This window comes from Ochotona princeps, chromosome 8, assembly GCF_030435755.1.
Source record: "Ochotona princeps isolate mOchPri1 chromosome 8, mOchPri1.hap1, whole genome shotgun sequence".
Lineage (NCBI taxonomy): Eukaryota > Metazoa > Chordata > Mammalia > Lagomorpha > Ochotonidae > Ochotona > Ochotona princeps.
Genome location: NC_080839.1, coordinates 77,123,428 through 77,264,875, shown reverse-complemented (window position 1 = coordinate 77,264,875; position 141,448 = coordinate 77,123,428). Strand labels below are relative to the sequence as shown.

Genomic DNA, 141,448 nt, shown 5'->3' with positions numbered 1-141,448 from the left:
CAGGCCCAGGAAATGGGCGTGTGTCACACCACCACGGGCTTCTCCACAGCTTCTCCGGCCCTGGCTGGCTGCCCAGGGCTGGGTCACATCCACAGGGGCTCGCCCACTGCTGACCCACTTTTCCTGGCCTCTCTGTCGACATCTCTGGGTGGGGAGGAGCAGGGCGAGGCTCCTGGGAGCCCAAGCTGAGAGATGGCCTGCTGTGGACATGGCTCAGGGGGTTGGGGTGGGGGACTGCCTGGCTGGCCCCTCCCTCAGGGCAGTGACCACTGGGCCCCTGTAGCAGAACTCGGGATGGAGGCTTCCTGAAGGAGCTGGCCCTGCGCAGTCGGCCTCAGGCTCGCCCTGTCGGCTGAGCCAGGAGCAGGATGAGTCACAGAAGCCAGCCCCCTTAGAAGTTTCCAGAACGCAGGGTAGCGCCGGCCCCACCCCCTGTGCCCTCCATGGTCCATGACCATGGCCCTGCTGGCCCTCTGAGGGTGACGGCTGTCTGCTCCCAGTCCTGTCCCATCCGCCTCACGTCGAGAGCTTCTGCCCAGGGGGTGGTCAGGGTGCCCAGAATGTGCAACTCTCAGATTGGTCTCAGGTGCAAACTTGCCAGTCCTTGTGAGAGTGCCCTGGACGCCCACGTACTCCCTCACAGACCCAGTTTGTGAAAGGGTGGGGGTGCAGGGGAGGGGCTGGGAGCTGGGCAGCTGTAGGGACGAGGCAGGGCTGCCAGCTCCTCTCGGGGCTCCGGACAGCTCGTCCTCACCCTGTGGCCACACAGATGTCAGTTCAGCCAAGGCCCCAGCAGTCCAGTGGCTCAGACAGGCTCCGTGCTGCCCCTAGTAGGGGTGGTACCTGGGTGTCACAGGATGTTGCTGTCTCCCGGAGCTTGGCTAGCAGGTGGAGGGGCCACTGTCCCTGTGGGCTCAGGCCAAGAAGTCCCTAGCCCACCAGAACCTGCCCAGGTGCTGGGGCACAGGGGGACTCCAGCTCTCTATGCAGGCCTGCAAGTGTAGCCATTGGAAGGCTGGAGCACACCTGGCCCAGTGCTCCGCCTAGAGGGGCGGGTCCTGCCTTCAGGCTCCCCCAGCACCTGCTGGGGATACCTGTGTACCCTGGCACTCAGCCAGACCTGGGCAGCCACTCTAGCGGCTGGATGCTCAGTGCCCACACCTGTGCAGCCCCTCCACGCACAAGCTGTAAAAGCCACATGTTTTCTGACGGCTCCCTCACCTGCAGGCCCTCCTTCCTTCCCCTCCCCCAGTGTCCCTGCCTCCCTGGTGCAGGCTCAGGGACACACTGGTGGCTCCACCAGGCTGGGCCCCTCCCTGCTGCCTCCTGGAGTTTGGACACTGGGGGATACCTGTTCTCTGTGAGCCTGATGCCGGAGGTCTCCTCTTCTGAGTCCAGTCTCAGCGGGGGTCTGAGTCCTCGTGTGTGGGTGTTAGCAGGGCGACTTCGGGTGCTGATGGAAAGGGGCCATGTAGATGAAGCTGGAAGTATGTGACTGTGGCCTGGGCAGGCGCACACACAGAGAGCAAACGTGTAACCAACAGTGATGGTGACCCTGCAGAGAGAAGGCCGTGGGGTCTCAAGGTTGGCCCCGGTGGGGGCCGGGGGAGTCTGGGCTGGTCACAGACTTGCAGCCCCAGCCCTGCAGCCCGAGGGAGGGGTCCTCCTGCAGCCCAGCCCTGGAGCGCTGCCTGTCTTGCAGGGGTGGGTGAGTGGTGGCCAGTTTTCACTGCATGCCCAGCCGCCCGCTGCCTCATTCCATGCCCAGCGGTGAGATGTGGCAGAACCTCAGCCTTGCTCTCTCTCTCTCCCCGCCCCCCCAGGTCTAGGTCTCTGTTTTGTGGAGCCGCCAAGACCCTTCCCATTCCCAACAGCCCGAGGGGCACAGCCCGGACGCTGAGCACGTCTGTCTGTTTGGCGAAGGCACAAAGCCACTTCCATCCGGGAGCTGGGCAATGCAGCAGGCAGTCACTGTCACTGGGTGTCCACACCGTTGCCCCACCGCCATGTTCCAGTTCTGGCTGCCAAGCAAGTGTCGTGCACCTGTGCTGAGGGTGGGCCGCCGGCTCCCCACGGCCGGCCATGGCAGGATGCCTGGCCGTGTGTGTCTCATTCATGTGAGCATGGCCAGCCAAGGCCTCCACCGCAGACAGCCGGCCGTGCCCGGGTCTGTTGGTGTCACCGTAACAGAATCTATGAGTTTGCAAGTGGGTTAGATTCCCAAAGTCAGCACCTGCAAACACTGCATTGACGGGCTCCTCCCTTGGGGATCTTCCCCAAGCCCCTTATCCTTGGGCTCCCCAGAGATACGCCCACACTGTGTGGCTACCCCCCAACCTCATGGAGGGCGCCTCCCTGGGTGGAAGAATGGGAAGAACTGGCTACACCCTGGGCCTAGCTCAGCCTACCAGGCACCATTGTGGAAATTTTCCACGGAAGCAGAGAGCAGGCTGGGTGTTGCCTCTCCGTGTCTGGCTCTCCTCACGCAGCCACCCCCTAGGGCTGTCCCTTGTCCCCTCCAACTCCTTTCAGTCCATCCCCCAGCCTTGTCCTTGCAGCTGAGGCCAGCCCGGACCACCACCCTGCCCCTGCTCAGAGCCCCTGCTCAGTGCACTATCCTTGCTCCAGCCAGCACCACGCCCACTTCCTGGCAGACCCTGCAGTCACTCGGACCCTTGTAGTTGTGCCCTTGAGGCCGGAGTTGCCATCAGCTGTGGGCAGCCACCAGGACACAGAGGAGGCTGTTCCTGCCTGAAAGGGGTAGACTGCCCTCACGGCCCGTGCTTCCCCTGGCCTGGCAGGGTGACAGGGATAAGGAGCAGCAGCAGGTGACGGAGACATAGCCCACAGAGCAGGGAAGCCGCGGTCAGGGTCAGCTCTGCTCCCAGGTAACCCATGGTCAGGGTCAGCTCTAAGACTCAGATCTGTGGGAAGGCAGAGAAGTAGTGGAATGCATTTAACCAGCAGCCAGGCCCCCCCACCCACTCCCACCCACCTCTGGAGTATCCCAGAGACTGTTTCCAGGGACACCGAGTCCAGAGGCCCAGGCCTGGCCAAGCACTGGGGACACAACCGGGGGGTGTAGTCAGAGGGTGAATCAGCCACGTCCACAATTGGACAGCGAGGCCCCGGCCCCTCCCTCTGCCTCGGCCTGTGGTGAGCGTCAGCCTGCTCCTGAGATGCCCGGCGCAGATCCCAGCCTTAGCACCTGCTGCTCACCCTGGTGTGCGAGACTGGCCCTGCAGCCACTTGGCCTGCACACCTGCGGGCCCAGCCAACACCTTGTCACCTGGCGCGTCTCCTTTGAGGGTCCTGGCATCAGAGCCTGGCCCTCAAGCGCTCGGACAGTGATGACAGCAGAGCAAGGCGCTTCATGAACTTCTACCCTTCCCACAAGGTCACCCCATGGAGTTCAAAGCGTGCTGGCAAAGCCCTGCTGCATCCCTGCCAGCTCCTCCCCACCTCTGCTCCCTGTGTGTGCCCAGGTGGGCGTGGGCCCTCTGGCTGCCTCTTCCCGGAAAAATTTCCCCCAGATGCCCTTGTTCTGTCCCCCTCTGCGCAGCCCCAGCTCTGGCACAAGAGGGGCACGTGGACAAGATGCGGGGGCACAGGTGGACTTGGCTGAGGGATGGGGGTGGGGTGTTGGGAGACGCACCGCAGGCCTGAGGATCCATGCCTTGTTCCCTGCTCCCCTGGGAGCCGGGGCCCTCCTGCCCTGGGCAGGGCTGAAAGGAACCCCAAGATCACCCCTTCCTCCAAGCTGGCTTGTGTCCTGGCAGGGCACAGGTAGTCCAGCACACACTGCTTCCAGGCTGTGACATCAGCCAAGTTACTTAGCCTCTCTGGGAAAGAAAACAAGTAGAACCTGTCTTGCCACCTCTGCCGGATCAGCATCGCCTGGTGCAGCAGGCGGGCCTGGCACCCAGTGCCACGGTGCCCAGGGCCTTGCTGAGCCACCACTAAGAGCCGCCACTGGCCTGGGACTCACCCCGGCCACCCAAGCTGGGTGCTGCCTTCCCTGTCTGCTTTCTCCAGAAGGTCCGCCTGGACAATCAACAGCCTCTGTGGGTGGCTCGCAGGGTGCGCCCCCGTGAGCAGCAGGGAAAGGCTGTGGGCCCAGGCAGAGACTAGCTGGGACAGCTACCTGGAACCCAGGGCAGGGCAAGAGGCTTCTCCTCTCCCTGCACGCCCTGGCTGGGACTCCCCCTGGCGGCTGACCTGGGGCCGGCCCAGTGCCCCGGGCAGAGCCAAGCAGGTGCTCAAGGTATAAACAGGTGTCCTGGCCTCACCAGTAGGAGGAGGTGGGTTCCAGGGAGTGGCTAGGATGACAGGCGGACAGGCGAAACTGGGCGGCAGGCGGGCAGGGGCCCGAGGGCATGCACGCCCACACGCATTCTCCTACACTCAGGCTGGCGGGGCACAGGACAGCTGGCACAGGGAGCCTGCTCCTGCCAGCGGGCGTTGAGCTTCTGACTGCAAAGATGATGCCCTTCCAGTGATGCCCCCCCCTCGATGCTTCATCTGAGGATGGGCAGGCTGTTGGGTGGGCAGGGGCAGTGGGGACATCTCTGTATTTGATGCTGTTCATTTCACTCTTGGTCCTGTTGAGCAAGCTTTTTTAAAAGTCCTCTTAGGGGCTGGTGTTGGTAAAGCTGCCACATACAAAATCAGCAACCCATTTCCCATCCAGCTGCCTGCTAACTGCCTGGGGAGGCAGCAGAGGATGGCCCAAGTCCCCGGGTCCCTGTACCCATGTGGGAGATCAGGAAGAATCTCCTGGCTTTGGGCCAGCCCAGCCCTGGCTGTTGCAGCCATCTGGGGAGTGAACCAGCAAATGGAAGATCTCTGTATCTTGCCCCCACCTCTAAATCCGCCTTTTAAATGAATAAGTCTTTTTAAAATGTATATAATGGGGGGGGGGAAACTATGTAAAAAAATTTTTTTGCAACAAATAGCCTGTCTTTTAATTGAATTTTCCCAGAACTCATTGGGTTTTCCTAAGAACTCAGTGAACATACAAGCCCCCTGAGAAAACTCAAACATCTGCTAGGCGCCTGCAACTGTCAGCTTGACAGGCACCTTCTTAACAAAATGTCAATCATTTGCAGAAACAGTAGGTCGCCTGGGACAAACACCCCGCTTGCCAGCTCTGCCCTGGCTCCCCCCAGCACCGTGACCCTCTCCTGGGGGGAATTGGGAAAGCCCTTGTTTTCACCCCGGGGAGGCGCGTGGAGGGGTGAGGCACGGTCTCCCAGGGCCAGCCTTCTCCTCCCCTGTCCTGGAGCCCTAACACCGGGGTCTCGGGGTCAGCGGCTTCCTAGGGTCCCAGCCTCCGCCCTCTGACTGGACGGGGCAGCCACCTGTGCAATGGAGACGCAGTGCCACTAGGTGGCGCCCTCAGCCCTCGCTGGCTGAGCCTAACGCCGGAGTGGGCAGCCGGCGGCTTCAGACAGCACGAGGGGGCTGGGGGTCCAGGAGCAGAGAGACGGCAGGCTGGCTCTGCTGTGCCTGAACCCATGACAGCCAGACCCGGACGCAGCCCTAGGGGACACAGGATCCGGGAGAGAGGGCACCGCGAGCACCAATGTTGGAGTTTGCTTAGGACCGGGCAGGTGTCCGGGAGGCTCTGGAAGGCTCTCGGTGGTTCCCCAGGGGACACCTGGGCCAGAAGATGTAGACAGTGAACCTGGGGAAGCAGCTACTGGGACTATCTTGGCCACTGAGAGTCCTGAGCTGATCTCGGGCCAGAAGTAAGGAGGGGACAGTTCCCTGAGGCTGTGGTATGTGTGAGCCAACCTGGCTGTCTGTGCCACCTGCCCAACGTCCTACTCTAGGGAGCACAGGAGGACATGTTCCGAACTTGCCGTGCCCTGCCCGTGCCCTGGATCCCAGGCTGCAAGCACTGCCAGCTTAGGGCCCTGCATCCGAAGTGGTCCCACTGACAATGGGAACAGCCACAGCCTTAGGTGTAACACGGGTCCAATGGCATCTTGGGTACAATCCCCATGGCTCCTCCAACCTGGCTGCCTTTCATTGGGGGGTAGGATGGAGTCTTCCTGTGGCGATAAGCAGTGCCCCAGCCCAGCCTGGCAAAGGGACAGCTTCGTGTGAAGTGGGAAGGTGCAGCTGGGCTCTCAGCAGCGGGGCCAGCTCGTCTGGGTGTTGAGGCGTGGCCCTACTCCCACTTTGGGGATGACCCAGACCCGTGTCCACGGGCCTGACAGGGTGGCTGAGGTCTTCCTGTGTCCCTACTTGAGCCGGGTGTAGCGGGAGGTTTAGTCTTCCTGTGTGTCGCCTTGGGCAGGAGCTTGTTTCTCTAATGAGCATCTTCCCTGAGGGTGTTTCCCGGTGGAGGTGAGGGGACTGAGCAGCTGAGGGAGGTGAGAGGCTGGTGCGTACACCCCACCTTGCCCCCTACCAGCTGATGCCCAGGGTGGGCAGTGCCCCAATCGCACTGCTCACTAGGCTGCATTCTGCCCAGCGCCCACCACAGGGTGGGGAGCAGGCCCACCTGCCCCTGCAGCCCTCACACAGGTATCCATAAGACTTCCCACAGTGACAGCAAAACATGGCTGCCTTGGGTCTTAGGGCTGGAACAGATGCAGTGCTTAGAGTTACTTGCTGTTCCCAGGTGCGCATCCACCAGCGAACCGACACACAGGTGAAACTTTGTAACAATAAAGCAAACACAAACACTCTGCAGGCAGCCTGTGACTACATTTCTATAAAAGCAAACAGAGTTGGTGGTGTGATGGAAGCCAGGCCAGGTGGGAGCTCTGTGTGGGGCAGGTCCTGGAAGGCAGCCCACAGCCACCTCCAGTGGGTGAGGGGATGACCTCACAGCGGTCTGTTTTGCAGGATTTGGTTTCAGGGTGTTGGCAGAGGCATACCATATGAGCCTCGGTTCAAGTCCCAGCTGCTCTACTTCCCATCTAGCTTCCTGCTAATGTACTTGGGAAGGCAGCAGCTGCCAGCCACATAAAGACCAGGATGGAGCGCCTGGCTTTTGGCTGGCCCAATGGGATTTATATATAGATGGAGGCATGTATTTTTGTTTGAAAAGCAGAAAGAGAGGGAAAGACACAGAGATAGAAATGTTCTGTTTGCTGATTTGCTCCCCCCAACGGCTGTAGTGGATCCAAAGCCAGGGGCCAGGAACTTCTTCCAGGAGCCCAATCACTTGGGCCATCTTCTGCTGCTTTCCCAGGCCATGAGCAGAGAGCTGGATGGGAAGTGGAGCGGCCAGGATTTGAACCAGTGCCCATATTGGAATGCCACCACTGCAGGTAAAGAAACCACCTACTATGCCACTAAACAAATATTTCTGAAAAGGATGCAAATTAGATTAGGGTTGATGCTCCTGACCTCATCGCGACTCATCACACCCGCAGGGATGCTAGTCCTACACCCAGGTGTGGAGGCTGGGGTTTTCACAAACTGGCCTGCAGCAGCAAGCACACTTGGTGGGGCTGGGAAGGGCTGGGAGGCATCTCAGCTCCTGCTCTTGGGGAATCTCAGCCTGTCAGCAAGGCAGCGGCAGCTGCCATGGCAATCCCTTCCTCCACTTGCGGGGGCTGGCTTCCTTCGGGTCCTCTTCACAGACTCCAGAGACACAGGGGAATGGGTTGAGATCTGGGCAGGCCATCTGATCAGCGGTGTCTTCCCCGCTGGATGAGCCACTTCCCCAGCTTCCTCATCAGTCCGTTACTCTCCGAGTACCATGTGACAATGAGTGGGAAATCCCAGAGGCTGAGGGGAAGGCGAAGGCAGGCTCAGCTCCAGCTGCCGGTCCTGTGGGGTCGCAGGGGGCTCCCCAGATGCGGGGCTTGCCCAGGGATGCACAGACCGAAAGGCACTAAATTATATGATGGGAGAGTTCCACCTCACAATTGGCCCCCAATCCCAAGTGCCTCTCTCCCCTGCCAGGACAGGACACAGGAGCTGCAGGTTTTGTCTGCGATCCACCCCCGCCCCTCCACCATTCCCACATGCACCTGCTGGTCAGGCAGTCCCTACCTCAGTGGTGAGTAAGCCCAGACATGCTCGCTGTTCCTGGCAGCATTTGCCTGGAGAGAGTTCAAAGATGCAGAGATTGACAGCCCAGGATTATTAAGAAGGGCTTCTGACTGCCAGGGGGTCCTGGGCGGAGCTTGTGCACTCCCCTTGTGTCCCACGGCCCCCACGGCCCCCACAGCCCCCCACGGTCCCCCACAGCTGCCCACGGCCCCTGCCTTTGCAGCATTTGCTTCTCGGTTTCACAAGAACCTCTCGGGGTGCAATGTCATTTCTTTGGGACACAGAGCACGAGGCCTGTGCCTGCGAAAGACCCAAGGACCCTACATGCCTCTGGTTCCAGGGTCTGACATGTGCTGTTAGATATCTGGGATTTTTAAATTTTTTTTTAGCACCCCATGCTCTAATCAACTGAGCTAACCAGCCATCTCTTATCTGGGAATATTAGAAGTTTCTAGAATGTAGGACCTTGGGTGCTAAAAAGGCTTGCTTGACCCAGAGCTAATGTGCCACATGTTTTTTTTTTTTTAAAGATTCATTTGTTTTTATTGGAAAGGCAAATATACAGAGAGAAGGAGAGACAGAGGTCCGTCTGCTGATTCCCTCCCCAAGCGGCCGCAACAGGTGGAGCTCAACCAATCTGAAGCCAGGAGCCAGGAGCTTCTGCTGGGTCTCCCACGCAGTGCAAGGTCCCAAGGCTTTGGGCCGTCCTCCACTGCTTTGCCAGGCCACAAGCAGGGAGCTGGATGGGAAACGGGATCACAGATACACAAACAAGCACCCATATGAGATCCCAGTGAGTGCAATGCAAGGACTTTAGCCACTAGGCTACTGTGCCAGGCCTGCCACCTGCTTTTTTGCAGAGGCCTTGGTCCCAAGGTGGGGGTGGGTTGGACAGCAGCCACACACAGGAGCACAGGGCGCTACCTGCAGCAGGTCAGAGGTCATCGTGGCCTCTCTAGGGAGCCCAGACAGTGAGGTTATACAGAGCAAGTCCGTCACGCCAGGAGATGTGGGGGTCGGAGCACCGTGGGAGGGTTGTTGCAGACAGAACTGAGCAAGGACCTCTCCTGAGCCCCGAGGCTGTGCTTGCTGCTACAGGCAGTGGGGCAAGCAGGGCCACACGTGGTCGGGGAGCTGAGAGGGGTGTGGAATGCACCCTGGGGATCTGCAAGTACCCAGATTCTAAACCCTTGGGGCAGCTAGACGCAGGGGAGTTTTCTCTGTACAGCACGGAGATCACCCCCTTACTGCAGGCAGGGGACGCAGGTGCCAGGCCCGAGGGCAGCACGCAGCAGGCCAGGCACCTGGCCTCAGCAGCCGCTGCCTTTCCAAGCAGGAGACAAGATCTCAAGTCCCAAGTCTCCAGGGTCCGCAGAGACTCCTGCTGGCTAGTGTCCCCTACCTCGCCCATTGGTTTGATTGATTGAAGCAAGCTTGGCACGCCACCTACCCATGTTAATCTGCCATCCTGGGGCTTTCCTCAGCATGGCCCAGGCCTGAGTGAGCCCTGGACAAGGAGTAGGCCTTGCCAGATCACAGGGGTATGGCTGGCTGCCCTCCAGCTCTCAGTGCAGAGGACACAGCAAAGTGGGTGAGGGGGAGTTGATGTGAGTCAGAGCTGGGCCATCAGAGCCCTCTCTCTTGACCTCTGGAGGCACCAGGAGCTTGTGCCTCTGGGGAGCTTGTAGGTGCCCATGGCTTCAGCCCTGGCATAGGACTGGCACAGACACACCCATTGGGAATTTTGGAGCCTGGCTCGGGGGGGGGATAGAGGCCTGGGGTAATCATTATGGTGTCTCCTCTGCCAGGGGCCACTCAGGTGAGACAGAGTCCAGGCACACCCACCACAGGTCACATGACAGTTCACTGGCAAAGTGGCCAGGTGACCACAAGGTGATATGCGGTGTTGGCTTCATACCATCTTAATGCATTTTGAGCCAATGTGGAAGAATCCAAATGCAGGGTGGGCTTAGCTGGGCAGTGAAAATGCCTGGTTAGACAGGTGGGCCCTTTGCCAGGTTCGAGTCCCAACTCTGTCCTACTGGTGCATCTGGAGGCACAGGAGGGCTCGAGTGAGTGGGTCCCTGCCTCCCTCACCGCAACATCTGGACTGAATTCCCAACACTGTGGCCAGGCTCAGACGCTGTCCTGGCTATTGTGGACCTCTGGGGAGCAAACCACAGGCTGGACATTGTCTGTCTCTCTCCCTCTTTCTCTCTCCTCTCAAACAAAGTTTGAAAAATGAATCCAAAGAAAAAGTAAAGACTTGTACAACAGCTACAGGCAACCCACATCAGCCTCCTCAGGGCTCACCCAGCTGTGCTCTGGGTAGCTAGTGGTGTCTTTCTCAGCTGATGAGCTGCTCCCTGGCATCTGCAGCGGGCACAGCTGTGCTTGGGCCCTGCTGTGGCCAGGCTTTCCTGGGGGCTGAGGCCCATGGCACCAAGTGTGAACTCGAGTTCCCCTAGGCCATCTCAGCTGACTGCGCCACTCTGCTGGGGCTCTGGTGCACACTGACTCCTGCCTGTTGGCTGGATGACTTATGAAGGCTCCAAGTTCTACGGAGGGAGGGCAGCAAACACAACTGAACCCCTAAGGAAAACCCTAGGGCTACAAGAATGTTCCAGAACACAGTGGCTCCAGGTTCCAGGTTTGGAACTGCTGTGACGTCAATCACCAGTTGTGTGGCAGACAGCTAACAGAGCACACACACACCTTGGCTCAGTCCCTCACATGACAGAACCGGAAGTCAGAGAGCAGAAATCAGTTATTCCCAGGGAGCAGGGGAGCCCCTGAGGGTCCTCATGGACAGGTGTCATGAAGTAACAGGTGTCATGAGTGCCCAGGACGCAGGCCAGAGGGTCTGGCATGATGGCTCAACAGTTAAATCCTCACCTTATAAGCGCCAGGATACCAAATAGGTGCCAGTTTGTGCCCCAGCTGCTTCGCTTGCTATCCAGCTCCCTGCTTATGGCCTGGGAAAACAGCAGAGAATGGTCCAAAGCCTTGGGACCCTGTACCTACGGGGAGACCCAGAAGAGGCTCCTGGCTTCGGATCAATTCAGTTCCAACTATTGAGGCCATTTGGGGAGTGAATCAGCAGATGAAAGATCTTTCTGTCTCTCCTTTCTACAAATTTGATCTACCTTTCCAAAAAAATAAACAAATCTTTTTTTTTTTTTAAAAAAAAAGACTCAGGCCAGAAAAGCTTTACATGTTATGATCTGTGAACTGTCAGCCTTCTTTGCAAATCTTAGCATTGGCCATAGAGGTGGATTGGAAATCGGTGTGAACTTTTTTCTTTATTGCTTTGAGATGTCTATTGAACATTTTACACATTATAGACACTTGGGAAAGTATGTGAAAGCATCAAAAGCAAAAACCTCCACATCCCAGCATACTGTTGGTGCCACCGCGATAGATGGAATTCCAATAGGAAGTGGTGGTCCATGCCCGGGGAATGCTGGGCTGAGGACGGGGCCGGGCAGGGCATGGCTGGGACGCGTTCGCCATTCTCTGAGGCTGGGATCGGAGGTCCAGTGAGGAGTCGGGAAAAGTGTTTGGTACTCAGAGATGCGGAAGCACACACAGGAAGGTACAGACAGGAGCACGCGTGGCTCCAGCTGTCCAGAGGCAGCCGCTGTCCTGGGCCACTCTCGCTTTGTCGTGCTTTTCTACACTCACTGTTCTGGTGACAGGAAGCACTGATTCATTTCTAATGTGCTTATAATCCCATGAGCATGGGCCAGTTCTGTGGCATAGCAGGTAACGACACCATCTGCAGGGCCAGCATACCACGTGAGGACCTGTTCGATTCCTGGCTGCTCCACTTCTGATCAAGCTCCCTGTTGATGTGCCCGGGGAAAGCAACAACATATGCCCTAAACTATTGGACCTTTGCATTTAACTAGGAGACCAAAAGGAAGCTCCTGGCTCCTGGATCCTGGCTCCTGGCCTCTGATCAGCCCAGCTTTGGCCATTGTGGCCATTTGGGAAGTGAACTAGTGGATGTAAGAGCTTTTTCTTTCTGTAACTGTCTTTTAAATAAAAATAAGTACATCTTAAAAAAAAATAAAGCGATAAAATTATCTCACTCAGTTCCAGCCATTGCAGCCATTTGGGGATGAATCAGTGGATGAAAGATCTTCCTCTCTGTCTCTCCTCCTCTCTGTATATCTGACTTTGCAATAAAAATCTGTAAGTATCTTTATCTATGTCTGTATCTACAGAGACCAACCAAAACAGTTGTTTTGAAAAAATGAAAAATGAAAAAAATTAGAGGGCTTAAAATATCTATTTTTAAAAAAGATTTATTTATCCTCCAGATCTCCCATGCCGGTGCAGGGTCCCAAGGATTTGGGCGGTCCTCGACTGCTTTCCCAGGCCACAAGCAGGGAGCTGTATGGGAAGTGGAGCTGCCGGGATTAGAACCAGCGCCCATATGGAATCCCAACATGTTCAAGGTGAGGCCTTTAGCCTCTAGGCCACGGTGCCAGGCCAAAAATCTCTGGTCTTTAAACCTACTATAAGACTACCAATTATCAAAATGTCTTGGTATTCAACCATGGTTAACATATGGGTCAACAGAATGTAATATAAACTTCAGAAACAGGGCCAAACACATGTAATGGTCGATTGGTTGTTGGCAAAGGGGCCAGACAATGAATGGAGGAAAGGATATAGCTCCCCAATAAAAGGTGTTAAAATAATTGGTCAACTTACATGTACACAAATAGATCTGTCTTCACCTCACACCGTAATCAAAAATTAACTAACATTTCACCAAAAATAGATGCAGATGTCAAATAAGCATGTGAAAAGATGCGAAACATAATTAGCCACCAGGGGTGATGCCAGTTTAAACCAAAATGAGGCAACACTACAGACCCACGGAAGTCCACAAAATGAGCAGATGGACAGTGGCAGCTGTGGGTTGGAAGGCCAAACAAGTGGAAGTGTCCCACACTGCTGGATGCAGAACTACACAATCGCTGTGGACAACGGTCTGGCATTTACACACCGAGTTAGCACGGCCATGAAGCTCAGAGATCTCACTCCCGGGTATTTATGAAGTGGTAGTGAAGATGCGTGTCTGCACAAATTCATCTACCGATGCTTGGAGCAGCTTTGCTTGAAGAAGCCAAGCACTGGAAACCACTCAACTGGCCATCCGTTGGGTAAGGAAAATCTATGCCCACAGAATGAATAGGCATGAGCTGCTGACACAAGCATGGTTGAACCATAAATACACTGCCAAGGAAAACAGCCACGTATAAGACAACACGCTTGCGTGCACTAGTAGGAATTCCAGCACAGACTGACCGACTGACGACAGCCGTCGCATCAGGGCTCCACAGACGAGGGAGTCCAGGCTGGGACTGAGTGCAGTGTCCCAAAGCACCCCTCAGGAGCAGCAGCACAGCTGGATCCACATGTAAAATGCATCATTCGTCCCTGGAGTTTGGTCCCTTTGATAGTTAACATTATCCTTCCGCTGCCTGCTGGCTTCTCCTTCATTCGCACGTCTGACATTCTGTTCACGTAGTACTCCATCTAGCACCCACCAAAACCAAAGGCAAAAGCGAAGAACATCCCAGTAAATGACAACAGACGACAAAATCAATGAACAACCTATTGCTAAAATGACAGAACCAAAGTACCACCTATTTGTATTAACCCTGAATGTAAACAGCTTATATTCATCAATCAAACATCGTAGATTAGTAGACTGGATTAGAAACCAAACCCATCTATTTGTTGCCTACAGAAGGCACATTTCACCAACAAAGATCAGCAGAAACTGTATCTCATGGATTTTGATTTTTTTAAATTTCATTTCTTCAAAAACACTTTCCTCTGATTAAATTCTTAAATGTCTCATACATCATACAAAAGCATCATTTTCTTCAAGAAGGTTCTTGATTTTCTTTTCCATTTCTTCAGTGACACATTAGTCATTTAGCAGCATGTTATTTAGCTTCATGGTGTTGTTAATTTGTTCTTTTTTCTTCCTACTGTTGATTTTGTTTTGTGGCTTTTCATTTTTTTAAAAAGATGTATTTATTTTATTACAAAGCCAGATATACACAGAGGAGGAGAGACAGGAAGATCTTCCATCCGATGATTCACTCCCCAAGTGAGCCACAACGGCCGGTGCGCGCCAATCCGAAGCCGGGAACCTGGAACCTCTTCCGGGTCTCCCACGCGGGTGCAGGGTCCCAATGCATTGGGCCGTCCTCAACTGCTTTCCCAGGTTGTGGCTTTTCATTTCAGGAATGTGCGGTAACTGTGTAATGGAGACTATCATACCCAGTTGTGGAGGATACAATGCAGTATGCATCTCTACTTCCAGAAAAAGATGGACTCCCAATGAAACTGTTTACTATATCTTGACAATATAGTATGTTGGACTCTGGGGCCTGGCGCAATGGCCTAGTGGCTAAGTCCTCACCTTGAACTTGCTGCGATCCCATATGGGGTCCGGTTCTAATCCCGGCAACTCCACTTCCCATCCAGCTCCCTGCTTGTGGCCTGGGCAAGCAGTCAAGGATGGCCCAAAGCCTTGGGACCCTGCACCCACATCGGAGACCTGGAGGAAGTTCCAGGCTCCAGGCTTCGGATCAGTGCAGCACCAGCTGTTGTAGTCACCTGGGGAGTGAATGATCGAATGGAAGATCTTCCTCTCTGTCTCTCCTCCTCTATGTTTATCTGACTTTGTAATAAAAAATAAATAAATCTTTAAAAATAAATAAATACGGCCCGGCAGTGTGGCCTAGCGGCTAAAGTCCTCGCCTTGAATGCCCCGGGATCCCATATGGGCGCCGGTTCTAATCCTGGCAGCTGCACTTCCCATCCAGCTCCCTGCTTGTGGCCTGGGAAAGGCAGTTGAGGATGGCCCAATGCATTGGGACACTGCACCCGCGTGGGAGACCCGGAAGAGGTTCCAGGTTCCCGGCTTCGGATCGGCGCGCACCGGCCGTTGCGGCTCACTTGGGGAGTGAATCATTGGACGGAAGATCTTCCTGTCTCTCCTCCTCTGTGTATATCTGTCTGTAATAAAAAAAAAAAAATGAGTAAATCTTTAAAATAAATAAATAAATAAATAAATCTTAAAAAAAAATGATGTTGGACTCTGCCATTGACCATGCCCGCAATGATGGACATATGACTGTGTATGAAGAACTATACTATAGTAATAATATAGGGGAACTCGGTAAGGGAGGAGGGCATTGGGGAGGGGGTAAGGGAAATCCCAGGGCCTACTTTTTAATTTTACTTTTATTATTATTAGTATCAGTGTATAATACAGTTCCATAGGCTCTTGGCTTTCCCTTATCTCTTCCCCAATACCCTCCTCCCTCATCGAGTTCCCCTATATCATTACCATAGTACGGTTCCCCATACACAGTCATATGTCCATCATTGTGGGCATGGACAGTGGCAGAGAGTCCAGCATCCTATTGTCAAGATATAGCGAACAGTTTCATTGGGAGTCCATCTTTGTCTGGAAGTAGAGATGCATACTGCATTGTATCCTCCACAACTGGGTATGATAGTCTCCACTACACAGTTACCGTACATCCCTTAAATGAAAAGCCACAAAACAAAATCAACAGTAGGAAGAAAAAAGAATTAACAACACCATGAAGCTAAATAACATGCTGCTGAATGACTAATGTGTCACTGAAGAAATGGAAAAGAAAATCAAGAACCTTCTTGAAGAAAACGATGTTATGAGTCAGTGAAGAATTTAATTAGAGTTTTGAAGAGATGAAACTAAAAAAAAAAATCAAAATCCATGAGATACAGTTTCTGCTGATCTTTGTTGGTGAGATATGTCTCCTGTAGGCAGCAAATATATGAGTTTTGTTTTTTTAATTCAGTCTATTAATCTACGATGTTTGATTGATGAGTTTAAGTCATTTATATTCAGGGTTAATATGGATGGGTGGTAATGAAATAAAACTCTTCCACAGTAAAGAAAAATTAAAACAATGTGCCTCTTCCAGACCTGCCCTACAAATGATACTTAAAGGTGTTCTCTTGACAGAAAAAAGGGATAGCACCCACCAAAATCAAGGACAAATGTGAAGAACATCCCAGTAAAATGACAACAGAAGACACAATCAATGAACAACCCATTGCTAAAATGACAGGACCAAAAAAAGAAAAAAAAAATTCTTTTGCTTGCATGTCCTTGGAGCCATGCCCTCTAGCCAGGCTACGCCCTTGGGGAGAAGTGTGCGTCTTCTGCGTTTCATTCCTCTAGCAGAGGAGCCTTTTGGGCTCACCCAACCTTTCAGGAGCGGGAGCAGAATGAATCCAGAGTCCCTCTGTCTCGAGGCGGCTGTGTGGCCTGCTTCGACTGCCTGAGCCTGTTTCCTTAGTTAATGACAGGACAGTGATACTTGCCACCTCAGTTACGGGCCTGCTCCAGGGCCTGACACCGAGCACCTGCCTGGCTGGCAACCCCTCAGGCCTTTGCTTTCTCCCAGCATGGTGCAAACCCAGAGGGGCTCGGCTTCAGCTGCACACAGAACAGGCCACCAGCAGCAGGCCCGGGCCGTCACGGGAGCCGCTCCTGGCCGTGCAGGGGAGCGCCAGGCAGGGGCGCACTCCTGGGCACAGGAAGTGCCAGGGATGCGATTTTGCCTGTACTTTGTGATTAGCATTTAATAGGTTTCCAGAAGGCTTTGAAGATAATGACACGTCTTCCCCTCCCTTTCAACCTACAATCTTGAAGCAATGCATCTATGTCGCTCATGAAATTGGCAGGAGCTGCTCCTTATCTGGAGACACCTTGAAGCCTTGATGAGAAGATCAAGTCTGCAGAAGGGGCTGGCGTGGGTGCAGCCTGGGGAGCGCCGCCTCCACCAGCCGCCTTGTGGCACAACTAGGGGCAGGACACAGACTTGTAGCTTCATGACATCAATGGCATGCACCTCACCTGGCACCTTACAGCGTCCTGTCCCGACAAAGCGCTTGCCTCGCTGGGATCCCTCACACCTCTCAACCTAGCCTTGGACTGGACTTCCAGATGAGCCGTCCCAAGCCAGGAGTATGGCTAGCATCTCTGCAGAGCGAGGAGGAGGGTGTGCGCCCAGCTGTCTGGTGGCTACACCATGGCTGGTCCACATCATCACTCCCAGAGTCCATGTCCCTTGGGCCTCTCTGAATGCAGCAGCCTGACTTATACTTGAGCACGCGGACTGGATCACAGCACCCCCAGTTCAAGCCTCCAGTGATTTCTCAAAACACTTGCGGTTAGATTGTGGCCTCAGAAGGAATGGTCACAATTCCTGTATTTAACAACCAGTAGAAGAATATATATTTATATACAAGTTTCTATATAAATCAGAATTTGAAAAACATGTGCATTCTCCGTGGGCCATCTTGGTGCTGGTTGGTGGCAAAGGCCTCTGATGCTGCTGCTTTTCATATTCACACGAGCTAATACATTTAGAACGGTGCCTGGCTCATTCGCTGCCTTAGTGCTTACTTTTTAAAGTGATACTGTTGTTACCTACACCTTGACTCAAAGCTGTGATGGGGTTGTTGTTTGTAAGATTTATTTATTCTGGGGCCAGTGCCATGGCCCAACATGCTAATCCTCTACCTTCAAACACCAGGATTTTATATGGGTGCCAGTTTTTGCTGCAGCTGCTTCACTTCCCGTTCAGCTCCCTGCTTGTGGCCTAGGAAAGCAGAGGCTGACCCAATGCCTTGGGACCCTGCACCTGCATGGAAGATCTGGCTCAGCTCTGGTTGTTACAGCCACTTAGGAAGTGAATCAGTGGATGGAATATCTTTTTCTCTCTGTAAATTTGCCTTTCCAATAAAAATAAATAAATCTGAAAAAGAAGGGCCTCCAGGCAAGGCTGGCAGCTAACAAAGCCTTCCAGGCTGTGGGGGGCCTTGGTTGGGCCTCAGCCCTGGGGCCCAGGAGACCTCCTGCTGCAGGACCTTGTCTATCCCACTGTTCTGGATGCTGCCTGGATGCTGCCCATTGGCCACTCTGGCTTTGGTCCCTCCTACATTCCCACTAAGCCCTGTCCCCAGGCCTTCCCATCCTCACAGGATCTAGTCTCCCCTACTCTTGCCTAGCTCTGGCTGCACGCCCATCACGGTTCCATGGTCCTAAGGCCATGCACCTCACCACTGCCACCTGTCACCCTGTGCCTGTGTCCTGCTGAAAAGGATCCTTCTCTAAAGGTACATTTTACTTGTGTCTGTGTTCTGGGACTGATGCAGCTGAAACGCAAGATGACAAATAGTGGTTGTATTGTCAAAAATACACAGAAAGCTTTTCTCACAGGCTTAGAAGAATCAAGCCCAACATGAAATGGCCCAGGTTGGCTGTGGTGCTGCTGAACAGCTGGATAGCAAAAGCCATGTTCCTGACAGGCCCTGCTCCTGGGGGCTGTCAGATTGTGTAAACCATGGGACGACCAAAGAATGACACGTGTGGAGCCATTGAGGGCAGGAGGGCTTCTTCCTGGACAGCAAATAATTTCTTTTACAAAGACAGTATTTTGTGGTGACCATGGGAGGAGAAGCTGATGTGTCTGCGAAGACGGCCCAATTGTTTGGATCCCTGCCAACCATGTGGGAGACCCCAAAGGAGTTCCAGGCTCCTGGCTTCAGTTTGGCACAGGCCCGGCTATTATGGCCGCTTAAGGAGCCAAGAAGCTGATGGGAGAACCCTCTCTGTATCTCATTCTCTCCCTTTGTCCCTGTTGCTCTGTCCTTCAAATAAATATCAGGAGAACTCTAGAACTCTAGATAAGAGACTGGCAGGCCAGGTGACTGTTCACTGCCACCTCCATCTGCAGGAAGTGGCAGAGCGCCAGCACAGCTGTGTGGCACTGTGGGTGTGGTTGTTCCCTAAATACAAGGCAGGGCAGCACAGTGGGGTCAGCACCAGCCTCTGGAGCCTGCGTTCCCCGGGGGAGGCTGTTGGATACCTCGTGGCAAAACATTTAAAGATCTGCCAGACCTTAGTACACTGGAGCCTGCAGAGGACACCTGGTACCATAACAGAGGACAGAACAAATCGATCAACTACCGCAGCCAAGTGTTGGCAGTGAATACCTGGCAAACAGAGTCTCTAAGGTGGACTATGTCAGCCAGTGGATTCTGGAGAGATTTCATTGTGATTGGAGTGGAAAGATAGGCAGCAATTCAAAGCCTCTTGAGCAGGATCCTCAGAGCATGCCTCACATTGGGGACCCTGGGATGGTTGGGAGAGTGGGTGTGGCTGCTCCCCTTATACACTCCCTTCCCCCAGGTACAGGAAGGAAAGAAGAGAATGTGGAAACAATGGTCTCATCCACTTTCCTGTAGCCCTTGACCCTTCGTACCCTGTCAAATATGTAAAAATTATCAAAAATAAAAAATATACAATTAAAAACCAAATAGAAAAAAACCTGCCAGACCTCCAGATGCATTGCTTCCCTCCCTTCTTCTTTTCCTCCTTTCCCTCCCTTCCCTCTCCTTCCCTGCCTTTTCCTCCCTCCCTCCCTCCTCCCTCCCTCCTCCCTCCCTCCCTCCTCCCTGCCTCCCTCCCCCCTCTTCCCTCCCGCCCTCACTTTCTTCTTTCTCTTCTTCACATTTACTTGTTTTCATTTGACAGGCAGAGTCATAGAGAGGAGAGACAGAGGATCTTCCATCTGCTGGTTCACTCCCCAAGTGGCCGCAACAGCCATAGCTGAGTTGATCTGAAGCCAGGTGCCAGGAGTTTCTTTTTGTTTTCCTCTGTGGGTGCAGGGTCCCAAGGCTTTGGGCCACTCTCAACTGCTTTCCCAGGCTGCCAGCAGGGAGCTGAGTGGAAAGTGGAGCAGCCAAGACTCAAACCTGTGCCCATATGGGATGCCAGTGTAGGCTCAATCTGTTAGACCATGGAGAATATGGAGATATTCTTGTGATGATGAAAAGATGCCAGTTGTAGTTTTGAGGTTGAGACTACATTTCATTTGTTAATGGCATGCTTCCCCAACATGAATGCGGAATCCCAGGAGGGCTGACTGCTTCCTCTTTATATTAATGACTGCAGCTGTCAAGTGGGCCCCTAATGCTGCCAGCCATTCCTGGGGCTAAGAGATGCCAAACCTCTAATCAGTCCTCAAGCCTCCTAGAGCCATCCCACAGCCCACGCGCAGTGGGGAACTTGCTTTCCCATTTCGTGGAAGCAATCAGAAGGGATTGCTTCCACAGGCCCCACCCACACCCGTGCACCTGCTCCTCTTTCTCTGATTCTGCCACAGGTGAACTGTCTGTGCCAAGGCCAACAACCCGCTGCCTACACCGCTGCCTCCCACAGCTCCACGGCAGCTGCATATCATGTGTCTCCCTTTGGGAACTGGTTCATTCCCAGCAGCTTAGAGACATCTCAAACTGGAAGCTATGGAATAAACCAGAACCCCCCTCCACCCCCCTAAAAAAGTCATCTCTTGACTCCATCACCTCCCACAAAGGCTCCTCTGCTCCGCGGGTCACAGGACACCCTCTGGGTCAATCCACAGTCTTCCAGCCTCCATTCTCATGAGGACACACCCCTGGGCTTTCATCCCAAGTCAACACCAAGACCCCTCTTGTCGAGGGCATTTGTGACCCCCACATCCAGATTGCATGATCAATGCCCATCTTCTGCTTGCTGCTGTTCTCAGGAGCATCTGACCTAGGGGTGGCATCTCCCTTCTGGGCCACTCGCATTGCGTGGCTTCCAGAATGCTAGGTGCACTGGTTCTCCTTCTGCTTCACATTCAGTCTGGCCTCACTTACTGGATCCCGCTCCTTGGTTCCTACCTTTATGTGTTGAGGCACCTCGGTCTCAATTCCCCTCTGTCACACCCTCAGGCAGCTCTCCAGGCTCTGAACTCCCAAATTTGTATCTCCAGATGTGACACTTACCTGTCCAACCCTATTCAACATGCCACTCAGCATCTCCACTGGGATGGGCTTCACTACCTGAAATATATCTTCCTCTTGCTTTCCCCCCTAAACTCTGTCAAGTACAACCAGGTCTTCACTGTCTCGGTAAATGTCAGCTGCACCCTAAGAGCAAGTCAGACCCAGAGCTTCCCATCATCCTTTACTCTCCTCCTTCTGCTGCACCCCAAATTCAACCCACTAGGAAAGACTTCTGTGTCAATAGATCCACAAGTTGTTCCCTTCTTCCCAGTACTGCCACCACTGCCACCATCTGTGGGATGGCTCTGTTGCCCCTCACACTCCCCTCACAGTCAGAGGGACCCTTCCAAACACAAGCCAAACCCCACCATCCTACTTTGTGTCTCACTGAGTGTGTGGTCTGCTTTTCTTAGCAGAGCCTCCTGGACATCTTTTGTAAAAGAATTACTTATTTCTATTTGAAAGTCAGATTTCAGAAATGAAGGAGAGACAGAGAGGAAGATCTTGCATTTCCTGATTCACTCTCCAAATGGTGGCAATGGCTGAAGCTGAGCCAATCCAGAGCTAGGAGCCAGGAGTTTCATTCAGGTCGCTCACGTGGGTGCAGGGTCCCAAGGCTTTCGGCCGTCCTCAACTGCTTTCCCAGACCACAAGCAGGGAGCTGGATGGGAAGTGGGGCAGCCAGGACATGAACTGGGGTCCATATGGGATCCTGGTGCATGCAAGGCGAGGAATTTAGCTGCTAGATTACTGCGCTAGACCCCCTCCTGGACCTTCTTTACAATCTGATGCCAGATCCTCTGTGACCTCAATCATGCTCCTTGCTACATAGGTGGAACAGGATTTGGTGTCCTAACTCATGCAGACATTCACACCCAGTCATGGAAACATGGTTCGAACAAGGTGGAGGCTTGGACTTGAGCCTGGTGAGAGGTCCTTAAGTTGTTTGGGGGCGTGCCCTTACAATGTAGTTCCTGCCAGCTGAGTTTAGCCAGTTGCTTTCTGGGTCTCTGGGGGATCCTTCCCGTGTACGCATCACACTATCTACTGTTTTCACCAGACACCAGGCCGATGGGGCCGCCCTACCTTGGACTGCGAACCCAAAATATATGAGCTGAGATAAACTTGATGCCAGGACCCCGGCATTCCACCTATCCCATGTGGGTGACAAGAACCATTACCTGCTCGCAATGGTGCAGGTTTAATTTGCTGATATTCTGCGTGGAAGTTTTGCCTGTTTCCGAGACATTGGTCTTTAACACTGACTTTTGTTGACATGTCCATGTCAGGTCCTGGGGTCACGGTTGTCCTTGTCTCGAGGGATGTTGACCAACACGCTCCTCTTCACCATTTGGAGTCTGCAGGAACGGGGCCTCTTCCCTCTTACCGAGGTGCAGGATGTGACAGCGCTGCCACCTGAGCTGAGGGAATTCTGAGCAGGATTTTTACTTCATGGAGTCAATTTTCCAGTCCCTCTTGCTGCCTTTTGCTAATTTTTTTTTTAAAGGAATTTGCCCACCTTGTCTGGAGGTGTTTATGGCTTTCTCTTTTATCTGTTAAAGATTTACGATGTTTACAGAGATGCTACTTAAAAAAAAAGTATTTATTTTTTTTATTGGAAAATCAGATATACAGAGAGGAGGAGAGACAGACAGGAAGATTTGATTCCAAGCCAGGAGTCAAGAGGCAGGAACTTCTGGATCCTCCACGTGGGTGCAAGGACCCAAAGCTTTGGGCCGTCCTCTACTGCTTTCCCAGGCCACAAGCATGGAGCTGGATGGGAAGTGGAGCTGCTGGGACATAAACTGGTGCCCATATGGGACCCTGGCGGGTACGTTCAAGGTGAGGACTTTAGCCAGTAGGCTACCGCATGGGGCCCGAGATAACAATTTTATCCTTTGCTTTTCACCTTGTTCAATCTCTAAAGTTTATTGAATTAGCCCTTCATATATCAAGATTTATTTTTATTTGAAATACAGAGTTATAGAAAGCGAAGGAGAGACACAGAGAGTGAGAGAGATCTTCCAGCTGCAGGTTCAGAGCTGAGCTGATCCAAAGCCAGGAGCCAGGAGCCTTTTCCACGTCTCCCAGCTGGCTCAGCATCCAAGGCTTTGGGCCGTCCTCTACTGCTTTCTGAGGCCACGAGTAGGGAGCTGGGTGGGAAGTGGAGCAGCTGGAACAAGAGTCAGGACTATATGGTATATTAGTATTCGATTGTGGAGTCTCTCCGTTGAATGCCAGCTTCCTCTTTTAACTTCCTCCCTTTCACTTTGGCACGCATCGCCATTTTCTTTCTTCTTATTCTCTCTCTTCTCTCTAAAACACAAGTTTCCACGAAGGCTGGGATGTTGGTTTACTACGTCCAGAGCCGAATCAGGACCGGCATTGCAGGGGACCCAAGGGCACCACCTCATGTTTCTAGAAGGAATCTCTGCCAAAGAAAGCAGAACCTCGAGGTGAACCCCAAGTCCAACTCCACAAGTCCCGTTGCCCCTTGGTGAGGGGCAGACACGGGTGGCAGGGCCAGCGGCTTCCATCTCCAGGATCCGCAGCCTGCAGGAGCATGTGAGGCTTCCAGGGAAGTGTCATGACTGGAACCCTCAGCCCGGGTTCGCGCAAGGGAGCCAGGCCAGGAAAGCCGCGCAGCCGCAGAGTGCCCGGAATCCAAGGTCGGAGCTGTGTGCGTTTCCGGGCGGACGTTTCCTCCCGGCGCTCCCGGAAGTTGCGCTCGCTGCCTGGGTAACGGGGCGTGACGGCGCTGGCGGCGCTGGCGGTGGCAGGATGGAGCTGGAGGAGGCGGTGAGGAGGCGGCGGGTCTGGTGGACTCTGGGGACGGAGACTGAGGAGGGGCTGCCCGTGCGGGATGGAGGTGGTCCGCTTTGAGGGGTGGCTCCTCCTCCCCGCCGGGTCCCCAGGGATGCTGGGGTGCAGGGTGGAGGGATGCTGCGGGTGCTGGGGGGGTGTAGGGTGCAGAGATGCTGGGGTGCAAGGATGCTGGGGTGCTGGGGAGCTGGGGAGCTGGGGGCAGAGGGCGGGACTGCAGCCCGAATCCCGGTGCCCCCGGATAGCCCCTGCGGATCTCCCTGGGAATTGTCACCCTGGGCTGGCGTGAGGATGCCCCACCGGCTTGCAGCCATCACTGCCCTTGCCCACACAGGGGTCGCTGGGATGTGACATGCTTCATTTTGTTTTTATTTTTTTCTTTTCAGCGCCGGGCTGTAGGATGGTTTTAGAGTGTGTCCAGTAATCCGACCAAAGACAGTGAGGCAGGTAGGGCCACAGAATGGCCCAGTGAGTGTCCATGGAGTGACCGCCCCCGCCCCGGGTAAATGCCCAGTGCTGATGCTGGCAACCACTGACCACGTCAGCGTCTCAGCATTGCTCCCCCACGCCTGGGGAAACGCAGTTAATGCTCTTTATGTCAAAAATGCTCATTCCTGGGTCCCACCTTTGAAAGGCACAGCTTTTACAGCAGTGTCGGGGTGCCTGCTGGTGGGTACTCTGCGGAGGGCCACAAAGTGGGAGACCCAGATAAGAGTGTAGGGAGCTAGGCCCAGGTTAACCTCTTGTGGCCATTTGGGCCCTGTTTCAATTTTGTTTCTTTTTAGGGATTGTTTTTATTGGAAAGGCAGATTTACACAGGGAAGGAAAAGCAGAAAGATCTTCCATCTGCTGGTTCACTCCCCAAATAGCTCCAACAGCCGGAGAGCTAAGCTGATCTAAAGCCAGGAACCCAGAGCTTCTTTCCACATCTCCCATGTGGGTTACAGGGTCCCAAGGCTTTGCACCATCCTCCACAGCTTTCCCAGGCCACAAGCAGAGAGCTGGATGGGAAGTGGAGCATCTGGGACACAAACCAGCGCCCGTGTGGGATCCTGACTCCTGACAGGGAGGATTAACCAATCGGTTAATCAACGTGCCGGATGTTAAATGCGTTTTCTCACTGACACCCTTTCTTTCTTGTTGTCCTGCAGAAAGAATTTAAGGAACGCTGCACACAGTGCGATGCTGTCTCCTGGGGCCTCACGGATGAAGGCAGGTACTACTGTACGTCTTGCCACAATGTCACAGAGGTAAGTAAGTAGCAGAGGTCATTGGGGAATTTGCATGTGGATTAAGTCTTACCTTCTCAGCCTGGGTTGTAGCCTAGCTCCCTTAGAACTGATGGGGTTTTACCCCTCAAGCGGTACCCAGATTTCAAAAAGGCAAGTGCGCTGGGGCTTTGGCAGTTACATCAAAGCTGAGCTTTTGAAATGATCGGTGATTTCCAGTTTCAGACTGGGGAAGTAATTTAAATGTCCCCAAGAAGGTGGTGCGTTTCTTTCCGTACCTTAACACCTGAGGATTCCTATGGCGTTGTGATAGCTTAGGGGCTTGAAGATGGAATGTTAGAAAGACTGAAGACCGTTAGTAGTATTGGAAATGAGCTCTGCTGGCATTTTAGCTGTGTCTGGTGCTTTCTTCTCATCTGTCTTGCTTCCTCCTAACATCGGAGGGATACCTGTATGCCTGCTTGTAGGTGGACCAAGTAGGGCCCGCCTGTTGAGGGGCCTCGCCGGAGGCATTCAGGTCTGTGTGTGGAGACAGGGCTTGAGCCTGCCGCTTCCCACGCCAGTGTTTGAGCCCATGGCTGCTGCTGCTTCTCCCTCCCCCTCTTCCTCCTCTCTGCTGTGTTATTTCCAGCGTATCAAGAGGAAGCTGCAGCGCAGAGGTTCCGACGGTTGATCCTCAGGGCCTGGGGTGTTGGAGGGGGTAGAGGTTCTTCTTGTGTTGTGAGGTGCCAGGACACCCTTCAGCTAAGTGTCCAGGGGCATCTCTTGAGCTGGACGTGACCTCCTGCTGCCATGCTGATGTGGGCTGAGGGAGGAGCTCCCTCCTCCATCCCGGATAGTGTGTCACTCATGTCAGTCGACTCTCACTGCACTATGCCTGTCCCATTTGATTTCTACCTGTGCCTTCCTCTGAGTTTATGCCCAACCCAGTGGGGGCATTTCCCAGTCTGCATGAGCCCCAACCTGCCCAGCCTTCCCAGGGCCACCTTCTTTGAGGCATGGTGATTTTCCTTTATATCTGATCCTGGATCACTTTTTTTTTCTTTAATTAAAAACATTTTTATTGGGCCCAGTGGAGTAGCCTAGTGGCTGAAGTCCTTGCCTTGCATGTGCCAGGATCCCATATGGGTGCCAATTCATGTCCTGGCTGCTCCACTTCTCATCCAGCTCATGCCCTGAGAAAGCAGTGGAGGATGGCCCAGAGCCTTGGGACCCTGCACCCACATGAGAGACCTGGAAGAAGCTTCTGGCTCCTTGCTTCAGATCAGCTCAGCTCTGGCCATTGTGTCTACGTGGGGAGCGTACCAGTGGACAAAAGATCTTCGTCTCTCCTCTTCTCTGTATATTTGCCTTTCCAGTATAAATAAATAAATCTTTTAAAATATTGTTAAAGAGAACAGATTTCATGTGTTTCCAGTGACAGTGGTCCTACTGAATAAGGCAACGTAGGGTCCTTTTGAGGAGCACGACTTCACACCAGTACAGCCAAAAAAATTCAGAGCAGCCTGTCTGTTCCTGGACAGGCAGACTGGTCCCTGCAGAGCCGGGGAGAAAGGGGACCTCCCCGTGCAGGCTCAGGAAGACAGCTGGACAATGTGCAGACTTCGCTGGACAAGGTGGAGTAACGGAGCAGCCTTGCCTTCTTAGTTTGGAAGAGCTCCACATTTTTTTTTTCTCTCTTTTTTTTTAAATGTTGATGATCTTTATAGTTGATTAGAGCTCAAAAGATCAAGGGCTACAGGAAAGTGGGTAAGGCCATTGTTTCCACATTCTCTTTTTTTTTTCTTCCTGTGTCTGGGGGAAAGGGAGAGACAAAGGGAGAAGCCGCACCCACTCTCCCAACCATCCCAGGGTCCCTGACGTGGGGCATGCTCCGAGGGCACTGCTCAAGTGGTTTCAATAGTTCAACTGTTCTGAATTGCTGCTGATCTTGCCCTTCCAAACACGATGCAATCTCTGTAGAAGCCACTGGCTGACATAGTCCACCTTAGAGACTCTGCCCAGGTATTCACTGCCAACACTTGGTTGCGGTAGTTGATCAATTTGTTCTGTATCTGTCCTCTGTTATGGTACCAGGTGTCCTCTGCAGGCTCCAGTGTACTACCCTATCCTCCATGTGCACCTGGATATGCTGTCCACTGCTCCGTCTGAGCCATTGAGGAGGCTCAGCTTTGACACATGCACTCCATGTCAGACCATGGAACCTGCACTTCTCTTCACGGTTGGGGATCTCAATCCAGCAGTTCAATTGGGGAATCCCCAAAGAAACTTCATCTGAAGTGATCCCAGACCTGATTCTTACATGTGTTTGCCAGTACAGGGTCTGGCACAGACTGTCACCCCAGTTAGCCTATGCATATGCTGGTGGTTGCAGTTGGTGGGTCAGTTCTGTTTCCAGCCCTGTCTTCTACACAAACCAGTGGGTGTTGGAGCCCATGCCATACCTGCCCACCACACACTCACCCGTCACACAAACCAATGGGAACTGTAGCTCAGTCAGAGTGACCCGCAATAACCCCATCAGGCCTGCCCCCTGCCGTGGTTCCCTTGCCCGCCAGTATGTACAGCTGGCTGGTCCGGTCTGTCCCATATCCCACTCAGCTCTCATACATGCCAATGGGCATTGAAGCCTGGTTCAACCCAACAAGCCCCATTTTCCAGCCCACACACATGCTGGTGGGTGCCATTCTATCTAGCCAGGCCTGTCCTAGTCCTGGTTCTCATACTGTCCAGTTGGAATGGTTACCCAAGAGGGAGGTGCCCACTATTTCCCTACTGGGCCCACTCCCACTCCTGAATCATGTACTCATGATCATGTTCTGCAGTTTAACCTGACAGAATTGGCCCCCTGTGCCAGCCTTTGCCAGCTGATGCTGCAACAAAGCCCAACCAGCCCTCACCCACTCTGATTTTTGCTTACAGCAGGAGCAACAGTCAGCCTAGCCTGGCTTTTCCCTGATCTAGCTTACATGAGGCCAACAGGTATTGTAGTCCTGCCTATCTGGTCTGGTCTGCCCCAATCCCAACTCATGCTCTCCAGTGGGAATGGTGGTCCAGCAGGGGAGCCCTCCACATTCCCCCTACCAGCTTTGTCCTCTCCCCCTCCCCGATTCTCATGTATGCTGGTTGGGTGATGCGGCCCAGTCTGGCATGACCCGCCTCATCTCGCCTCGGCATTTGCCAGTGGGTGCTGTAGCCTGGCTCAGCCCAGTCCACCCCCAATTCCAGCTCACGCTGGTGGGGGTTACAGCCTAGCCCAGCCCAGCTGGTCCCCAGTCCTGGCCCTCATGTATATTGGTATGTGTTGTGACTGAACCCGGTTCGACCCACACTCCATTCTGGTGTTTGGATTCGCCAGCGGGTGATGTGAACTGGTTCAGCCTGGTCCGCCCCCCGACCTGTGGCAATGTATGCCGGTGGGTACCATTCCCTGGCCTCTTCTGGGCTGCTCCCTATTGTGGTTTTTGCACTCACCTGCATGGACTGTGTCCCGACAGAGGAGTTCCCCAGGCTCCTCCATCAGAACTTCTTTCAATGCCAGATCTTGCACACACTGGTGAGTTAATGAGCCAGCCCTACTTAGTCCACCTCCTGTCCTAGCAGGGACAGTGGCCTTTCCTGACTGGCCTTCAACCCATTCCAGTTCTTACTGTTGGTTGTTTCAGCCCAGCCAAGCCTCGTCCTCACCCAGACACAGCTCACACATGGCTCAGAAGGGGCAGAGACCTAGCCTAGCCCATCCTACACCTACCTTGGTCCTCCAGAGTACTAATTGGTGCTGCAGTCTAGCTCAGTCCGGAGCGCCCAGCCCCAGTCCACACTTGTGCCGAGGAGCACTGCAGCCATATGCAGGCCAGAATGCATTTCCCACTCTGGCCCCTGAACTCGCCAGTGGGAACTCCAACCCAGCCAGGGTGTCTCCTTAGCTTCCCAGCCAGGCCTGTTCCTAGCCATAGGTCATGCGCGTGCCAGCGGTTGCTCTGTCTCAGCTTGGCATAGCCCCTCATCTGTCTGGCCTTTGTTAGATGCTGTAGCCTGGCCTGACCCGCCCCATCCCAATTCTCGCTGGTGCCTCGCTCCACGTTTGCAAGTCTGTCCATTCACATGGAGTGACTGTCACAAAGGTGAACAGCATCTTTGTGAAGGCTAAGAGGCCAGCTCAGTGCCCACTTCCGTACGACAGGCCAGGCTATGTGTGGAGCCGTTCAGCACTTCCCAGGTGTGCTGGTCACATCAAATGTGACAGAGCTGATGCACGCTGGGGTTGTGCAGGGAGTGGAGTGGCCAGGCGGGCAGCGTTACGCTTCTGAGGAGCAGAACCAGGGTTTGACTTGCTTGACTTTTCTGTACTTTTGCTTGCGCTCCACCTTACACTGTGTGGTTCTTCAAGCCCTTGACCTTGCCTGTAGTCTGGGAAAAGCCCTCTGAAATAGTAAATGAAACTTACACTGCTTTCCTGGTATGTTTTAACTCCCTCCCGAAAAAAAGAATTTAAAATTTTAAAACTGCGAATATTTTTGTTAGTGTTTTTTGGGCATTTAATAAAAGTATAGACTAGAATTGTATGACTTTAATAGCTTTGTATTACTTTAAAACAATGTATATTGTAGAGTATTTGAAAATTGTGAAATGAGAGCTGTCACTGGTAGTACTCAGCACGGACTTCCTCTTACCTCTCTGTCTCTCCCAGCTTTCCTGGCCCTCCCTCTCCCTTCACCTCACCGCCCTACCCCTCTGTTTTGGTTGTGACAGAGTTATATGTTCTGGTGTTTTCCTGTGCTGTTTTAAGCATTTGCGGTCATTTTTTATGACTCAGTAAATATTCTATATTGTAACCACTCAGACGTTTGGTTAATTGTAGCTCTAGTTTTGGGTGTTTGGTATCTTCCAGTGTTTTGTTGTTTTAGATTTTGTCAAGTTCAGATTTTTATGTTTTTTCTTGGCCACTTTGCTGTGTTCTGCCTATCTATGCTGGATGAATGCGTTAGTATTTATTTTGACATGTCTGTTTCTCAACGCGGCAAACCTAGTACACCAGAATTGCTTTGAATATGATTTTTATCACTAGAGAGATTGCATTCCAAGACTCTTCTTGTTAAAGGCATGTATTCTATTTTAATGAGAGTTGGTAAATTCCACTCAAAATCTCCAACTTAGAGGCCCAGCAATGTAGCCTAATGGCTAAAGTCCTTAGCTTGCAACCACTGGGATCCCATATGGGCGCTGGTTTATATCCCAGCTGCTCCACTTCCCTTCCAGCTCCCTGCTTGTGGGCTAGGAAAGCAGTAGAAGATGGCCTAGAGCCTTGGGACCCTGCACCTGTGTGGGAGACCTGAAGAAGCTCCTGGCTGCAGATTGACTCAGCTCTGGCCCTTGTGACCACTTGAGGAATGAGCCAGCAGATGGAACATCTTTCTCTCTGTCTCCTTCTCTATGTAAATATGATTTTCCAATTTAAAAAAAAAAACTTAAAAATCTCCAAATGTATAAAAATGTATTATGTCCTTTGTTGGTTAAAATGGTCACTTGTCCTCCAGAATTACGATTCAATGTTTTATTTTGATTGTGAGGATCTCTCTTAAAGGGCACCTGAATGTGAAGACTGGAATGAATTATTGTAGCCATTTAGTCTTTCTAAAGTTCTGTAGGTTTGATTAAAAATAAAAAGTAGTGGTTTTACAGTTTCAGCAACAAAAGTAGTTTTAGCATGTCCTTCAAGCACACAGCAAAGTTGGATGAAAGTGACCTTTACGTAGACTGAGTTACTAGATACAGCCGAGAAATTGTTGTAATACCAAAGTATGTTTTACCTAGAAGAAAAAGTGAGTAAATTTGACCTCGTTTGGCTTAGTTTGCTTTGAAAGAGTTAGTACTTGACTTTAAAATGCACGCATTAATAGACAGTGGTTCCCGTGTTGCAGACACTGTTTTACGTACTGATACGTGTGAGCTGAAGAAACAAGATTAGCCGGGCTATTGGAGTTTATTTAGTGTTGTTTAGACGCTGCCGTGGTTAGTCTTGGCACTCACAGTTTGCCTGTTAGTACTTCCCAGAGCATGCTTAGAGGTCTGGGTGGGGAGACAGGGCAATCTTCCCAACGCTGTCTCTTTCTTACAGAGGTCAAAGGAGGTACTGAACACTGAGGCCATTCCCAATACCAAGATCAAAGCTATCAACCGGGGGCTTAAAAGAAAAAGCAAGCTGGGTAAGCTCTTTCTTTATTAACCTTCTCTGTTTACGTCTTTCACCTTTGTAACTTGGGGTCGCAAAATGGAAATTTTAATAGATTCTAGAGAAAATGTCAAGGGTATTAGTTGTGTGATCCACAGTGGAATTAAAGTTGGTAACTACTGGTGATAAAATTGGAAGCGAATGTCACGAAGTCTGCCCCCTTTTATCCTGCTAACTGTCCTTGAGTTGTCTGACCACGGAGCAGCTGCTAGGCACAAGGCAGCAGGAGCGAAGGGCGCCTGTGGCCTTTGAGTTCTGCCTCATGGCTTGTCTCAATGATAATGACATTGGAAGAGTCTCCTGAGATGACTCACCTGTAGAAATGTCAGGGTAAGCTACCTGAACACTGTGTTCTACTTTGAACTATCCATTTCTCATGTTGGATTTTGAACACACCTTTTAGAATGGGAAGAGTATTTTCCTTTAAGATAGCCTCAGCATGGGTGTGCTCTGTGAGCTCATCTAGTTCCCTTATCCAGGGAGCACATGGAATGAGCTGTGATTGACAGGAATCTGAGGTCAAGTCTACCTGGTGCTTTCTGTTTTTCCAACTAATTATGAGGGACCAGATTTTCAGGCTTGAAACCAGGCTAATGAGAATAGTAGACTTTTGCATGAGATAGCTTTAAGGATACATACACATGAATTATATATACTTATGTATGTATATGTACACATGTATCCTCATGTGAAGTGTATTGATATTTGTGGATGAATTATAGCAAGAAAGCCTGAGTTGCTAGCTCATGCTCCTTTTTAGGCTTTAACTGACTTTTTTTTGAACTGAAAACTGATGATTTCTTAAGTCTATCAGGCAGTGCTTTATGGCACAGTGGGTTTGGCTTGTTTGTGCTGCCAGCATCCTGCGTGCGAGTGCTGGTTTGAATCTTGACTGCTCTGCTTCTGACCCAGTCTCTTGTTAATGTGCCTGAGGAGGCAGCAGGGGAGGAGTCAAGTACTTGGGTCTCTTTCACACATACAGGTTCAAGTGCCTGGCCCCTGGTTTCAGCCTGGCCTGGCCATAGATCTTCAGCCTCAAGCTCAGCGCAGCCTGGGCCATCACAGCATTGAGGGACTGAACGGCAGATGAGAGCACTCTCTCTCTCTGAGAAATAAATATAAATTAGAACTACTTCCCATAATAAATATAAATTAGCTCCACTTCCCATCTAGCTCCCTGCTTGTGGCCTAGGGAGGCAGCAGAAGATGGCCCAAAGCCTTGGGCTCCTGCATCCACGTGGAAGACCCAGAAGAAGCTCCTGGCTCTTGGATTTGGATTGTCTCAGCTATGGCTGTTACAGCTGCTTAGGGAGTGAACCAGCTGGGACAGAGCTCTTTCTCTCTTCTCTCCCTCTGTAAATCTGCCTTTTCAATAACAATAAGTAAGTCTTTTTAAAAATCTCTAAAAAAAAAGATTTATTTTTTATTTTTATTGGAAAGGCATATATACAGAGAGGAAGATCTGTTCGATGGTTCACTCCCTAAGCGGCTGCAACAGCTGGAGCTGAGCCAATCTGAAGCCAGGAGCCTGTTCCAGGTCTCCCACGCAGGTGCAGGGTCCCAAGGCTTTGGGCTGTCCTCAACTGCTTTCCCAGGACACAGGCACGGAGCTGGATGGGAAACGGGGCTGCTGGGATAAAACTGGCGCCCATATGGGATCCTGGCACGTTCAAGATGAGGACTTTAGCCGCTGTGCTATCGTGCCAGACCCAAAAAATAAATCTTTAAAAGAAGTACAAACATCTGAAACGTGTTGTTTGTCGTTATAGAAAAAGGCTGGGATTGGTATGTGTGTGAAGGATTCCAGCACATCCTGTGTCAGCAGGCAGAAGCTCTGAAGACCTTAGGCGTCAGCCTGGAGCTCAAGGTGAGTCTGGCTGTGATGCGGTGTCTGCTCGCTCGCCTGTTGGGAGAAGTGGCGGACCTGTGGGGGTAGAGCGGGGCCAGCTGAATTAGTGACCGCAAATTTGACTGCCAGAGCAGTTGTTTTTCTCATGTCTCTGCCTGGAACCTTTTCCTAGACCCCCAATTCTCAGAACATTTTGCATAAATAAGCACTACATGCAAAAGAAAGCTTAAGAAAAGGCTTTAGCTTTCAGGGAACACTGGGTAAGAGCAGCAACCATGCAGACTCGTGGAGAGAGATGCACTAACCCGCGGCTCTCCACCTTGAGTGAGCAAGCTTGTTAGAGTGCAGGTGGCGAGGCCCCAGGCCCAGTGTCGGAGTTGTAGGGCCAGGGTAAGGCCCAGGAAAGTTCACTTCCAACCATTTTCTGTGTGCTGCTCGGTGCTGGCCCATTTTAATATTGCTGACTCCCTGGAGTATTCCAGCAGTTGTTTGAATTGCATATTGTCTCATTCAGCTGAAGCCGCTTTGGGAATTCTTTTTTTCTTTTTATTTTTTATTATTAATTTCAAATTTGCAAAGTAAAAATTGCGAAGGAGCACTTCATACACTTCTCACCCACTTTTCCCTATAAAAAAGGTGGGAGGGTTTGGGGAGGGGTGGGGAGAATCCAAGTACCTATGAAACTGTGTCACATAATACAATGTAATTAATGAATTAAAAATAATAAATAAATAAATAAAAGAAAATGTTTGATTCATGAGATGAGATATTATCATCTCTATAACCATAAATTGATTGCAGGGGTTTCCTAGGTGAGAGTAGATGTTTAGAAGCAGAGTAAGGGGATGGGCAGAAATCGATGTTAAAGGGATCCTTACATTAATTTTATTGCACAGTGAGTTCCAGATGTGTCCTATTTATGTTTCCTATCCTTAATGACACTTTGCTTTTTTTGAATACCCATTTTCAATCATTTGGACAGCAACATTTAGTTGTAGTCGGTATGTCAAACCTCTATATTGCAAACTTGAACACATTTAAATGGCTGATAATTTGTAAATAAAAATTTCAAATAAGAAAAAAAATTTTCTTGTTGATACATTTGTCATGCTTAATGAACCATGTGCAGCTTCTTTTTGTTAAGATTTTATGTATGTCTTTGAAAAGTAGAGTTAGAGAAAGAGCCTACATCCACTGGTTCACTCCCCACATGGCCTCAACAGGGTTGGGTCAAGCCAGTCAGGAGCCACCTCCAGGTCTGTCATGTGGGTGCCGGGGTACAAGCACTTGGGCCACCCTTGTCGCTTTCCCAGGCACATTTGCAGGGAACTGGATGGGAAGTGGAGCAGCCAGGATACAAACCAATGTCCATTTGGGATGCTGGTGCTACAGATGCTTACATAGTTGATCCGGGTAGGAACAACTGAAGGTTGGGGGAAAAGTGGGTGTGTTCATTGTTTCCAAGTTTCTATTTCTTATTTTTGCATCTGGGCTTAGGGGAATATCAAGGAGCTTTCCACTCACCCCAGCACCCAGGGGTGGGGTGCTTTGAGGGTTCTGCCCAAGTAGTTTTGATAGTTCTGAAATGTTGTCAATCTCGCCGATCCAAGGATGAGGGAACATTTTCTTTCTTTTTTTTCTGTATTTCTTTTTTTTTTTTAATTTTTTAATTTTTACAATTTATTATTATTATTATTATTATTATTATTATCATTTAATGATACAGTTCCATAGGCTCCTGGCATTTCCCTTATCCCCTCCCCAATTCCCTCCCCACCTCCTAGTTCCTCTATATCATTGCTAAAGTATAGTTCTTCGTACACAGTCATATGTCCATCATTGCGGGCATGGACAATGGCAGAGAGTCCAGCATCCTATTGTCAAGATATAGTAAACAGTTTGATCGTAAGTTCATCTTTGTCTGGAAGTAGAAATGCACACTACATTGTATCCTCACGTCTGGATGTCAGTCTCCATTTTACAGCTACTGTACATCCCCTTAAATGATAAGTCATAATACAAAATCAACAATAGAAAGAAAAATAGAAATTTACAATGCCATGAAGTTAAATGACATGTTACTAGATATGACAGTCTCTATTACACAGCTACTCTACATCCCCTTAAATGAAAAGCCACAAAACAAAATCAACATCAGGAAGAAAAAAGAAATTAACAACACCATGAAGTTAAATAACATGTTACTAAATGACTAATGTGTAGCTGAAGAAATGAAAATCAAGAACCTTCTTAAAGAAAATGATGCTACTATATGATCTACAAGTCCTTGAATGATTTAATCAGAAGAAAGTGTTTTGAAGAGATGAAACTAACAGAAAACAGCAAAACCCATGCGATATAGTTTCCGCTGATTTTTGTTGGTGAAGTTTATCTCTTCTAGACAATAAATGGATGTTATTTTGTTTTTTAATCCAGTCTACTAATCTATGATGTTTGATAGAGCTTAAGCCATTTACATTCAGGGTTAATATGTATGAATGGTAATTTGGTCCTGTCATTTTAGCAATGGGTTGTTCATTGGTTTAGTCTTCTGTTGTCATTTTACTGGGATGTTCTTCACATTTGCCTTTGGTTTTGGTAGGTGCTATTCCTCTTCTCTGTCAAGAGAACATCTTGGAAGTACCCTTTGTAGGGCAGGTTTGGAAGCGGCACAGTGTTTTAACTTCTTGACTGTGGAAGAATTTTATTTCATTTTCAAAGACAAAAGAAAGCTTTGCTGGATATGTTATCCTAGCCCGACAGTTTTTTGCTTTTAGAATCTGGAATATGTCACTCCATTCTCTTCTTGCCTGTAGAGTTTCCTGTGACAGATCTCCTGTGAGTTTAATTGGCATTCCTTTATATGTCAATTGATTTTTTTTTTCATGTGCACATTTAAGGATCTTTTTCTTATGTTCATTGAAGAGAGCTTGGTGATCATGTGTCTTGGTGAAGATCGCTTTTGATCAAGCCTGTTGGAAGTTCTGTGCCCTTCTTGGATCTTGTTTCCCAATTCTTTCTCTAGATTAGTGAAATTTTCTTTTATTATTTCATTAAATATATTTGCAAACTCAGCTTCTCTTTCTGCACCTTCTGGAACTCCCATAACTCTTATATTTGGCCTCTTAATAGTGTCTTTCAATTCTTGAATACTTTTTTTTTGGCCTGATCCAGCGCTGCTTCCAACTTTTTGTTTGCTTCCCCCTGATGGCAGGAAATATCTTCCAATTCTGAGATTCTTTCTTCTGCTTGCTTCATTCTATTTTGGAGACTCTCCATTGTACTTTTAATTTGCTCTACTGTGTTCTAATTTCTGATATATCAGCCTTGATTTGCTTTATTGCTTCCTTAAATTCTTTGAACTCTTGTATGTGTTTCTCATTTTTTATCAGAAGCTTTAAAATGAGTTTTATGAATTCTGTATGCCCCATTTTCTCAGTGTCTTCCTCAGTTAACTCTGAGGTTGGCATAGGGTTTTGCTCCTTTGCAGGGGAGTTTTCAGTAATATTCATTGTGTCTTTGTGTCTTCTTTTGTTCTTGGTCATTGCACTTCTGGTTAGCAGAGTCTTCTCCTTGGAGCAGGTTTCTAAGCTGTGCCACCCACAGGTCTACAATGCGATTTTACTTATTGCAGTTGGTACACAGCTTTTTGCTTGCAGCCACTTGTGCCACAACCTCCAGCGAGCTCCAGGTCTGGGTTCTTACCTTACATTTCCACCGTGGTCTCCACAGCCCCGGCTCCTGGCTCACCAATCTCCACCTCCTGTGATACTGTGCTGAGGCTGCACCGTTGTCTCTGCAACCTTTCTCCCACTTCCGGTTGGAGCAGGTCCCAGGATTAGAGAGACACCAGGTGTCCTACATAGTTAGGTTGTTGGTGGTGCTGATCTTGCCGGAAACTGTTGGACGTTAGGTCTGGGTGCCACACGGACCTATTTTGACCATACGATGCCACAGTCGGTATTATTTTCCTGCTGGACCAGTGCAATCCATGGAACTCAGTGAGTTCTCGAGCTCAGCACATGTGCAGTTCACTGTTGTCCCCTTCAGTCCTAAAGCTATTGCCACAGTATACAAAATGGCACCTGACGTACCACTACTAGAGTTCTTGATCTGCTGGCCATCAGGTCTTAGGGCTACCCAGACCTGTCTTGGGTAGAACCCGTAGAATGCCATGTTTCTGCAGTTCACTGAGTCAGAAATGAGTTCACTCCCAGCTCAGCATATGCTCAGTCTTTTCCCTTGCCTTTGCCTCTTTACGCAAAATGACGCCAAATTCAGCTCTAGGTGTCTGACTGGGCTGTGAAATCCAGCCTGTTCTCGCACTGCCCGTCTGAGATCTGCTGCTCTGTCTCTGCTCCTGGTAAAATCAAATGGACCAGCAGGACGGACAGATCTTTGTCTGGGTTCACCTCCCAAGCTCCCAGTGAAAGTCCCTTCCCACCTGGTTGCTGGTGGAGTTCTGGCTGCTGGTGGAGTTCCGGCTGCTGGTGGAGTTCAGATCGCTGTTAGCTGAATGCTGCTGGAGTATCAGTCACTGCAACACCACACCATTGTGTCTGCTGCTTTCCTGTGTCTGTCAGTTTCCAGGTATCCCTCTGCTGTTGTTGTGTCCTCTCATATTTCCTGGAATATGTCCTCTCTGCTTCATCCTGATTAAATGTTTTTCCGTCCGTTTAAATGTGTCCTTACCCTATTCCGCCATCTTGATTCTCCCCGAGGGAACATTTTGAATGTCTGTTTACAGTCTCCATTTGTCCAGACATTTGCTGTCATCATTGGGCTGGCGTAGTTGTCCACTTTGTTCTGTTCTTCCTCTGCAGGTCCCAATGAGCTGCATATTCTCTGTGTGGATCTGGGCCAGCCTTCCACTCCTCTGTCTTTTCCACTGAGGAGGGCCAGTTCTTGCAGGTGGACCTAAAAGTGCGGGCCAGATAACCCAGGCCCCAAAGGAACCCCCACCCCTGGGGCTCACGGACCCAGAACCCACTGTACCTGGGCCAGGCGACCCACTCCTGGGGCTCACGGACCTGGCACCCACCACCCCAGACTGGCATGGCTCACCTTACCTCGGCATCAACCAGAGGGTGTTTTAGCCTGCCTTCAGTTCCAGCTCCTGCTGGTTGGTGCTGCAGTCTGTCCTGGCCCTGCCAGCCCCCTCTCCTGGCCCCAGTGTGGATTGGTTGGTGTTGCAGCCCAACCCAGCCCCCCTGCATCCCTTACTGGTCCTCAGATGTGCTAGTGGGATGTTATAAACTAGCTAAACCCAGTCTACCCCAACCTCCCCCCTCAGGCCTGACCCACATATATGCTGATGGGTATTGTAACTTGGCCTGGATTGGGCTGTTCCTTGTCTTGGTTCTTGTGCTCAGCTGCAGGAAGTGTGTCCTGCCAAAGGAATTCCACAGGCTCCTCTATCAGGCATCTCGCTGTGGCAGATCTTGTGCATAATGGTGGGTCCTTGGTCCAGGTTGACTTTTTCCACCTCTTGTTTTGGCAGGAACAGTGTCTTTGCCCAGTTGGCCCAAACCCAATCTGGTCTTACTGTTGTGTACTGCAGCCCAGCCACACCTGGTCCACACCCAGTCCACACAGAGGCACAGCCATCATGTGGCTCAGTGGGTGATGAGAGCTAACCCAGCATGTTCTACACCCACCATGGTCCTCATGAGTACCAGTGGGTGCTAGAGCCTAGCCCAGTCTGGCACTCCCCAGACCCAGTCCATATCCATGCCAAGGGACATTGCAGCCATGTCCAGTCAGGCCTGCTATCCCCATTATCACTCTCATGCTCATCAGTGGAAGCCCCAACCCAGCCGGATCATCCCCTTAGCTCCCCCAACCAAGTCTGTTCCCATCCATAGATCCTGCGCATGCCAGCGGAGAATGCTGTTCCACATGCTCCCCCACAGATGCTGCCCCCAGACCCAGTTCACTCACATGCTGGTTAGCATCATGGAACAGACTCCATTACCCATTCCCTATTCTGACTCTAATGGGTAGGTTTCATAACTTCGTACTGCAAGTACAGTGGCATCATCTATGGAAGAACATCAGAAGTTGTTCTTAAATGGACATGAACTCTCAGTTCCCTGTATGCCCCTACCTGTGTTAGTTCCACACCCCCAAGTCTCCAGAACGAGCTGCTGGGCACACCCAGGGCTTTTTTTTTTTTTTTGAAAGATTTATTTATTTTATTACAAACTCAGATATACAGAGAGGAGGAGAGACAGAGAGGAAGATCTTCCATCCGATGATTCACTCCCCAAGTGAGCCGCAACGGCCGGTGCTGCGCCAATCCGAAGCCAGGAACCTGGAACCTCTTCCGGGTCTCCCACACGGGTGCAGTGTCCCAATGCATTGGACTGCTTTCCCAGGCCACAGGCAGGGAGCTGGATGGGAAGTGGAGGTGCCGGGATTAGAACCGGCGCCCATATGGGATCCCAGGGCGTTCAAGGCGAGGACTTTAGCCGCTAGGCCACGCCGCCGTGCCCCACCCAGGGCTTTCATTGCGCCCTTGGCGCACTGACCAGCAGGTCAGGTTTTAGGCAGCCCAGTGGGCTGCAGTCGTGTCCACACCTGGGGACCAAGATGGCACCTTTCCTGGTCCCGCCGAGCTTACCCGCTGCCCGCTTTTTGGTCTGTCAACATGTCCGTACCTGTGGATGCAGATGGCGCCGTTCCGGGTCTCGCTGAGCTTTTTCGTACCCGGGTTTTAAGCTGCCCAGCCAGTTACAGGCAGGTCCGCCCTGGGGACACAGATGGTGCCTTTCCGGGTCTGTGACTGGCCCAGCTTACCTCTGGCCTGGCTTTAAGCAGCCCAGCATGCTGCGAACCAAGATGCTGCCTTTCCGGGTCCCGCCGAGCTTTTCCACGGCCCGGTTTTAAGCGACGCAGCTGCCTGCAGACATGTCCATACTTGGGGACACAGATGGCACCTTTTCGGGTCTCGTGGAGTTTACCCGCCGACCTGACCTGCGGCCTGGTTTTATGCAGCCCAGGGGGCTACAAACATGTCCACCTTGGGGACACAGATGGTGCTTTTCCGGGTCCCGCCGAGCTTACCCGCACCATAGCCGTTTTTAAACTGCCGGCTACAAACATGTGCGCCCTCCAGGTCCTGCCAAGCTTGCCTGTGGTAGGCTTTTTTTTTTTCCCTAAGATTTATTTATTTTTATTGAAAAGGCAGATTAGGGCCCAGCGGCGTGGCCTAGCGGCTAAAGTCCTCACCTTGAAAGCCCCGGGATCCCATATGAGCGCCGGTTCTAATCCCGGCAGCTCCACTTCCCATCCAGCTCCCTGCCTGTGGCCTGGGAAAGCAGTTGAGGACGGCCCAATGCATTGGGACACTGCACCCGCTTGAGAGACCCGGAAGAGGTTCCAGGTTCCTGGCTTTGGATCGGCGCACATAGGCCGTTGCGGCTCACTTGGGGAGTGAATCATCGGACGGAAGATCTTCCTCTCTGTCTCTCCTCTTCTGTGTATATCTGGCTGTAATAAAAATGAATAAATCTTAAAAAAAAAAAAAAAAGAAAGAAAGAAAAGGCAGATTATACAGAAAGGAGGAGACACAGGAAAATTTTCCATCTGATGGTTCACTCCCCAAGGGACCACAACAGCTGGAGCTGAGCCAATCAGAAGCCCGGAACCCGGAGCCTCTTCTGGGTCTCCACGTGGGTGCAGGGTCCCAAGGCTTTGGAACATCCATGACTGCTTGCCTAGGCCACAAGCAGGGAGCTGAACAGGAAACGGGGCCGCCAGGATTAGAACCTGATCCCATGTGGGATCCCGGCATTCAAGGTGAGGACTTTAGGCAGTAGGCTATGGTGCTGGCCCCTGCGGCAGGCTTTTAAGCAGTTCCGCATGCTGCAGAGCTGTCCACACCTGGGTACCTAGATGATGCCCTCTGGGTCCCGCCGAGCTCACTTGCATGGCTTACCCGGGTCCTGGTTTGAAGCAGGCCAGCGGGCTGCAAGCATGTGTACAGCTGGGGACTCAGATTGCACCCTCCTGGTCCAGTGCGCTGCAAGCATGTCTACACCTGGGAACCCAATGGCACCTTCCGGGTCCTGCCGAAATTACCAGCACAGCTTACCCGTGTCCTGGTTTGAAGCAGCCCAGCAGGCTTGTCCAAAGGTATGCACCCAGATCGCGCCTGTCTGAGTCCCCGCCCCTTATTTTTTTGATCTGAACTTTTTTTTAATCCTTGTCCCTGCCTCCTTTTTTTTTTTTTTTTTTGATCTAAATTTTTTATCCTCACACCTCCAACCTCTAGTAATAAACATTCTATGTTCAGATTGAGGGTTTTTTTGTTTTTTTTTTTCACTCTTAGTTCCCAAATACTAGAGAGAACATGCAGTATTTGTCTAGTCTTATTTCTGTTAATGTGGTACCTTTTCCTGCTGTTTTACTGCAAGTGATGAGATTTCATTCATTTCTATAGCTTCGTTGTCTGTACATCACGTTGCCTTTGCCCTGTCCTCTAACGATGGGCCCCTTGGTTGAGACAGTGTCGCAGCACACATCTCTGACAGAGTGGTGCTGGCAGCTGTAGCTCCCAGGTGGTCAAAGACCTAAAACTGCAAATTTGTTAGAAGAAAATGCAGGCAAGATATTTCTAAACATTGTTGTAAGTGAGGATTTCTTGTTTAATATCCCAAAAGCATAGGCAAGAAAAACAAAATTAGATAAATGGGATTATGCCAAAGGACACAATGGAGTGAAGAGGTGCTTTAGGAATTCTTGGTAAAGCCAGTTATTTAGCCACAAGCAGTTATTGTAACCTTACTTCATGTCTTCGTTGGAAACCACATGTTAAGAGACCTGGTTGTACCGGGGAGCGAGCTTGCTGTGTGTGTGAAATATGTGTTCTGAAGTTGCATAGTGGTCCACCCACTGTAACGTTCAGGCAGGAAAGGGCAGCTCACACCGACCTCTTTCCAAGAGGTTTTGTAGTGTAGATGTGCCCATGTATTTTTCATCATAAACTAAATTATACTCACTCCTCTCCCAACCTAGAATGAAGTTTTACACAATTTCTGGAAGCGCTACCTTCAGAAGAGCAAGCAGGCGTATTGTAAAAACCCAGTTTACACCAGTGGAAGGAAAGTTACAGTAAGTCTCAATTCTTTTTTTTTTCCTACATTAAAAAAAACATTTCCTTCCTTCCTTCCTTCCTTCTTTCCTTCCTTCCTTCCTTCTTTCCTTCCTTTATTTGAAAGCCTGACTTACAGAGAGAGATGGAGAGACATAGAACCTCCACCTGCTGGTTCACTCCCCAAAAACTGCAACAGTCCGAGCTGGGCCAGAGAAGAGCCAGGTGCGTCATGCAGCTGCCTGCCGGGTGCTGGAGCCCAAAGGCTCAGGATTTCTGCTGCTTTCCCAGGTGCTTTAGCAGGAAGCAGGATTGAACATGGAGAAGCTGAGACTCAAGCTTGTACCCACATGTGCTGCCAGCACCACAGGTGACAGCCTTGTGCACTGCACCACAGCACCAGGCCCCGTAAATCTCAACCTTCAAAGGAGGGAATAGAAGCCATGTCTTGAGATGTGTAGTGATGAAGACAGGGTTCGTGTGCATTTAGGACAGTCACTCCACTTGCACCAAGACAGGCTCAACCTGAGGACACCTTGAGTGAAATAAACCAGACCCAGAGAGACAAACACTGTATGTGGGAACTGAAAATGTAAAAAGCGAAGAAGAAAGGAAGATGTGTCTATATCAGTGTTGCTGCAAATGTAGGTTTGTAACAGTTTGTTTTATAACTTTGTCAAACGTTACACTGTGGGGTTAGCGTGGTGGCCGAGCAGGATGATCCTTTGCCCTGTGGTGTCAGCATCCCGTCTGGGCAGTAGTTCGAGTCCTGGCTGCTCCACTTCGGATCCAGCTCTGTGGCCTGGGAAAGCAGCAGAGGGTGCCTCAAGTCCCTGGGAGCTGGCACTTGTGTTGGGGACCTGGAGGAAACTTCTGGCTCCCGGCTTTGGATCAGCTCAGCTCCACCCATTTTGGTATTGAACCAGCAGATGTAAGACCTTCTCTATCTCCTCTCTGTAAAATCTGCATTTCAAATAAAAAATCTTTAAGAAATTTATTTTTTTAAAATTATACCATTGTAGTTTTAATGATCTGTGGTTACTTTAAAATTTGCTGTAAATGATTGAGTTGTTTTTTTCAATTCAGTTATTATTTACAGCCATTATCTGTGTTCCTACTAAGCTAAGATCTTTTTGCTTAAAAAAAATATATAGCAATTTCATTAGGACAGAAAGTAAAATAGAAATTACCAAGGGTTATGATGGAATATGGGGAGTTACTGTTTAAAGATTACAGTTTCCACTTGGGGAATGAAGATGTTTAATAAACATGAACAGACAGTGGTAATGGTTCTATAGTAAATTGAATGCCGCTGAATTATGGTTAAAAATGACTCAGATTGAGTCACTTTGTAAAAATCATTGTTGTAACATTGGAATGAATTTTGACTTCTTATCAGACTATTAGAAACCTGAAGGATTTTGTAGTGGACAATTTTCTAGAGAGAAGGTTAAGGAGTTTCTGTCATTGCACTGTTAGTATTCTTCTGCGTGTTCATTTCCACCTACATGGCACCTCAAGATTCAACTCAGCTGTTTTCTCTCCTCCTAAACCTGGAGGTGCAAAAAAAAAAAAAAAAAAAAACAAAAAAAAAAAAAACACAACCCTTAGGGCCCTGCCCCTGAGCAGCTGTGGGTCCTCCGGCAGACTGTTCAACAGCCGTGGAGGACTGCGTTTGAGCTCGGGGACAGTTCCACTGCTGGCGAAGGCAGATTGGACCCCCACTGAGGACCACGTGTGGTCCTCTCCAGGGCTGAGGAGGACTCATGAATCTGCTCAATGCAGTTTAGTTAAAGCTTGGGAACATAGCCAAGCATTTCCGTTTTGGCTGGGCCCTCCTGGCTTCCGTGTGCAGAGTTCAGTGCCCAGGACCGAGAAGCCGAAATCCAGGTGAAAGGACGAGGTGACAGGTGGGCAGAGGCGACAGTGCAGTTTGTCCTGTGGCTGCGCCTAGCGCTGGGCCCTGCCAAAGTGCAAGGTGTGTTGCTCAGGGGGCCATCGCCTGTGGGATTTGTGTAGAAAATGACAGTATGTTGTCATTACTGAAGTGTGAATCAGGATCCTTTCTTGGCAAAGGCAACAGGTGCCTCACGAGAAAAGATGCTTTGTAATTCTTCCCCCATTAAAAACAGTTTAGTTCCAATTCTCTGTGTAAATGGGCAACAAAAATACACGCATTGTAAGGTGACATTTTGAAAAAGAAACTAATTACCCAGGTTACTGAGAACTTGATCTTGAATTTACAGCTCGGTTATTTGCTGAGTGTATTCACACACTGGAACTTTGCCCAGCTCATAGAACATACGAATCACAGCCTGGGATTTTCTGGGACATTTTTGTATTTTTATTTTTTTTAAAGATTTTTTTTTTTTTATTACAAAGTCAGATATACAGAGAGGAAGATCTTCCGTCCGATGTTTCACTCCCCAAGTGAGCGCAATGGCTAGTGCTGCGCCGATCCAAAGCCGGGATCCAGAACCTCTTCCGGGTCTCCCACGCGGGTGCAGTGTCCCAGTGCTCTGGGCCGTCCTCGACTGCTTTCCCAGGCCACAAGCAGGGAGCTGGATGGGAAGTGGAGCTGCCGGGATTAGAACCGGTGCCCATATGGGATCCCAGGGCGTTCAAGGCGAGGACTTTAGCCACTAAGCCACACCGCTGGGCCCCATTTTTGTATTTTTAAAGAAAAGTTCTGCTGACTTCAGTAGATACTTGTGTAAAGCTGTATTAGTATCACCATACATTATGGTGAATTAGGATTAAGTAAATTTAAGCTGATACCATTGTTGTAAATCTGTTGATTGGAGATGTGTGAAGTTATTCTGGACTGTTAGTTCTCTGTCTGGTTCTGTCTGCTTACTGATAAGGTCTTGGTGCCAGTAGCTTTGTATTTTAAACTGGAAAAGGGTGAGCCCTCCAGCCTAGTTCTTATTTTTTTTTAAGATTTATTTTTATTGGAAAGTCATATCTACAGAGAGAAGGATAAACAGAGAGAGAGACAGACAGAAAGCTTTTCTATCCACTGGTTCACTCCCCAGATGGCTTCAATAGCCAGAGCTAAGCTGATCCAAAGCCAGGAGCCAGAAACTTCTTCTGAGTCTCCCATGCGGGTGCAGGGTCCCAAGATTTTGGGTCATCCTCGACTGCTTTCCCAGGCCACAAACAGAGAACTGGATGGGAAGTAGAAAAGCTGGGACATGAAGTGGGGTCCATATGGGATCCCGGCATGTGTAAGGCAAGGATTTAGCCACTGAGCTGTTGCACCAGGCCCTCATTCTACTTCAAGATATTTTGACTAATTGGGGTTCTTGCATGGCTATATGAATTTAGGGTCAAATAATCAACTTCTACAAAAACAGATGGTTGGAATTTTGAATGACATTGCATTGAATCTGGAGGTTTGGAGAGTATTTCCATCCTGATAATATTAAGTCAACACAGGATGTATTTCTGCTTGGGCCCTCTTTAATTTAACAGTGCTTTGCAGCTACACTTCTTTTCTTTTCTTTTCCTTCCTTCCTTCCCTTCTTGGTTTTTTAGGATTTATTTATTCGAAAGTTCAAATTACAGAATCATCTGCTGGTTTACTCCCCAAATGGCCACAGCTGTGTCAAACTGAAGCCAGGTGCTTCCTTTCTGTTTTTAATATGGGTGCAGAGGCTCAAGCACTTGGGCCATCTTCTGTGACTTCCCAGACATATTAGCTAGGAGCTGGAGTGGAAGTGAAGCAGCCAGGATTCCAAATTGGCATCTATATGGGATGCTGGTGTTCCTGCTGCACCACAATGCCAATCTCTGTATACTTCATTTTCTTTTTTTTTAAACAGTTTTTTTAAAGTTTAAGAATTTTTTAAGATTTATTTTTATTGGGGCGTGAGATATACAGAGAGGAGAGACAGAGAGGAAGATCTTCTGTCCGATGATTCACTCCCCACGTGACCACAACAGCTGGAGCTGTGCTGATCCGAAGCCACGAGCCAGGAACTTCCTCCAGGTCTCCCACACGGGTGCAGGAACCCAAGGCTTTGGGCCATCCTGGACTGCTTTCCCAGGCCACAAGCAGGGAGCTGGATGGGAAGTGGGGCCACTGGGGTTAGAATCAGCACTCATATGGGATCTTGGTGCATGCAAGGCAAAGAATTTAGCTGCTAGGCTATTGTGTTGGGCCCTATATACTTCATTTTCAAAGGAAAAAGGAATGATCTTAATTTAAAAGCTTCATTTTTTTTAAATGCCCAGTAACTGTTTTCCTAGTGCTTTGGATATAACTGGTTTGGAACAGGAGTCTGAATCTTGGTCCTTTTGCTTTTGAGCTTTTCTGGTCTTGGGTGAGATAAATTACTGATGCTTATCTAAAAAGAGAGGCACATAAAAAAGCAAATAAGTCAGGGTAAAGGGAAAAGAGAGTGGATGGCTGGGAGGGGCATGTCAGAGAGGGCCTTCCTGATGAGGGATCTGTGGAGGTGAGGGGCAAGTGGGGCACCAAGGGGCCAGCGCAGGATTCTGAGGCTGAACTTCCATCCTCCCAGAGCTACGGAATGCAAACCTGTGTTTTGGTGGATCCCTGGGTGCTTTTTACAGGCCCTGTGGCTTAAGAAGCGCTGTTCCGAGGGAGAAATAAGGGGTGGATGTGGTCATGGCAGTGAAGATGATACTGGGATTCCAGTAAATTTAAGACAAACAAGCGAAACCCTTTTAAAGTCAATTTGATTTCATTTTATTGGTAAAAGAGAGAGCGAGAGAGTCTCTTCCATCTGCAGATTCATTCTCCAGATACCTGCAGCAGCCAGGACTGGGGCCAGGCCTAGGCCAGAAACTTCCGTCTGCATCTCAGTGCTGACTCCCTGGATGTGCATTAGCAAGAACTGAACTGGAAGAGGAGGAGCTGAGGCTTGAACAGAGATGTGTGCATTCCAGGCAGCAGCTTGGATGCCACGCCACATGCCTGCCACCACTCGTAAACCTTGAGCCTGGAGTGTAAGAAGAGTCAGGATGACGCCAAGGTTTCTGGGCTAACACCCGGATCAAATGACTTGCCATCAGGTGGAACAGGCAGACTGGTAGCTGCGAATGAATTCAGGTTGAGCTGGTTGTCAGACATCTAATAGGAGAAGTCGAATGTGCAGTCAGTTGTGCACATCCAGCGTTCAGGAGAGAGGCCAGGCTGGACGCATTAGCAGGAAATTGTTACTTCACACTGTGTACATCTAATCGAAAATCTGTTGTTTAGGGCCCGGTGCAGTAGCCTAGTGACTGAAGTCCTCACCTTGAATGCGCTGGGATCCCATATAGGCGCTGGTTCTAATCCCAGCAGCCCCATTTCCCATCCAGCTCCTCGCTTGTGACCTAGGAAAGCAGTCAAGGACAGCCAAAAGCCTTGGGACCCTCCACCTGCAAAGGAGACCCAGAAAGAAGTTCCAGGCTCCTGGCTTCGGATCGGCTCAGCTCTGGCCATTGCAGCTGCTTGGAGATTGAATCAACGGATGGAAGATCTTCCTCTCTGTCTCTCCTCCTCTCTCTATTCTGACTTTCTAATAAAAATAAATAAATCTTAAGAAAAAGAAAAAATCTGTTATTTGGAAGACACAGCATTATTTTAAGTACCATCAAGGCAGAAAAGAATACTTCAAATTAAATTGTGACTAGCCACTGATTGCAAGATATATCCTGATTTCAGAAATGTTAAAATATAGGAGGCTAGGTGAAGGACCGTAGAATTAAAATATAGTAGCTAGTATTTAAAATCACAAAACCATGGGATGGGTATTGTGCAGACGTGTAAGTCACTGGGAAACCTGCATCAAAGTGCTGGTTCAAGGTCCGGTGCTGGCACTCAGTCCTGCTTCCTGCTAGGGTGCTGTGGCAGGCAGTCTGTGATGGCTCTGGTGCTTGGCCGGTACACGTTCTGGGCTCCCGGCTTTGCCCTGGCCCAGCCCCGGCTGTCGAGACCATTTGGGGAGTGAACCCGTGTATAGAGTACACTGTACTGTGTCTGTCTCTGTGGCTGTGTCTTTGAAGTAGATGAAAATAAATATTTAAAGTTAAAAGGTGTGGTGACATCACCGAAGTGCGAAGTCAGAGAAGAGAAGCATGGATGAGCTCGGGGCCTCCCTCGGGCTGAGGAGTGAATGAAGAGCTCTGAGGAGCTGGGGCAAAGTGGGGGGACAGTAGAGTGGGCTGGGGCTGTGCCCTGGAGATCACGGGCTCCAGATCTGGAGGAGTCATCGACTGGCACTTGGTGTCATCCTGACTCCTGCACTTGAGATCCAGTTCATCAGGTCATCTTCCTTCCCCAGGGTCAAGTTAGCTGGCCTTTTTAGGGACACAACCACTGTTTGGACAGTACACGTGGAAACAAACAGGATTGTAAGCCAATCTATCCCTGTTGTAACCAGCACCACAGGAGTTTGAGGAAATGATTGAGTGGATTGGAAGGACAGCATGACAGTAAGTAATGAGTTGAAGAGAGGGAGGAGAACGGACCATTCAGACAGGTGGTATAGAATTAGAAAAATGCAAAGCAGAAGCTCTCCAGGAGGTCAGTGGTGATGCTGTTATTTGCATTGTGAAGATGCTAGTGTTGTGGGAGAGGTGCTGGGAGTGCTTGCGGCTGTTCCCTGCCGCCGGCTGTGGCCCCTCTGTGAGGAGCGTGTTTCGGAAGGGGAGCCTGGGTGGGCGGTAGTGCAGCAGGTGCAGCCGCTGCGTGGGATGGACATCCATGTTCCAGGTGCAGTGCCTGTTTGAGTTCCAGCTCCTCCATTTCCGGTCTAGCACCCTGCTGCGCAGCTGGGAAAGCAGCCAGTGCCCGAGTACTCTGGCTGCTGACACCCAGGTGGCCACTGGCTGGAGGTGGAGGCTCCCAGCTCTGGTCTGGTGCAGCTCAGCTGGTGGAGATGTTTGGGGAGTATGCAGTGGGAGGGGATCTCTGCCTCTATTTCTCTGTCTTTGCCAAAGTGAAGTGAAGAGCTTTCAGGCTTAGAGACTTGGCAGGGGCTGCGGTTCTCAGAGTGGTGCTGGGGTTTTGTTTGTTTTGTTTTGTTTTTGCTGGTATTCAGGATGGTCAGGATTTTTGTTCTCAGAAACTGTGTTTACACTCGCTGAAATCATTTTACTTGTATCTTTTCTCAAACAGGTGCCAGAAGACTGTCTAGGTCATTCAGACTGGGCCAGTGACCCTGAGCTGCTAAGTGACACGAACTGTCCTTCTTTTGTTGAAAGTGGGGCCGAGTCGCAGTCTGAGGTCCCAGGGCGGAAGCCTTGCCGCAATGCCAAAGCATCACGCTCAGGTAAAGCAAGAGCCAAGCTGCGTGCTCTGGAAGCTCTCTGGAGGCTCTTGTTGCAGCTAAAAAACTGTTGGTTCAGTCTCCTGATAACCTAGAAAAGGAACTTGGCCCAGCAAGGATGAGGATCTGCTGAATGATGTAGTTAAAAGAGAGGAAAACTAAATGGAACCGTAGCCTAATTGTTAAAAAAGCTCATTTCCGCAAGGTGTGCGTTTTTCTGAGATTTGAAAATGGTAACAAAGAGTGAGTAGATTTAGAAAGATGGCGATTAGGGGTAAGTGCCGTGGCACAGTGGACTAAGCCTGTGCCTGTGGTGTTGGCAGCCTGTGTAGGTGCCGGATTGAGTCCTGGTAACTCCACTTTTGATCCAGCTCCCTGCTAAAGGGTGGGGAAGGCAGCAGCAGAGGGGCCACGTTGTTATGTCTCTGTACCCACAGACACAAAAGAAGCTGCTGGTTCCTGGCTCCTGGCTTCAGATTGGCCCAGCTATGGCCAAGTAAGCCTCTTTCTTTCTCTTCTCTCTGTAAATCTGCCTTTCATGTAAGAATTTTAAAATCTTAAAAAAAAGAAAGATTGAGGTTAGCTCAAAAAAGATTATATGTAAGACATCTTCAAAACACTTCATGGAGGGTCCAGCGCAGCAGCCTAGTGCCTAAAAGAGGGCAGATCTTCCTCTCTGTCTCTCCTCCTCTCTGTATATTCTGACTTTGTAATAAAAAATAAATAAATCTTAAAAAAATAAATTTTATTGATGCCTCCATTTCCTATTACTTATTCTTATGGGTTTTTTTTTTTAGGATTTATTTATTTTTAGTGCAAAGTCAGATATACAGAGACAGGAAGATATTCTGTCCGTTGATTCACTCCCCAAGCAGCCACGACAGCTGGAGCTTCACCAATCCGAAGCCAGGAACTCGGAGCCTCTTCTGGGTCTCCCACGCGGGTGCAGGGTCCCAAGGCTTTAGACCGTCCTGGACTGCTTTCCCAGGCCACAAGCAGGGAGCTGGATGGGAAATGAGGCCACTGGGATTAGAACCAGCACCCACAGGGGATCCTGGCGTGTGTAAGGGGAAGACTTCAGCCGCTAAGTTACCATGCCAGGCCCAATGGGTGTTTCTAACATCTTGATCTCTAATCAAACCTGTTTGTTCTCTTCTTGTTTCAGTAAATGGCATCTCTCCTTTAAAAACAAACAACTCCTAGGCCTCTGTTGCTGCTTATTGTCACATTCTTTTAAAGGTTACAGTGATTATCATTTAATTTTCATTTACGTATGTTTTAAGTGTCAGTCTGTTTTCTTTTGCTGTCCAGGGTATTGGCATGTTGTAACATCTTGACGTATATCCCCTCAGAAGGAGCTTCTGTCTGTTCGGGCTCTCTGGACGGGGTCGAATACTCACAGCGCAAGGAGAAGGGGATTGTGAAGATGACCGTCCCCCGAACACTCGCCTTCTGCTACCTGTCCCTGCTCTGGCAGAGAGAGGCCATTACTCTTTCAGACCTGTTGAGGTGGGTGGAGCCTTTTGAATGACAGCGTTTTGGTTGAGTATCTGCATGAGCTAATGCAACCTCCTTTATGTAATTTGAATTGTAGAAGAAGGCTTAAATCAAAGAAGGGACTGGGAATGTTGAGTAGCTTGGGTTCTGATTCTAAAAGTGTAATCATCTCTGCGCAAGTAATTTTTCTCCATGGTTTTCTTTTTTCCTTCTCCTCCTCCTTCCTCTTCCTCTTTTTCCTCCTCCTCCTGAAATTTATGCCTTTACCTTTCTTTTTTCAATGCTTACTGCTATCTGCAGTGAACTGAAAATGTTTGCTTATTCCTGACATTAGGGCAAAAATCATGTGACACTTCACCTCCAGTTCCAAGTAAATATCCTTGGAGGATTGTTTTAGATATCCTGTATCCATCTGCTTGAAGAAGTTTTCTTTCATTCCTAACTTGAAAATTTTTAACATTAGCACATGAACAGTGTTAGATTCTGTGAAGTGCTTTTTCCATATCCATTTAAATTGTCCTATGAATTTTTTCTTTTATCCTATGAATGTGGTAAATTGACTGTTTTTCACATCTCATACCAACTTTGCGTTACTAAGATAAAGTTCATAATATCGTTTTTTAGGGACAGGTATTTGGCACAGGATTGAGGTACTACTTGAACTACCCCATCTGAGAATGGCTGGGTTCAAGTCCCAGCTGTGTTTCCAGTTCCGGCTTCCTGCCAACACGTGCCCTGGGAGGCGGCAGGCGACGGCACAGGGAGCTGGGGCCCTGTCACCCATGGAGGGCACAGGGATTCACCTGGCGCAGCCCAAGCAGTGTGACATTTAGGAGGCAGGCTAATGCTTCCTAGAGGAAGGGTGCTGTCTATCAAATAAAAATAAAGAGAAATATCTCCTCTTTAAGGCTAGATTTGATCTGAGGGTATTTATCCTAGGGATTTTTTTTTGCAGTGTCTTTTTTGTTTTAATTTTTTACATTCTTAATTAATTTTTAACTGATTTGATGTATTTTGTAAATAGAGTTTTAAGAGCATAATGATATTCCCATGCTCCCTCCCTTCCTTGGTTTTCTTATTTGTAGGGAGAAATGATGTTTACCTCGCATGGGACATTTGAAAAATAGTTGTTGATTGTGAATAACATGTTGTAATGAGAAAAGTCACATTTAAATATTTCAGTAGTATCATTAAGTATTTTTCATTTCTAAAAAGAGGTGAACTGGTTACCTTAACAGTTGCAAAGTGCTATTTATAGTTATATAAAATCATGCATTGGAGTTCTCAAAAATATATATATAGTTTATGTCTGTTTATAAGGAAAAGGTATGCATTTAGTAAGCGTTTATATTTTTAAAGTATACTAGGGATTATATAATTAATGAGGAATTTGTGTGTATGAAATTCTCATTGGCTGTGCCAAAATCGTTAATGTGTAAGTGGTTCCCCTTGCTTTCTGATTGCTCTAGATGAGGGTGTTTGGGGTTCATTAGTGTCAGCTTTGGAGCCCCAAGTCCTGGTTGGAATGCTAGCTCTGCATTTATTGTTGTATGACCTTGAGTAAGTCATGTAATTTCTTGGCCTCTGTTTCCTCACTGTAAATGGGGCTCCTGATAATGCCCGCCTACAGGGTTGTGACTACTTTCCATAATGAATACGGCAGGGGCATGGCGGACAGTGCCTGGCCCCCAGTAAGAACTTGGACTGGTTGTGCTTCTTTTTTTCTTCATCATCGTCGCCATCAGGTCCTTTGATTAAATGAAGTGCCTTTGAATCTGGCCACATCAACCAAATAATAAGTCTTTTCTCAGGTGTGACTAACTCTGCATGCAGATAGCCTGTGATTCAATGAATTTTACTCCTGAATAAAAACCTCGTCTTCCTTTGTGTGCCCTGCCGGGTGAGCTCATCCTCTCCCAGGGCTCTAATTACCCTCTATATGCTCAGGACTCCAGCCCAGACTTGTCCGCTGAGGGCCAGACGTGTATGTTCATATACGCAACTTACTTCTAGATGAGACTGCTTAGATGTCTTTATGGTATCTCAGAATCAGCGGGACTAACAGGAGGTTCGTGGCTGTTCCCAATATCCAACTGCTTCTCCAGGCCTCCTCTCCAGAGGCCGAGCCACCCGGTGCCCCCTGGCCGGGTCCTGGCACTCACTCTTGGCTCTTTCTCTCCATGTGATGTGCCCTAGTTTCTCTCAGAAGCATTCGTCTCACTGTCCCGTGTATCACTGTGTGCTCGGGCATCCCTGCATTACCTAATCGCTCAGCTGAGCTCTGGGTCTACAATCTTTTGCATTCCTATCTATTTTCCTCCGGATAACCAGAGGGCTGTTAGAGAAACAAATCTAATTATGTTTTGAGAGCTGGGTAAAGAGGCTAGCCATCTTAGCTGGGACGGTCTCTAAAGGGTAACAATGTTCTCCTAGAAATTTAGCAATATGGAGGAAATAATTACTTGAAATTTTTCCCAGATAGAATATTATATGAAGTTAAAAGAATGGAAGCAGGAATCCAGCCCTGACCTCCCCTCTCCCTTTGTGTTCTTTCTATCCTTCTCTCTTTCCTGCTCTTTGTCCATCCAGAGAAATTCTTAGATTCCTCTAAGAAGATTGGATCTAGTTGGCTGGAAGGCTTCACTTTTACTCTGTGGGGTAGATTAGTTTGGGACAGGGCTTGATTGCTCGAGGCGATAGGAGAAGAGGCCAGGCTGCCTGGGTCTGCTCGCTCTCATTTCTCCCAGGAAGAATCCGAGTCACAGGCTCCCCACGATGGCCTCTTGGCCAGCAGCTTCAGCATCTCTGAGAACTCACTAAAAATACTCATTCATGGACACATTCTAGGTCTTTGGAATCAGAAGCTCTGAGAGTAGGGCATAAAGTTCCCTGTTACAGTAAGCCCTCCAGGAGATTCATAGGATGCTGAAATGTGAGACCTACTGGCAAACATGGAAAAAAGATGTAACCGATATTGATTTGGAGGGAGTATATAATTAGCCTGGCCAGTTCACCATCTGCCTTACACTGGTTGTGCAAGTCTCTCCCCTGTCTACACCCTCTAGCACTATCCCCAGTCCTTGGGGTGAGTTAACAGCCTTCCGAATAGCCTGGGGAGGATGTGGCTTATTTAACAACAACTGTACTAAATAAAAATGGCCAAGATTTTGTCATTCCACAAATATTTATTGACTATCTATTCAGGTGTTGTCCCAGAGTCTAGATCCCTGAAGCACAGTTGTGAACCATGTAGAAGTCCCTGCTCTTACCACATTCAAAACTAGAGGAAGACACACACTAGCAGATGTGTAACTGAAGGAGAGGGCAGTGACACAGAAGACTGAAATAGGATGGTGGGATAGAGCATGAATGACCAGGCCGATCAGGAGGGCCTCACTGCAAAGGAGAAATTTAAGCCATACTATGCAAATAGAGACAGCTTATGAGTGTCAAAAGTGCTCGCATTGCAGGGGGTGAGGCTGCTGGAGCTGGGCCTTAAGCAAGAGCAGACCCAGTGTGTTTAAGAAGGTGGCAGCCAACACAGCATGGCCGGAGGGAGAGAAGTTGCCGGAGAAGGGGGAGGATAGGGACAGGGAGCTAGGTGATCAGCAGGCGTAGATGTGCGTCTCTGGAGACCAAGTCAGAAAGGTGGAGTTTGTGAAGTGAGGTATGATTTCTGTGTACACAATTTACCCTTGAAAACTACAGTTCAAGGATCTGCAGTGTATTCATGAAGTTCTCTGGCCATCACTTCTGTCCTTTTCTAGGACATAGTCATCAATGCCAAGAGGAAATCCCATACCCATTGGAACTTTGGGTTTATGTGTGAGCGTAAATCCCTGGAGGGCCGCAGCCAAGCGGCATGATGGGATTGAAGCCTTTAGAAGGTCATCCAGGTGGCTCAGCAGGCTAATCTTCCCTAAAGCACCAACATTCCATACGAGTACCAGTTTGCATCCTGGCTGCTCCACTCCCCATCCAGCTCCCTGATTTGGCGTGGGTTGACCCATGTCTTTGGGACCCTGCACTCACATGGGAGACCCAGAGGAAGCTCCTGGCTCCTGGCTTAGGATAGGCTCAGCTCTACCACTGTAGCCATTTGGGAAGTGAACCAGTGGATAGAAGATCTCTCCTTGTGTCTCCTTCTCTCTGTAAATCTGCTTTTTAAATAAAAATAAATAAATCTTAAAAAAAAAAACCCATTATCCAAGTAACTGTGTGCCAGTGTGTTCTAGGGAAGGGAGGGGGAGCAGAGGGGCCCGGGTGGCTTCAGTTACTCTTCAGGTGGGGGTGGGGGGAGGAGGGTTCAGGGTGGCAGCGGAGTGTGGTTGGCATGACCATCCCTGAGGGATGGGGGAGGCAGACGAGGCCTGCACAAGTCTCCTCTGGCCTGCATAGAGAGGTTTCCGGAGTTTGCGCTAAGGTGGTACGTAGCAGGGATTGCAACTTCTTCTTTTTTAAAACTGTAGATTTGTTGAAGAGGACCATATTCCTTATATAAATGCTTTTCAGCATTTTCCAGAAGAGATGAAATTATATGGGCGAGACAAAGGCATCTTTGCTGTAGAGGTAAGTAATTTTCCTTTGTACTTTACAGACTCTAGTTAGATGCAAGAGCAGCATGCTGATTTATGTTCCTTGCCTTACTTTTTGATGTTTAAGGTTGTTTTTTTTTTTAAGATTTATTCATTTTATTATAGCCAGATATACAGAGAGGAGGAGAGACAGAGAGGAAGATCTTCCGTCCGATGATTCACTCCCCAAGTGAGCCGCAACGGGCCGATGCGCGCCGATCCGAAGCCGGGAACCTGGAACCTCTTCCCGGTCTCCCACACGGGTGCAGTGTCCCAATGCATTGGGTCGTCCTCAACTGCTTTCCCAGGCCACAAGCAGGGAGCTGGATGGGAAGTGGAGCTGCCGGGATTAGAACTGGCGCCCATATGGGATCCCGGGGCTTTCAAGGTGAGGACTTTAGCCGCTAGGCCGCGCCGCCGGGCCTGATGTTTAAGTTTTAAAATGACATCTATCCAAACATAGGATGAAAGTCAGAATTTAATGAAAAGTAGAATTATCTTTATTTTCCTTATATGACTACTTCTAATTCTTTAGATTATCCTCACAATGCACTTATAGTGTTATGTGTGTGTATTGCAGGTAAGTGTAGTGTTGAGACTAAACTTTAGAAGTTTCTTTAGAACCCTTTAGGTGAATTCAGTTGAAGGGTCCGGCATTTGACACCACGGTGACGGAGCCATGGGCTTGGAGTCCCACTTCTGCTCCTGACTCCAGCCTCCTGTGAAATTCTTCCTTGATGATAATTCCAGCATTGAGTCCCTGCCGCAACCTGATAGGAGGCCTGGATTGAGTGCCTGGCTCCTGGCTTTGGCCCATGAAACCCAGATTTGGCTCGGCTGTGGCAGGCATCTGGGAAGTTAATCAGTGGATAGGAAATCTGTCTCTCCTCTCTGCCTCTCCAGCTCTAGCTCTCTCTGTCTGCAGCTCAATATTTTTTTTTTTATAATTTTGTCTTTAAAGATTTCTTTATTTTTATTTGAAAGGCAGTACAAAGCAGACACAAACAGATCTTCCATTTGCTGGTTCACTCCCCAAATGGCCACAACAGCTGGAGTTGAGCTGATCCAGAGGAGCCTCAAAGGAGCCAGGAGCGTCTTCCAGGTCTCGCACGTGGGTGTGGGGGCTCAAGGCATTGGCTCATCCTCCACTGCTTTTCCAGTCCATAAGCAGGGAGCCAGGTCAGAAATGGAGCCGCGGGGCCTGGGACTGGTGCCCATCTGGAATTCCAGCACCTCCAATGAGGCCTAGTCTGACACCTCAGCATCAGCCCCTCATTTAATATTATTATTATTTTTATTGGAAAGGCAGATATACAGAAAGAAGGAGAGACAGAAAGATCTTGCACCCTCTGGTTGTCTTCCCAAGTGGCCGCCTCGGCCGAAGCTCAGCTGATGCAGAGCCGGGAGCTTCTGGGTCTCCCACATGGGTGGCAGGGACTGAAGCCCTTGGGCATCACCTGTTGCTCTGTAGGCTCCTCAGCAGGAAGCTAGATGAGAAGCAGAGTAGCCAGGACTTGAACCAGCACTCCAATATGGATGCAGGTGTTGCAGGCCTTAGCTTAACCCACTGTGCCATAAAAGCAGTCCCTTTAACAAAAGCCATTTAAGAGACTTTGGTTGAGTGTCTGCTAGGTACTCATTTAATAATGTTTGTAGCTGTTTAATAAGAGCAGTTTATAATGGTAAAATTGGGGCTCAAAATAAGTTAAGGAACTTGCCTTGCCCATGGTCATGTAATTGCCAAACCATGAAACCCAGATTTGGGCCCAAGAATTTCCACTGAGAAAAGTCCTACCGTTTCGTCTCTGCCACAGTGTCTTCTCTAATGCCAACTCCGGTCAGGAGGGAGTGGGCTTCCCACAGGTGGTAAGTAGCGTGCGAATCCTGTCCCTCACAGACATAGCCCTCCAGTCCCTGGAACCTGACCGCAGGCAGGCCTGCCACCCCTTCCTCCCAGCAGGGGTGGTGAGCGAAGGTGCTGCCCAGCAGCTTCAGTGCCAGAGGGCTGCCTTGACCAGAGCAGAGGGCACGGCCAAGGGAAGGCCACACCCTGCCTGCTGGAGATGGAGATGCAGCCAGGGAATCCTGGAAGTCCGTGGTGACTGGAGTGGCTTTGAGGACCCAGGCAGGGCCTGTGTCCCTGCTGGTCAGCATCCGCCTGGAGAGGACTATGCTTTGTTCTCTGCAGTGACGGCTCCGAGTACACCTGCGGTGACCTGCCTGTGTGCAACAACTTTCAATACTTTTTTACTGATTGTTGCTCAGTCCCTAAAAGGGAAGTACATATTCTTCTTGAGAAATAGAGTTTCAGGCATTAAAAATACAAGTAATAGGAAGGCGAGATCATCTAAAATTCCTTGTTATTCAAGCCAACATGTATAGTTGTCAGCTTGCTAAGTCTGTTAGAAAGTACTTCGTCTTTGCTGTCTTACAGGGAAACAAATTGCTTAAGTCATTTACTACCTGACAGTACACGGTGGGAGATTCCCTTTTTGTCAGTGTTGATATTGCTTAAAAGATTTGCTTTGCGACAGAAGTGATATGAGATACTTAATAGTGGTCTGACTTTACAGACAATTGATGTCTATTCAAATATCCTGTGATGTTCAAGTTGATATTGATATTGATTACTTCCCAACCTGAGTTAATATTGTGCTGATGTAAAGTGAAATCTCAAAGTTTTCAGGAGTTAAGGCATTTCATTTATTATTTGAAATTAGTGTAGGAAAGCTTCTTCCTAATCTATTGTCAAAAGATCTGAAAGAATTAAAATATAATAACCCCTTCTTACATTTCATTTGTTGCAGTTTCAGTTACCTGTGGTCAACTGCAGTTTAAAAATGTTCATTGGAAAAGTCTAGAAATAGCAGTTCCTAAGTTTCAGATTAGATGCAGCTTTGAGAAGCTGATAGAAGTCTCTGGAAGTTCCACTGGGTTCTGCCTGGAATGAGAGTCATTGCTTTGTCCAGCAGGTCCGTGTTGTGTGGGATGTCTGCCCTGTCCTGATCATCAGATTGACCGTGGTGATATCACAGTGCTAGGTTCAGGTCACCTTTGTCTTGCTGAAAAATGGCCCCAAAATACAAAAATAGTGAATCTTATTTAACAATTTGAATAAACAAAGAGAAGTGTGAAGTGAAAATGTGGAGAAGTACAAGCTATTCTGAGAGACCACATTCACATCACTTTTATTACAGTGTATTATTATATATTCTATTTTGCTATTATCTACTCTCTTATTATACGTAATTTATAATTAAACTTTATCATAGGTATTTATGTATAAGAACAAAGTAGGGTTCAGCACTCTTGCAGGCCTGCGGCATCCTCGGGGGTCTTGGGAGCTGGCCCCTGGAGAGGACAGAAGGACAGGCCCGGAGCCCCTTCCTCCCAGCAGGAGCAGGAGCGGCAGTGAGGGGAGCATCGCAGGTGCTGCAGGGCAAGTTTGGGTGGAAGTGCTGGCAGTGGCCCTGGTAAACCTGGGAGAGACTCAAATACTTTTGTAAAGTGATTCTCTTTGTAATTATGCTGTTAAATCAAAAGCAATGGGAAACATGCCATGTTGTGTTATTGTTTGATTTTGCTAGAAAATAGATACTAATAGATATTAATGATTACTATCTGATCGATAATAAGATACTAATGATTAGTATCTAATCGATACTAATGATTCATTCTTTATAATGAGAGCTTAGTAGATAAAAGGTAAACTTTATGTATGTGCTTTTAATTTTGTTCCTACAACTGAAGTCGCAATTAAAACCTTTTTCACTGTTTGCCAATCAATAAAATTTTGATCTCTTTTTAAAAATAGATTCACTTTGAAACCAGACTTACTGGTTTGAGTTATCTTTGGATAATAATGACAAGATAGGTTAAGAATACAATGTTTCTATGAAAGTGGCAGTCTTATATTTTGAGATAATCTGGATGTTTCATTTAAATAAAGATGCTTTACTAAATCATTTCTATTTTTGAAATGTTACCCACCATTTTTCTTTTTCAGGAATTTTAAATTGTTTTTTGGTCTGATCATTTTCTCACAGTGCAGACTTTGTATTTATTGCTAATAAGATGCATATTGTTTATGAGGTATACTTTTGCACAGGGAGGGAACAGAACATTCAAGTTTGTAGGGTTTGGTTTTATAGAACAGATGCTTTGCTGAAAGGCCTAATGTAAATAATTGAATTATATCTTTGTTTACATTTATTATTAAATTAGAGACCTCAATCTGTGGTAAAAATATAGTCAAGAACTAGAGTGTGATTTTGAATTATATATTTCAGTCACTTTTTTCTTTGTAAAGATTATTATTTTTATTGAAAGATTTACAGAGAGAAGGAGAGAGAGAAAAGAATCTTCCATCTGCTGGCTCACTCCCAAAGTGGATGCAATGACTGGTTGACCCAAAAGTTGATCCAAAGCCAGAAGCCAGGAGCTTCTACTGGGTCTCCTTCATGGATGCAGGGTCCCAGGGCTTTGGGTCATCCTGGACTGCTTTCCCAGGCCACAAGCAGGAAGCTGGATGGGAAGTGGAGTAGCTGGGACATGAACAAGCACCCATATGGGATGCTAGTGCTTGCCTGGGGAAGATTAGCCCACTGAGCCATGGTGCTGGTCCCATGAGTTAGTTTTGTTTGTTTGTTTTTGTTTTTTAAGATTTATTTATTTTAGTTGGAAAGTCAGATATACATAGAGGAGAAGAGGAAGAGAGGAAGATCCTCTGTCCGTCCCATAATTCACTCCCCAAGTGACCACAACGGCTGGCGCCAATCCGATCTGAAGCCGGGAGCTCTTCTGGGTCTCCCACGCAGGTGCAGGGTCCCAAGGCTTTGGGCCGTTCTCAAGTGCTTTCCCAGGCCACGAGTATGGAGCTGGACGAGAAGTGGAGCTGCCAGGATTAGAACCAGCATCCATATGAGTTCCTGGTGCGTTCAAGGCGAGGACCTTAACCATTACGCTATAGGGCCGGGCCCAAAACTGGCTTATTGTCTGCCTCTCCCAGAGTGAAATTCTGGTTTGAGATTTCAAGCTTACAGTGATTTCTCCCAAGAAACTTCATGCAGTGTGTGAACCCTTGTTGATGAGGGACGTTAGTGGCCCTGGATACTTGGCTTAGAGATATTCATTGAGTCTTTGATGAAGATATCTGTTTTTCCCATGTACTGGTCTCAGCTTCCCTCTGTGGTCTCAGGTGGTCCTCATGACAGTTGCACATGGGTAATGTAGCTCAGTGACTGACATGGGCTTACACATGAGCAAATTCCTTGGGGAGACAGAGGGAGATTGTCTCAAACCTGAGCTACAGTGTGTTAGACCTTTAGTTTCTTTGGCTGCTACTCTGCCCTTCTCATTACCCTGCTTGTTCAAGACACCCAAACAGGTTCTGTGATGGCACCGGCACTGTGGCATAGCAGGCTAAGGGCCATCCCGTATGTGTGTTGGTTCAAGTCCTGGCGGCTCCACTTCCAGGCCAGCTTCCTGCTAGTGGTCTAGGAAGGCAGCAAAGGAGAGCCTGAGTTCACAGTAGATCTCTCCTTCTCCTTTTCTCTCTGTAACTCTGCCTTCCAAATAAGAATAAAATTAATCTTAAAAACATAGGCTCCATGAGGATGTAACAATGGAGTCTTCAAAAAGTTTGTGGAAAATTTGTGCTGTGACAGAGGTGTACATGGATTTCTAAAGTTTTTTGCATCAAAGTTGTCTTTCTGTTTTGTTTTTGTTCCCTTTTAAATTTTTTATTTTTGATATTATTTACGTAGTGGAGAGGGATGCACACCCATGTGGGTCTCCCATTAGGATGGGGAGGGTTGAGATGGAGAGGAAAATGGGTAGGACAAATGTTTTCCATTTATTTTTTTCCCTCCTGTGTGGGCAGGGAGCAATGGGAGGGAGCCACTCTTTGCTGGCAGGCTACATCAGCACCCAGGGATGTGGACGGTCATTTGCTGTCATCTTAGAGATCCTAATTTGGGAAAGAGTGTTCCGGGGATGTTACTTGAGTGGTTTTGATAGTGTTGAGACATTGCTGCTTCATTGCTCCAGAGTTGAGAAAATTCTTCCAAGTTCTGTTGACTGACCAAGTCTACCTTAGTGTGTCCACAGGCCCAGGAATATCAGACTTTTCTTTTAACTCCATTTGTTTTCTGTCAACTTTTAAAGTTAGCCATGTAGGAGTTTATTACATCATATTCCAATAAAATACTAATTTTGAAGTATTAAACTAGAAAGAAATGGGTGCCTAGCAGTGCAGTTGGATGAGCAGGCAGTGTGCCGCGAGCATTGGTATCAGCAGTACTTTGCGCTGAGTTAGTGTGTGGGTCCTGTGAGAGACTGATACGGAACGTTAGGTTTCCTAAGCCGGAATCAGCTGCATTGTCAGGATAACCTGTGAGAGAGCTGTTCTGGTAGTGCTGGAAGGGAGCTGAAAGCCAGCTGGGGGAGCGGCGATGGGGACCCTGTCTGGAGCCTACCTTCGGGCAGCCTTTGGCCTCTCTCAGATTACAGTCCTGTGCTGCCTGTTGTCCAATGCCCAAAGCTGTTCTTTCACCTACTTTTTGTAATTCTCTGTGGTTTGTGGTGGGAGATCAGTTCCCATAGTAGTAAATCCATAATAGACAGAAACAGAGGTGTTCCAGACTTTTAGGCATTTTGAAGGAATCAGTACTCAGATGCTTTTTAGGGAGGATTTACCTATTACCTAAGGAATTCTATCTCGAATACTTTAAAGAATCTCATTCTTCATTTTTTTCCAAGATTTATTTATTTTTATTAGAAATGATTTTTTGCTCCTCAAATGGCCACAACAGCTGGAGCTGAGCTGATCTAAAACCAGGAGCCAGGAGCCTCTTCTGGGTCTCCCACACGAGTACAGGACCTCAAGGCTTTGTGCCATCCTCTATTGCTTTCCCAGTCCACAAGCAGGAGCTGGATAGGAAATGGAGCAGCCGCAAGACAAACTTGTACTCATATAGAATTTCAGCACTTACAAGGGGAGGATTAGCAAATTGAGCCATTCACTGGGCCCCAACCTTTAGAGGTTTTTTTTTTCTGGTTCAGTTTATTTTTTATTGGAAAGTCAGACACAGAAAAGGGAATGAAGAGAGAAGAGTCTTCCGTCTGCTGGTTCACTCCTCTAGTGGCCGCAGCAGCCAGAGCTCAGTTGATCCTAAGCCAGGAGCCAGGAGCTTCTTCTGGGTCTCCCATATGTGTTCAGGGTCCCAAAGCTTTGGGTCATCCTCGACTGCTTTCCCAGACCACAAGCAGGGAGCTGGGTGGGAAGTGGAGTAGCCAGGATATGAACCAGTGCCCATATGGGATCCCATTGGTTGCAGGGTGAGGACTTTAGCCACTAGTCTACCGCAACGGTCCCCAAGCTTTAGTTTTAAAAAGTATATTGTAATCTCTTCAAGAATGTTGTCAATAATCTGAAAATCAGTTTTTCCCCCAGATGGGTCTTGTTGGAAGACCATGGTTTTCTTTATATAAATTGCTTGTCCTAGTTTAATCCCTTTTCTTGATTTTTTTCTTTATTGATGTTTTTTTCAGTTATAAGCCATAATTATATACAGCTATGAAATATATGTTCTGATATGTGTATATGTGTGGAATGATTAATTTGAACTAATGTAGCCATTATTTCATTTTACCTATCATTTTTATGGTAAGACATTTGGAATGTCTTTTTTTTTTTCCTATTTATACTATTGAGCAAGAATTCAGTTTTTTAATTTGATTTTTAAATGTCAGTTGTTTAATATTTAAGGTGAGAGGATGGTGATTGTAGCCCCTTGTGGGCAATAGGTAGAGATGGGGGGATGGGATGGTGCTGAGAGAGATGTATCCACAACTAGGGGATGAGGAAGGTGCACCGTTCTTTGTTCTCAGACTGCATTGGTGCTGGGGGATAGAGCTGGACTGTTGATGCTGCCTCAGGGGCCTCCATGGGGGCAAAGAATGATCTGGCAGTATGACTTGAGTGGTCATAGTATCAGATGTAGCATTTCTGTCTGTCCTCACAGGAGCTGTTCCTTATTTTCTCTGTGTAAATTATAAGGCCTGTTGGTTGTCTGTGTCTGCTTCAGATTGTCCACTGGGCTGGAAGCTTTCCATAGAACGTGGCCGAAAGTGTTTGCCACTTGCTATCCTTTCTACCCTTTAAAGAGATACTTGAGGATTGGAGGATCTGGTTGTCCTGCCTTTCATGTGCATCTTTGCTCCACGGTCAGCAGTGCCCAGTCTTATAGCATGTGCTCTATGGTTGAACTACATGTCTCTGAAATATTCCCTGAAATCGGGGATCCTGTTCGTCACCCTAACTGGCCTGCCCTCAGCCCCAGTTCTCATGCTCTTTGTTGGGTGCTGTAGCCTTGTCTGGACTGCTACCTGCCCTATCTTCTTTATGTATCTGATCAGGGTGCCTCTCCAGAACCCCTCTCAGGGTGGCCCTTAGACCCAGATCCTGCAAAGACAGGTGGGCTCAATGGCCTTACCCAGCTCACCCCCAGTCCCAGCTCTCACATGCACTGGCAGGTACAGTTCAAGGAGACCCCTTGAATCCCTACTGGGCCATTCCCTGGACTTTGCTGTCATCTGCACTGGCAGGTGTATCAGCCTGAGCTGCTTACCCCAAACAAAGTAACCTTTGTTACTTTGAGATACATGCCTGTGAAGTGGAACCTAGGCGACCTGTGGTATATTCATGGAATGATTTATTAACCATATGAGAAAGAATGCACTGCAGGTACAGACAGCATTGTGGAGTCTAAACAACACCGAGTGTGAAGGTGGGACTCATAGCACTCTGTCTTGTTGGATGTCATTGGTGGTGAGCAAGATTCCCTACCGGTGGAGGTGGGCAAAGGGCTAGGGAGGAGACGGCTGCTCCGACAGATCCGCAGTGCTGTGGTAGCTGGTTCCTAAGTTGGGGAGGGTGCTCATGGGTGTTCGCTTTGTTGTCATGCTTCATAGTTTACAAATACGTCAGTGTATTCCTTTGTGGTTTTCAAAGTTTGGAAGACAAGTAGAGGATGTTGTCTAAATAGAAACAGAACGAGAGGAGTGGAAAGCGTTACGTCACATATGGCTGTGGCTGTGGGTCTCCACTCCTGACCAAGACGTGTACGCTTACTGGGAGTAGCAGCCAGTTTATTGCTTTTATTTTATAATCCATGACTTCATGTAATTTTATATACATAGTAAGGGCTTGGTTGGTATTTGCTGAATAAATGATTGAAATGCATTATTATGAAACAATATTTTAAAATATTTTCCTGAGTTGTCAAATTGATCTGCTAAGACTTTTTCCACAAAAGAAGAAAAATTCCAGACTTTTTCTGATGTATTTGTTATATATTGGGCAGCTGTTAAATAATGATATTTGTTTGTTTTAAAGCATTCTTTTGAATTTTAATGAGAAATGTATAAGGGATATAGCTTCAGCTTATAACCAAGGACATTTAAAAATGAGAGTTGTGCATGTGTCCATTTCACTCATGAGCCTCCTTGTGTAATAATCCTACCAGTTAACGTGTGCTTTCCATCAGAATACTGATCCCCGCAATGAATTACTTGATTTAGAAAATACATCTGTGAGACTACACTGATACTTCTTTTAAGAGAAGCATGCACCTTAATTTGCTAAGGGAAGACCATGATTTCAGGTGGCTTATCTGTGGTTCAGTTTGATGCCGCGCCCAGGACCCCAGCCCAGCATGCTCAGCCCACAGCTCCCTCCCCTGCACTTCCCAGACAAGAACAGGCGCTTGCTTTTATACCGTGTGGGAGGAGGGTGAGCTGCCGCTGGGACAGTCACCTTCCCAGGTCAGATGGAAATTCTGTGCATCTCCTTCAGCAGACTGTGACGCTGTCTCACAACTATCAGCAGAGCATTGTGGGAACACACAGGATTTAAGGGAGCCTTTTCCCAGCTCTGACCCTGGAGCAGAACAAGTCCCTGACCCCTGTGCAGTGTGAGGCTGCAAGCAGCCTTGTGTCTGTGTGAGCAGGCCAGCTATGTGTTTCTGAAAAGGCCCCAGTCGTCCTCTGCGCCAGCACTGTGGTTCCCAGAATGTGACAAGTCACCACAGACTTCCCGGAGACCTGGAATATTGAGAAAAGTGTTGTCGCTATGTGGCAGACTAACAGCCTTTTAGATGATTCTGGCAGAGTGAAGATACAAGGTGGACTGTTTGACGAGTCTTAAGGCATAAAGAATGCATGACACTCCTGTGTTGTTGCTTCGGATAGTTTTATTGCTAATTTTCCTTTGTAATGCACAGTCTTGTAATAGGTTTGGATTAACAGGTGCATGTAGCATTAGCTTTTTCTCAGCCGAGTCTCTGCTTCACAACAACAATAAGAGTGAGTACGGGTGAGGCGCTGCTCCCCTTTCCACCAGCTGAGCAGGAAGTTGGCTTCTGACAGGTATTGTAATCTGGTTGATCACAGGAGCCTGCTGTTGTGTAACAGAAACTCTAGCTTGTCCTTACCTGTCTCCAAGCATTGCTTCATGAAGGAAAATAAACTCCCTGGAATATTTGTGACATTCAATAAAATGCTTTCCCAAGCGCTCCATTTTTAATGCATGCTGGGACAATTTAAAGTCTTTTGAAAAATATTAAACTTGTGAGTTCTTTCTATCATAATTAAGTGGACCTGTATCACTCCAGAAGCCCCGTGTGCCATATTTAATATCCCTCCAAGCTGAACACAGTGATGTTAGTCGCCAGGCTCTCCCTCCTCCCCCTCTTTTTTCAAGAAAAGTGGGGAGGTTTGGGATGTCTTCCAATGACTGTTTAATCGACAGGCAGCTTTTCTTCATTGTGTGTTTTGTGTTTGCTCACAAAAGTGCATTCACTATTCTATAGTATGTTGAAACTTTTAAATGGAAACGGCTTTTTGTGAACAAAGGCAGCATTTTCTTCCCCCTGCCATGCCTTTGCTTTCTTTGCTAAGTCTTGGCTTCTGCAGCAGCTGTACGTCTACCAGAAATGACAAAAGGTACAATTGTGCTCCGAGATGGCCGTGAAGATAATGCCGGTGGAGTTTTGTGTGTGTGGGCTGCTGGGGACTGTTTCTCTTCTGTGTTTGGTTTGGTTTTATTTTTGTTATTCCAGAAAGTAGAGCACACCTTAAAAACAAACCCTGAGAAAAGGAAGATGCCACACAAATCCTCCTCCGATGTCTACTGCGTCCTTCCCCGAGTTGTTGTGTTAGGTAGGATTTAAGAGGGCCCCCCTGTCCCGATAGCAACAAATCGGCCACAGGGCAGCCTCAGCAGAGGGGGTGGAAGCCCAAATGCAGCGTCCCGAGCCATCTGCTTTCCTCATCCAAGCAGGCCAGCACAGTTCCTGTCCTTCTGCCAGTACCTGAACCAGGAGCAGAACGGGGGAGGGGGGTGGCTCGCAGACTCAGGGCTGCTGTTGGCATTTATCAACACGCTTCTCCTCCTCCCAGCTGTACCCTTCTCGCTGCTTTGCTTGCCTCTGGGTCTCTGGAGTGGGGTGCTGAGTGGGAGCACCAGTTACTTCCAGCAGAACCCTTTCAGTTCATCTGGTAGAATAAAAGAAAACCTAGTCTCCTCACAGCCTTCCAAATAACCAACCCGTGTCGGACCTGGACGCGTGTCTCTCTGGGTGCCATTTGTTCAGCCAGCGGCTTCAGGACGGCTGCTGCTTTTCTGCCATGGGTTTCTTTGTATATTTTAAATCCCCCGGACCAGTTTGTAAGTAGGCAGTGTGCAGCCTACCTGTTACTCTGCCGCGCTCTTGGCAGCGCCCTTAAAGCCCATCCAGATCGTCATTTCGTCATCACTCATTAGCTCGGGAAGAAGGGATAAAGAGGAAACTGGAAATTCTCCCTGAGCACATCCGTCTCCAGTATTTTGAATGTTGATAAACAACATTCTCATCTTCTCTCTGAATGAGTAAAAAGAAAAGATGTAATGCTGCTTCAGCCAAACCCACTGGGTGGCACCTTGCCAGGGTGAGTCATTTTGCCCAGGAGCTGTCTCACGCCCTTTGTGAAACTGGGTCCCTTTTCGTTGAGGAAAGAAAGCAACTCCTCCGGAGCTGTCATCAGCTCTCGGTGCCTCCAGACAGAGGTCTTCTGGATTGAGTCTTCGTACGTCCTGGGTCTCCCAACTTTACCCCGGATCTCTTCACCCTCTGCCTGGGGGAGCCTCACATACCCCTTGGGATTGTTTGTGCAATCTTTGTTAGAATAATAACCTGACAGTTTAAAATCCACCCGAGGGAAATTAAGCTGAGCATTATGATAACAGGTATTGGCAGTCCCTCGGGTTCCCACTCCTCCCTTCTAGAATTCCTGGCAGACTGCATGAGGAGCTGATGGCTTCTGTACCCAGCCCCTGCCCCCCAACAATATTCTGACCATCCCTGGAATGTGTGTGTGCACCTGCCATTCCCTGCCCTGCAGTAAAGGCCTCGGAAGCCTTCCTGCAGTCTGTGAGGAAAATCATGGGCAGAAATGACCAGCGCCTTCTGTTTTCCACTCCCCACAGCTGGCCTGTCCTGTTGAGGGACTCCCAGCCTTGGCATCTGCCTCTGGATTGTCAGACGTCCGTCTGCAGGTCCTGGGGCCAGTGTTGACCAGCTGAGGAAGGCTGCTGCAGGCCAGAAGGTGCGCCTTAATAAGCACCTTGCAGGTACAGTTGATTCTCTCTGATGTGCCTCAGTCTTTCCTTGATTGTGTCACCTTGTTCCACAAAAGGCTGCAGGCAGGGTTAAACTTGCTAGCCGGTAAGCAAAAGGCTAATGTAGAAGTGCTGTTATTCCTCAGTAAATATGTCATGTTTCAGACAGGCTTGAAGCCTCTTATTCTGCTTCCTGCCTCAGAGATTCCACACACCTAGGGAAATTGAGGGCCAATATGACGGACACCTAGCAGTTACCATGAGACTCATTGGATGTGTTCTACAAATGAGCACATTTCCTCTTTTTTTTTTTTCAAGATTTATTTTATTTCTTTGGAAGACAGAGTGACAGAGGAAAAGAGAGGGAGGGAGAGAGCACTCTTTCATCAATTGGTTGACTCTCCAAATGCAGACAGACTAAAACAATAAATGCAGTGCTACCTTTTACTAAGTGCTGTTCTAAGGGAAACGTTCTGTACTCTAGCATTTTCCTTAGGGATACAAACGCTTACATCTCCTACCTGCATTATTTAAAATACTAGGGTTGCCAGAAATGTTGTCAGAAGTGTGAAAATCATCCTAACTTGGAAAGTCAAATTTCAGGTAGAACGAAGCAGAGTTCATTTTTTTTTCACATTTTTTTGAAGATTTATTTATTTTATTGGAAGATAAAATAAGAAAGATCTCCCGCCCGATGATTCTCTCCCCAAGTGACCACAACAGCCAGTGCTGCGCCGATCTGAAGCCAGGAGCCAGGAACTTCTTTCTGGGTCTCCCACATGGGTGCAGGGTCCCACGGCTTTGGGCCATCCTTGACTGCTCTCCCAGGCCACAAGCAGGGAGCTGGATGGGAAGTGGAGCTGCCAGGATTAGAGCCAGCGCCCATATGGGATCCCAGTGCGTGCAAGGCGAGGACTTTACCGCTATTGTGCCAGGCCCGAAGCACAGTTCTAAATGAAATTATTCTATAAAGGAGAAAGATGAGGCCCCACACAATGGCTCAATGGCTAAATCCTCACCTTGCAAGCACTGGGATCCCATATGGATACCGCTTCATGTCCCGGCTGCTCCACTTCCCATCCAGCTCCTTGCTTGTGGCACAAAGCCTTGGGACCCTGCACCCGTGTGGGAGACCCGGAAAGAAGTTCCTGGCTTCAGATCAGCTCAGCTCCTGCTGATGTGCCCATTTGGGGAGAGAACTAGCAGATGGAAGATCTTTCTCTCTGTCTGCTCCATAAAACCTGATCTGTCCTTCCAATAAAAATCAGTAACTCTTTAAATAAAAAAAGAGGAGAAGGAAGACTTTTTTCTTTCTAGAAGTCACTGAAAACTTAGCGTTTCATTTTTAAGTGTATATATTAGGCCAGCATTTCCTTGTTCAAGTTGGGTTACTGAGTGTCACCATTAGAAAAGATGTGCATGTGTGCTCCGTCCCTGTGCCTTTGGGAAGCATTTCCTGTGCCTTGCTGTTGTATGTGAGCTGCGTTGACCAGTTCCCCGATGGCCTCACATGTTGTAAGACGGGCAGACGGGATTGGGAAGCAGCATTCTCCTAAGGAACGCAGACTTCCGTGCCTGTGCGTTGGAAGACAGGCTTCAGCATAGGCTAAGGAAGAGCTTTCTAACAAGTAGATGCCTTAAGAATAGGATGCCTGCCTTCTGGGAAGGTGTTGGATTCCTGCTACTGGAAGTTTCCAAGAAGGACCGGTCATCTTCCTGCCAGGAAGTTTGTAGGGTTGGACCACGCACTGCTTAAGGCTGTCCCGGCTCTGCTTGCGCCTGTAACCCTGTTTCCCCCGGAGCAGCTCTGTTACACAAAGCAGTGTGCTTTGCTGCGATTCTCTGTCCACTATTTCCTTTTTCTTTAACCTCTCATGTAGGCAAATGACAGTTCAGGAAAAGTGCACATATTGTAGTATATACAGCAGGATGGATTCTCACAGCTGTGTGCCGAGAAGTGTTGCTGGCCCCTCTCATCTCCCCCACCCTTGGCGTAAGTGCTATCCTGACTTGGGGCAGTACAGATTAGGACCAACCTGGCACATTGTCCTGTTTTTGCACAGAAATGTTCTGGGCTGCAGTCGGTTGGAAGGTTCTGTTTCAAGGATTCACTCATACTATCACATGTGGCTTACTCACTGAAATCGGTGCATTCATTGCTGCCTGGCGTTCCATTGTGACAGTATGGAAAATTCTGTAGCTGTGCCTTATCTTTGATTGATGTTCTGGTAGCTTCCATCTTGATGCTTATATAAGTAACATTATTATGAACCTTTTAGGATGTGTCTGGTATGTATAGACAGGCGTACACATTTCTGTTTAATTTATGTAGGTGGGATTAAACAGCTTGGTTGCAGAATGTGCATGTGCTCAACTTGCATGGACTGCCCTGTGGATCTACAACATGTTTTTAAGGCCAGTTTTAAATGAATCCCAAAGTACCAGGAATGGTCGTTTTCTCAAAATGCTGGGCTTTTGTGCATATCTTCCCTATGGGGCCTAATAGGCTACAGTTGCTTTTGTACACCTCATGTCAACATCCTTCTAGGCTGTGAGCTCCTTCAGGGGTTTGTCTTATTCATCTTTACGTTTTCCCGAAGTTGCAGAAAATAGGTTCTCAACCTGAGTGGATGAATAGATGAGGCCAAAATGCAAATAGTATTAGAAATGCCTATAAATTACAGAAATATAAATAGTATATGTAAAGACACACACACAAAAGCAATCTCAGTAAATTAATTGTGTATGTATATGTATGTATGTAATTGTATATATATGTGTGTGTGTGTGTATGTATATATATATTTTTTTCAGTAATAACAGGTTTTTAAGAGTCTTACATCCTTGGGCCCGGCACCGTGGCCTAGTGGCTAAAGTCCTTGCCTTGAACGCCCCAGGATCCCATATGGGCACCGGTTCTAATCCCGGCAGCCCCGCTTCCCATCCAGCTCCCTGCTTGTGGCCTGGGAGAGCAGTCAAGGACGGCCCAAAGCCGTGGGACCCTGCACCTGCATGGGGACTCTGAAGAGGATCTGGGCTCCTGGCTTCAGATTGGCGCAGCACCGGCCATTGTGGCCACGTGGGGAGAGAATCATCGGACGGAAGATATTTCTGTCTCTCCTCCTCTTTGTATATATCTGACTTTGCAATAAAAATAAATAAATCTTTTTTTAAAAAAAAAAGCCTTACATCCTTTATGAGAAGCAGATTTTCAGTAGCCGGGTTGAAAGCCTGACATTGTCTGTCACAGTAATACATGTGCTGTTGTGCGCCGTGCCCCGCAGGTCATGACCGGGCACCGGGCAGCGGGGGTGGCGGGAGGAAGGAGAACCTGGGCAGGGGAGCAGCTGTGATGATGGTCGAAGCGTCTCAGCCTCTTCCCTTCCTCCAGATTCTTGTAAGAAATGATGAGACTGTTCTGTCTCATGGGTGAGGCCAGTAAACTTTCTGAGTCAAATAAAATTGTAGTCGTTTTTGAACTGAGTATTGTTACAGCTTAGGTTGGCTAAGTTATTATAGTCAGGACATATAGACTTCTCCCCACTTCATATTTTTCCTACATTACAGGTTGAATATATATTATTTGTAAAATGAGAGAAAATATTTAAAAATAACTTAGGTTGCCTGAATCATTGCCCTGATTTCATCTTTTCTTTCAGTCCTGGCCTGACTATGAAGATATTTATCAAAAAATGATCGAAATGGCCATATTTTTAGATTTGCCTCGTTTTCCAGACATTACTGAAGACTGCTTCCTCCACCCCAACATCTTGTGTATGAAATACTTGATGGAAGTCAACCTTCCCGGTGAGTGTACAGTGCGGTGGAGACGCGCTAGCCGCTAGGACCGCGGTGGGCCGCAGCCTGGCAGCAGCCTGGCAGCGCGCACCGCGACCGGGAGCCACCTGAAGCTTCATTTCCAAGCTCTTTCTTGAAGCAATTGAGGTGATGTTCAGAAACGGAAGTCTTTAGTGAGCAGGAGCTGTTTGCTTGAGAAGGTGATTTGGTTTTTGTAGCAAATGTGCTGAGGGCGAAGAGAGTGGCAGATAGCTCAGCAGGTGCTGCCGGGGACCTCCCCGCCCCACCCTAAACGGAGCAGGGCTTCTTGATTTGCAATATTTTACTATACAGTGGATTTGGAGAGAAAGCAACTCCCAGGTGCTAACCTGCCCACGCTGTTGCTGTGGTGGCATCCACCGCCTTTCCGATCCCTGAAGCCAGCGGAGAGGAAGGCCTGGTCAGGAAGGCCTGGTGGAGCGTTCCACGGTGGCAGCGTGGGTCGGCCTCCCGATGCCTTGCGCACGCTGCGTCAGGGCACAGGTAACGCCGATGGAATCTGCCGATGGAATCCGGTCCTGAATTTCTTGCTGGACTAGAAAGGTGAGAAATTCAGGACTTTTATTCTTAGGTGAAAACACAAGCAAGGTATGACTGTATCATTATTTAAGCAATACCAAAAACATGATTGAATGCATTTTAACAGCAGAGGAAAGACAAACTCGTGTGGAAAAAGCAGTATACAAAATTATATATACAGTAACTGTAGCAACAAACAGAAATGTATAGTAACATAAGTAGAAATATCAAATATAATTCTCAAATAATTTTTTAAATACAACAGTAATAGAATTTTCAAATCATTTAGAAAAAAAGTGTATGACTTTTGAGGTTCTAGAAGTCACTAAGATTCCAAAATTTGGAAAATATTTCCATGTTTTGATGCATTGATTAGACCAGAATCAACTGTTTTAGATATTTTTTAAATGTGCAATTTTGATGGTTCTTTCAAGTGTGGGATGCTCTGTGTTCTATCATCTGTTCCAAAATCTTGAACAGAGAAAGAGTGCCAAGTTGTGGAAGGGGTGCCAGGTATCGCCACGGTGTGGTTGATGGCTAATAGCAAGCGGATGTGCTATGAGGCAGGCGTGATGTCATTTTCTAGACTGTGTAGCAAAATATGTCATGACATTACTGAGTCTTTCTTGCCCACTTCCATGTAAGGGTAATGAGTAGAATTAAATCTGTTGTAATATGGAAGACCCTATATTTGTTGTGAGACGTTTTGGAGACAGTATTATAAAAAACCAGTGTGGAGAACTGTCACTTCTTACAATGTGTGAAGTAAAAATCATTTGAAATGTATATGTAAATATTATTGGTCTCTGTATTTGTAGCACTGGGAAAATCAGAAACAAATTTCTGACAGAAAGACAGTAACTCTGCAAAGCAGTAATATGTATATTAGTAGAGTGTTATGTAACTGTTAAAACAGTAATTATGAAGAATTCATAATAACATGGAAAATGCTTGTGAAATATGAAACAAGCATATTATAAAATCATAGCATTACCATAGCTACATAAAAAGAAAATATTCATAAAAATCTTATCTAATGCTAAAGTGACTGTTTCTAAGTTATGGTAATACATGATATTTTTCCTTTTTCTACCTTTATGTGTCTTACAAATGTCCTATATTAAGTTTGTATGTAGGGGAATGGAATAAATTTTATTTTTTTTAACAAACTAGACTTGCCAATTAAGGTGTGATCTATCTTTCCTCTTAGGATTGAGTCTTGCAAGCCACTGGTCCCCGAGCAGTGGGAGCAGGGTGTTTGAGATCCAGTCCTGCTCCCGGTCCAGGGTCCTTGCTGTGTTGGGCCCCTCTGGGACCCCAGCTCTCTCAGCCCCCTGGGCCCTGATTTCTCCCATTTGCTCTTTGTTGCTCTGTGTCTGTGGTATAAGAGGACTTACAAAGTAGTTATTTCAAAACAAAGGAGAAACTTTTCCGGAAATGTCATTCTTCATAATAATAATATAATTTTGATTTTTAAATTACCTGAAAAAGGACTATCATGACTGACCAAGTACAAAAAAGAGGAAAAATTTTTCTAACGATTTATTTATTTTTATTGTAAAGTCAGATATATAGAGAGGAGGAGAGACAGAAAGGAAGATCTTCCATCCGATGATTCGCTCCCCAAGTGGCCACAACGGCCAGAGCTGATCAGTCTGAAGCTAGGAACCAGGAGCTTCTTCCAGGTCTCCCATGCAGGTGCAGGGTCCTAAGGCTTTGGGCCATCCTTGTCTGCTTTCCCAGGCCACCAACAGGAAGCTGGATGAGAACTGGGGTCTCCAGGACATGAACTGGTGCCCATAGGTAGTTGCAGGGCGAGGACTTTAACCACTAGGCTATCATGGCTGCCCCATAAGAGGAAATTTTGATTAATATATTTTACAGTTTATGTTTTGTGGTTTCCTCCATTGTCAGACAGTTGGCACTTGATAAATGCTGGTTGCATGGAGTTACTTTGCATCTCCTGCTGTCCGTGTGTTGGGTGGAGCCTGACCTGGATCAGAAGTGAAAACTGTCACAGACCCCCTTTAGGAAGGTTCTGCCTGCCGGTTCGCATGCAGTTGGGCCATTGACATCTCCTTGAGCGCAGTCCTCGGCTTCGTGGCAAGGCTTGTCCTGGGGCCTTGGCTCTGTGTGGGGATGCCACGAGGATGTCTGTCACCCCAGCACAGGCCAGGCCAGTCTGCTCTGTCATCTTGCTGGTGGGTGTGCTGCTAGGGCAGCACTTGTGTGGCGTTCTGCTGTCTGTACCCGCAGCACCCAGAGCTGGGGAGCTGCTCAGTAAATGTTTGCCAAGGAGTGAGTCCAAGCCAGCAGAAATGCCTGCTGTCAGCAGGTGCAGGTAGACATAGGAGAGCTTGGGTTTTGTTTGTTTGTTTGTTTGTTTTATTTTTTTTAAGATTTATTTTTTTTAAAGATTTATTGATTTTTTATTACAAAGTCAGATATAGAGAGGAGGAGAGACAGAGAGGAAGATCTTTCGTCCGATGATCCGCTCCCCAAGTGAGCCGCAACGGCTGGTGAGCGCCGATCCGAAGCCGGGAACCAGGAACCTCCTCCGGGTCTCCCACGCGGGTGCAGGGTCCCAAAGCTTTGGGCCGTCCTCAACTGCTTTCCCAGGCCACAAGCAGGGAGCTGGATGGGAAGTGGAGCTGCCGGGATTAGAACCAGCACCCATATGGGATCCCGGGGCGTTCAAGGCGAGGACTTTAACCGCTAGGCCACGCCGCCAGGCCCTCCTATTTTTTTTTTTAATCATTTGTGTATTTGAAAGTCAAAGTGACACAACACAGACATACACACATGCGGTGGGAGAGGAGCAGGGGTGAGAGAGAGTTGAGAGATGAAAGAAAGGCATCTCCCACTCACAGGTTCACTCCGCAGTGGTCAGAGCCACCAGGGCCATGTCAGGCTGCAGCCGCGAGCCCGGCTTCCATCTAGAGCCTCCATGAGGGTGCTTCGCAGGTGCATTAGCAGGGAATCGGGTTGGAAGCAGAGTAGCCAGTCCAGGAAGGGCTGCAGGCATTCCCAGCTGGGGCTTAACTTGCTGAGCTGTGATGTCAGCTCCTCTGAGTCTCCTCTGACCACTGTGCTCCCTGCTCCGTGGAGGGGATGGAATTGATAGGGCCTGGGGACTAAGCACATGCACCGTGTTGAGTTCATTAGTAAGCAATGGCTGGTATTCTTGGAATTAACTAGAGATAACTAGAATAGGATATGGTACACCTTCAATACTTAGGTGAGTGCTCAGGGATTTTACAAATGATGGGACTGTTAAGTGACTAGAATCCAGCATCACAAAGCTACTGACTGGGAAGCCTAAGTCCAAGCCGAGACTCCCAGTTCCAAGGCCCCTGGCACTTTTGCAGTCTGAGCATGGCGTTTCCTCAGGAAAGCATTTCCCCCTCAGGCCGCTGGCCAGGATGCCAGCAAGGTAGTGCTTCCAGGAAAGCCAGTGTCAGGCAAGGGGACCCTGACACTCGTGGCTCTCGGTTAGGGACTGAGGCATGGCATGTTAAATGCAGGTTTTTTGAAGTCAAAATCAGAAAAAGTGTGCTTTGCCAATATCGTACCATGAGTTTTCCTGAGAAGACATCATTTGGAGGTTTATTTTATTCACAAATGTATGTTTCCACTTTCTATAGTATAGTATAGTATAGTATAGAACAGTATAGTGTCGTGTCGTGTCGTGGTTCAGGAAAAAAGTTACGGTGTGCACATTAGTGTGATCTAAGTAGCCAAAGGTTTTTAAGTCATTTTACTGTTTGGTTCTTTAACAGATGAAATGCATGGTTTAACCTGTCAAGTGGTAAAGGTGACTGGCATAGGAGAAGTGGATTTTTTGACATTTGATCCTATTGCTAAAATGGCAAAAACCGTGAGATATGACGTGCAAGCTATGGCTGTCATTGTAGTGGTATTGAAGTTGCTCTTTTTGTTGGATGACAATGTAGAATGGTAAGTACTAAATTTATAACAGGTAATACTTTTCTGTGCTGATCTTAACTTTTAATTTAAAAAAAAGGAAAACTGTTGCTTTTACCCAATGATTTAGACCAATGGAAAGCATCTGTTGTCCCATTAGAATGTGGAGCCAGTCCATAGTCACAGGACATTGACCAGGCCTGTGTGGCAACAATTCCTTCTTGCATAATTGTTGACTCAGCTCATGAGTTGTTTGATCCTATTTTATTCCTTAGGTAGCAGTATTTCTCACTGCTTCACTGATTTCTGAGCTATCAAATATTGCTGTAAATTCATTTAGCACTTTATATTACATGCCTGTAGACTTCAAGCACCAAGTATTTCTCAAGGGTCATAGAAAAAAAAAGGGAATCAAAGCGCTACCCCTCCCTGATATCACCAAAGAGGAATGATGATGTTACGATCTTTTCTTTCCTGTTTCAGCAATTTCTTCTTTAAAATTTGACATCAGTTTCGGGTACTATCTATACTTGTCTTGCAGAATAACTCAAATTTTAACTACCCTAATTCATGATTTCCAAACAGATTGATGTACCTCTTGTTATCTTCAGGTCTTTGTCTGATCTTGCTGAAGACTACAATGAAGACCACCAAGGTACTTACTGTTTTGTCAATCAGATTCAAAGTGATTATGAAGGATACAGTAAGTGTAGGGAGACGCTGCAAACATGCATGTCCACACACACGAGCATGGGCCTGCCTTGTGCCGGGGTCATGTCCTTGCTTTTCTGGAGAAACTACTGGGGCACTTTGAAGTCTCCCAACTGTGTGAAGACAAGCTTGCTTTTCATTCTTGACTGCTGCATAAACCAGACTGCACTAGACCTTGAACGTGTGATATTGATGACAGCTTGGTGATCATCCTGTCTGTCGTGATGCTCCAGCACTCTCTCCTGCTGGTCCCCCTCTCTGAAATGCCCCTTGCTGCTTTGCTTCTCCTTCCTAAATCGGAACGAACATCTCCAGCCACCATTACTCCTGTCCAGACATCTACTGGATGTCTAGTACGTTGATTTGTAAGCAGTGGCCTTGGTGTAACTGTACCGGGAGACTGCTGGTATTTACCAAGTGCTTAGAAGAACCCTGAGGTACCACACGTACCTGGCCAGTGACGGGTGGGAGGGACTAGAGGGAAAGGCTGTGTCTTACTTTCTTTTTTCTTTTTTAATTAGTTTATTTATTTACCTATTTATTTTTCTTTCCCCAGACCCCTACTCCCCAACGAATTCCCCTATATTATTACTATAGCATAGCTCTTCATAAACAGTCACATGTTCATCATTGCATGGACAGTGGCAGAGTCCAGCCTCCCATTGTCAAGATACAGCTAATAGTTTCATTAGTAGTCCATCTTTGATCTGGAATAGAGATGCACGCTGCACTGCATCCTCACATCTGGACATAATAGTCTCCATTACACAGTCACCACACATCCCTCTTAAATGAAAAGCCACAATACAAAATCAACAACAGGAAGAAAAATAGAAATTTACAACACCATGAATTTCTTGAGAGGTTTTGATAGTTCAACAGTCCTGAATTGCTGGCGATCCCACCACTCCAATCATGATAAGATCTCTCCCGAAACCACTGGCAGCTATAGTCCACCTTAGTGTCCCCATCTGCCCAGATCTTCACTGCCAATGATTGGCTGGGGTAGTTGATCAATTTGTTCTGTCCTCCATCCTCTACCATTGTACCAGGTGTCCTCTGGAGGCTCTGATGTAGTGCCGCAGCCTCCATGTACATTTGCATATGCTGTCCTCTGCTCTGTCTGAGCCACTGAGGAGGCCCAGCTCTGTGTCTCTTGCTTTCTTTCAAATGTGTCCCTGGTGCCTGAAATAGTAACTGGCCTAGGAGCAGGTAAAGTGTGGCAAATAAATGAATTCTTACATTCAATTCCAGTTTCTTCATTAGGATTTTATGTGCATTGGGTTTAATGGTAATGATCAGTTTGTTTGTTCTTTGCAATGCCTGCAAAACGCAATGCTTCTCTGAACAGATTGCTCCTGGTGGCCTCTGTGGGAGGGCCAGCTAGATGCCCTCCATCCTCCCTAATGCTGAAGGGTCATCAGCCTGCTGAGCAGAGTCTGCCAAGTACAGCCGTGCTGTCGGCAGGGCAGGCATTGTCCCCATTCTCTGCCCCCAGCCCCGGTCCCCAGCCCCCAGGGAGAGTCAGCCTTAGAGAAGTTGAGGTTTGGTCAGACTGAAGAGCCTTGAGCTGCTGTTCTTGCCGTTTTCATCTGTCCTCCTCATTATTTGGTAGGTTCCTCTCTCCTGGGGGCGCTGCTCCATAGGCCTGAATCTGGGTTAGGTGATTATGTTGACCACTTGAAAACATTGTTAGTTAGGCATTGAAGGAGACTGTGTGAGATTATAATGGAGAGTGATTCACTTTGCACTTGGCTGCACTCAGTTCTGTTGTCTCTAACCTCTGTCTTGCACACATGCACACCAACTCCAGCATAACATAATACGCTTTCTTGCTCATCTCTCATCTTTGAGTTAGGACCAAAATGCACAGGAACAGGAGCTGATGAAACTGGAAGAATGGAGTCAGCTATTAGAGTACCATCTTACACATCACATGTATTAATTAGTATCTCCTTAATTCACATATTTGCCAGACATATTGGCATACCACCATGGGTGAGGCCACGTATACTGAGCGTTGGGGAATGAGGCATGATTGTACATTGACAAAATTTGTGTTTCTTCTTAAGGAGATAATCAAAGTGTAGGAGAAACATATTCCTAGATTAAAAAGATGACTTCATTGTAACTAGGTGGGGCCACAGTGTAAGTAGGAAACTTAGACAAGGGAGTGTGACAGGTGCTTGGGAGAGTCCAGAGTAAGGCGACAGTGGCTCCACCCATAATCTCCAAGAACTGTTTTGGAAGCATTAGCATTGTTAATGAATGAAAATTCAGACAAACCGTGTGTATTTTTTGTGGTTTATTGGCTAATAATCACAGATTTCATTTCTTTCAGATAAGCCATGGTTTGATTTCAGAAAGTGGTACCAAGTTATGAAGAAAGCTGTTGACGAGAAAAAACAAAAACGGGAAGAAACAAGGGCAAAGTACGTTAACTCTGCTACGTCTAGCTGCGTCCCCTGTGTGTCTTTGTTCCCTTCACACTGGAAAGCTGAAATTGCATCAGTACAGACTCACTACCGTTATGGCATTGTTTTCCTATAAATATCAGCCCTACATTCTAATTCTGATGCAGTTTTTCTTTTCTATGTTAGTATTAGCTGTTAAGCAGCATCTACATTTGGTTTGTATTCGGCCAGTATCCTGTTCCAGAGTCCAGTCCAGGTCCCACCTGGAACTAAGTTCTGTCTGCATTTCTGATACTCCTCCCCGTCCCCTTCCACTGAGTTATTTGGTCATTTCCCATTATACAAATGTCACATATGTGGTCTTTGGAATATATGTCATTGAAATGTTAGAATGTTTCCTACCCTCCCCCCCAACAAAGGTCATGAAACAAAGGTGTTGAAACAGAGGAAAGCAGATAAGTAAGTCTATTTGGTTGCAGCTGGTCCCACCAACTTCCTCTGACTGTCATGCGAGTCCCTTGCAGTGGCGTGGAAAGACCATGGCTTCAGGGACAGTGCTGGGCTTGAATCCTGTTTCTTAGCTGTGCAGTGTCATCTCTTAGCCTAGTGGACTGAAATTGAGTTGACTTGAAATTTTTTTAAAGATTTATTTTATTTTTATTGGGAAGTCAGATATACAGAGAAAAGGAAAAACAGAGAGGAAGATTTTTGATCCACTGACTCACTTTCCAAGTGGCCACAATGGCCATAGCTGAGGCGATCCGAAGCCAACAGCCAGGAGCTTCTTCCAGGTCTCCCACGCAGGTGCAGGATCACAAGGCTTTGGGCCGTCCTCTACTGCTTTCCCAGACCACAAGTAGGGAGCTGGATGAAAAGTAGGGCTGCCAATACATGAACCAACACCCATATGGTTTCCTGGTGCGTACAAGGGGAGGACTTTAGCCACTAGGCTACCACGACAGGCCCTGACTTGAAGTTTTTAAACATCTTATCTTGCATAATACAGAATATATGTCCATTGATTTCTCTTTAAAACAATTTTATTCTTAGACCTTTGAGTCCTTACACAGCTTTGACCAAAAAAGTTAACAACTTTGTATTTTATGTGAATTTATTAATTTAGTAATAATTTGTAAGTAATTTTATATCCTTTGAGGAGGAAAAATTAAGACTTCTCAAATTAGTTGAAATGATAATTTGTTGAGCTCCAATTTCCTTATCAGTAAAACAGGAATAATAATAATACTTATTTATCTGGTAATTAACATCCAATTATCGACTTCCCGCAGTATAACTAGATTATTTTTCTTCTAATTCTCAGAGTTTGTGAATGGGGACGCTGACACTCAGGGGAGAGTAGTCTGGCCATGGGGCAAGAGGAAAGGGGACGGGTTCCCTGCAATGGTGTCTAAAGTGCTCAGGAGATAGATGGGTCCTGCCTCTACCACGTCAGAGAGGCCCTGCAGTCAGAGGCTCCGAATGGGTACAAAGAGCATTGGTGCTGCTGTCTTGGGTCAGCTTGGAGAGTCAGCTGGGGTTGGTCCTGACCCCTAAAGGCCCTCATTCCCCGGGCATCAGTGGCACAGGGCACTCCTTAGCCAACTTGGGCAGCACCTACACCTAGAGCGTGGCAATTGGAGACCCATTTCAGTTTGCAGTGTTGCATTCAGGAACACATTGACTACTGACTTCTAGCTAGTAAACAGTAACGAGCTTTACTAACTTACTGACTTTTCTAAAGTACGGGAGAATATAGTGACCAAAGCGAGTGAGTCTAGTTATCAAGGAAGCCTGCTGCAGACTGATACACAGGCTCAGAAGGAGGCACTGCTGGCCCTGAAGGGCAGCCCCCACCAGATGCACCCACCTACTGCTTCACCTTGCCCCCCCATTTCACCACCAGTCTCTCATTTTTCTCTCTGGACATCTTCCATGCTGTGGATAAAAACCATTGAGACTGGGGCTCGGCAGCGTGGCCTAGTGGCTAAGGTCCTCGCCTTGATCCCATATGGCTGCTGGTTCTAATCCCGGCAGCTCCATTTCCTCTCTCTCTCTCCTCCTCTCAGTATATCTGACTTTGTAATAAAAATGCAATAAATCTTTAAAAAAAAAAAAAACCATTGAGACAGTTTTGTGTAGTTAAGCATCGCTTAACTGTGTGTGAGATTAGGGGAAATCACTAATAACCAGCAGCTGAAACTAAAACTGAACTCTCAGAGGCTAATGATGGCTTTCATTTGTCACTGAAGATGTTGAGAACATGGAAGAAAATTAAGCAGTGTACACAGAAAGTTCCTGCAAACTTCTGGCTTAGGCAGCAGTTTTGACACCAAAGCATTATCAACCAAAGTAAATCGATAACCTGGACTTGGTGAGATATAGGAAACTTTTGCTCCTCATGAGACACATGAGAAAGAGAAGCCGCGCAGGCTGAGTGGAGAGAGACTGTGCAAGTCACATGTCTGATACGAAATTTGTATTAAGAAGATGTAAAGAATCCTCATACAGTGAGAATTCAGTTTTGTCAAGTGGATTTGAATAGACTCAAGAAGATGTATGGATGACACACAGAAGTTGCTAACATTGATAGTAGGGAAATGCAGATAAAACCACAGTGAGGCATCATTGCACACCAACTAGTAAGGCTCAAAACCCAAAAAATCAAAAAATAGGCCACACCAGGAGTGGGGATGAAAATGGCACAGCCATTTTGGAAAGTTGGAATTTCTCATAAAATTAAGCGCATGCTTATTGAGGTTCACTAATATCCCCTTAGATATTTACTCAAGTAGAATGAAACCTCCATACATATAAAATCCATCTAGGGAAGTTTATAGTGACATCATTTGTAATTCCCTAAAACAAGCAGCAGCCTCAGCATCCTCAAGCTAGTAAATGAAGAAGCAAACTGTCGTCCATCGCTCAAGTAGAATAGCATTCAGCAACACAGAGGGACCGCCTGTGGATCCATCAACAGTGTGCATGGATCTTAAATACATTCCTAAGGGAAAGACTCAGAAGGTTACAGAAGGTTTGATTTTATTTATATTGCATCCTGGAAAAGACTAGATTTGCAGCGACAGAAAAGCAACAGTGGTTGTCTGAGATGGAAGCATGAAGAGAGGGGTTGACTTCAGTGTGCATGGGAGGTGTTTCAGAATAATGGGGCTGTTCTGTGTGTTAGTCATGCTGATAATTACACACCTGGATGTGTTGTCAGTGTTGGCAGGGCCACTGGGCAGGATGAATTTACTGGATGTAAATTATGCCTCAAAAAATATGTATTTATCTATTTATTTGAAAGGCAGAGTTAGAGAGAGACAAAGAGCTTTTCCATCCATTGGTCCAATGCACAAATGACCGCATTGGCCAGATCGGGCCAAGCCAAAGCCAAAGCCACGAACTTTTCGTAGGTCTCCCACATGGGTGACAGGGACTCAAGCACTTGGACCATCCTATGCTGCCTTCCCAGGTGCACTAACAAGGTAGCTGGATTAGAAATGGGCTGAAGGACTAAATCATAGAAAGATAAGGAAAGTTTACAGATCACTTGAAGCTAGGTAACAAGGTGTTTGGCTTGTCTTTGTAGCTTTCTGTAGTTGGAAGACATTGGCCAATTAAAGCAACTTTTTATTTTTTTTAGATTTATTTATTTTTATTAGAAAGTCAGATATACAGAGAGGAGAAGAGACAGAGAGGAAGATCTTCCGCCCAGTGATTCACTCCCCAAGTGACCACAACGGCCGATTCTGCGCCAATCCGAAGCCGGGAACCAAGAACCTCTTCCGGGTCTCCCACTCTGGTGCAGGGTCCCAAAGCTTTGGGCCGTCCTCGACTGCTTTCCCAGGCCACAAGCAGGGAGCTGGATGGGAAGTGGAGCTGCCAGGATTAGAACTGGCGCCCATATGGGATCCTGGGGCGTTCAAGGTGAGGACTTTAGCTGCTAGGCCACGCCGCCGGGCCCTAATGCAACTTTTTAAAGAAGTTTTCATTTTAGATGATATTCTGCCAGCTCTGCTTTCAGACCAGAGATAGTCTCCCAATGAAACTGTTGAATTTATCTGGACAATAAGACGCTGGACTCTGTGCATGGTACAGGCCCACAATGAAGGAATCATGACTGGTTATGAACTGTACTGCCACAACAATGTTGAGGAATCCAGTATGGGGAGAGGAGTTGGGGGAGGGGTTGGGGGAATCCCAGAGCCTATGAAACTCTGTCATAAAAAAAAAAAAAAAAGTGGTATCTAAACAGAGTGTTGTTATTTTATATGACCTTTCCCATTCTCTGGGCAGGTGACCTTAAGGAAGTAGTACTGACACCTCCTGGTCAGGGCACCATTTCCACCTGCCTGGGTGTCAGGTGCTTATCAAGGATGCCTGAGGTAGGCGTGCCCAGAGACCGGTGCTAGACTGCTTTAGGGAAATGCTTGGTTTCTGAGCTTGTTATTGTAAGTATTTGAGAAAATAACATCACAGATATCTAAACATTTGCACTCATTTACTGAAGAATTAGATGATAACCTTCCATTATATTTTAAATGCGGTACGGTTCATTAGGATTCATTTGTACCTGTCAGTAAGATCATCTCCTCCCAACACTCATTTCTTCTCTCCTGCTCCCTGATTGGAGAACACGTCATCTCTGCGCTTAGCCTTTTACATCGATGTCAAAATCCAAAGTAAAACTTTAGTGTTTGTTCTGTGTGTAGCCATGATTGTATTAAGTATTCTTTAAAGATTTATTTATTTTTTATTACAAAGTCAGATATACAGAGAGGAGAAGAGACAGAGAGGAAGATCTTCCGTCCAGTGATTCACTCCCCAAGTGACCACAATGGCCGGTTCTGCGCCGATCCGAAGCCGGGAACCAGGAACTTCTTCCGGGTCTCCCACACGGGTGCAGTGTCCCAAAGCTTTGGGCCGTCCTCGACTGCTTTCCCAGGCCACAAGCAGGGAGCTGGATGGGAAGAGGAGCTGCCGGGATTAGAACCAGCACCAATATGGGATCCCGGTACATTCAAGGCAAGGACTTTAGCTGCTAGGCCACAGTGCCGGGCCCTGTATTAAGTATTCTTAAAATTCTTGAGAAAAATCTCAGTTCTTGACTAAAATGCAAAATGTCTTCTTTTACATTCATTTTCTGCCTCCTCATGAAAAAATGATGAAAAATGACCAATAAGAGAACATTATAAGTTTGAAAATGTAGTTCTGACTTCCTGTTCCTTCTCATCATCTTTTCTGGAAAATCCACAGATAACTGAGTGTCTGCTAGCCAGGTCCTGTGTTAAGTGCTAGATAGTAACTCTAGTCATCACACAGGAGCTGAAACTATGCATACTTTATCTTAATTGCTGCTCGCAGCAACCTTGTGAAGGTGGACAGCAAGGTTAACAATTGGCTCTTCACCGGTCAGTGAGGTCCTTCCAGTACTGGAGGCAGAGAAAGGACAGGGACCATTTGGGACATGGAGCCCCTCTGGCTTGGTCACTCTGAGTGGTCCCTCAGCAGTGGTGGAGCCACGCCTCTGACTCAGTGCTCTTGCCGGTTGCCAGTGTCTCCTAACCCCAGAAAAGGCCTACAGTCAAGAAGGTAGATTTCATGTTAACTGCCAGTTAGGAACATCTACTACTTGAGGGAGCTCAGAAGTAGTATAAAGGAGATGGCGTGAACATTGGCATTTTGTTCCTAGCAGCAGTGTCTGTCTGGCAAAGTTCAGCAACAGCCACTAGAGCCAGAAGCAGCAGTCTAGGACCAGCCACCCCTAATCTGTAGGAATCTCAGATGACTTACTCCTTGCCCTGGAGGAGCCCCAAGGGCCAGATGACTGGAAGATCCCAATTTTACAGTGCGCCTCCCTGGCTGGCTATCCCTAGGCCAGAACAGGTTGGGCCGGTACAGACTTCAGGACGCTGTGGTGCAGGAACTCTTCCCTCCTCATTGCCACCAGGAATAGAGTAGATTTCCCAGTATTCAATGTGGAGAACCTGGTACGTAGGGGCCCTTTGTGCGTGTGAGCAGGATGGGAAGTGCCCCTGACTTACTCCATGCAGGGCAGCTAGAGCAAAGGAAAGGAGGGACACTTGCTTGGTGGTGGCTTCTGGGAAGATACATAGCAAGGGAGTTTTGTGGTGAGGGAAATACTTTGATTTCCTTTGCCATAATCCAAAGCTTCCAGACCCTACAAGCTTGTGGGAGGCATGCGGGGCAAGCACGCCCTTCTGTTGGACGCCTCTCACGCAGAGCTTCCTGGGGCTGTAGGCAGTGTTGACCTGTGCCGGTCAGCCACGCTCAGCCAGTGTCTGCAATGTGTCTCAGGCCAAATTTTCTCCATCCTGCTGCAACTGTCTCTCTGCCTTGCACAGGTACCTGTGGAAAAGTGAAAGACCACTCTACCACTCGCACATTGACAAGCCGGTGGTGTACAAGAGAAGAGGTGAGTTAGGGTTTCTGGTGTTGGAGCCAACTAGCAGCACAGTCGTAGAAAAGCTAAGTGTCCTGACTTGAAACAAGGATTGCATATATCAATTTTCGCTTTTTTAAAACAAATATCCCAGGCCACATGTGTGTCTCCACAAATACCAGTTCCTGCAAGGAATCGCCATGGGGGTCTGCTTCTGGAACTTGAGTTTACTCAGAACAGAGCTTTACTTCCCACCAGAAGCTTATGTTCCTGTCACTTTCAAAGTCCTCAATTGCTGCAGCTTTTAGCATTCTTTAGAGAATTAAATTTTGATGGTCTTGTACATTCTTTTTCTCAGTTGTAGGATTAACATAAAAGTTGCCATTTTGCTCATCCTAGGTAGTGCCCCATACTCCTCTTGTGGTTGTTGCCCTGTCGTTGCCCCTGTTAAGTCCAGGGATGCGCTGGGCACTCCTGCTCGTGGCCCACGTCGCCTTGTGCATTGAAAGTGGCTTCAGTGTGACTGCTTTCCCTTTTCCTCACATTCCAGAAATGGTCGTGAGTCTCCAGAAACAGTTCAGTGCGCTGGTTCATCCAACACCAACTTCTGGGGGGAAAAAACCTTCAAGCTTTCAGTTCAATTGGACTGAAGAAGATACCAATAGGACGTGTTTCCATGGACACAGCCTCCAGGGGGTCCTGAGCAAGAAAGGCCAGTCGCTGCTCATCAAAAACTCCTTGTACTGGCTCAGTACGCAGAAGTTCTGCAGAAGGTATGTGATGCTTTGGGAAGTCAGACCAGACAGGCTGGCATCTCCAGTTTGGCCCAAAGGGGTGTTAACCTCTAATTTTCCTAAAAAGTCACATGTGTGATAAGAGCCAGATAGGTTATTTATCAGAATTAGCAAGTAGTGAGCATCTAGTCAAGAGAATGGAAATGTGCCTGATGTTGTGTGCAGAGTTGGAGGAAGGCAGACAAGGTGGCCGGTCCCTGGTCTGTTCCCAGCAGCTGCCCTCAGAGGGCCCGCTGCCCATGAAGCAGCGGCTCCAGACATCCTACGCCTTCATTTCCTAGGCTTCCTTAGATGTCTCAGGCGAGCAAGGCTCCACCCGTAGTGCCCACCGTCCAGTGAACCAGAGCCTGGCCCCGGGAGAAGCTCAGCAAGGATTAGTAACTGAACGAGTGGAAAATGAAGCCATGCCAAGTCTTTGAAAGGATTCATTGAGATGCTTGGAGTCAGCCAGTATTCAGTAAATGATGCCTGTGATGATTATTATTTTAAACAAAACTAATGTTTATGAAACAGTTTTCTTCTGGAGTTGGCATAATCAAAGGTAAATGAAATGTAAAAAATACAATAGGAGGTGATAAAATGAATTTGTCCCAGTTGAGGTTTGCTGCTTGAAAAAGTACAGTTTTAGCTGCATCATTGGTGACTAAGGAGCCGCACTTTCCCAATAGGACCATAGCCCGGACCATGCTGCTCTGAGGTGAGGCCTTCCTGGGCAGGGCGTGGTGCGTTGGCTTGGTGGGCTTTAAGCTTTCACCAAGAGGAGGAGAGAAGGTGGCAGTGCTGGTGGGTAAGGGCCCACATCAACTTCAGGCAGTGGGTTGCTGGCGTGGCTGCACTCATGGCCTAGATGTTCAGTCCTGGGGGACTCCTGGCCCATCAACCTCGGGGCTCCTCTCCACAGGGCAGCTGGTGGGAGGTTCATGGTTCTTAGACTGAAATGTGTCACGTTAAGTGTGACCAGACCTCGTGCAATCGGATGCAACAGCCATTTCTCTGTACATGACCTTAGCTAAAGAAACTATAAGGTGAGATTCTGTCATACCTCCACTTTATGCCAAGGTCAGCCATCAGCCTTGCCTATTTTATTTTACTTATTTCAAAGACAGAGACAGAAAAGTCTTGTATCCACTAATTCATTCTCCAAAAGACTTTAACAGCAGTCTGGGCCAGACGGAAGCCAGAAGCCCCGAACTCTGCCTAGACTCCCCACGTGGGTAACAGAGACCTAGCTCCTGGGGCCACCCCTACTGCCTCCTGGGCTGCAGCAGAGCAGGAAGCTGGAGCTGGAAGCAGAGGCCAGCTTGAGCCAAACACGCTGATGTTGAATATAGTGCTCCAAGCCACGTCTTAACCACTGCCGCACATGCCTGTTCTTGCATGTTTTAGAACGCAGCCTGGCACCACAGAAGCAAGTTAAGCCACAGAGCCATGTCCTGGGAGCCTGAAGTTCACTCGCAACACAGCTCCTAGCTCCACACCACTGACCATGGGGACTGCTTTAACACGGGCTGTGTCCCTAAGTGATATGTGTATTCCCGTTCACTTCAGGCTTGTTTTTTTTAACCACATTTCAGGAATTTCTTCCACAGAAATGGACAGCTTGTTGTGATACAGTCACAAAGATTAAAAACTGTATTATGCTGAGTGTACTCTGTTTAAGACAACCAAGTAACATATAACTAAATTTTCAAGATTTCTATCCAAAATTGTTTAAATGAAATGTTTTTCAATGCTTGAGAGCAGATATTCAGTTGTAGCAACCATGTTCTTATGGTAGAGGATTCAATTTCAAGTATTCAATAGAGACAGTTATGAAAGAATTATAAGGGGGCCCGACACAGTAACTCAACAGGCCTATCTTCCAGTTGCAAGCACTAGCATCCATCTGGGCAGGGTTCCTGTCCTGGCTGCAGCTGGGCTCACTCCACCCTGGCCCCACTCAGTGCCCTCATGCCTGTACAAAATGGATCCCAAACACCAAAATCTTTTTTTAAAAATACACCCATATTACATCTAATCAAACACTAAAATAACGCAATTCCATAATATTATCAGCTATGTAGTTGTTGCTTGGCATTTCAAAATTGTCATGTGGTCTTCTAAAGGAGTTCATGTCCGTGTTCCTGTAAGGCCCGTCTTGTGGGCGGTTGACTGTCCTTGGAGTGTTTGTTTGGCTATGTTGTCTGGCTCCTCACCTTGGCCTTTCCCCTGTAGTCTACTTGTTATCTAGGTCATGTGTCCTGGACAGTTTTCCTTAATCTGGACCTTGCCAATTGCAGCCCTGTGACACCATTTGACATGCTTTTCTGTCCCCTGGGTTGCCTGAACTTTGATGTGGTTGGAGATTGGTGATTAGCATTAGCTAGAGGTTTGGTAATACCACATTTGATCACATTCAGGCTTTACTATTTTTAAATAGGTGAAAATTCTCACTAAGCATGTCTGTAGTGCATACAGGATTTCAGGGCACATTGGAAAGTTGTGTCTTACTTGGGGTAGGGGGAGGGATCTGGCCAGCTTAGCCAGCTAGAACTCTCCCAAGATGCTCCTCTCTGTCTTGACCATGTAGGAGGATGGGGCGAGGCCTGGTGGGGCCAGAGGAGCTCTGAGCAAGAGCTGGGGCCTTCCGGCTCCCCCCACACCACATCCCCTCGTGTGATCTCCATTGGCAGGGCTGACATGTTTTCCTGTGTATGTTGGGAGTTTTCCCAAGTTCTGAGTTTCCTTCTGGTTTGGAATGCTACCATAAACCTCTCTAAGCTGCTTAGGAGATATGCCGAGGTGGACATAGGCATTTGCAAATGACCACACAGTGTAACCTCCTCGTTTCTCTCCCCTTCCAGCTATTGCAGACATGTGACAACCTACGAAGAAGCAAATTTTTCTCTGAGTTACCGGTTTGTACTAAATCTCTTCTCCTTCCTGCTGAGAATAAAGAGCTCCTTACTCCATGAAGAAGTGAGCTTAATTGAAAAGAAACTTTTTAAAAGGAAATACATTAAACCAAACCAACCGGCAAGATCCAAAAGAGTGAGAAGACGTTAAGAACTTTATTGAAAAAATGTTTTGATGATGATAGCAATGCCTAGTTGTAATATAACTTTCAAGAGAATCGTGAAAAGTATATTTTACTATGTGACACATATGCATATACATACATATCTACGTATGTATCAGATGTGTTTGTAAAAATGTTTGCTGCAGTAGGTTAAGCCACCAGCTGTTAAACCAGCATTCCATCTTGGATTGCCAGTTCAAGACCTGGCTTCTCCACTTCCCATCCAGCTTCCTGCTTGTGGCCTGGGAAAGCAGCAGAGAATGGTCCTCTGCTTGGGGCCTGCGCCCACATGGGAGACCTGATGAGTGCTGAGTTCCTGGCTTCAGCCTGGCTATTGGGACCATGCAAGGAGTGTGTCAGAGAACAGACAATCTTTATCTTCAACCCCCCCAAACACGCACACACAGGACCTTCCAAAGAAGTAACTCTTTTCTAAAACTGTGTGCTATAAAATAGGTAAACTTCGATTTTTTTTACTATGAATATTCTTTAAACAATAAATTATATAAGTGACATCTAGAAATTTTTATTTATTGGGTGTTTTTTGTTGTTAAATTTTTATTTTGAATTTTATGCTACAATTTCATAGAGACTGGGATTCCCCCCGCCAAACGCCCACCCCCCGACAGATTTTCCCCACATTGCTACGATAGTACAGTCCTTCATAAGGAGTCATGATTCCGTCAGTCTGTTATTTAAGTGTGCCCCAACATTGCTGGTACAATGTCAGACAGTCCAGCATCCCACTGTCCACACATTTCCAACAGCTTCACTGGGAGTCCATCTTAGATTTGGAAGCAGGGATACAAAGTATTTATTGTATTTTAAAGTTAAATTTTCTGTTTGAATGAATTGCTTACTTTTTATACCCCAAAATGAATCCCAGGAGGTGCAAGATCTGAACACTGTAGCTGTCTCATGTGTACAGTATGAAGGTGTCAGAGGACCCAAGTGTGCATATTTGATGGTCCTGTTGAGGGAAGGAGCTTTTAAGCCCCCAGAAGCCTGCTAGCAAGACAAGTTACGAACCGGGAAAATACAGCTCTGGGGCCTGTGCACGTGTGGCCGTGTGCCACTCCCGGGCAGACTGAGGTCGCGTTCCCGTCCCTTGGCTGCAGCCTGACCCAACCCTGGCTTGTTGCTGAAATTTGGAGAATGAACCAGAGGAGGGAAGATTTTTCTCTCATTGTCTGTGCCTCTCTCCCTTTCAAATGTAAGCAAAACTTGCAAAATGAGGCAGGAGTGGGTAAAGTGCCATAGTGATGGACAAATGGAGCTCCAGGGAGTGACAAGGGGCAGTGGGGATGATCAGGGGGTACTCAGAATGTCCCCAGAAGGAGGCCAGGAGCCGCATCAGATTCTGAACCCCCTTTCAGGGATGTGGTAGGTGAAGAGCACCACCATGACTTCTCTGTCAAATGGAATTTCCTCTATGAACAAATTTTGCTTTTAAATCAGATTCCTTTCTACTGTCATGCAGCATAATCTTAAGATTTTAGCTGCCACTCAAAGGAAGTGAAATCTAGTGAGACTGGCCGAGGCCTGAGTAACTACCAAACTCATGTGAAATTGGAGACTTGCAGAGAGGAAAAGCAGAAAGCAGCCGATACCTGTGGGAAAGACCTGTAAGAGCTCTCTCTCTCTCTCAGTCTGCGCACTCAGCCATGTGAAGACAGTGTGCACGAGCTGAAACTGAGTGAAACATGCATTGGGGACCAGCAGTGTAGTGCCACAGGTTAAGCCACTGTCTGCAGGGCTAGTACCCTGAAGCAGCAGTTCAGGTCCCACCTGCTCCACTGCCAGTCCACCTGCCTGGTAATGCACCTGGAAGGCAGAGGAAGATGGCCCTGCATGCTATCCATGGCTCTTTATTCATTGCCTGCACTGGCACAAAGCCACTCGGAAGGAACACAGCATTTAAGTCAACACTGTGTCTACACAGAGGGTAGGAGAGGCAGCCCACCTGAACCCCAGGAAGACAGTGCAAGGCGTCTCCATGGCGGGATCCCAAAAATATGATGCAGCGTACATGCTCACAGTGCATATTTATTTTTAAAGATTTGTGTATTTATTTGAAAGGTGGGATTACAAAGAGAAAGATCTTCCATCTGCTGATTCACTTCCCAAATGGGTGTGACATTAGGGTCTGGGCCAGGCTGAAGCTAACAGCCAGGAGATCCACCCTGGCCTCCTATGTGGTAGACAGGAGCACAAGCAGTTGGGCCAGCTGCTGCTGCTTTCCTAGGCACATCAGTGGGGAGCCGATACGGGATGTCACAACGGGCAGTACAGTGCCCCGCCCTGCATCTTCACATAGAAATCCCCTTCAGAGGAATACATCTTCCTTCAGTCAGCCCTCCAGTCAGTCCCTTGCCCCTAGGCAGTCGCCCTGCTCCAGACCCTAGAGCTCTAGCACCCAGGAGGGGATGGGGCCACAGTCCAACTGCTGAAGCCTGGGCTGCTCCCACGGTTCTGGCTGCTTTCACTCACCCCTTCTGCTTGGTCCACAGTGTTTCCCTGACATGCTGATCCGGGAGTGGAGAGGGAGAGGCCTTCGAGCTCCCCACGCCCCCAGGGGAGGAATGGGGACCCCAAGATCACAGTGTCACCCCTGCCAGACCCCTGCAGCCAGCTGAGCTGGACGTCCAGTCAGCCTCACTAGCCAGGGCGCCCCCAGACAGGACCCCCTCCCCCAGCCTCTGGAGGGACCCCACTTGTGGGAGATGTGAAGGGGAGACATTTGAGGCTTGACGACAAAGCGGCCCTCTTCCCAACAGGTCACTGCAGGGTGGTTTTCAAATGTTGGATGGGTCTGGTCCAGGCGTGGGTTTTGAAAGATACTGAAAACTTGCAAAAACAGCAGGAAAGCAAAAATGGGCCCAACTTGGGAGCTACCCAGGGTCCCATGGCCACATCTCATATCCACATGTACCCTCACTTCCTGCCACACAGTGCTACGAGGGATCGCAGGCTCACACAGTGTGGTCAAGGTCAGAGTGTAGAGACCTCAGCCTCTGGGGTAGACCCCAACCCTCCCTGTCCCTCCATGCTGAACCAGGGCTGCCTGAAAGAAGGAATCCTGAGCACGACCTCTACCCCGGCCCTGCCCCCAGCCTCCCCCTCACTGGTCATCACACCACTTCCCTCATGGCCGAGCCCTAACCCGCCAACCCCTCCCCAACACAGCCTACTCTGCATGGGCCTCACACAGACCTCCTCACCTCTCACCGGCTGGGGGTTGCAACACCTCCCGGCTCAACAGGCGTTTATCATTCCTCAGCTAGCTATTTTCCAAGAATAGATTTAAGAGCTCCAGGAGGCTCACACAGCTCTGCTGGCTCCTTGCTGTCTCGAGCCTGGTGGCGGAGCTCCTGAGGTCACCAGTGTGTCTCCCACACACCATCGCCCGTCTGCTGCCCTCGGACAAGCCGTGGCAGCTCCCGCCCCAGGGCCTTTGCCTGTGCTGGAGCCTCCAGCAGACGTGTTTCCTCCCCTTCTCGGAAGAATGCCTGTGATTTCCTTGGTCCCCTGCTCTGGTGCCTGCCTCTCGATCCTCTCCTCCCCACCTCCCCCAGGGTAGAGTCGGTCACTCCTGGAGCGCGGGGCACACCTGGGCCTCCACGTGGAGCCATGGGAGTTGGTTGCGTGTAAACCATCTTCCCAAGCCTGGGGGAGGCTAAGAACCATGGGTCCTTATGCCACAGTTCACCAGGGGCCCTGGGCAGCAGGCCAGATCAGGCCACTGGACACACCCCATTTCTAAAGCCAATTTCTGACTCCCATCTCTGCCTCCTACATAACCCAACAAAAGCTGTAGGGCCACCCCTCCAGGCATCTTTTGTAAGAGGCTGGCAGTGGGTTCATGCCCTGAGGAAGAGCACGCTTGCAAAGCATTAGCTTGTGGGGGGAGGAGTCCTCTGGAAAGGGAGAAGAGCCCATCATTTTCTGCCTCAATCAATGCCCCCTGGGCAGAGGAGCCTGCACCAGGTGAGCACCCCAGAACCCCAGCAGGGGCAGGATCCCGACAGGCCCTGCCCTCCCCCTGCAAGGAGCCCTGCTGTCTCCTGCAAGGCTGTCTCCCGCTTTGATGTCTCTTGGCAAATTCTCCAAGGTGTTCTGTTCACTGTTGCCAACAGACAGAACTCACAATCCCAGCTACCAGAGTCGATGGGCTCGGCATTAAGTCCACATGCACATGGACTTTAAGGGAAGAAACTTTTGGCCTCTTGGGGTTGTCTCTGAAAACCCTCGCTCACGCACCATCCACTGCAGCCTGGCTCCCTGAAGGGGGAGAGCTGCATCCATGGGCTCTGATGATTTTAAATGGATGCTACCTAAAATAAGGAAATTTGGAGCCCAGCACTATGGCTCACTGGCTAAATCCTCGTCTTGCAAGCACTGGGATTCCATATGGGCACTGGTTCATGTCCCAGCTGTCCCACTTCCCATCCAGCTCCCTGCTTGTGGCCTGGGAAAGCCGTCGAGGACGGCCCAAAGCCTTGGGACCCTGCACCCACATACGAGACCCAGAAGAAGCTCCTGGTTTCAGATTGGTTCAGCTCTGACCATTGCGGCCACTTGGGGAATGAACCAGCAGGCAGATCTTTCTCTGTCTTACCTCTCTGTAAATCTACCTTTCCAATAAAAATCAATGAATCTTTTTTTAAAAAATGAGATTTGACCTAACCCTGTCTTCCATGTCATCTCAAGCTTGACATTGAAATGAGACATTTCAGACTTTACACCCAGTGTGTTTGGGACTTGCAGCTAGGCACCCTGGTCAGAATCCTGCCCTCTGCTTTCCCCCAGCAGCAGTACTGCGTGAGATGCCGAGGGAGAGCCTGCCCCCAGCCCCATGCTTGCAGCAGCAGCCTGATGGGCTCCACCCTGCCATGAGCAAGATGGGCTCTCGGAACCTTCCTGGGTATACAGGATTCAGTGAAGCCAAAGGGGAAAATGCAAGAACATCTGGGTTCCTGGAGCTGCCAGCAAGTGTGTGACCTCAACCTCACATGGCACCACAGGCTCCCATTCCTTCACAAGTGGGGTAGCAGCTGGCTTCTGGGATCTAGGTCCAGGTAACTGACAACATGGAGAGGAGACTGCAGCTGGGCAGCAGGTAGACGTGCAGACGGGAAAGAGGCCCAGCCTTCACAAGCATGCCCATCAGCAAGGTCACGTGCATGTGTGAAACGCAGCATCTGGGTGCCGCAAACAAGCTGTCAGTTCCAGGAGGCCCCTGAGTTTCAGAATCAACTTAGGGAGCTCAGATGCCACGACCCAGGCGGTGTCACCTGCAGGGAGCAGCCACGACCCCACCGCAGTTCATGTGTCCAGGGTACCATGCAGCAGGGGGCCCAGGCTAGCCTGGGTTCATACCCAGGCCCATTCGCTGGGGTTAGGGAGAACTAGGGGATTTTGGAGCAAGGTCTGGCCTAGAGCTTGGAACCAGCAGCTGCTCTCCACAGGCCCCACTTCTCCATCCACAAGGTGGGCATGACCTTGCTTGTGTCAACAGCTAGATGACCTTGGGTATGTGGGCATCTCAAACACAGGGCACTGCCCAGAAAAGGCCCCGCCACAACCTCCTGCACCCATGACAGCTGCTGTCTGCACAGGTGCCCAGGGATGCTGGCCGTGAGACTTTATATCTGGTTTTTTTTGTTTGTTTAAGACTTATTTTTATTGGAAAAGCAGATTTACAGAGAGGAGAGGCAGAGAAATATCTTCAGTCTACTAGTTCACTCCCCAAATGCCCTTGGGACACTTCTCTTTAAAATAAATAAATAAAGGCCCAGCTCGGAAGCCTCGCGGCTAAAGTTCTCACCTTGCATGCGCCAGGATCTCATATGGGTGCCAGTTTGTATCCAGCAGCCCCGCTTCACATCCAGCTCCCTGCTTGTGGCCTGGGAAAGCAGCAGAGGATCGCCCAAAGCCTTGGGACCCTGCACCTGTGTAGGAGACCTGGAAGAGGATCAGGGCTTCAGATCGGCTCAGTTCCAACCATTGCGGCCACATCGGGAGTGAATTAGCAGACGGAAGAGCTTTCTCTGTCTCTCCTCCTCTTTGTATATCTGACTTTCCAATAAAAATAAATCTTCATAAATAAATAAACAGCAACAGGAGCCATTGCTTTAGAAGGTTAAGTCTCCACTGCGGAGCTTTTGGTTTCCCATATTGATGCCATGTTGAGTCCCGGCTGCTCCACTTCCTTCCAGCTGCCTGCTAATGCACCTGGGAAAACAGCGGAGGATGGCCCAAGTGCTGGGGCTCCTGTACCCACATAGGTGACCTGGAAGAAGCTCCCGGCTCCTGGCTTCACTCTAGCCCAGCTCTGGCCATGGTGGCCATCTGGGACATGAACCAGCAGATGGAGGCTTTCTCTCACTCTGTCTCCTTCTCTGTTTTTCTGCCTTACAAATAAATAAACAGAATTTAAAAATAAAAAAAAACTGTGCCTGTGTCATGATGTAGTAGGTTGTTGCTGCCTGTGCTGCCAGCATCCCATATGATCACTTATTCACGTCCTTGCTGCTCCACTTATAATCCAGCTCCCTGCTAACATGGCCTGAGGAAGCAGCAGAGGATGGCCCAAGTCCTGGGGTCCCTATACCTGTATGGGAGATCTGGAAGAAGTTCCTGGCTTCAGACTGGCCCAGCTGTGGCCACTGAAACCATTTGGAAAGTGAATAAGCAATACAAGATTTCTCTCGTCTCTCCTTCTCTTTCTGCAATGCCTTTCAATCAAATAAATATATCTTTAAAATGAAGAAAGCCCTGTGATAGGTGTGACTGGCATAGCCCACAGTCGGGGAAGCCGAGGCTCAGCACTTAGTGAACTCCTGGGGGGCGCCTGTACCCGTCTTCCCTCCTGCTGCGCAGACTCCCACGGCAGGCTGGGGTGGGGGAAGGTGGGGCAAGCGTCAGGGAGATGGCTAAAGCATGGCCAGCACCTTTCCACCCCATGAGAAGTCACTTCCCTGCAAGCTGTTTCATCAGACAGGACCCTCCCCACCACCCTATATGTAGTGAACCCTACTACTTAGAGGTAGTGAGGTCATAGCCCAACCAGCAAGCCCCCAGACCAGGGAGTCTGCCCTTTATTCTTCGAAGGAGATAGCAGTCACCCAGGAGGGTTCCCCACACCAGGCCCCGAATGGGGGTTTTCAAGGGTGTGAGCTCAGGGACCCCCGGCTCACACAGGCTGGTGTCCTTGGTTCACAGGTAGGCAAACGCAAGGAGTTGGGCCATCTTCTGTTGTTTTCTTCAGGTTATCTTCAAGGAGCTGGAGCATGGACTGTGCGGAGCCCTGTACTTGCTAGTACATACAAGAATCTGGTCTGTGAACACCTTAAAGTCTCTTTGGGGATCTCCCCAATTGAAATGCCGGACTCAGAACCCTAACCAAGAAAAGACAGAACAAGTCAATTAACCACTTCAGTTATATGTTGGCAGCAAAATACTGGGCAAACGGAGACTCTATGATGGACTATGTCAATCAGTGGATTCCTCAACGACTTCATTGTGCTTGGAGTGGCAAGATTGGCAGCAATTCATAACTGGTGAACAATCAAAACCACTTGAGCAAGATCCTCGGAGTATGCCCTACATCCGGGACCTGGGGTGAGTGGGAAACTGGGTGGGGCTTCTCCCTCAATATCCCCTTTACCTCAGATATATGAAAGAAACAATATGGAAATAATAGTCTTATCCACTTTCCTGTAGCCCTTGAACCTTTTTGCCCTAATTAACCATGTAAAGATTGTCAAAAATATAATAAAAAAAATAAGAAGTGGAGCAGCTGAGACTCAAACCAGCATCCGTATGGGATGTTGGCGCCAAGGTGGACGCTTAGCCTGATATGCCATGATGCTGGTCTCAGGATCCTTGTTCTTTAAAAAAATAAATAAATAAAACTGCTTCCTCCTTGAGCTTAAAGGTTGTGATGAAAAAGATCAAGATGTTAAACCTCACAGCTTAAGAAAAACTGATCAAGTCAATGGAATACCACTTTCCCTCACAGGTCAGCTTTGCTCGTCCCTTGGCTGGCAAGGGGTGGTCCTCACTCACGGGGTCTCCACGGGAACTTGGGGGGACAACAGGGAGAGGTCTGCACAGTTTTCTCCAATTCTAGGAATTTACCCTATGGTTAAATGAGGGCACTTAAAAGACTTTGTGTAAAACTGGAATTAAAAGATAAAGTTATTTTGGTGAAAAACAATTTTTGAAACTGCACCAAGTCTTCACATGGTTTGTGGAAAGCATACATTATAAGGAAACTATACATGGGTTCCAAAAATTTTACACTACATTTCATTATTTTTTACTATTCCCCTCACACTTTATTTCAAAGGCAGAAAGAGAAGGAGACAGAGAGATCTTACATCTGCTGGTTCACTCCCCACAATGTCAGGGCTAGATGGGCTGAAGCCAGAAGCCTGAACTCAACCGCAGGCTTCCATGTGGCAGGCAGGGTCCCGAGAGCCTGAACCCCTACCTGCCTCTCAGGGCGTGTGTTAGCCGGAACTGGATTGCAGCAGACGCAGGACGCAAACCCAGCCACATGGGATGGGTGAGGCATCCCAAGGAACAACTTCCCTGCTCTGCCACACACCTGCTCCGAGCTTGCCTTTTAATCCCATCTCCAGCAAACTTCCTCAGGCTGACTTATATCTGACCAACCGTGCCAGAATGATGTTAGGCTTGAATGTACTTGTGGAAAACTGAGGACATGAGACTGGCTTCTTGCCACAGCCCTGCTTCCCAGACTTGTCTTCTTCCTCTTCTTTTTTCCCCTAAGATTTATTTAATTTTTTTTTTTGGAAGGGCAGATTAACAGAGAGAAAGGGAGAAAGATCTTCCATCTGCTGGTTTACTCCCAGATGGCCGCCAATGGCCAGAGCTGAGTTGATCAAAGTCAAAAGCCAGGAATCTCCTCCAAGTCTTCCACATGGGTGCAGGGTCTTACTGCTTTCCCAGGCCACAAGCAGAGAGCTCGATGGGAAGTGGACGCAAACCAAACCAGTGCCCAGGTGGGATCCCAGTGCTTGGAGGTTGAGGATTAGCCAAGTGAGCCACTGTGTTGGCTTCTTCTCCTTCTTCAATTTTTATTGGAAAGGCAGATATACAGGGAGGAAGAGAGACAGAGAGGAAGATCTTCCATCTGATGATTTACTCTCTAAGCAACTGCAATGGCCAGATACGAAGCCAGGAGCCCAGATCCTCTTCTGGGTCTCCCATGAGGGTGCAGGATTCCAAAACTTTGGGCTATCCTTGACTGATTTCTAGGCCACAAGCAGGGAGCTGTATGGGAAGCGGGGCTGCTGGGATTAGAACCAGAGTCTATATGGGATCCCGGCACGTTCAAGGCAAGGACTTTTAGCCACTAGACTATCGATCTGGGCCCCATGTTTGTTTCAATCACTACATCCACTTGTGGTGGCTTTGGCTTTTGGCTTTCTGCTTTGTTGTTCCTTCATTGCTTCTCTAGTTTCTTTTATGTCTGCCATGGACCAGGCCCTAAGACATGCACCTAGAGAAGTTGCCAAACATCAGGGCCCTGCTGATGGGCACCGGATATTCTCCATGTCCACTAGGCCCCGGGGAGGCTGGCCTGTGCGTGGTGCCATCCCTGTACTCCATACGTACAGACACCAACAGTCACGTGACCGGGCCCAGACGAGGGATCCCCCAATGGGCAGGGTGTCCTGTGGCCTGGGCAAGCCCAGGACAGGCAGGGAACGGGGTGCTGGGGGGTCACTGATAGGTGTGAGTAGGACAGGAAAGTGCAGGGTTGGTAGGAGGGCGCTGAACTGAGGCGCCTGGGACAGGACAAGGTATGGGGCAGGTAAAGGGGCCTTTATTCCCATGTCTATCACCTCAGCTGCTGTTGGGTGATTTGCACTAAACCCATGCATCACCTCCCGCCATGCTTTTACTGACTTTCTCTCAGACTAGCTCCCGTGTAAGTGTGGTTTCTAGAAACAGCAGACACATGGGGGAAGTGAAAAGTCGTTGTGCTCCAGTGTGGTACCCAGGGCTGGAAGACAGGAGCAACTAGGGGATTCTGAGTTAGGACCCCAGGGCCTTGGACAAGCAGGAGCAAGATGGCCACAGGAGAGGCATGTCCACAGGCAGCGGCCAACAGTGCTGAGGACCTCGTGTGCTCCATCTGGGGACCAGGCAACCAGCGGATGGTCCCTTGCTCAGCTTCGACACTGGCTTTAGCTTGGTACCTCTTGCCAGCTGCTCCGTGCTGGCCCCCAGCCCTTCTCACGGCCCTGCAGAGTTGGCCCTTGTCACAGCTTTAACAGCACCCCAGGCGTGGCTGCACTGTGCAGGTTAAGCCACCTGTGTGCCCTGCTGGGGTGCCCAGCGCCAGCAGCTGGCATGTGCCTGTTTGGGCTGGCCCTGGGAGGAGGCAGTGATGGCGATGGTGGTAGTGGTAGCTTCCCGACATGCCCATGGGAGAATGAACCAGAAGATGGGAATTCTGTCTTTGAAATAAAGAAGTAAGGATTCAAGAAAATACACGAGCCTATACTTTACAATTTTTTATTTGAAAGGCAGAGTTAGGTAGAGAGCAGGAAAGATATGCAGAGAGGCCTTTCATCTGCTGGTTCACCTCCCAAAGGCTGCAGCAGCTGGGGCTGGGACAGCTGAAGGCAGCAGTGTCCCAGGTCGGCCGGGTCCTGGGCCATCCCCCACAGGGTCCTAGGCAAGCGAGCAGGCAGCTGGGTCCAAAGTGGGCCAGCCAGGGCTCAGTCCCAGACAGCTGAGTAAGCTAGCCCCACTTCTGTTTTTGCAAAACACCACGGGGGACACTGCCGGTGCAGATGCCAGCTCTGGTCTCAGGGCAGGTCCACCTGGGGCCACCACACATCTGCAAGACACACCAGTTTGGACAGGACTCCCTGAACGGTCTACACTGGCTCTTGTCAGCTCGGTTCCGCGGAACACGCTGGGGTCCTCCTTTGCCTCTGTTACAGCCCCACACCTCCTTCCCAGGACATTCCCAGGCCGCCCCTGGACGACCTCTGTCGCCTCCTGATTAGCACAGCAGCCAGATTAAACCTTTGCAAACCTGAGTGAGTAGAGCGCCCCCCCACATCCTCCCCCCACCCCGCCGCCTCCTCAGAGCAAAGCGCACACTCCTGACAGAATCCGCTCCCGTTCCTCTCCAGCCACACGGCGCACCCCGGGGATCTACCTGACCCACTGTTTCAGCCCCACGCCACAGTCCCCATCGCCGGCTCTGCCCTCCACCTCACAGCCTACCGCAGTACGAGTCTAGCACTGTCTGGCAGCCCTGCCTGGAGCGGCCCGGGAAGCGCTCTCCGCGCACCTCGGAGGCGCTCCAGCTCCCGGGCGCGCCCCGCCCGCTCCCGCCCAGCGCCGCCGGGCCCGAAGGCCCCGCCCCGGCGCCCCGCTCGCCGGCCAATCAGAAAGCTTGGCCGACCTGCCGGCCCCCCGAGGCCCCGCCCCGGGCCGGCGCGCCGCCAGCCAATGAGCGGCCGAGCGCGGCGCCCAGTGCGCGCGGCCCGCGCGGAGCCGGCTCAGAGCGAGAAAAGCGAACCCAACCCGTCGGGGCCGCCGCTCCGGACCTGCCAGCCGCCGCCGCCGCCGCCGCCGCCTCCCCCGGCTCGGCTCTACTGTCCCAACCCGAAAGTCCAGTTCTGCGGCCCGGCCGCGGCGAGCGAGCGCGATGACACAGGAGTACGACAAGTGAGTGAGGCGCGGGCGCGGGAGTCCCGCTGCCGCCGCCGGGGGGCCCTGGCCCGGGCAGGGGGCACCGCCGCTGCCCGCGCCCGCCCGGCCGTCCGCCTGCCCTGGCCTGCGGGCGAACGAGAGCCGGCGCGGCGGGGACCGGGCTGGGCCTGAATGGGTGGGCGCCGGCCCTTCCCGCCTCTTTGTTGGGTCGGAGCGGAGCCCCGTCGCCGGAGCCCCCCGGCCAGGCCCGGCCCGGGGCCGCGCGCGGGGTGTGCGGGGTGTGCGTGGGGCCCGCGGCGTCGCCCGGCCAGGCGGGCCAGGCGGGCGGAGCGCCTGGGGGCCGCGGGGCGGCGGCGGGACAGGTAAGGTCGTCGCGGGCGGGAACTGAGGGGGAAGAGGCGCCGGGGGCCCCGGGCGAGCTGGAAGGCCGGCGGTGCGAGTGGGAAAGCGGCTGTGGGAGTGCGCGTGCCACTTGCATCACTGCGGGTAATTAGCGATGGCTGCGGCGATTAGCGCCGGGATGAGGGAGAAAGGGGCGCACGCCCGGAGGGGTCGTGCCCATGGCGCGCCTGAGGCAGCTTTTCTGTGTGAAAATCGGCTGTCCCCTGCCCCAGACCTGTGGGCGATAAAAGGAAATTGCCTCGGAGCCGAGCCAGGGGACACCCGTGTGGGCTTTGGGAAAAGTTGGTGGAGAAATGGGATGGGAAGTTGCCGAGGTCCCCCGTGGGGTTTGTGGGGGCCGGGTGGGTCGCACATGGTCTTTTCTGAAAGAGGATCCTGGCGGTTTGGGTGTGGGGTGATGCCGTGTGCATGGGGCCGGGGGCGGGTCGGGAGCTTCGGGACTACACGAGGAAGTAGTCGCGAAGCCACAGGCTGTCTGTGTTCATGACTTGACCAAGAGTTGAGATAAGGCCGAATTTCCAAAGCTCTCATTTTGGCCCGAGGCAGCCTTTGGGAAATGTAAAACACCTTCAGGGTGATCGCACACATAAACCATCTGAAAAATATTTTCAGTTGCTTGTACAAATTTGGGATGGGGGCGGTGGGAGCAGGCTGGAGACTGGATCCGGAGCATAAAGGGAGCTGGCCAAGCCCGGAGGCATTTCGGTGTGGACTTCTGGCAGTAGCTGTTGTAAGAGCCTGGCAAGGACACCCACAGGGGTCCACCGCACAGCCACGCACAGCCACAGCCTGGCACTCCGTGGTCCTCATGGGTCAGAGGTGAGAACACTTGTTGGTGACCCACCCCTCCTGTTGACCACGTGCAGGTGTGTGCGGGTGAGTTCAGTTATGAATCTGCCGCCCTCCTTCTCTCTGGCTCCCCCTCACTTTTTGAAGATGTTCTCCTTTATAAAAATCAGCCTCTGTTGTAAGAGCCTGCCTAGCTCTACTGCCGATAGTTGGAGAGTTAATCAGGATCTGTGCGTTCACCGGGGAGTGGGGAGGTCACCTTCAGGCCGTTCCACATTTCATCTGGGTGTTGCAATGCCAGCTGATGGTTAAGTTTGCTGGTTACAATAGTGATAATTCAGAGTTGTCCCAAACATTTCTCTTTTTTATTTTAAAGGGCTTAATTTTGCTGGACTCTGTGTTCAATTTTCTGCCTCTCTATTGACTTACTGAATAGTTCCAAGTGAACGGTTACTGCGGCTGTTTGCATTTCAGGCTTTTGGAATCACTGATGTTTGCTTTAATATCCTAAGTGACATCTTCGTTGAAGACACCCTGCCCATGGCCTTCGGCTTCTTGAGTGTGTCGCACTAGGGTCCCCGTTAGAGGAAAGAGTCTTTTCAAGTCTCTTTTTTGTTCATTTATTGTTGTAAGATTCTTAAATGTTTATCTCCCAGATAAACAGTTAACTCCCAGGCCAGAAAATGATGCCTGTTTATTGATTTACGGCCCCCTGGCCACATTCCATGCTCAGTCGCTGGCGTGGGCTGCTGGCCACCTGTGTTAGAGTCTACCTTTCTCATCTTCCCCATGCATTAACTGCACATCCCTTTACTCTGTGCCTCACCTCCCTGCTTGAGACATTTTCCAGTGCCAGCAGGACACGCAGGGGGAGGAATGAGGGGCACCCATCCCGGGAGATCCCCATGCTGAATGTGGATTCCAAGGAAGGCTGCTTTGCCTTTCTTTGTCCTGGTGTTTGTTTATGTTAAGTGTTTGAATAGCCTGGCATTTTCTTAGTCTTTTTTTTTTTGGCCAGGGAGTACATCCTGGGTTCCATGAGTAGGTTAACTCCAGGTGTCCCGGCTGCCTAAATACCTTGTCACCAGACGGCCCATGGACATGCTGTGCCACCTTCTTCATTTGATGTACTTGGGCATCGGTGGAACTTGTTATCAGAATGTAAAGGAATTCTTGGTTTGGATCTTTAAAATCCAGCCTGTGGGCGTGCGGTACAGCCAGTTAGACTGCTGCCTGCGAGCCTGGCATCCTATATCAGAGCAGTTGCTACTTCCCATCCAGCTTCCTGCCAGTGTGCATGGGAAACAGCAGAGGACGGCTCAAGGGCTTGGGCCCCTGCCATTCACATGGGAGATCCAGATATCCAGATGGGGATCCAGCCCCAGCCCCAGTGGTTATTTGGGAAATGAACCAGTAAAAAGAAGATCTCTCTTCCTCCTTTTGCTTTTCAGACAAATAACGTAATCTTTTTAAAGGCATAGCTTATGATGTCTTGCTCATTTTTTCTTTTTAATGTCTTTCAAGCAAGCGCCCAGTGTTGGTGCTTCAGAATGAGGCCCTTTACCCGCAGCGGCGTTCCTACACCAGTGAGGACGAGGCGTGGAAGTCATTCCTGGAAAACCCACTCACCGCGGCCACCAAAGCCATGATGAGCATCAACGGGGACGAAGACAGCGCCGCGGCGCTGGGCCTGCTGTATGACTACTACAAGGTAGGTCGCTGGCCACCCCGGGCGCAGTGCAGCCTGTGTCGGCACTATAAAGAGCTTAATGAGTACCTTGGCTTGGTGTGGTTCAAAGCCCCAAAGCCCAATCACAGAAATCAAAGGGCCGTGTTAAGGTCGGATGCAGGAGCTGGCTGCCGTGGCTCTGGGTGGGAACGTGTGTGGGGCCCACCTACTGGTGCACACACCTTCCCCAACCAACCCCCACCATGGTGTCCAGGTCGAGGCCTCCCAGAGCAGGGTGTGGCTCATTGCTGTTATAGCAGTCTCCCTGAGCTGAATCCTTCAGGGTGACAGGCCTTGCCTGACCTGCCCTCCTGCTGCCCCGGGGCCCTGAGCTGTCACTGAACTAGCTTGTGTGGGAGCGTGGCTTTGCCACAGGGCCCTCATCTCTCTCAGTGGCAACGTGTGACTATTCTGTGCCTTCTTAGCACTGCCTCGGCTGCCCTTTACTAACACAGGAGCTTTGCAAGAATCTCAGGAATGGCTTTTTAAAAAATCTTGTTTGGGGGCCAGCATTGTAGCACATCATGCTAAGCCTCTGCCTATAACATCAGAACTCCATATGGGTGCAAGCTCGAGACCTGGCTAGTCCTTTCCCCATAGAGCTCCCTGCTGGTGGCGCCTGGAAAGGCATGGAAGCTGGCCAAAGTGCTTGGGCCCCTGTACGCACATGGAAGAAGTTCTGGGCTCCTGGCTTTGGCTTAACTTCTTAAAATCTTTTAAGATTTGTTTTGTTTTTTATTTGTTTGAAAAGCAGAGTTACAGAGAAATGAAGAGAAAGTAAGGAAGAGAGAGAATATTCATCCAAAGCCAGGAACCAGGAGCACCATGCAGGACTCACATGAGGGTAGCTCTGTGTGCTCGAGCCAACACCTGCTGGCTTGGCAGGAGCTGGGACTGCAATGATCAGGGCAACTGAGCCAGTGAGGACACGCCCGCCCATCTCAGAGACTTCTTAGCAACAGTGACTCCTTATGTGAATATCTACATGCACACACATACACACACATGTGAAGATCTACATACACACACATGTGAAGATCTACATACGCACACATATACACACGTGTGTGCAACAGTGACTCTTTAGGTGAATACACATACACACGTGAATATCTACATGCACACACAGGCACGAGCACACACACGTGTGCACAACAGTTTGTTTTTGCCGTTTTGTATTGAAAACTCAAGTTTACAGGAAACTTAAAATAATGAAAAATCACCTCCCAAGCAACTTTTCTGGGCCTCCCCACTGGGCTGCCTTTGTGGTGTTCTCACACTGTGTCTCCTAACTGTGAGGCAGAGAGCGCCCTGGGGGAGAGGCAAACAGGACAGTGCAATATCAGAATCGAGTGGGAGCAGAGTAGACCAGCTGCTTCCTGGTAGCAAGCCATGGATCCAGCCTGTGTGTAAGGTTTTAGTGTCTTTGAACATGAACATGGACTTGCCCGAGAATGAAGAGAGCTGGAAGAACCCTCGTCTGGGACGCCTAGCCACCAAGGTTGCTGTACAAGTCAGCATTATAAAGGCTAGTTAGAGAAGCTCAGAAAAAAAAAATTATTTTGGTGCAAAAGAAGTTTAAATTCATGTTTTATGTACTTCTTGAAGACTCCTGGTATGTATGGATTTCAGACTTTTTTACAACAAAAACAAACTTTAAATTTCATTTTCTATGAAAATTTTTAGAGGCTCTAACTTATTTTTATTTGAAATACAGAGCTAGAGCAGGAGAGACAGAGAGAGAGATATCTTCCATCCACTTGTTCATTCCCAAAATAGCCCCAATGATTGGAACTGAGCTGATCCAAAGCTAGGAGCCAGGAGTTTCTTCTGAATGTGAGGCCCAAGGACTTCAGCCATCGTCCACTGCTTTCCCAGGCCATAGGCAGAGAGCTGGATCAGAAGTGAAGAAGCTGGGACTCAAACTGGCACCCAAAAGGGATGCCGATAATAGGTGGACGTTTAGCCTACTGTGCCGTGGTGCCAGCCCCATGAACTTCATTTGTTTATTTATTTAGGATTTATGGGCCAGCGCAGTAGCCTAGTGGCTAAAGTCCTCGTCTTGCACATGCCAGGATCCCATACGGGTGCTGGTTCATATCCCAGCTGCCCCACATCCCATCCAGCTCCCTGCTTGTGGCCTGGGAAAGCAGTGGAGGACGGCCCAAAGCCTTGGGATCCTGCACGCGTGGGAGAGCTGAAAGAAGCTGCTGTCTCCTGGCTTCTGGCTTCACATTGGCTCAGTTGTAGCTACTTGGGGAGTGAACTATCATATGGAAGACCTTTCTTTCTCCCTCTCCTTCTCTCTGTAAATCTGACTTTCCAATAAAAATAAATGCATCTTTTTTTTAAAAAAAAGATTTATTTATTTTCTGAAAGTCACAATGACAGAGAAGGGGAGAGATCTTTCATCTGCTCTTTGGTTCTCCAGCACAAGCACTAGGGCTGGGCTGGGCCGGGCCGAGCCAGGAGCCCAGAGTTATCCAGGTTTCCCATGTGCATGACAGGGACACACCCCCTGGGCCATCTTCTGCTGCCTTCTCCAGCAGTTAGCTGCGAGAGAGAGTGACTCAGCTGGGTTATGATCTGGCGCCCATGTGGGTGGACACATGTGGGATGCCAGTATCACAGGCAGTGGCTTTACCTGCTGTGCCACAATGCTGGTTCCTCCAAAAGCTTTTTGAGGTACAGCTGTGTATCTGTCCTGTGATTTGTTTTAGTTTGATTCATTTTGTAAGTTCCTAAGATATTATGAAGTTACTTTTCCAAAAATGTATTTATTTGGGAGGCAGAGAGAGTGACAGTGCTTCCCTCTGCTAGTTCACGCCCCAGATACCTAGCACGGCCAGGGCTGGACACTGCTCCAGCAGGGAGCTGGTAACCCACACGATAGCAGGGACACAACCACCTGAGCTGACGTCGCTGCCTCCCAGGGTCTGCGTGGACAGGAAATTGGGGCCAAGTCCCACGCCAGGAATCAGACGCAGGCCCTGTCTGTGGGAAACAGGCTTTCTTTTTTTGGATAGGACTTATTTATTTTTATTGGAAGGTCAGATTTACAAAGAGAACTAGAGACACAAAGAAAGATCTTCCATCCACTGGTTCACTCTCCAAGCGGCCACAATGGCCAAAGCTGAGCCGATCTGAAGCTAGGAGCTAGTAGCCAGGAGCTTCTTCTGGGTCTCCCACACAAATGCAAGGTCCCAAGGCTTTGGGCCGTCCTCCACTACTTTCCCAGGTCACAAACAGGGAGCTGGAAGGGAAGTGGGGCAGCCGGGACATGAACCTGCACCCGCATGGGATCCTGGCACATGCAAGGTGAGGACTTTTAGCCACTAGGCTACTATGCTAGGCCCAAAGCAGGCCTCCTACCTGCCCAACCAAACCTCTCTACCCCTGGAGTGGCTCTGTTCTAATTAAAACTTTGTAGGAAGGGAGATCAGCAGGTTTAAAGTCATAAAAAAAAAAACCCATATGCGCCCAGCTAGTGTTTTCTGAGTGTTTCTGTAGTCTGAAATGTGGACCCCATGTGAGAAAAGCTCTGTAAATCTACCTTTCCAATATAAATAAATAAATAAATCTTTTTATAAAAGGGCTTGCAAAGTTTTACTGGTTATGATGTATTAATAAACACAGAAAGGAAACAATTTAATGATTCCTTTGAAAAGAGTGACCTCCAGGAGGCCTGCCTGCCAGATGAACACTCCGGTGCAGCTGTCACGCCCTGCCCACACTCGGTGCAGCTGTCACGCCCTGCCCACACTCGGTGCAGCTGTCACGCCCTGCCCACACTCGGTGCAGCTGTCACGCCCTGCCCACAATCGGTGCAGCTGTCACGCCCTGCCCACACTCCGGTGCAGCTGTCACGCCCTGCCCACACTCGGTGCAGCTGTCACGCCCTGCCCACACTCGGTGCAGCTGTCACGCCCTGCCCACACTCGGTGCAGCTGTCACGTCCTGCCCACACTCGGTGCAGCTGTCACGCCCTGCCCACACTCCGGTGCAGCTGTCACGTCCTGCCCACACTCGGTGCAGCTGTCACGCCCTGCCCACACTCGGTGCAGCTGTCACGCCCTGCCCACACTCCGGTGCAGCTGTCACGTCCTGCCCACACTCGGTGCAGCTGTCACGCCCTGCCCACACTCGGTGCAGCTGTCACGCCCTGCCCACACTCGGTGCAGCTGTCACGCCCTGGGATATCACTGCATCTGCACATTTCAGACTTTTTTTCTTTTTTAAGATTATTTCTTCTTATTGGAAAGGAGATTTACAGAGTAGAAACAGAGATCTTCTGTCTGCTGATTACACTCCCCATGTGGCTGCAATGGCTGGAGCTGAGCCTGTCGGAAGCCATGAGCCTAGAGCTTCTTTCCGGGTCTCCCATGTGGGTGCAAGGTCCTGAGGCTTTGGGCCGTGCTCCACTGCTTTCCCAGGCCACAAGCAGGGAGCTGAATGGGTAAAAAAATAATGAAAGTGGGCAGGGGAGCTTGTGTTTGGGAGAGCCTTCCGGCCTGGGGTGGGACCTGATCCTTTTTGTCTGTAAACTCCCAGGTTCCCAGAGAGAGGAGGTCTTCCACCGCCAAGCCCGAGGCAGAGCACACAGAGCCGGATCACAGCAAGAGGTAAGGCCTGGCTGGCTGGGGGTGGGGGCGGGGGCCGGGGGGGCCTGCAGCAGCGGCCCAGTGGTGGCCACAGGCGCTGGCCTCTGGTGGCTGCACTCGGATCTGCGCTTCTGCTGGTCTGGTGCATCTCTTCAGACTGGGCTTTGCCGGCTGCAGAGAGCACGCGTGCTGCCGCTGCTCCTCCTGGGCTGTCTCAGCACTGGCTGAGATGCAGGGTTTGTTTGGCTTTATTCTTATTTCAAAGACAGATTTTCAGATAGACACAGAGAGATCTTCCATTTGCTGGGTCCTGCCCCAAATGGCTGCAATGGCCAGAACTAGGCTGGTCCATAGCCAGGAGGCAGAGCGTCTTACAGGTCTGCTACGTGGGTGCAGGACCATCTCCCACAACTTTCCCAGACACATTATCAGGGAACTGGATTGGAAGTAGAGCAGCTGGGACTTGAACCAGTGCCTGTACGGGATACCAGCAGTATAGGCAGAGGCTTAACTTACTACACCACAGCACCAGACCCAATGGGATTCTTTGTCTTTGAGGGGTTTTATTAGGAGGATGTTGCAGTGGAGGGGAAGGTGTACACACTAAAAACAAAAAGATAGGAGGTGGCTTCCATGGCATAATCGTCAAAGCTTCAGGACCAGCATTTCATATGAGCACCGGTTTTTGTCCCGGTTGCCCCATTTATGATCTAGTTCTGCTTAAGGCCTGGGAAAGCAGCAGAGGATGGTTCAAATCCTTGGGTCCCTGCACACTTGTGGGAAACTTGGAAGAAGCTCTGGCCATTGCAGCCAATTAGGGAGTTAAGCAGTGGATGGAAGACCTCTCCTTGTCTGTCTCTGTCTCTCTGCCCTATGTAACTTGGGCTTTCAAATAAGAATAAAATAGATCTTTGTTAAAAATTAGATACAAATGACCTAAAAAATCTGCCTGAGTGAAGCTTAAGAAAATAAATTGTGTCTACATTCTTGTTGAAATGATTTTTTGGTGTTTTAGGTTGAAACTTCCCAGAAAATGAAGGTTTACCTTTGCAGCTTGGCAAGCTCCCATTCGAGCATGGTTTAAGCTCGCGGTTCTCTGCAGGAGGCAGGAAGGAAGTGTGTAGCAAGGCTGCAGGGCTTGGGTGTGCACGCAGTTCACGGGCCGTGGCCACTAGTGTTCGTGTAGGGTTAGGGCACTTTGCTCTACTATTTTTCGTGTTGTCATTTTCATCTTAGGCATTGTGTTTTGTGGAAGAGCTTGAACTTTTATTCTTTACATTCTACCGTGAGAGTTTTCAAATATCACAAAGTAGAGAAATAGTTGAGCCCACAGGAACTCAGGACCTGCACAGACAGCAGCACTCAGTGGGATTCCCCGTGGGAGCTTTTTCTTGCCCCGCCCAGTCTTCTGTTTTGTTGGCATTTTGACACAGACTGAATATCCTTACCATTGTGGCTGTAACTTGTTTTTCACTAATGTCAACCCTTTAATGAACAGCATTCTAGATAACCTTCCCATCTTTTTCCCTTTCTTTAGTGTAAATTCCTGGGAATAAACTTATGGTTCAAGATTCAAAGTTTTGTTGACCTGAAAACATATAGTCTTGCCAATTTGCTTTTTTTCCTTAAAATGTTAGGCCCCTGTAATTTCAAAGGACTTTGAAAAAATCCTCTTACCTACTAAAAATCATCTTACAGTACTCAGAAAACTTAATTTGTTTTTATGCATATGCTGGTACAGGGTAGGATTAGAGAAAGCCAGACTGGGGAATGACGTGGCGTTTGGCACAGCAGTTACTGTATTGCTAGGGCTGCCCACAGCCCATCCCTGAGTGCCTGGTTTGAGTCCCAACCCAGCTCTGACTCCAGCTGCCCACCAGTGCACACCCTGCGGCCAACAGTGGATGCCTGCAGGAGATAGGCCGCTGCCTGCTCAGGGCAGACCTGCATTGGACTCCTGGCTGCCCGCCTGTGGGCAGTGAGCCCACAGAGAGAGCTCTGTCTCTCCTCTTTCCTCCTCTACTGCCAAGGAGAAGTAATTTTAAAGAGTAAACAGTTTAACTTAGACCTGTTTTAAAGAGAGAAGGGGAGAGAAAGCTGCGATAGTTGGTAACCATGGCAGCAACTTGCCCTTGTTGCACGCCTGTGTGCTGCTCTGGCCACGTGACCGTTAGCGCACCTGCCCTGGGACAGCCCGGTGGGGATGCACTGCCCCACCCCTGTTCTGGGGGAAGACTTGGTTCCTCAGAGAGGAAGTGCCGTGTCAGGGTGACACAGGGTCTGGATAGGGCAGTCTGACCCCAGCGCCTGCACTTTAGCCAGCTAATCAGATTACCTTTGCAGCTTCAAGCTTCCAGAACACGAACGTTTTCATTAGGATCAGTGGAAGCAAAGCCTCTTAGCAGAGAGCTGTGAGACCTTGGTGTTGCCAGAGGGCTTTGCTGCGGCACTTGGGGTGTGCGTGGCCCTCCACGGCAACGTCTGCGCTGCTCCAGCCATGTGTTGCCATGCCATGTCTCTGCTGACCACCTGGGACCCACCAGCGCTGGGCCAGAGGGAAGAGAAACTGTCCAAGATGCAGTGTAGCCGTGGGGCTGGCCGGCAGCATTGTCCCTTCTCTTCCCTGGCAGGAGCAGCATGCCCAGCGTGGCCGAGCAGTCCCTGCTTCCCGCCAGCGAGAACAGGGTGCAGGTGCTGAAGAACGTGCCCTTCAACATCGTCCTGCCCCACGGCAGCCAGCTGACTGGCGACAAGCGAGGCCACCTTGCAGCTCCTGACACCACAGTCACCGTCTCCATTGCAACCATGCCCACCCACTCAATCAAGACAGAGATCCAACCACACAGCTTTGCTGTGGGCATTCCCCCGGCCGTGTACCACCCCGAGCCCACAGAGCGTGTGGTGGTTTTTGACCGCAACCTTAACTCAGACCAGTTCGGCTCTGCAGCCCAGCCCCCGAATGCACAGCGGCGCACCCCGGACTCCACCTTCTCGGAGCCCTTCAAGGAGGGTGTGCAGGAGGTACGGGGAGCAGGCGCTGCCGCAGTTGTGGGTTTGGGACAGTGTTGGGTTCCGCCCTCTCCCGATTACGGAAGCTTAAGGCTCAGCCTGAGAGCAGTGGATTAGGAATAGACAATTTTTTTAAATAGGAAAGGCCCATGGCTATAATTTGTAAACGAATCCCACAAAGCCAGAAAGTATTATCAGGTGCAGTGGCTAATCTTACCAGCAGCTGGGTTAGCAATCATCTCAGGTCCAGGGCTACTGGGCGTTAGAGAGCTCCGTGCGTGGCCTGGCCTGACAGGTGCCCTCGCTCGGGCCAGCCCAGACCAGCTCCCTGGAGGCCTTAGCATGAAGTGACATCTACGGTTGTGACTTGGTGCTTTGGGGCTTCAGGACCATGAGCAGGTCACAGATCGGCACAGAAGGGGCTTGAGGCTCTGTTTCCGCAGCGGGGAAGCCAGTGCTCTCCCTGCCGTGCAGTAGGGGAAGCCACAGCAGCCTGTCTTGGGAAACACAGCTAGCCCCAGTGCCTGGGTGGCTTCTGGAAGGTTCCAGAGTTGGAACAGAATTGGAATTGTGGGAAGGGCAGGCAGGGGGCCATGGGTTCCAGGTGCCTTGTGGGAGACGACATGTGCGTCCCACACTGTCTTGTTCAGTTTCCGTGTGATGTGAAAACAGGTGTTTGCTTTCTTCCGTCACTGTTTGGAGTGTTGTGTGAAGAGGCAGGTTGCAGGCTGTGGTGGCAGAGACCGGGTGCTGAGAAGCCGGCTAAATGGCGTGGCTGTGACCTTGATGTTTCAGGTGTTCTTCCCCTCGGAGCTCAGCCTGCGGATGCCCGGCGTGAATTCAGAGGACTATGTTTTTGACAGTGTGGCTGGGTAATAGCTGTCTCTCAGTTTGATCCTGCACTTCCAGCTTGCGTGGCTCCTTCCTTTGTGTGCCTGGATGTGGATTCCCCTGGTGGCTTCGCGGCCCCACTTCTCCTTGCTGCCCCCCTGTGGGCGTCCCGCCGGTGGAGGAACCTTGCTTCGGCCTGCTGAGCCTGAATGCGTCGGGGAGCGCTGCCACGTGCCCTGGTTCTTGGTGTTGGTGCTTGCTGTCTGGTTGCTTCTGTGACAGTGGGGCGGGAGCCGTCGGGAAGAGCTGGGGGTTACAGCCAGAGCGCCCTTCTGTTTCTGCAAGTGTCACGGGCAGAATTCTGGAGCATCATTGGGTACATAAAGGCTTTTATTAATTTTTTCAAATTATTTGTTTCAAAAGATGTATTTGAAAGTGAGAGTTACGTATGGGCTGAGTGGTAGATCTTCCAGCTTCTGGTCGGCTCCCCAAGCGGCCACAGTGACCGGGCCAGGCCAGTAACTCAGGGTCTCCATCCGAGTCTTCACGTGGGTGCAGGGACCCAAGGCCTGCTGCTTTCCCAGGCACATTGGAAGAGAACTGGACCGGAAGGGGAGCCCCTGAGTGTGGAACCAGGGCTCCTGTGGCCTGTGGGTGTTAGCTGACTCCTCTGCCCCCACAAGGCATTTATTTTTGATGGACTTTATTCATGCTAAACTGTTAATTACATTAAAGTAAAATATATGAAATCGGGCTTTTTCTGGCCCCACAGCTTCTTTCTGCCTCATGGTAGGATTTGTAAACCTGGGGACAGGAATGGTGTCCAAGTGAATGAGGAACTTAGAAGCACTATTAGATCTGTTAAAAAAAAAAAGGTAGTGTGGGGTTTCATTTGATCACTGTTTTGTGTATCCTTTAATGTGTTAACTCTGCAGGAATGCGTTGTATTTTTTGTTCTGAAAGACTAGGACTTTGCTGGGAATTGAATGCACTTCCCTGACAGCGCTGCCTAAAGACGCAGGGGTTGTACACCGGGGTGGGGAGAGGTGTGGGCACTCTCTGTAAAGGTCCGAGAGTGGCCGTATGCAGCTCTGCGGCCCCTGTGGCCTCTGTGTGTATTTGCCAGTATGCAGCCCTGGTGCAGATGCAGTCATGAGTGACAGAACACGTGGTGTGGTCATTTTTCTAACAGCTTCACTCTCAAAGGGGGGTGTGGCTTGCTGCCCCCTGGCTCGGGCAGGTTATGGTGACACTTGGGCAAGTGTGAGTGGCCGTGTAGGTTGCAGGGAAGTGGAGAATTGTGAGGGCCCATGAAGATGATGATAATGAGCAGATCGCAGGACCCTGTGGTTGGAGGGCTGCGGCCACCTGCCCACAGCCTGCGCGAGCTCCCGTGGCTCCTCCTGTAAAGGCCTCCTCACTTGTGGGATCCATATCCTCAGCCGCCAGTGTCTAATTGTGAACATCACAGCGTAGGATTCCTAAGTGAGCATTTTCTAGTTCCAGATCTGGTTCCTGAGGAAGGTAGCAAGCGCTGTGGGCTGTTAGCTGCCCGCACATCCACACTGAAGCGCTTCGGGTTTGGACTGGCACTGGTGTGATGGCCCCCAGGGAGTGGGTGAGAGAGCGGGCTGTCTGTCCTGCAGGAACAACTTTGAGTATACCCTGGAGGCCTCCAAGTCCCTGAGGCAGAAGCCAGGGGACAGCACCATGACATACCTCAACAAAGGCCAGTTCTACCCAATCACCCTGAAGGAGGTGAGCAGCAGCGACGGCATCCAGCACCCCATCAACAAAGTCCGGGTAAGTGCTGCGCTGGGTCCTGTTCTCTGACCGTGAGGCCTGAGGCAGACCTCCTTGAGGGCTCTCAGATCCAGCCGGGGCGGTGATTACAGGTGTGCTGGCACCGTTCTGACAGTGGCTGATGCCCTCTCGTCCACAGAGCGTGATCATGGTTGTGTTTGCCGAAGACAAGAGCAGAGAGGAGCAGCTGAGGCACTGGAAGTACTGGCACTCGCGGCAGCACACGGCCAAGCAGAGGTGCATCGACATCGGTGCGTGGGCCCCCTCTGGCTGCCGCTCCGTCGGCTGCGGACAGCATTCCGAGCCAGTTGGGTTTGGCCATGCTCAGCTTCCTCCCAAAAGCGTTCGGGTCTCTCTGCCAGCTGCTGAGGTCTTCCTGATGCCGTTCTGAGCCTCCTGGAACCTGGGCCCGCGTGCAGCTTCCTTCGAGAAGACTCAGGCCTGGGTGACAGCTGTCTCTGTGCCTGCCACCAGGAGCTTCAGCAGCTGGCAGACAGTGTCCCACCTGGCAGCCCACAGGTGTTTTTAGGGGTGAGGGTGATGGCTTCTCTAAGAGGCTCTGGCTGGTGTTTGGAGGTGCAGGGTGGAGGTGAGGGGGAATCTAAGAAGTGCACCACTGGCCAGCTGCCCCAGTGCCTCCGGGATGGTGCCGCTGGCCTGGGACCTCACAGCTGTGACAGCCACACACAGCCCTGTTTCCTGAAGGAGCTCGGCACAGGGGTGTGTGCACTGGGACAGGGTGACTAGGCAGGACCCCGGCACACTACTCACGGCTAGTCATCCTCACACAGGCTTTCTCCTTTACTGTTTGTAATGCTTGCCTTCTGTAATCAGAATTCAAAGAGAACACAGTTCTAGTTTGGGTTCATTGGACTAGTTTTGAGACTTGGGGATCATTATTTAAAATTTTTTTTTTTTAAAGATTTTATTGTTATTGGAAAGCCGGATATACAGAGAGGAGGAGAGACAGAGAGGAAGATCTTCTATCCGATGACTCACTCCCCAAGTGAGCCGCAACGGCCGGTGCGCGCCGATCCAAAGCCGGGAACCAGGAACCTCTTCCAGGTCTCCCACACGGGTGCAGGGTCCCAAAGCTTTGGGCCGTCCTCGACTGCTTTCCCAGGCCACAAGCAGGGAGCTGGATGGGAAGTGGAGTTGCTGGGATTAGAACCGGCGCCCATATGGGATCCCGGGGCTTTCAAGGCGAGGACTTTAGCCGCTAGGCCATGCCGCCAGGCCCTATTTAAATTTTCTTTTAAGATTTATTTATTTTATTACAAAGTCAGATATACAAAGAGGAGGAGAGACAGAGAGGAAGATCTTCTGTCCAATGATTCACTCCCCAAGTGAGCACAATGGCCGGTGCTGCGCCGATCTGAAGCTGGGAACCAGGAACTTCTTCCAGGTCTCCCACACGGGTGCAGGGTCCCAAAGCTTTGGGCCGTCCTCGACTGCTTTCCCAGGCCACAAACAGGGAGCTGGAGGAGAAGTGGAGCTGCCGGGATTAGAACCGGCGCCCATATGGGATCCCAGGGCATTCAAGGCGAGGACTTTAGCCACTAGGCCACGCTGCTGGGCCCCATTATTTAAATTTTTTAGACCTACACTTTCCCAATTTTGATACACTGAGGTTTGAATTAAATGTGGCTTAGCCTGCCATTTATTTTATTGGAAAGTGAGATATACTGAGAGGAAGAGAGACAGAGAGGAAGACCTTCCATCTAGTGGTTCACTTCCCAAGTGACTGCAACAGCTGAAGCTGAACTGATCCAAAGCCAGGAGCCCGGAGCTCTTCCAGGTCTCCCATGTGGATGCAGGGTCCCAAGGCCTTGGGCCGTCCTCCACTGCTTTCCCAGGCCACAAGCAGGGAGCTGGAGGGGAAGTGGAACTGCCGGGGTTAGAACCGGCGCCCATATGGGATCCCGGGGCGTTCAAGGCGAGGACTTTAGCCACTAGGCCACGCCGCTGGGCCCCCATTTCATTTCTTGAACTTGCATCCAAGCACATTACTCAGTTATCCAGGAGTGAGGACATGAATAGCTGAATCTCACTTTGCATACGATCCCAGCTGAAGCTGGAGCCACAGGTTCCTCTCTTTTGTCTCTGTGCAGCTGACTACAAAGAAAGCTTCAACACCATCAGTAACATTGAGGAGATCGCCTACAACGCCATCTCCTTCACGTGGGACATCAATGATGAGGCCAAGGTGGGTCACACCGGGCCCCTCCTGTGTGAGGAGCAGGAGGGCTTTGCTGCTGGGACAGCAGGTTGGTGTTTGCAGTTTGCAGTGTTTGTTGCCAGGGGTCCCAGGCCTGTCTTCCTTTCCCTTCTGTCCCCTCTTCCTCCTGCGAGAGGAAGCATTCTGGTTGACTCAGGCTGGCGCCTGGTGCCCTGTGCTGCCTGTCCTGGTTTGCAAAGCCAGTGACTGCCTGTCCTCCCTCTCCATGGTGAAATCAGGGTGGGTTGAGCTGAGGAAGGTTCTAGAAGGGGGCTGTGTACTTGCCATTTTCATCTACTGCACTTATCATGCTCTGGTGGAAGATGGTGTCCTTAGGGTCAGGGCAGCCAGTCAGTGGGGCACCCCTTGCTTGTATCTGAGTGGCAGTGGCTGTCCTGAGCAGATGCAGGGTCCCAGGGGACATCACAGCAAGGACTCAGCGCCCAGTGCCCAGTGGCCACCTGAAGGAGGATTCGCCTGTGCCCGTGGATCTCTGCTCCTGAGAATGCTTCCTTTTGGCTGCCAGAGACAAAGCAGGGAGTGTGGCAAAGGCAGGGAGGGGCGAGCTTGTCCTGACTTCCTGCTCTGAGTCCTTGCGGGCTTACTTCGTTTTTGTCCCCCGCCCGGAACCATGAAGAGTTTACAGTGACAGCTCTCTCCTTTCTTGGGGTGTTGTCAGCACTAATAAGCGCCTGTCACAGGCCGTGAGGCCCTGCGCCGGACGGGGCACCTGGCTGATGGGATGTGTCACCATGGGGTGGGAGGGAAGATAATGGCTGGTGTCATTCTGAGCCTTCAGCGTGTTTACGTGCGAGGGAGGGAAGGCTGGAGGAGTGTTCTAAGTACGGTTAATCGCAGCTAATTGATGTAGGGATGGTCAGTTTCACTTCCCTCCCAGCCCCTGCCCCAGTGTGGGTTCCAGAACCTTTTGGCCAGGGACAGGACACTGCAGTGCTGTGGCTCAGGCCGCCGACTCCCGGCACAGGCAGTGGACATCAGCCTCCTGTGGGTGTGGGGTCCTGCATCTCTGGCCAGGCGGTGCTCTCTGGTTTTAAACCTCCAGCAACGGAGCGCCTCCAGGCAGCTGGGTGGGCTGAAGGACTGACAGAACCTCGCATGTGCGTGTTTTGTTCTTGCAGCGTTTTCTCTTGCCGCCTGACTTGTTCTCATTTCGGAGACCTTTGCCGAGCCTTACAGTTCCTTCCCTCTACTCCACCGATTGTGCACTGGACACGTGTCCCTCCTTGTCCCCCAGGCCGTGACATTCCCCAGTGCCCCCTTAGCCAGGGTTTTGTCCCGGTGTCAGCAGCAGCTCTGAGCTGCCCATCCTGCCCTCGCTTTGGAGGTGGTTTTTATGAGGGTGTGGCTGGTGGAACCATGGGTGTTTCAGCTCATGTTCCACATGGGGCAAATCAGTGCCCACACCAGGTCTCACCCTCTGCTGTCATGCATGCTGGGTCCAGCAGCGAAGCGCCAACCAAGTTCCTTAAGGGAGAGGTTTAGCTAGTGTGATACTCGTAGGCAGCACCAGTTTTCATGGTGATGGGCAAGAAGGAAGTGTCCCAGTCAGTCCCTGGGGCAGCACATCTGGCGCTGAGCTGTCCTGACCATCCATTCTATTGTGCCCCCGACTCCACTTCGCCCACAGCATCAGGTGGCTCTGCTTTTACAGTCACAGAACCGGGGTCCCTCGGGAGGTGACTGAGCAAGGTGGCTTCCCTCCATGTGGACAGTGCAGGCCCCTGCAGCAGGCAGAGCCCAGGGAGGGCTATGGTTCCCTCAGGGGTGAAGGGCAGTCATGGGGCACCGTCACCAGGAGGAAAGCAGAGAGGCATGAGAAGGGGGCTCATGGGAGCAGCAGAGACACAGTGCAGCGCACTTGGTGCTCCCCAGCCTCTCCCATGGAAACTGCCTACCTGCTGTGTCCAAGGTGTCTTACTGGCTCCTGATCCCTGACACCAGTGCTGTAGCCCAAGGTGGGCTATGGGGCAGCCCGGGGTCCTAACCATGGCCTTTTGGCATCCATGCAGCTGTGCGACAAGCTCTAGGGACACACAGGTGACTTGGAGGCTGGGGCTGTCCATCCCCCTTGTCTGCTGCAGCCAGAGTCACTCCCTGCTTGGCCTGGAGCCTCATGCTAGGCTGCAGGCCCTCTGAGCTGACGGCAACATTGAGACGGGTCATAACAAGAAGACAGGAAGGGGTTGGGGAAGAGGAGCCGCTGCAAGTGCTCACTGTGCGCCAGGCACTGTGTGGCCATCCAGGGAGAAGTCCCTCTTACTCCAGACCCCTGGGCCCTCGCTGTGGTCCTCGGGAGGTGACCTTCAAGGCCCATGCCGCAGAGCCTGGTCCACACAGAAAGAGAGCTGCATGTGGATGCTCTGACAAACCCTGCGGAGCAGGGCACTCTACTGCTGGGTTAGTCTCAGTGCTGTTGGGTCAGTACTGAGTGGATGTCATAAATCCAGCCGTACAGGGACCCAGGGAAAGCGGGGCCAACAGCTGACACCCAGGGAACCCTGAAGAAAGGGCCTGCACAAGTGTGGCCACGGGCACCATCGGGCCTGGCTGGTGGCTGTGAGCAAAGCCGGGCCCAGAGCTTTGCAGGCCATCTGTGTGCTGACAGGGTCTCCGTGACTGGGAAGCAGAGCTCTTACAGATGGGTAAAGTAGCATGTGGTGACATGTAGGGCCTTACACTGGAAGGATAGTGTTTGGTCACTTCATTTGAAAGATACTAGGCAGTGAAAAACTCACTGTTGGCTGTGTGTCAGGCTGCTGCCCAAGCCGTGGGCAGACAAAGAGCCCAACCCATCGGCGTGTCCCATGGCTGTGAGGACAAGGACGTGGCCTGGTCCCATCCCTGATGTGACATGTGACCCTCTCCTGCCAGCTCAGTCCTGCCCCATCTGGGCCAGGGGAACTGGCCGTCAGGGATCCGACCGGATCCTGGTCTTCCGTTCTTGCAGCTCTTCCCGTCTGGTTGGCCAGCTTTGTGACTGTGCCATGGGAAGGCTCCTGTCAAATAGACTCAGGAACCTGGATGCCAGACGCTTCACACAGGCGTGTGTGCCCTGCTGGATTCCCCGTCCCAGCAGAGGCCACAGGGTTCCTGCTGGGGAGGACGGGCTGTCAGAAAGGGGTGTAGCTACTTGGCAACTTGAACTTCAGACTCGGTGTGCGCTTGTGGGATGCAGGTTTATGAGTTTAATCCCAGTTGTTGTTTTGGCTCAGCATAATATTTAGGCCTCATTGTGCGAGTCATTTTTCATTTGTTGGCCTGCACATAGCGCCTGCGTTTGCAGGATTCCAGTCCGGTGAGGCATCTCTGGGCACAGTGAGGCAAGGTGTGGCCGGGTTTGGTTGCAGAGAGCAAGGACAGGTTTGGTTGGTTTCACAACTTCAGTTTCCAGAGTGAATGGGAGTGATGAATCAGGGGCCTGACTTGCAGTTGCACTTGAATGAGACAGGAGATTTAAAAATGGAGTGCGCGTTCCCTGGCCTACGTAGAGAAAAACCAGCAGGTACAGTCACTTGTTAAGCAAAGGTCCAGTGACCCCAGCGTCCAGGCAGGCCCTGGGCTGACTCTGTTGGACTGGGTTGTCCACAGGTTTCCCTCACAGATCCAGGAAAACTCAAGAGGGACAAGCAGGTTTCTGAAACAAGATTCATTCAGGCCCAGGAACTTTTATTTTTGCATGCATTTAACAATGCATAGCTGTGAAAACAATACATCTGTGAGTGCCAGAGCAAGTCCTGTTTTCTTACAGGGGCAAGTTATAATTGGATCAGCATTGAAAATAAAATTGTTTTGGTTGGAAATGTGTGAAGAAGGCATCAGTCAGCAGACAGAAAAACATGGTTACTTGGCAGCTGGAGCCTCTGCTCTGGGGTGCCACTCCAGTGCTGGGGTGACAGGGACTGTGGGAGGGTTCTTTTTGTTTGAGCGGAGCCTGTTGGACCCTCTCAGAGGCCTCGGAGGTGTTCTGTGCTGTATAAGCCCCAGGCTCCACCACCAGGGACCCAGCAACAATGGCTCACATTGATGCAGGTGGTGCCCGGGTGAGAGCCCAAGCTGGCTGGCGAAACCTGCACCTTGTGAAGCGGCTTCCAGCCTGTCTGTGTGGCTGCCATATACTGTCACTCGAGTCCGTTTTTCACTCGTTCACTTGCTCTCTGTTCTGTTTTGCTTTCTTGGTCAAATCTCCCCGCCACCACCCTGCCGCTGTCAGGGCACAATAAGCTTCTCTGTAGGACTTTTTTCTGACAGCTTGTAATGTTAACCCGCCTTCTCCTAGGTGCTTCCAGGAAATTCCATCTGTGATGGCTTTTTCAGTATGTCTTCTCAGCCACTTTTGTGACTTACACCTAAAAGTTCAGACCTGGCTGATGTTGAGCCAAAGCGGAGATGGCCAAAGCAGCTTCGGGCCCTGCAGTTCAGGTTCATCTCACATAGCAGCCCTTCTACAGGCAGGACCCCGGGCCTTTGGCATGCACTGCAAAGTATTTGTGTTCACCCTGGGGCGGCCCCTGGGCACCCCTGTGCTCCCTGCCCAACGCCATCCCATGGAGGTGGACTGTGCTCTGGGTGTGCACTTCTCATGGTTGCATCAGTCCCACTGACTTCAGAGTAAACTTGCTACTTGCTTGGGCTGGCAGGTGTCACAGTGCCCCATCTAAGTGGCCCAGAGTTCAGCAGGTGCTGGCTGTCGATGTTAAGGAAGGCAGGTCCACTGGTGCCTCCATGGTGTTTGTGTCCCTGCCTCTCCTTTCATCCTGCTGCCTTCCCCGCACCCTGCAGATACTGCGTGGTGGTGTGGGCGGCGTGGGCAGGTGGCGTGTGGCAACAGCCGGGCTGCTGACCAGGCCTTGTTTTCTCTCCGAGGAAACGCCCCAGTGAGACATGGGAAGATTGCAGGCTGACGCCTCACTCTTCCCACGGCCCTTCGCCCACACCCCGCCTCTTCCTCTCGCCTGATGGCTAAGTGGTCGAGCAGTCACATGCTGGCTATGTATGGAAGTCCATTAGCTCCCAGTATAGGCCTACCTCCCGTCTCCCAGGGTTACCCCTCAATCCGTGCTAGAATTGGATCCTGCCACTGAATCTGTGACCCATCCTGGGCCACCTCGGTGTCATGGGTAATTTGGCCTGCACCTGTGAAGTGAGGCAGGGTGGTGGTGAGGACTCGGAGAGCTGGGTCGTGGTTAGTGGTTTGTGTTGAGAGCAGGGAGCCTGGGTTTGATGACACATCTTCCGGGGGACATCCACTTAGTGTTCCTAGCCAGTTACATTTCAGCTGGGAACTGAAGCTTGATTTTTTAGTTTCTGGTGATTTTTAAAAATTTTTGAATATTTTTTTATTTATTCATTTATTTAAAAGGCAGAGTTAAGAGTGAGTGCAGGGGCCCTGCGTGGTAGCCTGGCAGCTAAAGTCCTCGCCTTGAACGTGTCGGCATCCCATATGGGCACCAGTTCTAGTCCTGGCACTTCCCATCCAGCTCCCTACTTCTGGACTGGGAAAGCAGTCGAGGACGGCCCAAAGCCTTGGAGCCCTGCACCCGGGTGGGAGACCTGGAGGAAGTTCCTGGCTCCTGGCTTCGGATTGGCGCAGCACCTGGAGCTGTTGGGGTCACTTAGGAAGCGAATCATCGGATGGAAGATCTTTCTGTCTCTCCTCCTCTCTGTATATCTGACTTTGCAATAAAAAAGAAATCTTAAAAAAAAAAAAAAGAGTGAGGGCGGGAGATAGAGAGCTCTTCTGTCTACTGTTTCACTCCCCCAAATGGCTGCCACAGCATAGGCAGCCCACGCCAGGAGCCAGGAGCTTCATCGGGATCCGTAAAGGTGCAGGGCCCAGACATGGGCCATCTTCCGCTGCTTTCCCAGGTACTTTAGCAGGGATCTGAAAGCAGTGCACCTGGGACTCCAGCTGACACCCACATGGGACTCTGAGAGTGGCAGTTTACCCTGCTGTGGCCCTGATCTCGTCTTTAATGAGCACAGTGGGACTTGAGGTGGGAACAGGCTACACTGTTGACCTCACATCTTCCTGCTGGTTCCAGGGCCTCTCCCTGTGGGCCGTGTGCAGTGTTGTGCCTTATTTTTGCCAGACCTGGAAGGGACTTGAATGACAGTTTGCTCTTGGTTCCAGCTTGCAGCCTAGTAGACCAGTGGCACCCCGGGTGTCGTCACAGGGCTTGTTTCTGTATCTGGCTTGGCTGGATTTGAGCACAAGAAGGGGTTACGTGTCGGCACCCTCTTGCACTGCCCCGTGACTTCTGCGAAGCCAGTAGGAAGTTTGGCAAGCTCTTGCTGTTTGGTTTGAAGTGGGGAACCTTCCTGGTGTACCTGGCAGTCAGATCGAGCCTGCTCAGTCCACATGGGGGTCGCCTTGCCCAGAAGTGACCCAGCAGGTTTTCCCTGTGGTTGGTGTGGTTTCTACAAAGGAGCATCGAGATTGGTGCAGGGGGTGTGGGCCAGGCTGGGCCCTGTCTCCCGGACTCTGGGTGTCTTTCAGCTGGAGCCTCAGCCACAGCCACAGCCTGGAGCTGCCTGTCTTGATGGCAAGACACAGAAAACCAGCGGCTGTGGACTGTGTGCGAGTCCCACGGAAGGTGAAGGTTTCAAGGCTTCAGGACGAGCACATTCTTGGGACTCCCTTAACCCTCTCTGTAGTTCCGTCAGCCCTGCTTCTCTTCTTTCTCTCCTGCCTGTGATAGGTTTTCACCTGTCTGTTTCAGCCGGCAGTTAGCACTCACATGAGCTTCCTAGCTGTGGGACGTAATGCAGAGCGACAGTGTGTCCTTCTGCCCGGGAGAGCAGAGGTGCCGCGGGCTCTGCAGATACTTTCCCGAAAGGCTGTGTGTGATCCAGCTCACAGGCGCCAGACTCCGCTCTTCTTTAAACTCAGCTTCCTCTGTGGACCCGTTCGACTCATTTCTGACATCCTTCTAGGAAATTCTGGGCAGGGCAGTTGGTCTGTTGCTACCATGTGGAAAAACTGGCTTTAGAGTTCTTGCTGTGCAGCGTCAGGTTCCCTAACAGTCCAGCCACTCAGTCCCCAGGCAAGCACTGTGCTGGAATTAGAGCAGGCTTCTGCTCCCCAAGGTTTTAGCAGCCAGCGTGTTGATGGCCTATGGGCTAGGGATACAGGCTTGCAGATGGGGCCCTCGGGAAGTGCTGGGTTGGACTGAGTGTTGGGGAAGTAGGCTGCAAATGGCAGTGGTATTCCTCAGCCTGGGATCTGGTAGCATTTTTTTTTTTCTAAGATTTATTTTATTTTCATTACAAAGTCAGATATGCTGAGAGGAGGAGAGGTAGAGAGGAAGTGGAGCTGCCGGGATTAGAACCAGCGGCCATATGGGATCAAGGCGAGGACCTTAGCCACTAGGCCACGCTGCCGAGCCCTCTGGTAGCATTTTAAGGGCTCAGCTTCTGGCCTCTTTGAAAGGCAGCATGTGCAGCGCCCCCACCTGGTCCACAGCCTGCATTGCCCTCAGTCAGCTCCAGCTTGTCTTGCTGAACGCCAGCATCTTCCCATGAGTTTGGAAACAGCATGGTGGCGGTGTTCCATTTCCTTATTAGTTGGTAATCTCTTGCTGTGCCTCATACGTGAGCCCTGTCCTGGGTGTGTGGGGGTGCATGTAGGAACAAGCACCTGTCAGCCTTGGGAGTCTCAGGATGAACCCCCAAGGGTGCGGGAGCTGTGCTGGTGGACAGCATCTTGGATGTTCCAGCTGACAGGCAGGTTGCCCCACTGTGAGTGAAGCAGCAGGTTGTGTAGTGAAGTCAGGATGTGTCAGTTGCCTGCCAGTAAGCTCGCACTCTCCACTTTGCTGCCTGACTGCTAGCAATCCTGTTCTTTAGAGGGTCCTCTACAAAAGAAGGGCTCATTTGTGTAACCGTTTTAGCTCCTCTTAAAAAAAAACCTAGCTTTTCTGTTTTTGTTTTTGTTTTTTTGAGATTTACATATTTGGAAGGCAGAGTGAAAGGAGGGTGAGGAGACCTCCTGGATGCTGGTTCACCCCTCAATGGCCGTGACATCCAGGACTGAGCCAGGCCAAGCAGGAGTGCCCCGCAGGTGGCGGGGATGCAGCTCCTACCTCTGGCACAGAAGCGGAGGGAGTGCCCCATCTGGTGGGACTGGAAGCCAGCAGGGTGGCCTTGTATGCTGAGCTGGGAGTGCTTTGTGCGTCTGGGATGGGTTTCTGGCTGTGGAGAGCATGTTTTTAATAGCAGGAGAGAAATACACTGAGGAGAGGAGTGCCCGAAAGAGCCTCCCCGTGGTGCACGCAGGTCCCGGCCTGGCATTCGACTCCTGCTGCTCTGCTTTGAGTTGAAACTTGAACCTGGGAAGCACGGGAGTCGTAGGTCTGGGGTTAATTACCACAAAATCCTCTTGTACATGGCCTATCGCTGGGGACTAGGCTCCCTGGAGTGGTTGAGGGTGAAGGGTAGTGTTCCCAGGCGGTAGTTTTGGGGTTGGGAATTGAGTCCCAAGGCCTGGGAGGACTGGGGAAGGCTCAGATTTCTGCAAGTTGTGAAGTAGGGCTCGCAACCTTGGGTTCCCTGAGGAGCTCAGCACGTGCACTCAGCCCACTGGGCGCTGGGGACCGCCTTGCTGCTGCTCGTCCCAGCGCGTGGCTGTGCCTGGGTCCTGTGGGAAAAAGTGCCCAGCACCAGTTGGCTGTGGTATGTGGCTCTGAGCCCGAGTGTCCAGCATTCCAGCAGTTTGCTTATTTATTCCAGATGCCATGTTGGGAAGGGGCGGGGCCTGGAGTCCAAACCAAAATACTGCCCAGCACCCAGGCAGGTTGTCCCAGGGAATGGGCGAGAGCCAGGCTTGGTGGAGTGGAGAAACGCTGAGCTGGAAGTGAGAGTGACCAGGGCCAGGGAGAGACATCCTTGGCGTGTGTCCCACCCAGATCATCTGCTTGCTGCCTGGGGACAGCTTCACCATCCCTGGATCCATCTGTCAGAGGGCAGTGCCACCTTGCAGGATGAGGTGAATGGCAGGGCCCCACATGACTGCTGGTACACTGTGAGCAGTGTGTAGGACAGAAGCTGGGCTGAGCTGGGGGTGCCAGGACTGCCCTGATGGACCACTGGGGAAGCCAGGAGTGTCAGGGCTAGAGGTGAGGCAGGTCGTGGGTTCAAGAGGTCCTAGGGATGGTGGACACCTGTCTCGGGGGAGGATTTGTGGGGGCGCAGGATAAGAGGTAACTTTGAACCAAGCCATGTTCTCAGGACGTTTTGGTCTCTTCCTGCTTACAAACAGCCCCCAGAGCAGGCAAGGATAAAATCCCCATTCCAACACCTTGTGTCCAGGACAGGAAGTGTTTGTGGTCCTGTGGTTCCCATCCTTTCTCCCTGACTGCTCCCACAAGCCCCTTTCTTCTCTCAGCTTAGCTTCCTCATGGTTTTCCCCAGTCCTGACTCAAACCCGTCCCTCTCTGTGCCCTGGGCCAGTGACACTGGTGCTGCTGGTGACCTGGTTAGGATTGAGCCTGTGGCTGATGGGGCCTGCAAGGAACAGGATCTGCCCCTCTGGAATGTGTCCAAGGCTGCAGTGCCCTTGCTGTCCACTGGGTGGTGCTCCTATAACAGAAATGAATTCTACAACTAGCAGAGAGAGCCCCTCATTATGGTGACCCTGGGGGGAAAGTCATAGAAATGTTGGAAGTGATCTGGCCTGCTCATCTTCTGTGTAAACAAGTGGCACCATCCAGCTTCATATCGGGTGTGCCTGGCCAGGAATTTTCTGGAAGCCAGGAACAAGCAGGTATGGCCATCTTGATTTCTGGTTGAAAGAAAAGAGCCCTCCCTGCCAAACTCTGGCCCACTGTTCTGTGTACAGAGGGACACAGTGCAGTGTTCAGGGCTTGGCTCCGTGAATGGGCGCTCAGGCCCCAAGAAGGGAAGCTGGGCCAGCGCCCTCCGCAGCTGGCCTATGCCGTTTTCCCCGCGACCCCACAGACTGTGATTTTCCGTGGTTTGCTCAACAGTTGGCATTTTCTGGGCTGTTCTCTGGGACCCCTTTGGCTTCCTTGTGTGAGAGGAATGAGTTGGACTTTTGTGTCATAAAGGGCTTAGTCTGTTCATGAGCGGCAGGCATTCTGCTGTGTTTGAACCAGGTTGCATATATCTAACGCAAGTTGGACCCCTGGGCTGGGGCCTCTCCCGAGAGGAGATGTGAAAAGTACTGCCTCGGGGACCCCGCCTGAAGTGTGACTCTAATAACCAAGAGTCCAGTGAGAACAAGTCGGAAGAGGCCGAGACTTGGCTGAGCTTCCCTGCAATCTCCCAAAGCCTGTGCTCCCAGAGCTGCCCCCAGGGCAGTGGGGTCCGGGGCGGGCCAGCAGGGACGCCCAGGGACCATGGCTGAGCCATAGCAGCTACAGAGAGAGACACTGCTGGTGAACCTGGACGTGACAGCAGTGGGGACTGTAGGACATGCTCCCTGGTCCCGGCTGGTCCCTGCTAATGCCCCTGGGAGAGCAGTGGAGAATGGCCCAAGTGCTTGGGCCCCTGCGCCTGTGCAGGAGACTCCAGGGCTAGCCTCAGGCTCCTGGCTGCAGCCATTTGGGAAGCAAACCAGTCCATCTCCAACTGCCTTTTGAATGACTAAGCAGCTTGAGATCAGCTGTCCCGTGTGCCCTCGGAGCTGGGAAGCTGAGCTCTGTCTTCCTCCCAGGCCCCTGGCACATGGGGGGCTCCGGCGGCCACCTGACGGCGTCCTCCTGCCTGCAGGTATTCATCTCCGTGAACTGCCTCAGCACTGACTTCTCCTCACAGAAGGGCGTGAAGGGCTTGCCACTCAACCTCCAGATTGACACCTACAGCTACAACAACCGCAGCAACAAGCCCGCACACCGCGCCTACTGCCAGATCAAAGTCTTCTGTGACAAGGTCAGTGGGCAGGGGGGTGGAGGGGGTCTTGAGCTGCTCCCGTCAGGTTGCTGGGCCCCCCGAGGGCACTCAGGTAGATGGGGACAGCCGCAGGGCCTGCCTGGTGAAGCAGCATGGTGTCCGTGAGCGCTGTTGCCAGGGTTGAGAAACGTGGGATGTCCTTGAGAAAGGGGAGCAGTGGACGAAGCTGGGCCCTGCCTGTGGAGACCCTCTGTTTATGCCCGTGGCAAGGGCAGGGCTAAGGGTGGAGCTCTTCTGTGTCAGGGGCCTGCTGTGTCCATGGGGTAACCTGGGAGGGAGGGAGGGAGGGACACCCTGCAGCCGACCCTGACTGCTTCCTGGACCCCAAGTGGCATCCCACATGGTTGAGTGCCTGCATACATTCACTGGCCAACAGAACGACACGGGTCTGAGCATGATGCAGGCCACGCTGGACTCGGCATAGTCTCTTGCCCTCGGGACAGCTGTTGGCAGCTGGGCCTCTTAAAAGCCTGGGAGGAAACCAGTTTTCTGGTGCAGTTAGACACCACCCTCCGGTGTGCTGTCCCTCACCACCCTCGCCGATGCCACCGTCATGTCCTTTGGAGTGCTCACATGCAATTGGAGTGAAGCTGCTGCTGGCTTCTGCTAGCACCCCCCTCCCATGTCCTTTCCCTGCCACCAACTGGGGTAGCTGTATCCACAGCCACCTGGAGGAGATGCAGCTGGCCACCTCGCTGGGGGTGTGGCCCTGGGGCCCACTTGTCGCCTGCAGGGACTGCTGGGAAAGTGATGTGGCACAGCCCAGGGCTGTACTGTTACCAATTATTACTAATACTATTATCTGCATTATTTTGTGTTGCATGCTTCAGCAGACGTAAACCCCTGCTGGGTTTCTGATGTCTTTCCTGAGCCACACAGCCGTGGCCTGAATCCGCATGGGTGGTGATGAGCTGGGGCTAGAAATTGTGTATGCAGAGTACACTCACTACTGAGACTCTACAAGGGCCCCACCTGTGGAATGAAACGCTGGCGAGGTTTGGGGGCTTGGGCAAGATGACTTGATTCATCAGTGGGTATGCAGGTCCAGCAACACCAGGTCTCCTTGCGGTGTGAGAACTGCAAGGTTGCCTGTTGGTGTTAAACATGGAGGAGGTGCTGGAGACAGTCCCTGGGTGGGTACCTGCTGCCTGCATGTCTGTGGCTCTGCTCACCCTTCCTGGGAGCACACACATCCCCGAGTGTGGATGCTGTGCCCCAGGGCAGGCCAGAGGCACTGTACGGAGGGGACAGACTGTCACGCAAAGCCACAGCCAGGTGGCACCAGGCTCTGCAGACACCCCAAGCCCTTGGTGAGAGGCTCACCAGTGCTCATTAAGCTTCCCCTGCTTGGTGGAGTCTGTAATCCTGAGATGTGCCAGGAGATGAAAGTGGGCCCTGGCTCCGGCTCCACTGGCACAGCCCACGGGGGCAGCAGTAGGTGCTAATAGCAGGGCACTTAAGGAAATTACAGCCCCAGTTTCTCTGCTTGGGCCCATTATGGTCGATAGAAAGTCCTCAGTAGGAAGAGATAGCACGCTTGCGCTGGAGTCATTAATTTTCAAAGCCCTTGAGCCTTTCAACTCGGGAAGCCCTACACGACCTCACACCCACACCTGGCACCCGTGGGTCGGGGTGCTTGTTTCCCAGAACCCCTTCCAGCTGCCACTGTTGCTGCTGCCCGTCTGGGTTTGCCCTGTGCCCCTCCTCTCTGGAAAGCTACCTGCCGCTGGCTTCTGCCCTGCCTCAGACTGGCCTCTTCCCTCTGCTGGTCCTCAGCGTGCTCCCATGCTGTTCATCTGGTGTACGCTGGCACCGAGACCCCAGGAGCAGCGCGTCTTCCCCTGTCGACCCACATCTTGGCAGGAGCCACCTTGAGCAAGATCGCCTCCGCCACCCTCCCCTAAGCCAGGGAGGACCCGTGGCGTGGGCCCAGATCGGTTCCTGATTGTGCGTGGGGAGCCAGAGCGGCTTGGCTGAAGTGGTCCTCCAGAGGGCAGGGCCCCCAGGCAGGCCTGCTTGTCTCCTGGGGCAGTGCTTGCTGGGCTCACGAGTGAGACACCCCGCGTGTATGCAGAGGGCTACAGCGCCCTCGCCCGCGGCCCTCCACACTGAATGGGCTTTGGGCTTGGCCTGCTGTCAGCATGTGCCGCATGCCGCTGGTGTGGTGTGGTCACACCAGGGCTTGACTTGTTTCCTGTGCGTGGAGCTTGCGGAGGCCTCACAGGTAGACCGTTTTCATCCGCGCTCTGCTGCTTGTCCAGCTGGTGTTTGTAAATGTGTTTGCTCCTTCCGCAACTTAGGAGACTCCACACGCACCTGTGTGGGGTGCTAGGGTTGTGCCCGCCTCGCACATCCCTTTCCTCTGCTGGCCTGGCCATGTCCTCTGCAGCGTGCCCTGGCGCACCGCTGACCCAGCCACTCACTGAAGCCTGTGTCACTAGAGGCTTAACCCGATCTCTTTTCATGTCTAGTCTTTTCTACTAGTTTAGCTTTCTTTTTTGCATTGAAACTTACTAATTTATTTGAAAGACAAATTTACAGAGAAATCTTAACATCTACTGGTTCATTCCCCACATAGCCATAGTGGCTAGAGCTGAGAAAGTCCGAAGCCAGGAGCCAGAGTGTCCTGCCTGGATGCAGGGGTCCGAGCACTGGAGGCTTCCTGTGCTGCTTCCGCCTGGCACGTTAGTGGGAAAGCTGGATCTGAACTGGAGCAGCCAGGACTTGGACCAGTACCCACAGGAGTGCTGGCACTGCAGATGGCAGCTTTACCACAGTGCCAGCTTAGCTTTTTAAACATTCGGAATGTAGTCACAATAGCATTCTTTTTTTTTTTTAAGATTTATTAATTTTTATTGGAAAGGCAGACATACAGAGAAGAGGAGAGACAGAGAAAAAGATCTCCCGTCCAATGATTCACTCCCCAAGTGGCTGCAACGGCCGGTACCGCACTGATCCGAAGCCAGGAGCCAGGAGCTCTTCCAGGTCTCCCACACGGGTGCAGTATCACGAGGCTTTGGGCCGTCCTCAACTGCTTTCCCAGGCCACAAGCAGGGAGCTGGATGGGAAGCAGAGCCGCCGGGATAAGAACCGGCACTCATATGGGATCCTGGCGCGTGCAAGGCAAGGACTTTAATCACTGGGCTATCGCACCGGGCCCCACAGTAGCATTCTGAAATACATTTTTACAAATGTATATTTTATTTGTGAAGCAGAGAGATAATTTCCATCCACTGGTTCTCCCCAAATGCCTGTGATTGTTAGGAGTGGGCCATGCCAGAGCCAGGAACCTAGAATTCAGTGCCGGGCCTCCACATGGTCAGCTGGGCCCTGAGCCGTTGCGCCTTCCCCCGCCACCTGTAGAGTGCACACGAGCTGGAGGCTGGGATTGGTTGGGCGCCAGAAGGTAAAACCAGGCCCTGAAGTGTGGGCTGGGGATTCTTTGTGGCGCTTGCACCAAACCTGTCCCTACCTTTTGAGGGTTTTGTTTTTTGTTTTTCAAGATGTATTGGTTTGAAAGAGCAGTAGAGAGCGGTCCAGTTGCATCTCCTGCGCGGTCCCCACAACAGAGTCTGAGCCCAGGTGGAGCCAGGACCTGCCCCGTCTTCCCTCTGCAGACAGCATCAGGAAGCTGGGTCAGAGTGGGGCAAGAATGGCAGTTTGACTCACCGCACTGCAGTGCCGGCCCTCAATTCTGTTTTTAAAACGTAGTCCTTAGAGGGTCACAGTGCTGAGGTGAGTGGTTGAATTGTGTTTCTCTGCTGTCAGGGAATGTATTTCCAAGAAAAGTTAGCCACGAACTCCTGTTTCACTGGTGGCTCTGTAACGAAGTCGGTGCCAGGAGCAGCCCCGGGGTGGGGTTCTCTCTGCATTGAGGAGTCATTCTGGGGGCAGCACCGCCGCACACTGTTGGCAGTGCCCATGGTGTGGACGTCCCGATCTCTGCGTACGGTGCAGGTGTCTCGTCACATCTTAGTTCTTGGGAATTACAGTCAGGTGTGTATGTCCCTCACCTGATGCTGACTGCTTGGGCAGGACCACAGCTTTCAGAAAGAACACAACCTACCTCAATAGATGTGCTCGCAAGTGGGGTCCCCTGGTGAATCACCCCTGTTTTCCTGCTGGACGAAGCAAGACATGCATGTCCTTGCGTGCCCAGAGCTATTGTGGCAGGCTTTCCCCGCATTCGGTTCCCCTGGCCACATCTGCCCCCAGGAAGACCTCTGCTATGGTGTTCTCTGTGACGGTGCCCAGTTCACCCTGAGAGGCGGTGTGTCCAGGGACTGCGAAGGGCCACAGGTTGCACGGGTGGTAGTTTGGCCACGCAGCAGTCAGGGTCGTGGGCCGTCAGCCTGGTGTCCTCTCACCCTGCAGGGAGCTGAACGGAAGATCAGGGATGAAGAACGGAAACAAAGCAAAAGAAAAGGCAAGTGCCCCGACCCCAGCCAGGGCAGCGCCTGTAAGTAGAGCCGTGTGCTCCTCTCGGGTTCCCTCCTCCTGGGCACGTGGGCCGGCTGCTGGGGCGGCTGGTGGCATGGCTTCCTGCCAGGGCTGGGGCAGGAGCTCTGGGCTTGGCCTCTCGTTGCTGGCTCTGATAAGCTAACAGGACAGTCCAGGGACACAGAATTTGCTCATCTTTTCTTTCCTGTCGGAGCTGAAGGGCGGGTCCCTGGGAGAGTTTCCTGCCTGTTCTGGTGTAAGCAGCAGGCCTGTTCACCAGATGCTGTGAGAAAAGGCGAAAGGATGGGAATCTTGCCCTGCTCTATGCCCTGTGGGGGGCCTTCCAGCAGGTTCTCCTACCATCTGCACAGCGCAGCACATTAGTCAGGAGCCTGTTGGTGTCCGAGCACCCATCCCCAGTGTCCGCTCAGAGTCGCTGATGGCCAGGGAGCCCTCACAGAACCAGATGAGGGGAAACCTTTGTACTCTGATTTAATGATTTAAAACTTGGGCAGACGGGCATGTGGCATGGCAGTTAGGATGCCATGTGTTGGGTTGCCTGGTTCAAATCCCACCTCCTCCTCCTCAGCTATAATCCAGCTTCCTGCTCCTGTCTATCCTGAGAGGGTAGTGATGGCTCACTCAGGCCCCTGGCCCCCAGGTGGGAGACCTGGGGTACATTCCAGGATCCTGCTTTGGCCTGGCCTGGCCTCAGTCCTGGCTGTTGCTGGCATGTGGAGGGTGAATCGGCAGATGGAAGGCCTCTGTTCCTCTGCCTTTCAAATGAAATAAAAATAAATGAAATTTTAAAAATATTTAGACAGTTGTGCATACCAACTTCCCCCAACTGTTGGGCTTCTAAATATAGCGTAAAGTCAAAGGCATGTTGCTGTTAGAATAGAGACACTGAGGTGAAATTATTCTCTGATTATACTCCTTCAGTTATAATTTTAGCTCTAGTCACATGTGCCTTGCCTCGTGTGCGTGTTTAAAGATACTTTTTCTGGCTCGACCTGTTAAGAGCCAGCGGGCTTCATGTGCCTGCACCCGGCACACTCCCTGCATGTCCCGCGATGTCTTGTCTTGAGCCGCCCTGGCCTGTGGCTTGCCGGGGCCTGAGCTTGCGTATCCTGGGTGCAGAGGCCACGTCGCACCTGCACCCGTCGGTCATTCAGTCTGTTCTCTTGGCTGTTGGCAGTCGCAGACGTGAAGGGGCCGCTACTGCCCTCGCACAAGCGGACAGACAGCACGGTGTTCAAGCCTTTCCTGGACCTCGACACACAACCCGTGCTCTTCATCCCCGATGTACACTTCACCAGCCTGCAGCGGGGCACACACGTGGGTACCCTCCTCCTGGAGCACAACGTCACTTACAGAAACCCTGGGCATGACTCAACATATTCCACAGTCCCCAGTTGATCAGCTGTATGGAATATGCCATTCACTCAGTAACCCATGTTTAAGATTGTGGCCTGGGGAATACAGTGCCAGGCCTGTCAGCTCACTCCTGTTTGTATTCGCTTGTTCAAGCCTTGGCTTATCTAGAACATTCTAGAATAGTAGTGTGACTTGGAGTTTGAGTCTGCAGTATTGTGGATTGGACCTGGTCATGCCTGTAGGAGGAGTCCATAAAGGCACGCACAGCGCAACCCTGTCACGAGTGCTCGTAGTGGGTCCTAACTACTCACCGTGCCCAGTGAGGCAGAGGCCTCCAGCAGGGGTCCCTGCAGGACCCGGCCTGAGAATAGATGCCAGCTGTGTCAGGGCTTCTGACATCACAGTCCACAGGGAAGCCCCGGCCAGAGGTCAGTTTCTGCCAAGGGGCTTCCTGCTAGGAAGGGCCAGCAGATGTCTCCCAGAAGCCACCAAACAGAAGTGGGTAGCCTGGGCTCTCTGGCCATGAGGTCCTCAGAGGGTGTCTCTTGGGCGAAGGCAGAGATCCTCACACCTTGTCTCAGTGAGCGCGTGTGAGGCGTGAGGCCCAACATCGGAGCTGGCCCAGGCTGCAGGCTGCCAGCCTGCACCTTGGAGAAGTTCAAGGTGTTGCTGAGAACCTGGCTCATGAAGAGTAAGGCTGGAGGGCATTTTATGTGATTGGTCACATTTGAAATTGCTCCCTTATTATGTGTAACGGGACTGTGGTCTAAAGTGGTTTGCGCATGTGCATGAAATCTTTATCTGGTTGTAGGTGCTTCCTATGGGCCCAGAAGAGCTGGAGGCTGAAGGGTAAGATTCGTATTTTGTTTTGATTGCCTTAATTTGTTTCATTGGAACAAGTTCACACTTAGAGGGTCACGGAACAGCTCAAAGTGTGCGTTTCTGCCGATAGCGTCCCATCGTCCCGGATGCCCTGCAGGCCAGAGCTCTGTCCATGTCACCAAGTCCCGGCGTCAGTGCCAGGCTTTCCTCTGTGGCCACCTTCATTCCCAACAGTCTCGTGCTCCCCTTGACTGGGTTGGGGTGCTGGGTCTGGGCAGGAACATCATGGAGGGGTCATTTTCCCTTCTACACACACAGTCAGGAGGCTGGACTAGATAAAAAAGGAGTACCCTTTGCCAGCGTGTTCGGCAGCAGCCCACAGCTTTCCTTGCCCACACTGTCACTTTAAGAAAATGTCGCTCTCCGTGTGTTTGCGTTGTCCGCAGCTCTGTCTTGAAGAGGGGACCATACGGCGCCGAAGATGACTTTGGTGTCCCACCTTCTGCCAAACTGACCCGAGTAGAAGAGCCCAAGAGAGGTGAGCTGGCATCCATGTCGTGGTAGGTGTTCAAAGTGAGGAGTGAGCCAGGGTCATGTCCCTGGCAGCCGCTGTCTGGGTGCACCTGTCCATTTTCACTTCTGTTAGACCAGCGTCTTGCTAGGGCTCGGACTAACTGAGCGAGGGCTCAGTTGAATGTGCCTAGGCATCCTTGCCGTTGGTGGGAGCTAGTGCCTGTGGCATGTGTTCATTGTGCTCGTGTGAACTAACAGCAGCCTCCCTCTCCTTCCTCCTTGTTGCTGGCTGGGACTAGTCCTGCTCTATGTCCGGAAGGAGTCAGAAGAAGTCTTCGACGCCCTCATGCTCAAGACCCCGTCTCTGAAGGGACTGATGGAGGCTGTAAGTGGGCACCCCAGGTGTCGCTTTGAAACAGTGGGTACCATTGCCAGTGATGTGACAGAACGGGTTAAGCCACCACCTATGACTCTGGCATTCCATATGAGTGCCAGTTTGAATCCTGCTACTCCACTGCCAGCACAGCTGCCTGCTAACGCTTCTGGGAAACCAGCAGTAGAAGGCCCGAGTGCGTGGGCTCCTGCCCCACACAGGACACCCGGATGGCACTCCAAGCTCCTGTCTGGCTGTCGCAGCAGTTTGGGGAGTGAAGCAGTAGCCAGAGAACCAGTATTTCCCTCTCCATCATTGCCTTGCGAGTAAATAATTTTTCTTCTTAAGATTTATTTTATTTTTATTGAAAAAGCAGATTTGGGCCCGGCGGCATGGCCTAGCGGCTAAAGTCCTCGCCTTGAATGCCCCGGGATCCCATATGGGCGCCGGTTCTAATCCCGGCAGCTCCACTTCCCATCCAGCTCCCTGCTTGTGGCCTGGGAAAGCAGTCAAGGACGGCCCAAAGCTTTGGGACACTGCACCCGCGTGGAAGACCTGGAAGAGGTTCCTGGTTCCTGGCTTCAGATCGGCGCGCACCGGCCGTTGCGGCTCACTTGGGGAGTGAGTCATCGGATGGAAGATCTTCCTCTCTGTCTCTCCTCTTCTCTGTATATCCGGCTTTCCAATGATAATAAAATCTTTTAAAAAAAAAAAAGAAAGAAAGAAAAGAAAAAGCAGATTTACAGAGAAAAAGCGCTTCCATCTGCTGATTCACTCCCCAAGTGGCCACAGTGTCCAGACCTGAGCCGATCCGAAGTCAGCAACCAAGAGCTTCTTCCAGGTCTCCCACGGGGTTGCAGGGTCCCAAGGCTTTGAGCCATCCTCAGTTGCTTTCCCAGGCCACAAGCAGGGAGCTGGATGGGAAGTGGAGCAGCTAGGACTAGAACCGGTGTCCATCTGGGATCCCAGTGCATGCAAGGCAAGGATTTAGCCACTGAGCCGTTGCGCCAGGCCCCAAAATATTCTTTTTTTAAAACATGGATGCCAAGTTAGAAGCCCATTGGTGGTACAGGTACCATGGTAATACTGGAGTCTAGCACGCCAAGCTCCAGCCTCAGATCTGCTGAGCGTCTGCTGGACTCAGCACTGAGTTACTGGGCAGTAGTGCTGGCCTGGCTGTGCCATTGGCCTGCAGGGCTTGGGGAGGGCCTGGGAGTGCTTTAATGTTGATATTCTGGATTAAAGAGAAGCGTGTAACAAAGTGTCAGAAGCTAACAGATTTTTTTTTAAAAGTTTTATTTATTTGAAAGGCACAGTAGCAGAGCTGTTTTTCCAGCTGCTGTTTCATTTGCCAAATGCCAGTCGTGGCCAAGGCTGGACCAGGCAAGGAGCCAAAGCTACAAGCCTGGAGCTCCCCCCAGGTCTCCCTGCAGTTGGCAGCAGCCCCAGCACTTGGGTTACCTTCCAGTGAGGAGCGTTGGCAGGAAGCGGGGTCAGCAGTGGCCAAGCCTGGTGCTGACATGTGCAGTGAGTGGGGTGGGGACCTTGGGGAGAAGCTGCACTGTCTCGGGGTGCCCCTCAGTTGTCCCTCTCACCCCCTACCGGCATCGCCCTCCTCTCTGCCGTTTCCCGCTTCCTGTGGTTTCTGTTAGGGTTCCCTGTGCCACATCCTTTGATGACCCCTATTCTTTGTTTTCTTTTGTAAAAAAATGTATTAATTTTCATTGGAAAGTCAGATTTACTGAGGAGTGACAGAGAGGAAGATCTTCCGTCTGCTGGTTTACTCTCCAACTGGCCACTGTGGCCAGTGCTGAGCTGATCTGAAGCCAGGAGCCTCTTCTGGGTCTCCCATGTGGGTGCAGGGTCCCAAAGCATTTGGGTCATCCTCAACTGCTTTCCCAGGCCACAAGCAGGGAGCTGGATGGGAAGTGGGGCTGCCGGGATACAAACTGGCACCTATATGGAATCCTGGCACATGCGAGGTAAAGACTAGCCACTAAACTACTGTGCCAAACCCAACCCCATTCTTTTTTTTCTTTTTTAAGATTTATCTATTTTTATTGGAAAAGCAGATATACAGAAAGGAGGAGAGGCAGAGAGGAACATCTTCCCTCCGATGGTTCACTCCCCAATCTGAAGCCAGGAGCCTCTTCTGGGTCTCCCACGTGGGTGCAGGGTCCCAAGGCTTTGGGCCGTCCTCGACTGCTTTCCCAGGCCACAACAGATGGGAAGCAGGGGCACCGGGGTTAAATCGGTACCCATATGGGATCCTGGCGCATTCAGGGTGAGGACTTTAGCCTCTAGGCTATCATGCCGAGCCCTATTTTATTTTATTTTATTTTTTTATTGGAAAGTCAGATATACAGAGAGGAGGAGAGACAGAGAAGAAGGTCTTCCATCTGTTGATTCACTCCCCAAGCAGCTGCAACAGCCAGAACTGAGCCAATCTGAAGCTAGGAGCCAGGAGCCTCTTCCAGGTCTCCCATGCGGGAGCAAGGTCCCAAGGCTTTGGGCTGTGTTTCCCAGGAGCTGGATGTGAAGTAGGGTTACCAGGGTACAAACTGGTGCCCACATGGAATCCCAGGGCATGCAAGGAAAGGACTTTAGCCACTAGGCTTCTGCACCAGGCCCCATTATTTTTTAAGAGTTGTGGGAGCCCTGGAGCGACAGAGGAGAGTGTGGGAAAGACAGGATTCTGTCCGGTGCACCTGCTCACAGCTCCCATTCCCTGGGAGTGCTCTCACTGCTAGAATTGGAATCTACATCACCCAGGGGTCAGCACACTGTGTCAGCACAGAGCTGGGGTTTGCTCTAACTGGGCTTGCCCAGGCTCTGCATCCATGCAGCAGGTCCAGCTAGCTGCATGTCAGACATACTGGGAACAGAAGTCCCAGCATCTGCACAGCACTCCCACTGTGCCAGGGCTGTGAGAAAGCGAGAAAGTTCCAAGTGGAAGGATGTGTCGATCATGTGGACACCACGCTGTACTCCATAGAGTCCTTGTGTGTCCATGAGTTTGGGTGGTCATGGGAGCCTTATGTGCTACAGAATATGGCTTATTTAATTGAAAAATTAAAAAAAAATTTTAGTTGAGAAGTGGACGTTTGGCATTGGTTAGGACATTGCTTGGGACACCAAGCTCTCACGTTAGAATACCTGGATTCAAATCCTGGCTACACTTCCCACTCCAGTTCCTGGCTGAGTGTCCCCTGGGAGGTAGCAGGTGGTGACCTGTGTGCTTGGGTCTGTGTCGTCCACATGGGAGACTCAGATGGGGTTCTGGCTCCTGGCTTTGGCATCAGCCCGGCTCTGTTAGGAGCACGGCTAGTGGACTAGCAGGTGCGAGGTCTCCTCTGTCCCCCTCTCTTCAGCCTCCTCCCTCTGCGTCTCACTTTTCCTTTTAAAAAACATGCAGCAGAGCACAACCTCTTCAGCAGGCCTGCTCTCCAGGCCAAAGGGGAAGCTGGGCACTCAGGCAGGGCTGCTACGCATGGGTGGCAGGGCCAGTGCGGAGCTGGCCTTGGAAGCCCAGTGGGCATCAAGCTCGGGACACTGGGTTGGGGGCCATCAGCTTCCTGACCAGTGTTTAGGGTCTGAAGTGCTGGCGGTAGGCTGCCCCTGGCTTCTGGGGAAGCAGACGTCCCGGCTTGCTGCAGCACTGCAGCTGACGGGCTAGCACCGCCTAGTGGCAGGCACGTTGATCTGCACCAAAATGCTGGGATGCAAGACCAGTGACCAGGAAGGGGCCCTGCCAAGCAGGGGACTGATGTGATTGACAAGTCTCCAAAGCAAATGGCTGTGGCCCTGAGAACACATGTCCTGTGTGTGCCCACCCAGGGCACACATAGTCACGAAGTGTGTGACCCCTGGTCGGTGGGAGCTGTGGGCTGAGCAGTGAGAGCTCACTGGGTTGACCAACCCAGCACTGTTGGCAGCTGTGACAGGTGGGGTGATGGTCCTCCTGTTCATTTCTTGTGACTAAAGCTGCTGCGTGCAGGGTCTACCCATGAGGAGAGCCATCCATGACCCTCAGACACACTGTGTCGCTGTTAGGGCCATCTCCCAGCTGTCAGCATGCTGGTGGCTGCACAGCCTGGGAGGCCAGAAACCCAGCTGAGCGCCCTGCCCGCTGGAGCACGCGCCCTTCTGCCCAGCTGGGTGTGTCTCGAGTGGGGTTTGGGAGAGCAGGCCGCAGAGGGGTGGCTCGGCTGCTGTGCTCAAGCCATGAAGCCATCTGCTATAGTTGTCGCTCTGTGTCTCTTAGATCTCAGACAAGTACGACATCCCATATGACAAGATCGGGAAAATCTTCAAGAAGTGCAAGAAGGGGTGAGCGGAAGAGGGCACTGGGTGGGGGTGTGATGGGGCAGTGCATGTGGCTTGGTACGGGGCCTTCCTGGGGGCCAGGCACCCCGGCATGGTATAGGGTGCTCGTCAGGGGGCCATCCAGGAGGCCCAGGCACCCTGACATGGCGTAGAGCAGCAGTTCCTTCCTTCCTCCCGTGAGGACACGGGGCTGGACAGTGGCCCCCGGGCAGCGTGTGTCCTCATGGGGTCCTGGGAGGGTCCCAGGTGCAGAGCCAGTGGGGTGCCCTCTGCAGGCTGCTGAGTGTCCTGCATCCCCAGGTGGTGGTTCAGACACACTGTCCCCAGAGCTGTTCAGGTGGATGGGGCAGGCCCAGCAAGAGAGTTTGGACAGAAGGCTGAGCCTCCAGCGGGATTTTCTCGCTAGGCTGAGGAGCCATCTTCCGCTGAGGGCTTTTGGGACATTTCTGACGTTCAGGCCACACCCAGGGGTCAGCGTAGAAACGGACCTGCTGGTACCATACTCAATACCACAGTCCCTCCTGCCTCAAACCTGCATGGGGTCTTGCATGGCTGTCCCCACTCCTGCCTCAAACCTGGGGGCATGTGGTTCCCAGCCCACTTGCCTCTCCCCTGCCCCCGGGCTGGCCCTGACAGAGGGGACAGGTAGCTGTCTAGTGGCCACCGCTTCAGCCGCCCGCGTTTCCCCCAGCATCCTGGTGAACATGGATGACAACATTGTGAAGCACTACTCCAACGAGGACACCTTCCAGCTGCACATGGAGGAGACCAGTGGCTCCTACAAGCTCACGCTGACCGAGATCTGAGCCGCGGGCCTATGGCAGGACCCTCAAGGCTCCCTCACGTGAGACGGCAAGAAAAAGCTGTTCCAAGATTGAGCAAACTTGGGGAACCTTAGCATGTCTGGCAGGTGCCCAGTGGTCCACCGGCTGCCCCCCCCGTGGCAGTGGCTCCCCAACCCAGCCTTGGGGCCAGGCAAGCCCGAGGCAGGGTGAGCCATCCTCCCACTTCCCCCAGCTCACTGTTTACTGATGCAGGCACGGTCCCCAGTCCTTGCCCGCGATCCCCCTTCCGTGAAGAAGGTGGACGGTGTGTGCTGCCAAGTCAGTAGGCATAAAGCTGCCTTGTAGATACGTGCAATATGTGTCAGAAGGTCCGTGTAAATGTGTACATATGTGTCTTATAGAAATACGTAATATATACACACGCGGCTGCACGAGGTGGAGCAGCCAGCGAGACACCCCCGAGGTCTGTACGCTGCTGGCCTTGTGCGGGACAGTGCCGACGGGTCCACACGGTGCTGGCCTCGTGCGGGACACCTCCACAAGGCCAGGCTGGAGCAGGAGGAGCTGTCATCTCAGCCAGTGGGGATATTCTGTCTACAGACACAGGAACATTGTGTGCGGGCCCTAGGCCTGCAGGTGGGGACATGGGAACACTGTGTGCAGGGCCTGGGCCCGCAGGTGGGGACATGGGAACACTGTGTGCAGGGCCTGGGCCCGCAGGTGGGGACAGGGGAACACTGTGTGCAGGGCCTGGGCCCGTAGGTGGGGACATGGGAACACTGTGTGCAGGGCCTGGGCCCGCAGGTGGGGACGCTCTGTCTGCAGACACAGGAGCCCTGTGTGCGGGCCCTAGGCCTGCAGGTGTCTGGCTTGGGCTGGCAGTTGATCTCTTAGGCTGAAGTACTGCGAGCTGAATCGGTGACTTTCCAAGGTATCATGGGACACGGGTCATGGAACAATATTTTATATTC

General features: G+C 50.4%; 2 protein-coding genes across 3 annotated transcripts; both read left to right on the top strand.

Moving 5' to 3' along the window:
- Positions 1-23,621: 23,621 nt before the first annotated feature.
- Positions 23,622-90,119, top strand: TAF1B (TATA-box binding protein associated factor, RNA polymerase I subunit B). Its single transcript, XM_058668288.1, has 15 exons — positions 23,622-23,724; positions 24,900-24,998; positions 31,096-31,183; positions 32,979-33,076; positions 42,077-42,172; positions 49,282-49,435; positions 50,785-50,941; positions 55,399-55,498; positions 71,821-71,968; positions 76,297-76,474; positions 77,053-77,096; positions 79,494-79,584; positions 85,932-86,002; positions 86,520-86,742; positions 89,607-90,119. The coding sequence occupies exons 1-15, from the start codon at positions 23,707-23,709 to the stop codon at positions 89,806-89,808; spliced, it is 1,767 nt and encodes a 588-aa protein (XP_058524271.1). The 5' UTR covers positions 23,622-23,706; the 3' UTR covers positions 89,809-90,119.
- Positions 90,120-101,352: 11,233 nt separating this feature from the next.
- Positions 101,353-140,602, top strand: GRHL1 (grainyhead like transcription factor 1). Of its 2 annotated transcripts, XM_058668286.1 has the most exons (16): positions 101,353-101,545; positions 104,246-104,432; positions 109,002-109,072; positions 111,682-112,072; positions 112,856-112,932; positions 114,538-114,694; positions 114,834-114,945; positions 116,806-116,900; positions 127,662-127,820; positions 132,216-132,300; positions 133,480-133,619; positions 134,470-134,507; positions 134,927-135,018; positions 135,293-135,378; positions 139,631-139,695; positions 140,384-140,602. In XM_058668286.1, exons 1-16 carry the CDS (start codon positions 101,526-101,528, stop codon positions 140,496-140,498), a joined length of 1,890 nt encoding a protein of 629 aa, XP_058524269.1. In that variant the 5' UTR covers positions 101,353-101,525; the 3' UTR covers positions 140,499-140,602. The 2 variants fall into 2 exon arrangements, with proteins under 2 accessions (XP_058524269.1, XP_058524270.1); XM_058668287.1 differs by lacking the exons at positions 111,682-112,072; positions 112,856-112,932.
- The last annotated feature ends 846 nt before the right edge of the window (positions 140,603-141,448 follow it).

Bases quoted from the DNA above. Each gene is read 5' to 3' on its own strand.
- TAF1B (XM_058668288.1), top strand. The intron at 55,499-71,820 runs GTAAGTAATTTT...CTTTTCTTTCAG, and splicing joins AAGGCATCTTTGCTGTAGAG to TCCTGGCCTGACTATGAAGA. The intron at 79,585-85,931 runs GTACGTTAACTC...TGCCTTGCACAG, and splicing joins CGGGAAGAAACAAGGGCAAA to GTACCTGTGGAAAAGTGAAA.
- GRHL1 (XM_058668286.1), top strand. From the start codon at position 101,526: ATGACACAGGAGTACGACAA. The intron at 104,433-109,001 runs GTAGGTCGCTGG...GTAAACTCCCAG, and splicing joins TGCTGTATGACTACTACAAG to GTTCCCAGAGAGAGGAGGTC. The intron at 132,301-133,479 runs GTAAGTAGAGCC...GGCTGTTGGCAG, and splicing joins CCCCAGCCAGGGCAGCGCCT to TCGCAGACGTGAAGGGGCCG.